The sequence below is a fragment of the Mastacembelus armatus genome, chromosome 9 (assembly GCF_900324485.2).
Source record: "Mastacembelus armatus chromosome 9, fMasArm1.2, whole genome shotgun sequence".
In the NCBI taxonomy this organism is placed as follows: domain Eukaryota; kingdom Metazoa; phylum Chordata; class Actinopteri; order Synbranchiformes; family Mastacembelidae; genus Mastacembelus; species Mastacembelus armatus.
The window spans coordinates 5,826,047-5,970,225 of record NC_046641.1 but is presented as its reverse complement, the minus strand read 5'-3'; the positions used below and the strand labels follow the sequence as shown (position 1 = coordinate 5,970,225).

The window sequence follows — 144,179 nt, the reverse complement described above, 5'->3', positions numbered from 1 at the left end:
TCTTAGGAACTTTGAGTGCTGCAGAAATTCTTTTGTCACCTTGGCCAGATCTGTGCCTTGCCACAATTCTGTCTCTGAGCTCCTTGGGCAGTTCCTTCGACCTCATGATTCTCATTTGCTCTGACATGCACTGTGAGCTGTAAGGTCTTATATAGACAGGTGTGTGCCTTTCCTAATCAAGTCCAATCAGTTTAATTAAACACAGCTGGACTCCAATGAAGGAGCAGAACCATCTCAAGGAGGATCAGAAGAAATGGACAGCATGTGAGTTAAATATGAGTGTCACTGCAAAGGGTCTGAATACTTATGACCATGTGATATTTCAGTTTTTTTTTAATAAATTTGCAAAAATTTCTACATTTCTGTTTTTTTCTGTCAAGATGGGGTGCTGAGTGTACATTAATGAGAAATAAAATGAACTTTTTTGATTTTGGCAAATGGCTGCAATGACACAAAGAGTGAAAAATTTAAAGGGGTCTGAATACTTTCTGTACCCACTGTATGTCAGGTTGATTGGTGACTCTAAATTGCCCATAGGAGTGAGTGTGAGTGTGTGAGGTTGTTTGTCTCTATGTGGCCCTGTGATGGACTGGTGACCTGCCTTTCACCCAGAGAGAGCTGGGATAGGTTTCAGCAGATCCCTGTGACCCTGGTTAAGGAATAAGCGGGTATAGAAAATGGATGGATGGATGTAGGGTGGGGTTGCAGAATAGTTGCACTGTAATCCTCCCTAATCTGATGACAAGCTGGGGATACTGAGAAATCTGACAGATCGCTCAGTCTCTTTGTGGACGCAAACACCAGCAGTAGAGTGGTCTTTCCTGACAGAAAACCAGCTCCTAGAAATGGGGTCCAAATAGGTCGTCGCACCTAATGCGACCCTCCAACAAATCCCTCCTCACTGTCTCCGGGATGGGGGAGAGATGTAGCCAAATGTTTCTATGTGCCATTGTCTGCCAGATGGCAATGCCAGCACCTCCCATGGCGATAGGGGTGCAGAGGGCCAGGATAGTGCGCATTATCTTGCTAAACTCCTCGGTGCATTCAGGTGGGAGGTCCTCAGGTTCTGCTGCCAGCTCAGAGAGGGAGTGAGCCAGAATGGTGATTATGTTTGCCACAGTGGTGGTCTGGAAGGCACATTGGTGGGACCTGTCCACTAGCTAAGCAGCTAACACGTCCTTCAGCACAGGAGGGGCAAGCACACGCTTTACCCTGAAAAAGCAATGCCAGGCTCTGTTCCAATGCTGGGACAGCAGGAAAACCCCTTACTGTCAGATCAACCACCTGCGTGATGGAGGAGAAGGTCGACACCGGGGCCTGTAGTTTGGTGGGCTCCATCCCTGCTACGGAGAAGTAAGCAAGAATGGTGGGAGATTGGGGCCAGACCGGTACATGGCGCGACACATGCTATGGGTTGTATTGGCCAAACTGGGCATCCTGGGGCAGTTGGGCCAGCTCAAGAAGGATAGGGAGCTTACACCTGCCATCATGATAATGTCAGAAATCTCCTGTAAGAGCTGGCCCATTGCTGGAAGAGGCATAGAAGAGGTCAGGGTAGGCCGGTCAGGTAGCATGCTAGCAGCAGGCAATTGCACCGGCTCACCGGCAGAGAGAGGGTGGAGTTGGGATCCCTCCAGGGAATGGTCAGACACAGAGGCACAGACTTGTGCCATCAGGTTCAAGGCCAGCTCCAATATGGGCTGGAGCTCATCACCGGCCGGAGATTTCTTCTGCCACGAGAGAGGCAGGGGGGGCTGTGGAGAAGAGAGCAGAGAGAGGGGGCATCTCCTCAGTCTGCCAGCACTCGGCACCGAGAATGAAGAACTCTGGCCTCTTGGGGGGTAGCCGCCTGCAAATTGCGCAGGTCGCTCTTGGAGTCAGGGCCATGCCAGCGTGTTCCAGTCCCATGAGGCCCACACTGTAGTGGTCCAGGTAGTCCCTGAAGATGTAGTGCAGCAATCGCAAATCCTTGTGAGTCTGCAGTCTTCTGAAGTCATCTTATCCAAGAACAGGTACTCTTTAGCTGGAATGGTGCTGTTAGTGCTTTGGCTGAAGAAAAGAAAGTCAAGAGCTCGCCCAAACCGCCACTTATGTCTAAGAATTGGGGACGTGATTGAGACACTCGGTTTGGGCGAGGGGGCCCCAGCCAGGTGGGTGTAGACAAAATTCTATTCAGCGCAAAGAAGGGATATGACCCATTAGCAATAGCCCAGAGGACTGCACCCCAATGAGACTGAACATTTTGTACAGATATTCAAAGTCGTGAAAAGAAATCCTGATTATTGATTTTGCAAAACAATTCTGAACAATGAACATGCTGGTCAAGTGGATGGCTCAGTGGCTGGAAAGATTTGGGATATGGTGCTGGTGGAAAATTGGAGCTGGTCTGTGGGACTAATGAGGATTTCTTGCAACAACCATGATAGCAATACTCCAGTGTTTATAAGTCACGTGTCCTCACAAATCCAAAGCTATGTTAAAGAACTTTGTTTTTTCAGTATTCACATCTCAGCCAAACATTTGCTAATGATGGGGAATACATATTCAGTAACAACTGGAACTGATTTTGCAGTGCTTTCTCTAAAATCCCTTTCAAGTACCTATTTGAATATTCATTAATGAACCTTCCAAACTCGGGTTGTTCAAGAAATCCTCTTCTTATTGAGCACAATCCTACTCATCTGGTGAAATACTTGCATGAAAGTATAATGAACTGCACTTCTGAATGTGAACGTTAAAGATGGGAGACTTTGCAGCAAACAGCTTTGATATGCATGATGGGACACATCCTTACACTCAGGACAACAGGTTTTGTTTATTTAAAGGCGCTGTGGATCTCAACTCAGCTTGTTGTCATTACATAAAGCTTTTGCTATAATTTATCTTTCAGTGCAGTTTCATGAAGTCAAAACATTGTGATCTGCATTAAAAAACACTCCTGTCAAGTCTATTTCTATTTTACTATTGTCTATTTCATTCATGCCATGTTACTGGTGAAGGTGTAGACAACTCAGCTATCCATGGAGCCTGTCAAACTGTCAGTAATTATGAGAGCAATCAAATGCCAAGCTACCAGTTGTCTAGCAGACATGGAGAAGAAATCAAAAAAGAATAGAGAAGGTAATTACAGTGCTGAGGGATACAATATAAAAAGTTTTATACATTATGTCAAGAACACAACTTTTTTTAACCTCTGTTATACAGAAAGTACAAGTGTCTAAGCAAAGAATAATTATTAGGTTCCTCATTGACCATAAAATGATTAGCCACATTTGCTCGACTTAAATTTATGGCATAGGCTGTACACTTGAGAAAGCTGTTTGGTTTTCCTGCCAGTCTTGTCTCCTGTAGGCAATAACCACAATATATACAAAAACAGTCTTAATTGATTTTTCTTTTCCTTCACAATACAGTAATTGTTTCCTAGTCTTTGTTTTTTCCACTGCACTTACGTTTACCTACCAGTAGGTATTGTATGTAATATGAGTATATAGTGATATAGTAAATAACAGTGCGTATTGTTAAATGTTATCCTGATGATCCTGTACCATCCTGTACACATCCAGACTACTTTACTAAAACTTTCTTAATGAGTTAGTAGTGGAGTAGAAGCCCTAAAGTTGCATAAAATAGAAACACTCAAGTACATGTACCACAAGACCACTGACCATTTTAAATAATTTTGACAAAAATATTTAATGTTATAGTTAGTTATCTTCTCTGGTTGTATTATAGTGTCTCATGGTGAATCCATAGTTGAGTTTCAATAGAGACATAAGCTGAAATTCTGGGAATTGTAGAGTCGCCACACTAAGACAGTGAATGTATTTAAGCAAATATGAATATGCTTAAGCAAGTAAGCTAAGGCTCAGTATAATCAAAAGTGTAAGCAGTAATTGTTGCTTCCACTTTTATGCAAAGCATGTGGCTTTGTGCTTAGTTTGTTTTAATACCCTGCTAGGTGCGAGCCTCTGTGAGAGATAAACACGTCATGAAAAAGCAGACATTTGGTTAAATATACATGTGTGTTAATTAATAAATGATTGGACATGCATAAATAACCCTGTTCCCCAGAGCAGCTCATGCATTCGCATCACTGGCTGAAAGTAATAAAAGGTGTCTTGCTGAGATACCCATGTCTCGCTTCATTCAGCTGCCTCCTATATGTGGAGTCTTCAGCAGGAAGTGAGTCATTCCCTCCTGCTCCTGTCAGTGGTGAAGAGAGGAGCCGTGTGACCCCAGTGCATGATTAATTAGTAATCATTATCCCATCTCCGCTCTTCTCAGTGGGTGCTGTGCTTTTGTCTTTGCTTTTATTAACACAGATAGTTTCACTACCAACTGCCTTTTGACGTAACTCTGGAGCAAAGGAATGTGCGTGTCGTGAGGGTCTGGCAGCGGCTATCCGATATTCTGATCGGATGTTTCAGCATTATTCTAACATTTCTTTCTTCTTCATCAGATAAATCAGACAAAGAAGAGAAGCAAGCAAGGAAGGAAGGAAGGAAGAAAATGTTCAATGGTTGAAGGCAAGGGTGTCATTAGACTGCTTTCAGAGGGACATGAGCACCACAGATATTGATATTCAGGCAAAAACACAGCTAAATATAGCTTAAAATGAATATTTGTTCACCATTTTTTATTTTCATGGTGAAGAAATGTGTCTGTGACTGGCCAAGGCATCTAGAGAGAATATAACCCTTATTAGGCTCCTAATGCAGAATGTTTTCTGCAGTCACTAAAACAACAACATCCATGTGTGAAAGCAACCCGGGGATCTGTTTATCATACTGATTACTACTATTATCTTTTTCATTATTTTATTAAAATTGTATTTTATTTGGTATTGTTGTATTACTATTTTACTTTGGTTTGTTCATTTGGAAATGGGACTAATATTAGGCGACTTTGCCTAATTCATTTTTCACATAGTCCAAATATTCTGAAGATTCCCAGCATCCCTGAATGCATTGGTATAAGTGAACTATGCAGTCTAAAGGAAAAAAGCAACCCAGCAAATTAAAAACTAGGCCCCAAATGCCAACCACAAACAGATATGCGGGTTGATTTATTAAGGAAAATGACAAGACTTACTGTTAGTCCAGGCAGGCAAAACCAAACAGGAGGAATTAAATGCTGAGTGAGAGTCCAAAAGGGGTCTGAGGCATACACGCAGTTTGAGTCAAGAATGAGGGAAATAGTCCAAACACACAGAATCACAAGGAACACAGAGGACGAGACTATTGAGGCTACAGAGAGCACAAAGCTATAGCAAGCACATCAGACAATCTCAGATAAACACAAAAGAACTAGGCCAGTGTAAACAGCAAGGAGGCTAATCAGGTAAGTATCAACAGGTGTGGTGGGTGTGGTAGTCAGGGACTGGGCAATGGGGCAGGTGAGTCTGAGGGAAAATCGGGTGGAGACACCTGGAAACTGGATTGGGACTACAGCTAGTCGTGATAGCCAGTGGCAACAGCTTACAAAATTAAAAATCAATTTAACACCCATGACACCCGTGCAGACTGTCCACAAACATTTTAGGACAAGTGGCTGATGGCGAAGTTTCACCTTCAGACACCAATACAGGTTGCTGATGGTTATTGATATATTTTCCATAATGGCTACCTGTGTCTGAGTTTCCATTGTATTACATATGTTTGTCTTTTGCTTAAATTCTTATTTTTTTCATCCATCATGCTAAAATGACATCCCTGTTCTTTAAACCATCTACAGTACTCACTGGACTGGATTGGAAAAATAATTTAAACCAGGTACTGCGTCTAATATCCGACCATTTCTTCAACCACGACTGGCTCTTCTGCCAACTCAAGTAGACTTTGATGTATTTTGTTCCTGTTTGCTTCAACATCGCAGTCCTCTTTCTCCTGCAAATATGCACAGGCCCACTCAGCAAAACAATCTGCTGCACATAATCAAAATCCCTGGCACACTTGTTCGAGATCTTTTCAGCTCCCATCACCAAGCGTTGTGTTGTTAGTATATCAATGCCCAAGCACATTTTTCACAATAAGCAGCTAATAAATTTGGCAATCGTTTAACTCACTTGGGATCAGGATGTAGGATCTCTTGCAGAGCAAACCAAATTAAAATCAAAGTAATGCAGTCAGAGCTGGTGTAGCTGTGTCTTTGGAGGCACAAGTCCTGACCGAATATGTGCCAGCATGGATTTTAATATATGCAGAAATTAGCTTATGCTTACCCTGTGGAGGGGTATGCAGAAAATCATTGTATGAAATAGGGATTGTTGCATGCATAAATAATAAAAACACCATAGCCTGTAATTGCAGTGTTACGATTCATGCTCGTATGGCACACACACACACTATACTTCACTTTACTCACTCATGGAAAAGATGAGCTGTGCCTCTGATTTTGGAGTGTTCTCAGTACAAGGAGGGATGCTCAGTAATAGTACCAGTAAGCCATAAAAGCTGACCCTTCTCTTAACACCTACTCTGACAGCCACACACCTTCTGATTACCTTTCATCTGGTGTGCTGTGGCCATCACATACTCCAATTACATCCGCTAATGGAGCAGCCTCTCCAGCCGAGCCTTCCATCTTGTTAGGTGTGAGGTGGCAGAGGTGAGAGAAAAAACTGCTGCACTGTTAGAACTCGGGAGTGTAGTACTTGTTGCTTTAACTTCTGTATGCCAAAATGAAAGAAAAAATGGGAACTATAAATACTTAAACCTGCATCATTAGCGCCTGCACTTCACAGCTCAGTTCCTTAAAGTCACCAGTTTTATTAAAGTCTAAACCAACACTGAAATCACCCTGGGCAGAGATCTGCTGCTGCGCTGCACTGAAACTCCTAAATATGCCACACCCCGATCCGTGATGTCACAGCTGGTGTTTATCAGCTAGAAACACCTGCAGGGGCTACAAATCCAACATGCGTCAAAGATTCAGCACATGGAGACCTGCCCAACAAAACAATTTAGGATGCAGCTGCCATGACATGCACTTTACAGCTCAAAGTGCCACTGAACTACACAAGTTCACTTCCTAAACTTCACTTCCAGTTCATATTTCATGTCATGTCCACTTATAGAGAGCTAAAGTTTTTTTTTTATCAGGGTTTTTAACTTTATTTTCTACCACCTATCTATACTGTGTATCCTATCCAGAGTCATACAACTCAGCAGATCTCCCATGTTCCCAAAATATACTGTACTTCATTAACTCCTGTTTCTATATTTTTGCTTTAACGAGAAAAGGATGTAAGATCAGCACATGGGATTTTTACTGAATGACAAATTGCAGCATTTGCTGGTGCTGCTTTAGAGCATCCTGATTAAGGGTGAGTGCGGTTCCTCTGGATTGTGTAAGTGCCTTTTATCAAGACGCTACAACAGCACTCATGCAAATGATGTAAAACAAGTATCATCAAAGTGTGCCCTTCAGACTCAGCTCCTGTGGAGACAGGCTTGGGAGGGTTAATGTGAGGCAGGACCTCTTCATCCAGAAAAGAAAGACAACGTGTAACCAAAGAGTCACAGAGCCACTGAGGGCGCTCTACAGACCTTGTAGATGTAGCATCTCTACATGGGGGTGAGAAATAAAATCATATACATGAATGATTTATCTCAATGCAGAATGCTTTTTAAAACCATACATTTATATGACATAACATGCAAGACAGCCAGTACACATACAGTATCACTATTGTTATGAAAAAAATCACTGACATTCTCTACCATAATTGTCCCCATGAAAAAATCAGTGAAACATTTCTGGGTAACTGCCAAAACACATAGTGGTTAAAGTCAAACCATTTTACACCAGTAAATGTCAAAAAAGCTGTTCAGCTCCTGAATAAGTGCCTTCTCTGTCCCATAGTCTGTGCTCCCTCTCTTTCTCTCTCTCTGTACTCTCTCTCTCCCTGTACTTTCTGCAGGTGTCCCTGGTCCTGGAGCTGTATATTGCTGATGTGCAGTTACTGGTCCCACCAACCTGCAGTGTCTATTTGTTGTTTATTGTTGCTCTTCTTTTCTCTCTCCTCTATCCACTCACCCCAACCGGTCGAGGCAGATGGCCGCCCAAACTGAGCCTGGTTCTGCTGGAGGTTTCTTCCTTTAAAGGGAGTTTTTCCTCTCCACAGTCGCCAAGTGCTGCTCATAAGGGATTTGTTGTTTCTATGTAAAGTGCCTTGAGATGATTTTATTGTGATTTGACGCTATACAAATAAATTGAATTGAGTTCAAAGTTTAGGTGGAGATTTCAATCTTTCATTATAAGGAATCATTTGGTAGATGAGAAAATTGATTCTATTTGCATATGTGTAGGTTAAATGTGAAGTTACTGCCAGCTGCTGGTTAATTGAGCTTGGCGGAAATTAGGAAACAGCTTGCAAAGTGCTGCTCAGCCTCTAAAATACACAACAAAAAATATTAATAATAATATAAATCTTTGGAGCTTTGATGTTTTGGAGTCTTTCCATCACTATGAAATTTCCAAACAACCCACAGTGGCTCCACAAAGTCACTGTACATGGCCAAGAAATAGTCTGGGCCACAGCCTCCCATAAAAACATAAACTGCACTTTCTTGTGCAGATTAAATAACCAAATCCAACTTTTATGAGAAATTCACAGGTGCTATTAGGCAGATTCAGTTACTACTGGGCAAAGCCAGGCTTTTTTCCCCTGTGTCTTTATAAGTTGCCTATTTAGCCTTAGTTCACTCTACAAACATGTTTTCCTTCTGTACACAGTAGATGCAATATGCAGAATAGTATATGCAGAATTCCAGGCCTATTGTATCTGAATGATAGGGAGTCCATCAATCTATTATCTACAGTGGGTACACAAAGTATTCAGACCCCTTTAAATTTTTCACTCTTTGTGTCATTGCAGCCATTTGCCAAAATCAAAAAAGTTCATTTTATTTCTCATTAATGTACACTCAGCACCCCATCTTGACAGAAAAAAACAGAAATGTGGAAATTTTTGCAAATTTATTAAAAAAGAAAAACTGAAATATCACATGGTCATAAGTATTCAGACCCTTTGCAGTGACACTCATATTTAACTCACATGCTGTCCATTTCTTCTGATCCTCCTTGAGATGGTTCTGCTCCTTCATTGGAGTCCAGCTGTGTTTAATTAAACTGATTGGACTTGATTAGGAAAGGCACACACCTGTCTATATAAGACCTTACAGCTCACAGTGCATGTCAGAGCAAATGAGAATCATGAGGTCGAAGGAACTGCCCAAGGAGCTCAGAGACAGAATTGTGGCAAGGCACAGATCTGGCCAAGGTTACAAAAAGAATTTCTGCAGCACTCAAGGTTCCTAAGAGCACAGTGGCCTCCATAATCCTCAATGGAAAAAGTTTGGGACGACCAGAACTCTTCCTAGACCTGGCCGTCCAGCCAAACTGAGCAATCGTGGGAGAAGAACCTTGGTGAGAGAGGTAAAGAAGAACCCAAAGATCACTGTGGCTGAGCTCCAGAGATGCAGTGGGGAGATGGGAGAAAGTTCCACACAGTCAACTATCACTGCAGCCCTCCACCAGTCTGGGCTTTATGGCAGAGTGGCCCGACGGAAGCCTCTCCTCAGTGCAAGACACATGAAAGCCTGCATAGAGTTTGCCAAAAAACACATGAAGGACTCCCAGACTATGAGAAATAAGATTCTCTGGTCTGATGAGACCAAGATTGAACTTTTTGGCGTTAATTCTAAGCGGTATGTGTGGAGAAAACCAGGCACTGCTCATCACCTGCCCAATACAAACCCTACAGTGAAACATGGTGGTGGGAGCATCATGTTGTGGGGGTGTTTTTCAGCTGCAGGGACAGGACGACTGGTTGCAATTGAAGGAAAGATGAATGTGGCCAAGTACAGAGATATCCTGGAAGAAAACCTCTTCCAGAGTGCTCAGGACCTCAGACTGGGCCGAAGGTTCACCTTTCAACAGGACAATGACCCTAAGCACACAGCTAAAATAACAAAGGAGTGGCTTCGGAACAACTCTGTGACCGTTCTTGACTGGCCCAGCCAGAGCCCTGACCTAAACCCAATTGAGCATCTCTGGAGAGACCTGAAAATGGCTGTCCACCAACGTTCACCATCCAACCTGACAGAACTCGAGAGGATCTGCAAGGAACAATGGCAGAGGATCCCCAAATCCAGGTGTGAAAAACTTGTTGCATCATTCCCAAGAAGACTCATGGCTGTACTAGCTCAAAAGGGTGCTTCTACTCAATACTGAGCACAGGGTCTGAATACTTATGACCATGTGATATTTCAGTTTTTCTTTTTTAATAAATTTGCAAAAATTTCTACATTTCTGTTTTTTTCTGTCAAGATGGGGTGCTGAGTGTACATTAATGACAAATAAAATGAACTTTTTTGATTTTGGCAAATGGCTGCAATGACACAAAGAGTGAAAAATTTAAAGGGGTCTGAATACTTTCCGTACCCACTGTATACCTGCTTATTCCTAATCCTATTGCTGGAGCCTATCCCAGCTCTCTTTGGGTGAAAGGCAGGGGTACAGGTCACCAGTCCATTGCAGCTGATATGTGTTTTTTATTTGGATTTAAATGAGGTTAAATGTACACTATCTTTTCAACAAGACTCTGCCATGATGCAAAGAAAACAAACAATCGCAAAGCAGGATAAATCACCACTCTCCTCTCACCAGCAACTGATTTCTAGGACTCAATGAATCTCATTTGCTAGTGCGGGACTACGCAGCTTTGTGAGTTATCTACTCCAGCTGTAAAACCCTGAGCATCAGCAGGCAACAGGATATCCTGCTGAGAAATGTGGTGTGGACAACAGCTGGTGCTGATTTCTCTGGGCTCGCTCGATCATGTCCGATGGCACTGAAGCTTTTGGAGGACTGTCATAGAGCAGAGTGGGGGCCATTATGCGCTCTCTCCACCACTTCTAACTGGTGGAAAAAAAAGTTGAGACCATCAGACCAGCACTCAGAGCTGCTTTACTGCCAGACCGTGGCCAGACAAAAAGGAATCTATCTGCGCCCAAACTCTGCTCTCCATAGGAGGTCTTTGACATCTCTAGACATCTGTGCTGCTTCTTCCATTATGCTTATCGAGTGGGAGCTGTCCTCTAATTGAAAAGAGCTGGAATGGAGACTTTCACTTTGACTCCCTCTTCATGAATAACTCATCAATAGCTTTATGAATAACTAATCAATGATTCTGAGTCAAAAATCAGACACTCATCCTTCCAGAACTTAGTTGGAGGAAAACACTCTAGACTTTGCCTCATTAAAACCTGAATTGTAAATATGACCTTACCGTCTGTTCAAGCTACACACGGCAACATTTATGTTCACTTATTGGATTTCACTTTCTTAAAATACACCAGTGCACTTAGTGGAGAAATCCCCAACCACAGTCAGAACGCTATCCTCATGGTAGTCACTAGGAATGTCTGTATGAAGTTTCATGGCAAGTCATTTAATAGCTGTTGAAATATTTTCAGTTTGGACCAGAACTGTGGACCAACAGAGTCACACTGCCGTCTATTTTTAACCACACCTTATTCTTTATGTAATAAGCGTGCCTTATTATGAACTAGTACCAAAGTTAATAACACTTGGCTATGAATGGCATGAATGAGGCCACAGCAGTCGGACCTGGATGTGGTATAGACTGGAAATAAATAATACAGCAAAGATTAGGTGCTGGTGTGCACTCAGTTTGGATATTGGCCAGCAGAGGCTTTAAACAGAGGATGAGCCATTACAATAATCATATAGCTGCTGTCGTACTAAAACCTTACAAATCCTGGGAGTTTTTTAAAACTCATGTAAAGTGATTTAGCATAGCCCCTTACATGATGAGTAATTTCGATTTCATGACCTTAGAGCACTTGGCCAGACATCCATTAAAAGTCAAACTGCAATTTTAAAATTGTTTGGCTCACAGCAAGACTTTTTAAAGATACCAGCCTTTTGTTAGATACCAACAGCAGAGCTGGAACAAACAACAACAGAGTGGTGAGAGTACAAGCTTGATTATAGTCAACAATGGATTATTAATGCACAAAGAAGGGTTCAGGATTTGACTGTCGCAGAATTTACAAACACTTCATGAGTCAGATTGCCAATCAAGAAGCTGACTCCCACAACTACACTCGCTGACGCCCACCCTAAACATCTAAATACCACAATTAACATGATCCCCATTTGCTTACAATGCTATTGGGAACATGACCATTGGGATGCATATAAAGTAGGCTATTCAAAACTACTGTATAAGAGATGCTGTTGGACTTGATCTTGTACTAATCATGAGATTTATTACATTTAATGCACAAACATGAACCAACAGTTCATGCTTAAATAATAGGTAACATTTCGCAGGTTGAAAAAAATTAATATATTTTTGTTTTGCAGTCATTCAATAAATACACTTTTTAGTACATTTAACAATTTATAATAAACATATATCTGGTTAACTTACATTAACTGCATATGAATACTGTATATGTATGTACAGAATAAATATCATAACATATGACTGACCCAATAAGTGCTGCTGCATTGAGGGAACACACAAAGGATTACTGGACCTTACTGCAAGATGCAGTTATTGGCTTTCATGGCAACATTTTGACCAGCTGAAAAGGGAGAAACCTTCCAGTTTGCAGAGCTCTGTTTCACTGCCACACCATACTGCTATAAATCTGCTCTGAATAAAAGCAGTCCATATCTCAGCCGGTAGCACCTGCCTCAGTCACAGTGAGGCTGCAGTGCCACCATGAGGTTGGATGAATGTGCCCTGAATGCTCAGACTGTGTGGGAGAAAGGTCTGCATGAGAGACACGGAAAGATCCTTGATCACATGCTGGGACCATATGACAAATAACCAGACGTTTTATACAAAGGCGAGGCAAAAACACATGTCACGACAACATCAGAATGACAGCTGATTGAATGATTTCAATTTTAAAGCCATGCTCCCTTCAAAGCAAAAAAAAAAAAAAAAAAAGTAACCCTGATGTGCATTACAGCAACAGCCATTGCTGTCATTCGTTGATTGATGCATGGAACAAGGCATGAAAAGTTCATTAGAAAACCTTTCAAAGTAAAACAATGGGGACTCTCTAATAATAATAATGGAAGAATAAATGTCACTAAAAAAGTGATTACTGAAAAACACTGTCAAAACCTTAACAAGCGCAAAAATGTATTTTCAGACTGTAAAAATGATAAAGACCACTACTGAAGACAAGTCAACATCTGTTAACTTCAGCCTTGGCCTCAGCTCTAACCCAACATTTTGCACTTTTACAGGCACACACAGCATGACATTAAATGTGTTTTTACAGCCATGTAGTAGTGGGATAATGATTATCGAGGTAATGGGATGTAAGAGTGTTTTTTATTGCTGCCCCTGGCTCAGGTCATTATAGCAGTGGTTTCTATTACAGAGTTTAAGTGGAAATGCTGTTTCCACTTGAATGTTTGCATGGTTTTCTGCTTTCATCCTCATGTATTAACTGACAGCTCTGGCACATAACTGCATACAGGTTGCAATACTCTTGTACCTTCAAGCCAATTGCAAACTTGTATTATCATTGATTTCATGCATAAAACCGACACAGTTCTGCCAGAATGTACAATGGTTTCACAACAGTTTGACCATGGTTTCCCAATTCTTCAGCAGAATGACATGTTTCACAGCTCTTTGACAATAACAAACAAAGCTGACTGCTCTATTTCTTATATACATATTTAGTGCCATGAAGTCTTTACTAGTAAAACCATACATTTAACTATAACATTTATTGTTATTTCACAAAAAATATTCAAAAATACTCCTTGGGAGCAGTAACTCATTGCATGATGAATATTGCATTACTGTAGTGTATTTTCTTCGCTGGCAAAATACATCCACTCTTACTACAAAGCTGCAATCAATCAAACAACTAGAGCGTTGATCAACTATGTGAAGGATCACTGAGAGCAGGAGGAAGCAACTGTCTCTTGGTAGTTTTAACCTAAGCAGATTCAGGGAAGAAAACAACAGGGGTAGCATAGTAGAGCTTGCAGTAGTGGAGCCTTCAGGCAGATTCATAATATGTTCTCCTCTTCCAGGAAAAAGTTTGTGCCACCTTGAGCAAGGCAGTGGTTCTGTCAATGATTGTAACTGTTCAAATGAAACAGTATGTTTAATAAAATGAATAAGCATGCTCAGAACAATCCCTGCCAAGACATATCAAGTTTAAGAAGAGTATGGCTGTCTGCTGGCTTGTCCACCTGAACCTCTGACATGTTGGAGGAGTCTCTGCTTGGAGAATGTGAGTGCATTGTGGGCAAAAGTGAGGAGAAGACATTTCCTGTTAGTGGTGCAGTGTTGGTGTTTAATCCAGGGGAACATCTGACACACTGGGTAACACAGAGACTGTGGCCCGCTTAGATTCCTTCATCTTGTCCAAACCAAAGAGAAGGTCCAGCTGGGTGACTGGACGCAGCCTCTCCTCATCCACAGGTCTGAAGCAAATGATACATGAGGTCAGAGGTCAAGGACAGTGGCCTTTAAAAACAATATCTATGTCCTATATTATACTACATACCATGTACTAAATACTAATAAATATAGTACACTGTTGTCAATACTGTACTTTTTATACAATATTGGATATCAATGTACTGGAAATAAATCAGACTGACACTTTAGGGTACCACTGGCAGAAACCTCACAGCAAAGCCTATTATGGTGACTTTAAATTGTCCATAGGTGTGTATGTGAGATAACGTATCTGTATAGATAATGGATGAATTGATACACATTTCTATTTGCAAAATGTGTCACTTTCCTCTGTTTATTTTAATAACGTCCGTTAAAAACACCCCAGGGTCGACATAACTGTAGTAAGGCTGCTGAGAGCCTTTAGCATTTAGCCCCGTCTCTTAATATACTATCAAAACTACATACTGTAGTAGCGTTAGAGCGTGGAAAACTAAAAGTTAAAAATATTTCTTCTTTTAGCAATAATGCCTTGCTACAAGGCGGCTTTCAGTAGTTGCTTAGCAACAGTTAAAGCACAGGTTACATATTTATATATATATCACATATTTAGCCTTTTATGAAGTACTGAACATGGAGTTTTACTGTACTTTAAGATCAGTACAGTTAGGGTTAGTGTTTGTCAGGGCTCAACTTGAACTTCATGAGCAGTGCGTGAAAATGCATTTATGTTTTATTGTTATCATTATTACTTTATACTAACTATATAAATATTGCTTCAAAATCTTGGAAATGTTTTGAAAACAGAAAAAATGCTGAATTTGGGGGAATATTAAGTCAAATTTAAAGTTTGAGAGTACCAGCTTATAGCAGACAATTTAATGTGGACACAAGGGCTGTGAAATCTTGTGGGTGTTCTGAGTATGAGTCATACTTTTCCTCCTCTTGACAGTCCTGTAGTTGCTGAGCGATTCGCCTCATCTGTTCCTTGCGGATGTAGTCACGGACTCTGTACATGGCGGCATCACGACAAAGCTCCCGCAGGTCGCTGCCAGAGTAGCCTTCTGTCTTCTCAGCAATCTCCTTCAGATTAATGGCATTGCTCAGCTGAGCGGGAAAGAAGGACAGAAATACAAGACAATTATTTATAATAAATCTGTCACCATTCTGTGGCTGCCAATCAAGTGCCAACTGTGCAAGGGGGATTAGATTTACTTTAATGTGATTTTACAGTGAAAATACAGGTGTGAAAGGGGCTCTATGAATGACAAAACAGAGCTGTGAAAAGACTTATTTCTTACACAGCTGTCTAAGATGAAAAGAAATCACATCTTACATTTTCTCCTGCTAAAATCAACCTCAGGATGTCCTGTCGTTGTTTTGTGTTCTGAAAAGAAGGAAAGACAGTTGTCGTTTAAAAACGTAAACACACTGTATTAATATGAAGCCTACTGTAATTACCAAAAAAAATAACGATCAATAATGATCACCAGTTTTTCAAAGTCCTGTTAGGCATCAACAGCTCACATACCTTTCTTTCTGACATAATAAGCTTACTTTACTGGATCAAAGACACAGCCCCTGCATTTTCTGGTTTGGCCAACAGTTCACTGTGATTAGACTGCTCTCCGATATAATGTACTCCAATGTACTTGAAAACACGTCATGTTGTAAATTAAGATTAAAAACAAAATGAGAGCATGTCTCTTCTTCTTCTGTATATTGAATATATTCTGTGTATTTATTTAGCTTGGAACTGAATGTGTTGGTTGTGTACATGTCTTACTGGCAGGCCAACATGAAAAGTGGTGGGCATCCTGCGCAGAATGGCTGGATCCACATCCTGTGGTCTGTTTGTAGCACCCATAATCATCACCTACAACCAAAATGGAAACACATTATGTTAAAATAATCCTCTGCTGCATAATTCAATTCAATTCCAATCTTAATGCACTTTACACAGAAACCCAACAAATCCCTTATGAACAAGAACTTGGCATTTCTGGAGAGGAAAAACTTCCTTTAACAGAAGAAAGCTCTGGGCTCTGTTCAGGCAGTCACCTGCCTTGACCAGGTTGAGGCAGATTATTAGATTAAACTCCCTAAGTATGCTGCAATGTGTGTAACACAGTCTGCATACAAGTTATGTATTTTTTGTTTTTCTGTTTAATTTGAAATATTCAGTTTAACCGAAATTCAATTTGAAATAATGCATACTAGATTAAAGTGGGCTGTCAGCTTTAAGGAGGTTTACATATCCCTCATTACTCATATAACAGCTTTAATTTAATATCCATTATTACATATCAAATTCAATGCAACAAAAATACAGAGACTTAAGCACAAAGAATGCATAACCATTATAGTTTAGACTTTTGATATTATGTCCTGCAGCTCTCAAGGGCAAAGGCAGATTCTACCCAACACAAACCACAGTCTTTACTACGGCAGGTATATTACGGGACAGGAAAACCTGGGTGGTTGGGGAAGTATCCAGACCATCCCACAGGCTCATGAACTGTGCCTTCATCATGGCTGTGGCCTCATGGTCCAGGCTGGAGCGATTCCTCAGAAAGGATTCTGTGACAGAACAGGCAATGAGCACATGGAGACATCACAAAACTCATCATAACAGACCCACAGGTTGAAATCATTTTTAACAATGTTCATCTGCCAAAATATAAACAAGGCAGGCAGGTGTCTTGAGTGCGTCTGACAAGGTACTCAGTGCTGTAAAAATCCCTGTCCTACACTGAAATGTTAGAAGGGACATTATGATTAATCTTAACAGCCTCAGGGGTGACACTGTGAACAGTGCTAAGAAACCTCACTAGCATCTCTGTAAGGAGCTACTAATCTACACAAGGACTGTCATTATTCTAGTTTAAATGCTGCTTTATATGCTGTGTAAGAATGATTGAATTTCTCAATTAAACCCTCTTCTGACATAAACACTGTCTAAACATTAAAACAAATCCATATCAGAATTTTACAATCATCTCTGCTTGAAAGAGGAAAGATGAAGATATATGATATCCAGTATTTAACTAACAATTTTCAAGTAATCGCTCCTGAAAGATATCCTGTTACTCACCAATCTCATCAATGAAGACGATACAGGGCTGAATTTTGACAGCCAATGAGAAGACAGCAGCAGTCAGCTTCTGTGATTCGCCGTACCACATATCTGTCAGTGTGGAAGCCTGAAGGTTGATAAACTTGCAGCCAGAGGCTTTGGCTGTTGCCTTGGCGATCATGGTCTTCCCACATCCCGGAGGACCAAACAATAAAACACCTGCATGGACAAATATGTTTTTGGAATCATTGTGGTGTTTTATTGAACGTTTGTTCAAAGTACTGTATATAGTATATGACTGAAGTGCACAACATGTCTATTTCTATAAAAAGCTACTGCATATGGGCAAAACAATAAATTCCAATTCCAGTATAAATTCTTTATTGGTTACAGAAATTCACCTTGGTCTTCTCTCACACATGCACAAATGGAAAGTGTGGCCCAACTTAACCGACTTGTTCCCACAAGCATATTTTTTAAAGGTTGCATGGTATAAACAAAGACTGAAGTCTAGGAACTGGATTCCCAAAGCAGCTAATTTTGGAGGCTGACTCATGTTGAAGCTCAGCATAAATCTTTGTGCCAAACAGTAAAAACTCTCTACAGAAAGCAAAGTACTCCCCTAAATGATCATCTGCTGTCAGGCTGCCAAGCATATAAATCTTGTTGAATGTTTTTTGGCACATAGCTGTGGATGGAAGCATAATGTACTGAATAGCTTTTTAACAATAATGAGGAAGAGAATGGCTAAAAGACAAACTGGGAAGAATAATAACAACTGTATGATATATGTACTATGTCAGTGTTTTGGATCTTGCAGTCTAGTTTATGTTGGCTAGCTTTTCTGTACTTCAACTCAAAATTATTAATATTCATTATAAAAGGTAGAGAAATCATGAATGCAAGGTAAATGTCATTGCTTAGGTTTTACACTCTAATACATTGGATTTATAAATAAATACTATAAATGAATAAATATGATAAACAGGAAATATATTTTTAAGAAAAGCCAAAAAAAAAACAAAAGTTTGTAATTGTCCTAATACCTTGTACAACTGAAAATCTCAACTGCAGGATATCACTGTGTGGCTTTCAACACTATAGTGAAAACTGCTCAGGGTTAAATATATTATATATTATAAATATATTTGCAATGATTGTGATGTTTAACTAAGATAGTTTAAGAGGGTTATCTTATGCAATCCTGTAATGTTAGCCCAGAACCGAATGAAAAAGGTAAATGTAAAAGGTGAATATTGAAGTTTTGTTTAAATGGCATCGTGTGGTACCTTTAGGAGGCTGAAAGAGTTTAGATCCAGCTAGAAGATGTCTTTTCTGAAAAGGCAGAATGACAGTGTCTTGCAGCTCATTGATAACCTCATCCAGACCTGCTATATCTTTCCAAGACACCTGCAGAAAGGCAGAGGATTGTGAGCGATTCTTTCTCAGTTCTTGTTTGAGAGAGTTCAAAGGGGAAACTTGTCGTGAAACTTGATAATATCAATGTAAAGCAGTGAGTACTATAACTGTTACCTTCATAGTCTGCGGATCAACTAGGTGAGATGCAATGTTCATCTCGTACTCTGTTAGCTTGACCCCCTCAACACCAATTCTCTTCATCAACTCTTCTGCCTGGAAAGATAAGACACAACTCCGCTGAAGATTCAAAGGTGTTACAAATAGAAAGCAAAATGAAAATGCTGCTCCAGTCACTGCTTTCATTTCTTAATCACGTCCGTTATCCTGCCTACAGAGAACCTGGACACACAGCACACTTTCAGGTTAGATTACGAAACAATTAAATGCTTATGATATGTGCTAAAGGTCTTTATACCCTTTTCTTGGCTTGGTTTTTCTGTTTGGAAGTAGGATCCATAGCTTCTACAACCCATTTGATGGTGTAGTATGTGGCTGCACCAAAAACGGTCAGCCTCACCAGCATGCCCACCACTTCATTCCTGGACAAGGGCCGCATCAGGGCCTCCCTGGGAAGATCTTTAAGCAACATCTCTGCTGGCTGCTGTCAGTCCATGGGCTGGATAAAGATGTAGGGTTCAGAAACAGGATGTGGTTTCAGGAAACCAGGGTTTACACAGAGCGAACCAGAACCAGAAAAGACCATTACGTTTGGTGCATGTAGAGCCACACGTCGCTTTATTTAACAGAAGACACAGTAACGTCACATTTCTGTATTTAAACCGGGATGATTAGAGAGTGACTGCAGAGGAGTTGTTTAAGATATAAATCTTAACATACCAAACGTACATACTTTATAAAACAGCTGTGAATGGCGATTATGTGTAAAAGTCTCGCACCCTAAGCTAAGCCATTTATCACACATTCATATTTGATACGGTAGTTTACACAGCAAGATAAGGCCGATAATTTTCCACAGCAGAGCGTTAATGTTAATGTTACATCCAGGTTCATAAAAACGAAATGAAATTAGCATCTTCACACAAGCTGGAGCTAACCCTGCTAACAACTAGCAGCCACCCAACATTTTGATAAAGACGAAATAACAAAACATGTTACCAATATCACGAATGACTGCACACACCAACGCAATGTGCCTCACAAGCTAAACCACATAATTTGTTACTTACGTACTTAATTTGCTAACCTACAGCGATGTAGCGCAAACGCTAAGCGCTAACACGGGAGGTACACCACATTTTGTACGTCGGGTAGGAACAAACGCACTTCAGTTCCGGGGTTTGTTTAATTCAGTTAACCACTGGATGGCAGATCTTACACACGGATGATACACGGATCAGCACCATGGACAGCTTCTCCAGGACTGCAGCAGGTAGACGATACCGTAAAAAAGGAATGAATAATGAATAAAGTAGTGAACAGATGTGCTAGACCAAAAAACATTTATTGGTTTGGGGTGATTCAGTGCTCATGAGGTATGACAGTGGAGGGTGAAATTATCAGCATAAAATTTAATATTAAATTTAATTTAAAATGTATTTTTCACTGTGCATCCTTTAATATTGCTCAGAGATCTAGTGCAAAATCATTAATATTCTTAATGAAATGCTTATTTTCAACTATTTTAGTATCAAAACATACCAGAAGCAATTTCAAAATGTATGTTAATATTTGTCTATCATGCTGCAGGGCATAAGACACTACAATCTTCCTGAGCAGAATATTTTTCTGGGTATGACTGGGGATGTGTCGATTAGACTGTAATTGGACACCAAACACCCAAGCATGTCCTGGGGTAGGCTACATGCAAATGTAGCCCAGTCTGAACATAGTGAGAATCAGAAGCCCTAATCTGTGTTTGGTTTCCACTCATTTCCAGGGCGGTCTGATAATGGATAATTCAGTCTTCTTAACAGCAGCCTTAAAGATAAGACTGTAACAAATGGGCCTCTCCTACAAGCAATTTATCAGACGTGGGCCAAAGGGATTGTTAACTGTCGCAGATTGTGAGCTAAATTTGAAAATGCTGTTACAGCTTCTCTCCAGACTGGTCTCTGCATCAGGATTTTGCCAGTGAAATACAGAGTAACATCATAGAGAAGAAACTGAAGTACTTAAGTGCAAAACTGTACTCCAAGTTCATAATTTTATGTTAGGTGATTTAATGAACACAGGTTCTTTGGGTATTTTGTTCCCAAAACTCACAGTTCTTGCATTAAAATGAATACTGCACCTGAAGCAAAAATAAACTGTTTCCACAGTAAGATTCACCTCACAGTCCACAGGGGATTGTGTACAATCTGGCCCAGTTTACCACACGTCTCTGTGAGAATAATTAACTGGATTTTGAACAATGTGTTAGGAAAGGGAAATGTTTGTGCTATGCACTTGTGATGGGTTAAAACTTCCAATATAAAATTATGCAGAGTTCCATCCTGACCATTTGCAGCTTTGAGGGTCCAGTAAAATTAAGTCCAACCTTGTTGTGGAAAATGGCATATAGGCTGCTATTGCACACACCTTTGGCTGTGAAAATGCTTCATAAAATGCTTTAATCCCCCTGTACTGCGGCAGCAAGTCCCAGGAGATAGCAGCCTGACAGGACCATTTTGATAGGTCTGGGCATGAAAGCACAGGCGTGTGTATCTGCAAAGTGCAGCTGGGCCTGCACATTCCCACAACGCCTTGCACCTCACCCAAACAACCACTCTCAAGCGGGTGGGAGCACAAAAAAAAAAAAACAAAACATTTAGGTCCCATGGCTGTCAACTTGCCAAAGCTGGAATAAAACTTAAAGCCTTAAGATCTGAGCTTTCTCTTTTGAGAAAACAGGTTGGAAACTGATTGAAACACAAAAATGGTGCACCATTTGTTTTACTGTACATTGTTTAGACAGATTATAATGTGACAACTGGAGTGTTTTAAGTGTTAAACTGTTTAACACTTCAGTAAATGTTGGTCACACACAGGCTTTAATTACCCTTTCAATCTTCCAGGAAGAGATATTACCTCTAGTAGGATAAGGAATCATTAGAGAGTGGATTATTTATTTTCCTGTTACCCAGAGGAGCCGAGAGGATTTATTTTTGAAAACACTAAGTGCTGGAACTGAACCCCTCATTTAATATATTCACTTTTGAATGTACCATGGTTTTGATCCATTCTGTAGTGTTTAAATTTTATCTTATGTAAGGAAGATGGAGACTTATTCAAGACTTTAAACAGTTCTACCTAATAATAAAAAATTTGCTATTATAATCAGTTTGTAAGTCTAACTCTAATGAATGGCGTTATTAATGGTTAATATATTATCTACTATTATGTTTTAGATCAGCCGTAAAACATTAATAACTACAACATTTAACCTGACAAGTGTCAAAAACTCAAAAAAATCCTCTTCTTTGTGTGCATAAAATGTCAAATTCACCAACATGAGCAGAAAAATCCATTTATTAATGACTTATTAACTTGCATAAGTTTAAAATTGATGGTTTCCTAGAAAGTGGAAAGTGCTCAAGTATTTATTAACAGACTGACAACACTTAGAGGTTTATTATTTCCAAACAAATTGGAAAGAAACCAGCCAGAAGGATATGAACAACCATGCAAACATTGGCTTGTTAATACAATATAAAGCATTTATAAACTAGTCTACTAATAAACATGATTAATTCCAACTTTATAAAGAAATGTTATTTACAGTAAATTCATAAATAAGCAATAGTAGCAGCAAGCATAAAAACAGAATGTACAGCATTCAAGCATTGCCCTTCCTCTATCACTAGAGTGCTATCCTGGCTTCTGGATACCCTTTTTTGGCACCTATCACCTGCAAACTGTTCAGGGATGTAATATAAATCATTCATGTCAATTATATAAGAAATAAGCTCGTCATTGTCATTTGGCACAGATGAAAAGAGGGATGTGGAGACAAAGGATGCATGAAAAAACCAATGTCTGGGTGAGACTCAATATCACTCAACAAAGGGATTTCACATGGTGCAGAGACTTCCACTCGAATCTTTGTTCATTCTGCAAGGTAACTCATGCAAGTCGACAACCCACCAACAGCACCAGAGAAAGATGATTACAGCTGTAGTCCCCGACTGACAGCCTTCTCCACCTCTACGGGCCTTGTCATGGTTACCGAGACACTGACAACACAAGAAGGAACTGCTTAAAAAAATAGTGATAATTTGCTTTCTCCTTTTCCTCTATCACCTCAGACAGGTGAGAAGACTGTGCATTCCCTATGGCACATCTGCCATCATACAAGAATTAGGCTGCCATCACACTTCTTGGTCTATAGAAGACATCAATAATGATAATGACTTTAGATAATATTTTGGATCAGTAATCAACATTTGTAAAGTTGATAATTATTCACTGAAACTAAGAATTATATTATCAAACAATAATGGTGACAATAAGATAAAGGCAAATTATAATAGCAGGTATAATGTACCATGATAAATATAACTACAGTTGTCGACAATCAAAACAGTGTCACATTAGAGACAGCGTGTCCCCCCCCCCCCAGTGAAAACCATTGTTAATATTGCAGTGTAAAAGTTTAAAAATGGTAATCATCATCTAAGAAAAAAGTGTTAACTCCTACAGCCTGGAGACATAGCAGATATGAAGCTTGTCACATTGGATGGATTGTAAACACTACTACAGGTGCTGCCAAATGAAAATGTGTTACTGCCTGTTATCAGCCCTACTCATTTACTTTTAAAATTACATGTTCAGCTGCAGTGTTTGTGCTGCAGCTCATATCAACATGCTCTGACTTGCTGTGCAAATCCCCACCTGAATGTCATAATCACTCAGAAATGAAAAGTGTAGCATTGCTGGTTTTCAAGCTTTTTTCCCCCCCGTAATTAGCTCAGACTGCAGTTTACCTCGGGTTGACACAACGGTTATTGAACATTCATTGTTTAGAACTTTCAGAAGCAATTATTAGCCTGAATTATAGATGTACTAGGAAAGGTTAATTAAAGGTCAATTGTTCCATGCATGGTTCCTTTCCATGCATTAATAATACACATTATCATCGTAGAGTGAGTCATTAAAAACAGTGGTGATGACTTGATCTGCTGAACTGATCTAAATTCATACTGATATAAAATCTGACATTCATGATCTTTGGCTCAATTTCAGTTCAATCTTCAAACTGATCACTCTCCCTGACACTTGTGATATTTTCATGGTCTTTTATATAGTCTGACTTTAGATGCCCTTTAAGAGTGCTAACCATTAAAGGCCTCTCACAGTCTAAGTCACTATTGTGCTTGGTGTATTGTTGATTGATCTGCTATTATTGATATTCCTTAAGAGAAAAGTATAGTGTAAATGTCGAGAAATGTGGTTATTTGCTTTGTTGTTGAAATTTACATAAGAGATACAGAACAGATACCACTCTCATATCTGTACCCTAAATATAAAGCTAGAAACTATTTTTAATGCTAAGCTCTTAACTGGCAGACAAGAGTGGAATCAATATTTTCTTCTAAATTACTACCAGAAAGTAAATAAGCGTATGTCTTGAAATGCTAAGTCAATAAAATACCAAACAATTGGTTTAATGTAGCACAACTATGAGCAGTATTAAGATTTCCTACAATACAATAATAAACAGTATTTCAGTTCAGGATGGAACTCTGCATAATTTTATTTTGGAAGTTTTAACCCATCACAAGTGCATAGCACAAACATTTCCCTTTCCTAACACATTGTTGAAAATCCAGTTGTTTTTCTTTAATTGCTTTACTTTAAAAGCACTTTTCTGACTTTAACCAAACAAGCTTCACTGACTCAAATCAGCTACAGCTGAGATCTAAGCAGCTCTCTTGCAGCCGTCAAAAGGCCAACCACGACTACGGCATCCTCTCCACTACATCGCCTCCACACATCCACCATGGTTAGCTCCTCACCACTCACCTGAAAAGCTGGAGCTGACTCCATAATGTGCAACTGGCATGAAGCATTCTGATTTGTACAGATGAAATTGAAGCGGGCAGCCCCAATTCCTCAGGTAGATTCTAATAAGAGAAGCTCCAGGGGCGTGAGGTGGTGGGATAGTGTGTAAGTGTGAGCAGGATGGCAGTGGTTACGTGGGCATCCAAAAACAACAGGGGAATGGAACAGCTCTTCTGACAAGGAGGATGTTTAAGTTCAGAGCATGTGAGACTTGTCTCATCAAGTGAAAACAATTGGGCAGTTCCAGCTACCATTCATCAAAGTGACAGCACTTGGCCACGTGGAAATGAATGAATAAAAAAAAAAAACACATTGAGTATGCAGATGAGGTGAAGCCTGCTGGGTAAACACTGTGAGAGAAGACTGTCACTATGTATACTATTCAGCCCTTGTTGGAAAAATGACTTTGACTGAAATGCTCCTTGCATATGGTTTTATATGCATCCCATGCAAATCATTTCTGACAGTGAAAGTAAAATTTCCTCTTCACAATTTCCATTTCACCTCCCATCTAAAGATATTGTAGCCCCTACTGAGCTGCTGTCATGCCCGGCCTGTTGTCTGTGCACTGAAAAGAAAGCCATGGTTGACCTCAGAGAACTCAAGCATATCAGCATCCTTCTTTTGACTTTGAGTGTGAAAAGTATTTGTATGCACCCCACAGAAACCCCACAGATACAGAAAAGTATGCTTCACCCCTCACCACCTCGCTCTTGAGCTATGACCTGCCACATATTCATTATTGATCATCGTTTTCTGTTGCCACGGTGTTGCCTTGGTTACCTACAGTATATGCAGTCATGCTATCCTGCAAGTCTCCTTCCATGTGCAATTCACAAGAAATAAGAGCGTCTTTTATAAGGAAAGAGTCTGCTGCTGAGGTTGTACTAGACACATTGGGGTCATGGCACTGCATTCTTTTTATCTTTACAGTATAAGAAAGTTGAGGAAATCTCTGAGAATGCTTTCTGCAATCCATCAATGCTATTCAAACAAGTGAGGCTGAGGATAATGTGAGTAAATGCAGTGTGATGTTCAATTTGAAGACTTTTAGTTTAGTCATTGTGCTGACATGACAATTGCAAAGTGGTTAAAACCAAAATCAATGAAATAAATCCGAAGCAATTTAAACATAATAAGCTGTTTATTGATGGTAAAAAGTCCATAATCTTTAATTGCACTCTGACCGAGTCTCACTAATTTAAGTAAAGGAATAGTGTGACGTACAGAAAATATACTTACCTATCTATCCAGAGGTTAAATAAATGTACTTTCCAGAACCTTTAAAACTCATTGGCATTTACTCTAACTCTGGGCAACAAAGCAAAAATTTTTATTCTCCAAAATGTCAAACAATATTTTTTAAATAAACACAGCATGAAAATCCTATTTTGCAACAGAGGCCTGAACACAATTCATCTGTATAATTTGTCATTCACAGCCACTTTAAATGAATCGCTCAATTCAAACTTTTTATGGGATACAGTGGATCAATCCATCACCACCAAGTGCAACAGAACTGAACAGAGCAGGCAACTTCTTTTTTACTTTGTGGACAAAAAGCTCTTATATTCCTTATGAGCTGGACTCACTCAGCTGTAGCATATCATTCTGAGATAGACGCCTTCATCATAAATTACATACAGGCAGCATGATGACTACCAACTTTAGCCTGGGGTAAGCCATGGGTGGTGCAGGGGTCTTGTGTTGCTTGGCTGCACAGAGCACCATATTGATTATCACTCATGTTTCCTTTGAATCAATCTCCATCACCCATTGGCCAATTTCTCCATTTGGGAAGACGAATGATGGAGATGGCTGGCTGTGTGTATGAAGCCTATCTGTGGCAGTGCAGATTCCATCAGGAGATTTAGCATTGTCTCAACCACACCACGATTGGCTAATAGGAGGAGGCACATCCCTGTCACTGCCTTCCCCCTTTATCCTTCCCCATCCTCCCTTAGTGCACCCTCTGGGGATCTAAAAACAACATTTACTTTGGCTGATTAAAACTTCTGCCCAATGACACCTTGGATTCAGGACAGACATAACCATTGACAAGTGATATATGGTTTTGTCTGCTGTTACACTGTACATGTATGTTTAGAATGAATGAACAATTTCTAGTTTGATGTTCCCGTCTGCTTGAACCATGCATGAAATGCTTCACTGTGAATTTAGTATTCAAAGCTTTACTTGATCAAGTCTTTCCAGAGGCAGGTTTGAAATAATAACACATTTTCCCTGTCAGTCAAAAGTTCCAAAATAATGAATATCATTCCATATGTCTTCATTTATGTTTTGGCAGAAAATTAACTCAGAAGCTATTTTGCCATTATTGAAAACATTCTTTACAATGACAGCAATCACACATGGCAGATTTATCCTCAAACACAATTTACCTTTTGATTGTTTCTTGATAAGCTGGAGTTGCTGCATGCAGGCTGTGTGTGGAGCGGATCTCACTCGGTTGGTGTCAGCCAGATTTATTTTTCCTCCCAGCACTGGAGCTCGGTCAGCTCTCAGCTCAGCCCCAACCCCTTGGCACTCTCACTAATCTATCAAGTCCATCAGTGTTTCATGTAGCCTGGGGGACACTGGCTGGCAGCCTGAATGAGCTTGTGCTTCCTCCCCCCTGCCATTGTCTCCTCTCCCTGTGCAACATGTCTGAGCCACAGAGGCCTGCTGTTATCGGTATAGATTTCTCTTCTTAGCTACACTGCAGGATGTTTTTCCATGAAATGTAGTCTAAGATCTCTTCTGTGAAAGTACTAGGTAAACTACATAAATTACTACACTACTTGCATTCATTTTAAAAAAATGTAAGAAAAGAAAAGTAAGAAATGGTAAATAAGGTGCTTATTGGTGGGGTAGCTTAAACATGTACAATATAAAGTGACCACAAAGGTCCTTGGCACCCTGGATCAATTCTCCCTGTAAACCTCTGCTCCAATTTTTTTTCATTTTCTCCCCCTTCTGATTTACTGTGTCCACAGTGTCATTTTCAGCATTGATTAATAGTTTACCTACAAAGCAACCAGCAACTGCTCACTCATGGGTGGAAAAATAAATAAAAGGTAACCTGAGTAAAAAATAGATAATTTTATAAAACCTGCACTAACCACAAAACACAGCACAAACAGGCTGCAAGCACAAGACTGACATCCTTATGTTGACATGGCTAATGTGTTAACCAATTGTTGCCTATATTTACTGATTCACTGGTATTTATTTTGAGTTATATTTGTGGCCACATGGTGAATGGGAGTTTCAATATTTACAGTGATTTTAATTTACAGAAATCTATGTTGCTAGTGTAGGATTTAGCAGCTAAGAGGAGGATCCTTAGCCACCCCATAGTCACCAGCTAATTGCCAATTTTATTCGCCTGCTGTATAGTATTGGACAGGTAGTGTAGCTCTTTTGCTGAAAACAACTGGCCGCTGCAAGTGAAAGTGAATGAGTGTGAAGTAGAACAGGAAATGTCCGTAGTTATGTAGCCTGTCAAACCAAATCAATGAGCTAAAAGGTGCTAAGAAGCTCTAGAGAGCTTGTATTAAAGACTCCGGTGATAATTCACTGTGTGGTCTTCACTATTAGCATCCCTTCTCACATACAGGTAGTGATGTGAACGATTGTTACAGTAAAAGTGCTGACTACAGCTGCCTTAAATAAAAAAAAAACTGCTTACAGAAACTCCAGTTCAACATTTTGTTTAAAGCCATATAAGACAAGGTGTTGTGATGTTAAAAATATAAAAAATAATGGAGTTATAATAAATGCTTACAGCTGTGCAGTAAAGTTCAGGATTATATTTAGCCAAAATATGAGCTTTTCAGAGTCTCTGTCAAACACTGAGGTTATATATGAAGATGCCAGCACTGTATGTCAGCCCCCATCGTAGTATAACCAATAGCAGCTGTGTTACAGTTTGTAGGGCTGTAAAGGGCAGTGCAAAGAACTGTGATATACTAGAACTGCAGCGCCACAGCCTGTCACCATCATAACATACCACGACATAATGCAGCAAAACATGCTGTTTTATTAGTGAGGCCAACAGCATTACTGTACAGTGTTTGGAGCTATCACATTTGGCTCCACATTTATGGTGTCTCTAACCTAGAAAGATAGAAATCTTTATAATGCTCATAGTGTTGCTGCTATATTGTACCCCTGTGGCGAAGAAAAGGAAGAGAGTGCTTGCTCTGCCCCACTTTCTCTGTGCTGCACGCTTCTGCACAATCACTTAGAAGACGTGGTTGTAGATACATTCTTTTACTACAACATGGACTACATGTTTGGGGTGTGCGATTTCGGAAAGAAACTTCTGTGCTTATGCCCTTTTTGCTAAATGAAAGGGAAGTTCCTTTTAAAAGTGATTTATATTCTAACACTTGTGATCTTTGACCAGCTGCTGAGCTCTAAAGGAACACATTTAGACAGACTGTGATTATGTTCTCAAAAGGTCACCACACTGAAAAAGTGCTTGTAATCATGTATCTAGTTGAAAATCAGTGAGAAGTGGATTAAGACTATTTTATGAGGTCCTGACTCTCTCTCTCTCATTTTTTCGGCTTCGTTGCTTAGTGGGAAGGCTCTTGTGGAGATTTGGCCGTAGCCTACTTTTGTCAGGTTTTGTCAGGAGAGGAGGTCATGTGGCTCAGGTCATGTCACCTCCCGACTCATATTCTTCACATATGTTTACAATGTGCAGGTTTTGATAAATAGAGCATGTCTGCCTGTCTTGGAGGAGGCATCTCTTCTCTGTTGCTTTTCTAAAGGTTTCTCATACTCTCTTTTTCCTCTTAAATGTTTTTTCAGGGCAGGAAGCTTTTTCTTACTTGATTCAAGGGTCTAATGATGGAGGGTGTCCTATAACAGACAGACTGTATGGCACAGTATCACACATTTCTGATTTGTGATATGGGGCTATATAAATAAAACTTGCCGTGAATGTGGACTCTCACAAGCTAAACAAATCATACATTTATTTTTTGTGACTCTACAGGACATTTAAAAAATCTTTTGCTGCAATAAAATTGAAAAGGATTAAACTACTTTATTTTGTGCCTTAGATGTGAGAACATTTTTTAATATAGCCTCAGTTTAGGTGAAAATGATCTACTTTATTGGTTCAATAAAGACAAAATGAATCCATTTGTTAATGTCTACAACTCCACAAGCTTCTCAGTGACTGAAGGTGCATAAACTTTACACACATGACTAACAAGTTTAAAGTAGTTTAGCAGAATTGAGCAGAATAAAAGAACATAAAATAAAAACAAAAAGCTGAAATAAATAGGGAATGAGCTGAATAATGTCACAGAGAAACAGATGCCATTTGGGATGAGCACTAGAATTACAAAGATGCCCAAGGCTACTCCACTACTCAGCCATCTGGAGAACATCTTCAAACCAAAAGGACCTTGCTTAGAATATTTTATTCTGAGTTGCTGAGATGCTTCCCCTGAATGTGTTTGCTATAATAAACACTGGAAATACAGAATATTTCTTTTGGAAAGCTACTGTACAAAGCACTGTATCTTTCTATCCTAAATGAAATCCTGGCCTCATTACTCATGACTATGCTATGGTTAACCACTATTTAATTTACTCAAATGCCATTGTCCCATCTGTATACGAAATATGAAGCTACAGCCAGCAGGGGTCAGCTTAGCTCGGCATAGAGACTGGAAAAACAGCATCTAGGTGATGACAAACCTTTTTTTTTTTTGTTAAACTTTTGAACAAAGACAAGTGGGCTTCCCAGTCCTTTTGTTGAGCTAATTCTTTGGTGATTTTAGCATCATATGTAGTCTTTACACAAGAGATGTGTCAATCTTTTCATCTAACTCTTGACAAAAAATGAATGTGTATCACCAAAATCTTGTGGGTACCAAAATAGTCTTTTGAAGATTCCTGTACCATTTCATACAACAAGCTGCTAACTCTCTTTAGCCATTATAAAAACACAAATGGACTGGTACATCATTAAATTTATACCATCATGAAATATATTAAAACTCCATAAGGAAAGAGCTAAATAGTTCTCCCCTGGGTTATTTTTGATAACACCCATCCCTCCCTTGGACTGAAATTAAACAGAACTATCAATCTCTCATAAACAGCTACAGAAACATGCCGTGTCTTAATAGCTGAAGGAAAAGTTGTTGTGCGCCACTGTCTTTTGTCTCAGCTGGGGTATGATAGCTCAAAAACCACTCAAGAAGAAAATAAGGAGAAAGAAACTCTAAATACAAGGTGACATAAATGATCACCTTAACACTATCCTAATACGGCAAACCTATTAGCTGTCCGTCAGTTGCTTGCTTCCAGTTCACACAATGTAAGCATTCATTTGGTGTTGTGTTTAAGATGTAAGTCCAATGTTCAACTGTGTTTCATTCAAAGAAAAAAAAAAAAAAAACACAAGCAGATCTTAAGCTGCTGAATGTTTCTTATGTTCAGAAGAAGTAACTGACTTAATCTGTTTCCTGTTCAGTGCTGTGCAAGGGTAGTGTGGAGTTGGGTTATCAGCTTTTTCACTCAAAATAGTTGGAGTATATGATGGTATCATACCTGCCAGAAAAGCACCGCTGTATATCTGAAGTGCCACATTCATGCTCCTATCACCCAAGTCAGGATACAATCCCATTTTAATGGATTTGAGAGCTGAGATGAGATGCTAGTTTAAAAAAGCACAAGCAGTCCTCTCCTCAGGCAGTTATTTTCCAAGCATCAGCATGTTATTCTGTTATTCTCTCTCCTTTTAAGCAGCGAAGGTTCCCCCCATCCATCAAGGGTATCTTTTTAGAGCCAAACGTTTTCCAGCCGAGACAGTCACACAGCCAGGCAGAATTGGACTTAACATCCCTAAAGGTAGTGTCCATCACCAGGTACTGTTTACTCTACAGGGAGGAGTATATTTAGCATAATAAGTAAAACTGCAGTATAATAATGACAAAGACCAAAATCCTGACTGACACTAACAGTGTCTCTTTACAAAGAAAAGGCTTTCTCTTGTTCTCTTTTACTGAAATTACAAATTATTCCGTTTTTTCTCTTCTATTCACTACAGTTAAGTATAGCTTTTGTATATATATAATAAATAATCTCTCTGACAACACTCCTCTATTTGCAGTTCATGTGAAATTTACATATAACTGTGTGAATGTCAGGTATTGATAAACTGATTGACAAAGTTGTGCTGTTAGTATTCCTGACCTTTATAACTATAAAGATATTTAGTGTTTTTTTTAGGATAAATGAAGGTATGTACAGTTTTCATAATTGTGTGCCAATAATAGTTTAGCTCTCTTTAACTCTTTAACTTCTGGTTCAGCTTCTTCTGCACTGAGCTTTAGCGCAGCCACCGAGGACTGAGCACGATGATGTCTATTCCCTCTTTTAGAGTTTAAGATTTGACAGGCACCAAAACATGACATTTACCCATCAGTACAAGCATTAATACAAAGTGCAGAACACTTGGTTAATTTTTATTAGTCTTAAGTGTTTTTGAGCAGCTTTTTTCATTACCACTGATTTTACCAATCAAATTTGTCTGTTTTATCCACACCACTGATATTAAATTAACAAGGGATTTGTTACTGATAAACAGAAATGAACATTGTCCCGCAGCGAGGAGGAAAAATTCAAAAAACAAAAACATCAAATAATCTATGACTCTTTCTGTTTAACTGATTTATTAAATTAAAAATCAGTATTATCACATGAAAAAGTTAATATATGGAATGAACTAAAACAAGCATGCCCAGAATTTGACATACCCCTTCAGTAAAGTGCTTTCCAGTTTTCTATCACAAAATAAACCTGATGTCCTTAGTGTGTGAACTAATTAAACAGTGAGTGAACTCTTTTTATCCTCTGGCACAGAAGATGCATTTCTCATGCCAACTGTATTTGACCTCTGACACCAAGGCAGAAAAACTGCATTGTGCTCTTCTAATGCTAGCCAAAGCCTTTTCTTGCTTGATTCCTCTTTTCACCACTAAATCTGCTTTCAACCTTTAAAGAGTGGCATGGAGTAAACGTAGTTAATGTCTTTAGATATTTGTATTTGTTATGTACAGTGTTGGCCATCATTCATGTTTGTTGATTAATCTTTTTCTTTTTTTGTATTTGATTACTGTATTTATATTGAAATAAGTAAACTGTGATCTCCAATTAATAATCCAGGAGAGCCACATAAAAAGGCAGGTATTCCAGTTTGCATCCAAACCTGGGTGCAACAATGAAATGATCAAAACAATTCAACAAACTTCATGACATCTGGATTACAGGTAGACAAGTCCTGACAAGAACGCTGCAGTTCAGCTTTTAGGCAGCAAACACTGTAGAAAATCTTAAAGTACCCATCCATCCATCCATCCATCCATCCATCCATCCATCCATCCATCCATTATCCATCCATCATCTATACCCACTTATTCCTAACCAGGGTCACAGGAATCTGCTGGAGCCTATCCCAGCTCTCTTTGGGTGAAAGGCAGGGGTCCACCCTGGACAGGTCACCAGTCCATCACAGGGCCACATAGAGACAAACAACCTCACACACTCACACTCACTCCTATGGGCAATTTAGAGTCACCAATCAACCTGACATACATGTTTTTGGACTGTGGGAGGAAACCAGAGTACCTGGAGAAAACCCACACAAGCACAGGGAGAACATGAAAACTCCACACAGAAAGGTCTGGGACATCCTTTTTGTGAGGCAACAGTGGTAACCATTCCTCCACCGTGCTGCCCACTTACAGTACCCCTCTACTCAAAAATTTGTTTTTGACCATGCAGAGTTACATTTGTGCGCACTTTGACACTAGGAAGCTGGTGAAAGTTTCTTTGTGCTCCAAATCTTACATTAAAGGTACAATGTGTAATATTTAGAGTGATCTATTAGCAGAAATGAAATATTGTATTCATAAATATCCTGTCATTAGTGTGCGATCATTGGAAAATACCAACTGCTGCATTTTCTTATATACATATATACAGTATATGGAGCACAACGTTTCTACAGTAGCCCAAAATGGACAAACCTTTTAACTTTCAGTTCAAGTCAGTGTGATTTGTAACATCAAAACATGTCGAACCCAATCATGGTTCATACATACAGCTTAGACACAGAGTGTGATGTGGAAAATTGAGGCCTCTACAAATAATTAGATTTTTTTTGTGGAGAAATCTTCTTAGATGTAAATTATTATTTTCTATTATTCTGTGTCATAAAACACTAGATTTTCAGTGTTTTATCAACAGTGGCCTGTGGGTATTTCTCTTGTAACAAGACAGTGTGCCCATCAGAATGCTAATGGGTCTTTGAGCTGTTATTTGAGCTAAATGCTAATGTCAGCATTTCAACATGGTAAGAGCATGCTAATGAGGTTTACCATATTAGCTTAGTGTGGTACCATTCTAACATTTGAAGGGAATGTTTTGCATGTTTGCTGAGTGTGCAGATATTTGGTTGTGATCAACAAAGCAGTTACAATTGTCTCCTCCCACTCCTCCCAGCTCCTACGTGAATATGTGTACCAAATTTCATGATAGGCCATCACATTTCACTCCAAACCATTAAAGTCAACCTCATGGTGGCACTAAGGGAACGGTCAGGCAAGCACTAAAGTCATTAGCATATTTACTTTGTCATTCATGAATGTCTGTACCAAAATGTGTTAATCCCAGTCATATATGTTTAAATGAGAACCTCAGATATCTGCACAAAATGTCATGGAACTCCACCTAATGGTCCAGACCACTGCACATATTTCATCCCTGTAAACAGAACCTGAATCGACTCAGTACTGAGTAAGTGTGGAATTATTCTTTAAATTAACACTGATGATATTTCTATGCTCTGACATTTTATACAGACATATACTCTAACCTTTTTTTGTAGCATCAATAATCAATTTCATGATTACAGGATGTAGCTTTATGAAAATTAAAGACACACAGTAATGAAAACAAAATCCAAGGAAAAATCTCTGTGTCCGTTGAAACAGCTGCATAAAAAGTAAGAGAACGCAGCCTGAGCACCCTGGCCTTGTCTTATACAGTTAGACTGAATTGGGGCCACACGGGAAGCACAGTGAAAACCTTTTGTTCCTTCCTGACAGCACATACAGCTCTCTGCATTGTGTTTGTCAGTATACTGAGGTCTGGGGAACGTTTGGCCAATGTTGGAAGGAGAAAATGCTCCACTCACATCTGAGAGCAGTGGCTGATGTTTGATCTCTTGGGCTCTGCAGCACCGCTACTGTCAAACCCCGGGGCCCTTGCTTCTTCTCCTAGAGCCTGCAGAACGAACACTTGGCACAGGACTGTCAAAAACCATCTCATCATGGAGAGAAGAGCAGACTGAGAGGCTGTGATACAGTTTACATCAGAGAAAGAGGGATTAAAAAAAAGCTTTTTGCTTTGACTTTTAGCACCACTGCATTCACTCTGCAGTTTTTTTTTGTTGTCTGTGTCTTGTGTTGCAGAATGCATATTGTGTCCTACTTACTGACCTTCTACTTACTACTGATACATAAACAGTGCTGAGCTCTTCAGGAGACTACAGGACAATATATTTCATGCCTTGACATGCAGAAGAAGTGGGTGGAAGAGCGTGTCCTTTATATATATCTTTGAAATTAAAGAGAAAAAACATAAACACGGAGGTAAAAGCATGACAAGAATATGTCGTGATACAGGAAAGAATAAAATGCAAACAATATAGCCTTGAGCACTGAACACTATCTTGAAAGATTAATGAGTGTTCTTGAGGATGCCACATTAAAATAGCATGGCTTTACAAAACATCTTGACAGGGGATAATTAATTACCAGCCCACAAACAATTCTTTTCGGAAACATTATGATAACTGTACATGCACAAAAACTCACAGATTCCTCTCATGACACTCATGAGATAGCATCTGACACTTATAGATAGTATCTATGGTGAGTTGTCAGCAGGTCAAAAGTGCATAATTTGGCATCCACAGAAGTGCTGGCTCAGATACTTGCTCTTCAAACTGGAGCGTGGAAAATAGGACTTGTGATCCCATTTTTAAGATGGAGAACAGCACCTAGAGGGAGAAAATACACTTAAGAATGCAAGAAAGACAACACTGCAGCTATTTAAGTCATGTGAACTTATGGAGCAGCGCAGTATCTTTAGCGCAATCTAAATAAATTACAGGAGATAGAGCTCACCAAGAGAGTGGATAGTTTGTTTCACCTCCTCATCAATCAAACATGGAAAGCAATTTAAAGGCTGTCGATACAGGATGGTGAATTACATTCAGAGGTCTTTGGTGAATGGGAAGAGACGGCATGGCTAGGCACAAAGCCAAAATGTCAGCAGAGTAAGTCAGAGTTTGATTTCAGCTGTCTGATGTCCTTCCATAGCTTTCTTCGAAACATGACAGAATATCTTGCAAAAACACAGCTGTCCCGTCCAAGATAAAAAAGCAGGCCTGCCAGCAGAGGACTGTCCCATCTCTTTATGTAAAAAGCCTCAGAATTTTATTATTACTGTCTACATAAAATTATAGTTTGGATAACCTTCTTCTCATAGAAAATATTGATTTCAAACTTTAGAGCTACAGCGAAAATGCTGCAAGCTTACAATGATGACGTTATACCTGCGGATGTTTAGAAGATATAATGTTTATCACAATCACTGTATTAGTGCATTATCTTGCTAACATTTGCTAAAATAGTTAATACTGTTCATCATCTAGTGGACATGGACGCCTCTCAGGCTTTCACTGCAGCCACCTGTACATCTGTGCCAAGTATCAGGACAATAGTCCATGAAACATTTCAACTCTGGATCAACAGCCTACTCCACACAGTCATTGGGATTCATCCTCTGGCGATTATGAACTACTGTGAAAACAAAAAGACAATCCATCTAACAAGCACTGAGATATTTCAGTGTGGGTAGATGTTATGGACAGACTAATGCTGCCAGCATTGCTAAAAAAAGTACTCAGAGTGAGCATTTGTCCTGCTGAACACAACAACAGAAACACAAAAGTCACTTCTGAATGAGAAATTAGTTTATCATTTCAGTCTAAGAACTTACTGAAACAGTAAGTTGAATCCAGACAGTTGTGTTCACCAAAATAATAGGCAACTCTTCTCTTTTTGCTTTTTGTACCTTTTGTACCTTTTGACAGAGCAGCTACAGTAACAAACACACATACGTGGGGTGTGGTTTATAAATGCCACACTACATGATGCCTTTGTGATATTTTTTTAAGAATTATCCCTTGAAGCTATTTGCCAGTCTGTGATGTTGTCTTGTTGTGCATTGTCATATTGTACCAGGGGTGAGAGTAGTCACTGTTGACAAGTTTGCAGAGAAACCATGCTGGGAATATGTCAGTCTCCCTGAAGATATTGCCATCATATTTCAACACAGTATCTGAAAGTTTCAGTGACATCTTTCTATATTTCCATTCTTATCTAAATGTAGCTGTGCAATTGCTTGATTTTCTTCACATTGCTGCCTGAAATCCTACAGGTTAAAATAAAACCTGTGAAAAGACAATATCATTACTTGAGCCATCCATTATCTATACCCACCTATTCCTATTTAGGGTCACAGGGATCTGCTGGAGCCTATCCCAGGTCTCTTTGGGTGAAAGGCAGGGGTACACCCTGGACAGGTCAATAGTCTAACACAGAAGTACCTCATGGTTTAACATCCTAACATGCTGCGTTGGGTGAGTTGGTACGTCATGCCAAAACTGTTGGGTGTGGTTACATGTCCAAACACACCCAACAGAAATGCTGAATTGAAAACATTAATTACTACATGAAACTTCAAACTAGAAGTCGTGATGAAAACAGTTTTCAGTTGGAGTTCAGTTAATGCTTGTTCATTGTTATCCAGGTATTGAACATTGTGTGTTGGATATTGGATTCAATAACCCACCCTTGCCATTGTACAGCACCACTATCATTGTTCATATACTTGCTTGTGTACTTCACATACTGCGTTTATATGGATGATTAAAAAGCATATCAAGTAAAGGCACACTGTGGGAAAATCATCCAAGGCAAAAAATGAATATATTCCTTTACATTTATTAGAAGCCTTGAAAAGCAAAGGCAGCACTGATGCGTGCATGAATGTGTGTTGTTAAAAGCAAGTATATTTGCAGCCTAACATGCTTCTCATCTCTGCTCTTTGCAGTTCACCTCCCTGTTTAATAACAGACAAAAGCTGTTGTATTCTGACATTTGTTGTTAACTAAAGTCAGTGTACTGGACAATCAGTCCATAATATGTTTTTTTGTTACTATACAGAGTAAGTATTAGTATGTGGACAGTTGTACATTTTTTGTTCCTGTGACAACATTCGTTAATACATTCAATTTGAAATAAACTAATGGATACTTAATAAAGTGACAGGTATCAGCTTGAGTAAGAACTGTGTTGGACATATATCAAAATCCTCAATATTTTGTGGAAAATTCTTTGCAGTGAGTCAATGCTCTAGGTCTTTGACATACAGATGTCCCTGGTAATGAATGCTGCTCTGGCAGACTGAGGTCAGAGGTTGACTTAGCCAGTTGAGGATATTCTGCTTCCTTACCCTGAAAAGCTGTTTGGGTTCTTTAGCCCAATGTTCAGGATTGCTCTTCTGCTGAATGATGAAACGTTGTCTGTTGAGTTTTGATGCATTTGTTCGATGGCTGAATCTAAGCACACATATAGCTCTGCATTTATCTTGCTGGTGTCTGGAGTAAAATCAAGTTCAACTGGCCAGTGTGCCAGTCCAATGGGCAGCCATACCTGCCCAAGCCATAACAAAACTACCACCATGTTTGAAAGATGGGTAGTTTGTTTTCTTTCCTCCACGTGTTTCTCTTAGTAGACTGTTTTATTATTCTTTCATTAATCCATAACATTTGTTAGTTTAGGTCATTTAGTTTTTTTTTAATGTTTTAGCCTGGCTTTTCTGAAGATACACACTGAGGGGTTTGCAACTTGGTGCCTACATCCTGCAGAGCATTCCCGACTGGCATTATAAAGGGTTTTTATCCAGTTGCATGGTTATCTCTTTACTAATAATAGCAGACAGCCCCAACTCAATCTAAGTGGCAACTCACACCAGAAATAACACGAACTCTTTTGTAAGGCTAAAATGACACATAGCTGTCTGAGTGGCTGTCATAACGGCCTAGATCTTTTTGAACCCTTGCAATTTGGGCTTGTTAAAGGGTTATAAGTCTCACACTGAGGTGATTTTAATTCAAGCAGACTCTGTTGATGCACAGAGACAAACAAAAACACTGCAGCAGTCCAAAGGCTGATGGCCTGGATTGAATTTCATGTAATGTGACTTTGTATTAATCCTGGATCCTAAATACTATATACACCATTTTGAGGCCATTTTGCAATAGTTTATTTGTACTTTCTGTGTTACCATACATGTTATACACTCACAAGTGATTTGTAATGGTTTTTGGTTTTGCACTGCCACTTACAAATGACCCTGTTCTGTCATATTGTTTTTATTCTTAAAATTACCCATGCCTTAAATAGTGTTGTACAGATAAGAACAAGACTAACACCCTGGAAATATGATTCAGTATACACCCTGTTGTTGCTGTAATTGTCTTTTTTTTCCACACACGTTTTTCTTTTCATTTTTGTCTTAAGACCATAAGACTGAAAAGCAATTGATCTTTGAGGTTGAGCAAGTGTATTTTCCAAAGCACATACAGAAGAGAATCAATTTAAAGCAAGCAAGAGCACCCGGCACCACAATTGTTTGTGGTTATCAAAGGCTACCCTTTGCTGTCTCAAACAAACAAACCATAAATCACTACTGACTGGGTAGTGTGGTCAGCATTGGCTTACCACAGCTGGTTTAAAAAAAGAAGAATCCTATCAATGACATAAAAAATATGCCCAAAATATGGATCAGATTATATTAAATCTGAATTACAGTAAAAGTTTTGATTTTCTGTTTTACAGTTTGCAATCTACATCAAGAATTCAACATTTAGTTTTGAGAATTGACCATTGACCTGAACTGGCCTGGGGATATGCAGTAGAAAGAAAGATGGGCATTTATAGAGCTTGAATATCGTAATGTAATGAATTGATTAAACAGTGTCTGTCTGCTCTAATGTAAGAAGCAGCTGTCAGCATGTCTAGCTGTTTCAGCTTAGTACTTATTTTAGTAACAGGAAGTTACTTCAAAGGCAAAGGAGAACATTATATATATATATATATATATATATACATTCGTTTGATCTTGGTTCTTGGTTGCACACACCCCAGCTCTATTTTGTTTATGGTTGAACTTTTTCCCATCTAGCTGCATTTCCCATATAATATTTCCAACTATAGCAATACATAGCAAACAAGAAGAATGCGACATTAAATATCAACAGGTGAACATGGCTGCTTCATGTCTCAGAAATAGAGCTTCGGCATAGTATTATGTCGTCATCCAACTTTTACAAGACAGGAAGCTGGGAACATTTGAACCAACTTATGGTGCTAGTTTTAGTTTTGCAACAGTTATCATTCTGCCCAAAAACATGTGTTTTGGTCTGTAAGAAATCAAAGATCACCTTAGCTTCAACAATTTTAAATGGTTAGTCTGGCACTATTACTGAAAACTGCATATGTGACGTGTGACAATGGAAAAGATTGACAGACATGGCAACAGACACACTATAGTATGTATGTGTGTTGTAATCAGAGTAACAACGAAAAACACACAAGCTTGTTACATTATAAAATGCTCATTGTTATAGTTAATTTATCTATCATTACACATTCAGATACAAGATGCCTGCTTTCTTTTGCCTTCTTACAATTACATTATAGTGTTTTAGAAACCTGTAAATATCAGTTAATGATATGTACCACATATGCATTCTAGATGGGGGAGTTGAAATAAGTGAAATAAGGTACTACCATTGTATGAAAGTGTAAGCAACTTTGTATTATCTACAAGCATAAGTACAAAGCCAGTAATTTGGGTGTCCCCTCGCATATTGTTCTCCAGAGAGCACAGGTAGCACAATAAATTGGCATGTTTTTGTTCTTTTTAGATTGCAATATGCTTCCCACAGATGATAACCATCTATAGCAGAGTGCAGCAGCACTGATTAATTGTTGATTTTCCATCAGAGAGGAAGTGCAGTGATGTATTTTACAGACTGATTGCAAAGGTTATCTAGGATAAGATAAAAACTATCCTTTCTTCTGAGGGCAACCTAAGACAAATTTCCCCTCAGTTTTCAATAATACATTTCGAAATTTCTCTCTGAAAAATTCTTTTTCAAAAGACTATACATTGAATGTTCTTCTCAGCAAAGGTGGGGACTGCTGTTGTCAGGTATGTTTGTTGTGCAAATGTCCCCTTTAAGAACTACATCAAGGGCATCATTGAAGAGACAGGGCTGATTATTAGGGCAGATAAAAGGCAGCTCATTTGTATTCACAGATGAGTAAAGAGGTAACTGTGAGTGCATCACACCTGGGCAGGAGAGGTACTTGCAAATTAAAGCAAGCCACCAATTAAATCAACACAATGTCTGAGACAATATTATTGAGTATATGTATATGCATGTCAAGGCCATGTACTGTATAGCTTTAGCAATATGTCAGCAAATGACTGAGTGATCTGCCATATGTTCTTCTCGGAGTACAAAAGGAAAAGCACAGAAAAAGGGACCTGGTAAGAAAGAATATTTGATTGGATATGCTAAATTCACTTCTGAGATGAGTCACATCTGTTGAGAATTGTTTTCTAAACTATCGTTTCCATTTCCTCCTCAGCCAATCTCTGACTGGCATTTAAACAAAGCGTCAAGTATCCTGGAGAGGATTGACATTTGCTTTGCTATTTTCCTCTCTGCTCCTCTGCATATTTGGAATGATATAACATTCCTAGATGATCTCAACCCCTCCAGTACCTGCCTGTTTTCCATTTTGGACTGCACAGAAGACCATGTGTCTGTGTTTGTTTTTTGTTTTTTTCTCTGCCACTGGCGCTTTCAATAACAGGACTCAGTACATGCTCATATTAACACATGCTCAGCCTTCTAGTGCAACTGCGGGTCTCAGCTGGTGGAATATTTAGTATATTTTCTTCAATGTATTATTAATCACTTTTGTGACTTACAAATGCTTCTTTCTTGTGTCTGTGCTGCAGAAAATGCCAGCATTGGCTGTACTTCACAGCTTCCTTATCTAAATATGTACAAATACTACTATATTACACATACAACTACTGCTTTTACTAATTAAAAACTGAAATTAGAAAACCTTGGGAGAAGCTTGTTATTTAATACAAATAAGTTGATCATAAGTCAATATCAAGTAACTATAGTAACTAATGATTTTTTCAACACAAACTGTGCACACATGTAGCCAAGTGTCATTTCAAAGTTCTTACAGCATATACAAGCTTACTTCTAATGTTCAATTTACACTTTACACTATATTGGCCACTTGGTTGTGGCGTTTCATGTATGTCCTGCCTACTAGCATCTTACATCCTGCTGCCACTGCTGTATTGTCTCAGGGGCATCTTTGCACAGCTTGTATCTGGGGTCTTGCCTGATGTGGTAGACCCCAGCCTTCATTGATCTTGTATTGAGAGTTTGTTCCTGTGCTGCCATGATATCAGCCACTTCTTCTATCTGCCAGTGGCACACACCATGCAGGGGTCTGTCCTTCCATGATGGTTCTTGCTCTTCCTTTTCTAGAAGCTGAGTCATGGCAACTGGACTTGTAATAGTAAAGTCAAAACATCTCACCACTTATCTGAGTAGCCTCTTCAGTCTAAGATTAGGTTGGTTAGAGATTTATCAAATTTATCCACCAATTTATCAACCAATTTGACATGGAGTCATGTGCCGTACCACATTGACTTGGAGGATAGATTTGAGACCTCTAACCAACTTCCCTCTTAGACTGAAGAAGCTACTGCTGAGTTTGGTCAAACTCCCAATAATCCCCCAGCCCAGGGAGGCAGGCAAACACCCCAGCGGGCACCCAAGGGCAGCACCTTATTCCCCAGATGCTGACTCCCACCCCAAACCACAGTAGGAGATTGCCTGAGGCACACATACACTCAGATACACTGATATACATGGCACAGTGTGAATTGTGTGCATCGTGGACAGTGGGGAACTAGTGTAAAGCAATTAAAATTTGGACAGGAGAGGAACTGCAGATTTGGAAGAGCTGCAGCGTGATTATTCTTTGTGAGTTTATCACAACAAATGCCCATTTTACATGACAAAATTTCCTCCACCGTTTAAATAAAAGTACTGACTAGAGCAGCTTTAAATCAGAATTCAAAGTTGCTCCACAATTGTGGTAAAGGGCATGATGGAAGAGACTAGATTATTGAGATGTTTTCCTGTATCTATTTTGAAGGAAACATAGTAGCTTAAATGAGACAGCTTCAAATCTGTCCTATTTTTCCTCACTCAGATATAAAGAAATTGCATTGTGTACATATTTTATATAAGCCACACAATTCTGACAAACAGGTACATGGTTGAATGTTCTGTATGAGAAGATAGACCATGTTGAATAAAGAGCATGCTTTTATTTGTTAAAGAATGTTTAAGGTCCCAGTTTTTAGATGTGCACTAGCAAAGGTTTACATCAAACTCCTGCACTCCTCCTTTTAATACGCATCACACAAAGGGAGAGTCATTGAAGGGCACCTGGAGGTGGTATGTCCTCTAGCTAAATCAGGTAGAGTGCATTGCTTTGAGCCTTGCAGAAAGACTGGGTTTTATTTTGCTGAAAAACACTGGAGAAACATGATTTTCACCATGTTTCTATGCCTCTCCTGATGGAAAGAAACCCTGTGGACAGACACAGTATTTGATCATCAACTTTGATCATCTTGCCTATCTGGGCTAGTTTGCTGACTTGAGAGGTTCCAGGGAGTACATCATTGGGAATCTATTTCAAACTAAGCAAGTACAGAGTTGAGAAAAGAAGAAAAAATTAGGTTTCCTCATTTGGGAAGCAGTACATGCCTGGACAAATCATCTGGTCAGCTGCATTCACTTTACTGGCTGCCTATGAACTCTTCTCAGCCTGCTGCACACCCACATGCATGAATGGTGGAATATCCCCTCACCTCTACTTGGTAAGATGAAATTGATTGCATTCATCCGTGTTATTAGAGGCCTGGAGGGCAGCCAATGAAGAGGCAGTACACTATGGCACGGCAGAGCTATGGTGACAATTCAATTAGCTGCCTCCATTTTTTTTTACCACCTTCACATCTGCATCGGTAGTCTTTGCTGACAATCAACCTATGCAAAGTGATGTCATCCTTGGGTTGTGCCGCACACGCATGCAACATGCTGATGGGCTGAAAGGACTTTAGGTTAATGGTATGGGTGTATAGGGCTTCTGCTATTTTCAGTTCTGAGATTGGTTCCAGTGTTATAAATGCAGAAATGGCTCCAAAATGCACAAAGGCACGTTCAAATGACAGCTCTCGTCTCTATTCTCTTAGGAAGCAACTAGTGTGGCGTCACTGAATATAATCACTTGTTTTGTGTGTTACAAGATCAAGTAGCTGAATTTTGCTGGGTGTAAACTAGCACGCTGTGTGCTGTTTTCAGGTTGGCTGGTTGACCCCTGCTCATCTGTGTACACAGAGAAACCAAAACAGACACTGTCACTTCTCATATTTACGTGAAATCAATTCAAGCTTTAAAACATTTAATTTTCTGTCACTGCTGTGTACATGTTAGTGATTATTTTTAGTGAGAGCTTTACCAATTCAGTCAGCTATTGATATTCACCTCCTAACAGACATAAATATAAATCCATAAAATGAACTAATAGTGACTGTGGAGTTCCCAACTACAGAATTTTACATTTTTATTTGCTGATAGTAGGTTTAGTATAAATATTTGTAGTGATGATGTTGCTTGACATTAACACTTACTGCAGTACATCATGTACCATTTTAAATAGTAAAGACATGCAATGCCTTTAAAAGAACATCTCTCTATTTTTTTAGGCACTGTCAACTAATAGTTTATCGCACAAACACTACATTTAGCCAACTCCGCGCAGGTCGTCAAATGCTTTTAACTATAAATGGCTTCCGACAATGCCACAAGGCCTGATTGATGGACTGCTGAGATGGTCATACTTCCTTCAGTTTCTACATCTCCACAAAGGATTTCTGAAAGCACTGCTAGAGTGTATCTGCACTAGGCACACTTGCCTTGAACCGTGTGCCAGCATGATCAACCCTTCTCACATTGTAGTTAAAACATTCAACGGCCAAGTGTGCTTATGACTTTTACGCCTTATGACTTTGTCTGTTAAAGAGATGCACTTTCACACAGCACAGTGGAGGGCATGATTTTATTTACATGAAGCACAATGGGGCCTTGTATCCTGGGCCATGTTTTGCCACAGGTGGATGGCGATCACATATTAAGACACATCCTAATGTTAAAGTATCTTGGAAATGAGAGATTTAAGTTCTAATTTCTATGAAACTTACAAACATCTCAGAAACTATGAGTTATTGAGCAGATGATTTGTGTGATAAACTACTGATGACAAAAGTGGCAACCTACTCTTGTGGCAAAACCCGTGGATGAGCAATAAAGAGAGTGCAGACTGATTGTCTTTTCAGAATATATTTCTTGCAAGAAAGGAGCAAAACAGAATAAAACACAAGTGATCAGAGTCTTCCCCAGTTGTTCCCAATTTGCTCAGCTCCTATTAGGCTGAGGCCGCTACTTATACAGACATACAAAGTAAATGGAAATAATCATTTACATAATCAGATAATTAAGTCTTTACTTCCGTATTGTTCTACAAAGTGATTCCCTAATAAGGCTGTATTCTAAAAGTCTATATTCTCATTCAACAGTTAACCCTCCATCCTGGGCGTGCTCTGTTATACTTGTCCCTTCATCACACCTGGTGTCCTAAGGAAACTTTCTCTCAGATCTTCCTCACCAACAGCCTTGAGAATGCTGTGTCCCTTAGTGCCAGACTATACTAGGTCAAGAAGAACATAAACATCAGATATGATTATGAAAAACACATGAGCCTTGGTGAACTCTGTGAATCAACCTGTAAATGGAAACCTGTGAAACCCGAAAACCAAGAATAGAGTAAGAAACAATAACAATCATAAGCAGTAACAATAATTAATCATTGAAACTCATTTTTCCATTACACTACCCATTTAGAATGAAATGTTCCATATAATAAAGTGTGCAAAAAAGTAAGAGGTCTGAACAGTTACAAAGTCCATTCAGTGAAAATTTATACACTGTATAAAATGCCAACTGGCACTGAATAAGGGCTTTCAAGTTGTTTGGTGTGTATATTTAAAGAACAAATGTCAGCTACCTGAACAGACCAATCCAGAATCTTGCACTGATAATTTTAGTCTTACTTACACAACCAAGAAAAGTCTGTCCTACTGGAACTATTGAAGGACTTGAGCAAATGCGTGAGTTGACTGCATATCTCTTGTCCATCCATCCATCATCTATACTCGATTATTCCTAACCAGGGTCACAGGGATCTGTTGGAGCCTATCCCAGCTCACTTTGGGTGAAAGGCAGGGGTCCACCCTGGACAGGTCACCAGTCCATATCACTTGTATGGGAGTGAAAATTGTGTCATATTGTCTTTATGCAGATCAAAATTAATACAGTGGAACCCCTAACAAAGATGTTTCAAAACTTACCTCGCTTTTTCAATTTTAACAAAATTCAAACGTAAATGATCCACTGGTGACCTGTCCAGGGTGTACCCCTGCCTTTCACCCAAAGTGAGCTGGGATAGGCTCCAACAGATCCCTGTGACCCTAAATAGGAATAAGCGGGTATAGATGATGGATGGATTACGTGATTCACTGAGCCATGTTTGTGGCTGCAGCACAGCAGTAACTGTAAACTGTAATCAAACTTGAGACTGCTGCTTCGCTTCAATTAATACAACCAATACCTAGAATGGGCCTTTCCTGAGGAAAATGTGTGTGATTGCTGAAAGCAAGCTGTTATCACTGCTTGCAGGTGTTGCAGCTGTTACAGCTGGGAGGTTTTACATATGGATCACTTCAGAAATTGGAGCATGTTTAAGATTTTCAGGCACCAAATATATCAGAATTTTAAAGAACTACAATCACGTAGGGATCATGTTACCGTATTTGTAGCACTTTATCATGACATAGCTGCATATCAAGTTTCGTGTCATATCCAGTACATGTTGAAATCAGCATTTTAAAGTCTGCCAAATAATTTCTTTCAACTCTCCAGCAGGGGACACTATAGTCTCGGGCTTCAGTATTGTTTGCCCCCACTCATGGGGAGTGTCAGTGGCAACAGTGTTTGTATTGAATATTCGTGTTTGCACCAGTAAGCCTAGCTCTAGATGCAACAGTTGTTGTTACATAAGCAGCCACAATGGGGGTGTGACAGCTGTAATTTTACACAAGTTAGCTGTGTACCAGATTTCACAACTGCTCATTATAGTTTTTGAAATATAAAGGTGAAAACATAATCTTTGCTTGGAGTGTCCCCTAGTGGTTAATCTCAATGAAACTCTACAGGATTGCTGAGAGTAGTATCCTGCAATTACCTACCAAATTTGAGATGCATGGCTCATTGCATTCAGGAATTATGCCTATGTTATGCCCCACTTAACATTTAACAGCCAATAACTAGAAGGAACTGTGGAGAGCCAAAAAGGTTATGTACCTATTTATAAGTGTGTTTCGCAGAAAATTCAAAATGGCGGAAAATCTAGTCAGATGGAAGTGGGCGATTAGAAAAAGTTTCAGACTCATCTAAGCAATCCAAGGAAAAATGTTTCTTCTAGGACTTACAGTTAAGAAGTTATGACGCAAAATGCAAAAACTATAATAACTGACCACATGGTGGCGCTGTAGTATGTGAAGCACAGCTAACATGGGTTAGCTGGTCCTGTTTGTTTGTTCTGTTTGTTTGCCTAGTTTTAAAACTTAAAAACTTTTTAAACCAGAGTCAACAAAACTAGTACTTTAAACAGGCTTTCTTATTTCTTCATTTGTACATTTTGTACTAGTGCACAGTGCATTTACATTAGTTTAAATTTTATGCCAATAGGCAAAGTCCTAAACAGTGACAGAGAAACACATCTGGATGAAATTGTAGCAGTTTATCAGGTACCAGTCAGAGCCAGCTTTGATCAAGTTTTGTTTTAGTTTGTACTAGAGATTCAGTTTTCCCCAGATAGCCCTACAAAGGACCCATGAAATCTACTACACCACCTTTAGATGTAGAACTAACAACCAGCAAACTCAGACAGACACCAGCAGACTACAAAATACAGACCTGAACATCAGCTACTGTTATTGCTGGGCTGCCACCTGCTAATAAAAGTTGTGTGTATTAAAAGAGGCTATGGGTTCAAAGGTGGAAATCATCACAAAATGTCCAGACATCAAATCACAGAGCTAAGTGACAGGTCAGGGTGACAGGTCAGGGTGACAGGTCAGGGTGGCTGCCCCTGCTGGTAGATGAATAACCTCTGATTCATCTACCAGCAGGGGCCGCTCTATCGAACACGGTGCTGCCTGAAGCATCTCTGTCACATCTCATGAAACGCACACGTATAGTCACATATGTTTATACTGCGGTTAGACTGACATTGGCTTTCACACTTTAGTCTGCTTGGGGGACTTGAGGGACACCATGTGCCTCTGACGAGGTTTTAGGCATCTGCCATAAACCCCAATCTTAGTCATCTTAAAACTGTCCTGAGCTAGTCTTAACCATAAACATCACTTTGCATCTGAGAAATGATTTGAAAAAGTTCTAACTCACTTTCTGGTTTGGGTTTTACAACAAGGTGAACAAAACTTTAGTTCATGAACTGCTTCTTGAGACTGTAACACTATGGACCCATAATGATCATACTGCACAGAGCCTTTTTTTTTGCAAAGCCAGTGTGCTAACATGGAGACATTGTGCTGTCAGGAACCAGAACAGATGACACACAGTGTGACCTCTGTTGGGCTGAAGCTACAGAAAAGGGTCGGCAGCTATGGGAAACTTGATGTGGCAAATAACCTCAAATGCTACTATGGGTAATTCATTCCCCCTCAAGTCATTGGACTGTTTTGGGAAATAGCACCATTAAAGTCATCACTGTCTACGACGTGGAAAGAACACAGGGATGTGGATGTGGGAACAGTGAAAAGACAAGGTGACATTGACGGAACTTATTAGCACAAAGCTGTCCTTTGGGCCCCACATACTGGAGGGCTCCGTGTGCACACATGGAAATCCAGTCAGCCCTGCAAGATGTTTCCCGTAAACTTGTAATATACAAACCTAAAGTGGATTATAGTGCTGCTGTGTTCACTGCTTACTGTGTTTACAATTCTAAAATAGAAAGTGACAGATGGTGAATAATGGCATTGTTGCAATCTACCAGACAACAGTTGAATAAATATGTGTAACTGTAATTGTAAACAACTGAATTGGATTGGATACTTTTATCAGAGATTAGACAGGATTGAAATTCATGTTTCTTGGAACAAATGTGACTGTTTTAAGTTTTTAAGGTTCAGTTGGATTCATTCAATATATATACTGCAGACACTGAGGCTAAATAGTCCATCTGCTGATTCTGGTATTTTAACCTGCACTGACTGATTGTTATGGCCACCTCCAAACAATACAAAAAGCTCAAACACATTTATTTGACATTTATTATTATTTTGACATTTGCAGAATTATAAACATTCTTATTAATTTAGAGCAGTGTTACTGTCAAATCAATAAAATTAAACCCACTAGCTCTTTTTTGGTCTCTACCAACTCCATATATTAAACACCTGGCTCTGTAGCTGCTTTATTATGTTGTGTTTGTATGTTTGGCAGGTAGTGCACAGTTGGAAAACAAACCTAATGAAAGATGACAAATGATAAAAAACCTTAGAACTGACAGGAACAGCTGAATAAGGTTAAAACTCACTGTAAGTGGGTGAGATTTATTACACTCAATCATTCAATCCATTGTTAACATATATATATATAAATAATAGTGGAGCTTTACATAGACCATCTTTTTTGAAAAAGTAATATGCACAGATCACAGGTAAACCGATTCTATTTTTAAAGATTCAGTCTGCTTCCAGAAGCTGGGCAATTTCATATTTATCATCAGCATCGTGCTTTTCTATTGAACAGATTTCTCAAGATATATGTTGCTGTTCTACAAAACCCAGTAAAAACAGTAACCAGGATCGTGTCAGCACTGTCTGGATTGTAAATGTGTGAAGCTGTGAGTATGTTTGTGTTGATGTTAGAATAAGAGAAGAGCTGCTGATCGATATTGTACCTAAGACTTATTTATTTGACTAGATGTGTCTGACTCTCCAGCCTGGACTCCACAGCAATAAAAACTCCCGAGTCATCAGACTTGCATGCCAGAGATCTACAGTATGTAGGAGAAGCTTGTCCAGGTCTTATAAATAGTCGTAGGTTATTTAGTGTTGCCTGTTGCCACAGAGTATAATTTATATTCTCTTTATATTCTTACTAAAGGCTGGAACGACTTAATGTTATTCTTCCACTTTGTTCAATACCTGTCCCAACTGAATAGTTTTGATTTTTTGTTAGAATAAATGCAAGCCTCCTAAACAGATCAAATCTGTTTCTGTATTCGTTTGCCAAATCAAGACCTAAAGGCATGTCCAGACCTCATTGGTTGATAGCGGCTGTTTTCAACCCTGGAGCATTTTCTTCTTCAGCTGGGCTTTTGTTTTGTTTTTTTTTTTTTTTTGGCTTTAAGAACCTCTGCAGTCCAAACCAATGGACCAAAGACATTGTTCAGGGGCTGGTTCCTCTTTAGGTTTCCAAACCAGAGACTGCGATCTGTCTAGTTGCAAAGCGTACAATTAGCAATGTGTAAATACATTACCAAACCATTATCAAACACCAAAACATGGAAATCACCAATCACAGGTTCATTCAGAGGGAAGAAGTCATTCTATGTGAACGCTGGCATTAGTCCACTTGAAATGGTCTATTATTTATTGCATTACTTAAATCTCAAACATACTAGTATGTGCGCGCGCGCACACATACACACACACACACACACACACACAAATGCACATACTGTACCACCTCTGTGCAGTTATACACTTCTATCTTGGAGGCAGAGCAATGTTGGGCCTAATTGTGTCTTGGAGCTACTGTGCTGCTCATCTCTGGAGATCTCATTATAAGATCCACAAGCTGTTCAGGCACGTACCCACTCTTTTCAGTTTCTCATTCCATCAGCTTGTACAGCATAACTGTCTGAAATCTCCATCGTCCCTTTACAGTATTGATAGAATAAAGCAGTAATAGCTGATTAGAAATTGGAATGTGCACCTTGACAGTGCGACAAAGAGATAAAGTGCTTTTTTTATTTTGCCATTAGCTGTTGATACCTAGTTTCTTGTTAGCATGCCTGATCCAAGCCATGAGAACACTGTGGGCTTGAAAGTCTTTTAAAAGTTTTGTCCACTTGATAACAGATATGGCTTTTGGAGCGCCAAAACCCTGACTTTTTCTTGATCCCACTCTGGTGCCATGCGCTTGGTTGAGCTCTATTGCCCCACTGAATTTTATCTTCCACTGCTTCAACATTTTCAGGAACAATTCATTATGTGCATAAATGGTATAATCTTGAAGCATAAATGGTGTAATCATACTGTATCTTCTCATTTAACTCTTTTTAATTGATTAAGCTTGTTTTAATTAACTTATTAAAGGGTTTAACATCTTTTTAGTGTCAATGGTTTTCCCTCTCTGACATGGATTTCAACAGAGAAATGGACAGAGGTGAAGCAACAATAGGAGATTTAGCGTCTTGCTCAAGAACATTTCTCTAGTGCTATTTGGACCAAACATGGTCAGGACTCCTAACAGCAAACAAATCTCTCTTTGAGGCTGGAATCCTGCCCAGACAAAGCCGTGTGGGATGGAAATTTTATCCTTCAATAGCCTATACAGTATATTGAGTTCATTTTTGTAGTTTTTTACACTCTCATTTTGCGTCTGTGTAAATGGCACACTATTAAACAGGCAAAATATGACAAGAAGCAGTGTGTCCTATAATGTGAGCATTGCCTGTCTCAGATGTGGACCATTAAAGAGTTGAAAATTTGTAAAGACATTTTATCATGTTATCTCAAGAAGGGCTCATAAAGTGTATAACATAGAATCCTCATAAAGTCTGCCTGGCTCTTATCCAGACTGTAGAAAAAATTACATATATATGTATGTATGTATTTTATTTTTCTAATCTGAGTTGATGGATTTCAGTAGACAGACAGCAAAACCGTCATTTCATTATCTAAAAAATGGAGGGTATTTTCTTTCTTGTTTTAAGAATTGAATAAACTTGTGACAGATGAACAAAGAGGTATCTGTACCTCCCAAAAATATTGTCTGCACTGCACCTTTGAGTACAATTCTTGAATCTGTAATTGAATCTATAAGATGACTATAATGGTTTGTGTATTTGCCCCTCAAACTTTACTCATTAAAACTTTTGCAGTTTTTTGTTTATTGAGCTGGCTATCTGTCCAGATATCTGTGCTTTCCAAAATACAGCAGTAATTGCTGTCAGTTTCTCTGTAGATAAATAAACAGCAGATTACTTTTCTGGCTCCCCTTAAAGTTATGAGTGTACTGGATGTGCAAACAGTATGTATTTGAAGCAGTCCTGGGAATTATCATCAGTTTGGCCTCACAGTGGAAATGTTGCCTTTTGCACACTTCTATCAGATGCTGCTGAAAGCAAACACACTAATTCCTGCAGCTCCTGCAAATTCCTCCACCACCCCCCCACCCCACCCCCCCACCCCACCCCACCAGCCCACAGCTGTCTGAATAATGAAGTCACCTCTCTCTCTTGGCTACGGCCCAGGCGTAAAAAGAGTATTGTCAGCATCACAGTGAGAAAGACTGAGGATCCCCTGCTTGAGAGATGGATGCAATGTCCTTCCCGATCCAACTCCTCCGACACCCAATACCGTTCTTTACCTCAGCTCCCTGTCACATAGACCTTACCCCTATCCTCCATCAGCCCGTCACTCACTGTCACTGTCATTCCCTCTGAGGGAAAATAAAACCTTTAATGCAGACTAAACACCCTTTTCGCATGCTACAACAAGCTTAGTGGTTATTGTCTCCAGTGTGCAGCTCTAAAATGCTCATATTTTGTGCTACTTTGCATTAGAGAATGGTTACATATAATAGAGTTTCTTAAGGGCAAATAAAAAAGGGCGTTTATAATACAGTTAATTGGAACTATTTTCCAATATTACAATTATTATTGATAAATAAATATAGCAATCATTATCTCTTTGGTACACATTGTACATAGATGTGTTTTTCAATTCATAATCGGTAATATGAGATCTATTAGTATTTTATCTTCACAGAAATAATTACAACATAAAGGCAGCTTTGTTAAAGCAAGGTAGTAATTTTACTGGTGAGTAATTAAATCTAAAAGGGCATATGGACAGATGAGTATTATATTATAATATATTATATTATATTATATTGTAGGAAAGCATTGGCCTGTTTAGCCCATTTGCCTATGTTTTGTGCTCTATGAGATTATAGGAGTATGTTAGCATATTAGCTAGTTAAAATGGAAATTAAACAAAATTCCCTCAATAATTAAAGCAAATTATAAAGTTATTGTTCCAAATATGATGACTGACCAGTCTTAGGTTAGTACACCTTTTTTCATCCAGGGTGATATCCTGCTGTCCTCTTAATTTCAGTGTTTTTCTTAGCTTTCTGCTGTCTCTCTTTCTCTGGCATCTCCTTCACTCCCCTTTTAACAGAAATAAAATTGTTACTTATAAGTTTTGTTTCTATGTCACTGATTGAGTCAAAGTGTGGCCAGTAAAATACAAGTAGCTAACTTCAGTTATCTGTGCAAATTCAAATAATTTTGTCTGAGGACATCTGCACCGGACCTGTCCAGGGTGGACCCCTGCCTTTCACCCAAAGAGAGCTGGGATAGGCTCCAGCTGATCCCTGTGATCCTGGTTAGGAATAAGTGGGTATAGATGATGGATGGCTGTATGGACACCTGCACCTTGGATTCACATGCACACATGCCACTTCATATAAATAGAGCTTAGACACATAGAGTGTAGTAATGTAGAGCTAGATGTCTGTGCCACAGTTCCTTGGAACCTGCTGCAAATCGACTCAGCAGTCGAGCCTCCCTGACATAGAGCTATAACCCAATGAATCCATTCATTTTATCATGTGGGGAAACATTATTCTGCAGGTGTTAAGCCTGGGGAAACCCGTATTGCTAGAATAATAATTTCCCGGTTCAACCTATTCCCTGACACAGTGGCCATGAGACATTGTGCTGGCACTGTGTTTGTAAACCCTGTCGGAGACCAGAATAAGATATTACTTTGGGAAGGCTGAAGCAGTCTTCATTTAGAGGACACACAGATGATGCATTGCTTATATGAAATTATTAGAGGCACAGAAGCATGACGTGGTGGCAAGCGCAGGCAATCTCTCAGGGTAAATCAGCTGGAAACCAAATTAAAATGGGCCTTTGGAATATCCAGGTTAGCTTGGCTAACCTCAGCAAAACGGACTTTCCATTGTGTCCTAAAATGCACAATACATTGTCATTAGGACAGTGGAAAAATAAAATGGACCTACAAGAATGCCTCTTGTGAACATAACACTGTTTTTTGGGATAGGCAGGACTAAAGCTTCAGTATTATTAACTATTGTTAACTGGAAAAGAGTCAGATTTCCACATAAAATATACTCAGCACATATTATTACTTCTAATAATAGAAAATGAATTAATTCCATTTGGGTGAGCTAGTTCAAGGATCCTGGTATTGCACATGCTGTCTACCGCTGTCATGGCTTCCACTTGCTGGAAATGAGCCGTGGCAAACTTGGTTTCACCTGCACTTTTCCTGCCATAACAAGCCAAAATGTGAAAAAGGTCTGTCTTCCTCTGGCTACACCTCTAAACAATCCTTCTGTTCTCACACAACACATATGCACATGTAGCATATGTAGATGAAGTGACTGTCTCCATCAATTTGTTGAAAATGTCATCTCTTTCTCACTTGATCATGTTTTCAGCTGACAGATTGTAAAACATGAATTTTATAAAGAAAAAGAACTTAAATATCCATTACATGGATACACACTGTACATTGTGTTAAAACTCCCAATCAAAAGATAAACAGCATCCTCACCCCTTGATGATCCTTGTTAAGGTCACCGAAATAAAGAAACTGTTTTGTTCTTGTATTGCTGTGTACAGCCACTTAGTTTTAAATACACTGAAAAATATAAGATCAGACTGGTCTCTGTTCTATTTAACCTCTTTCTTTGATTTCAAACAGTTTGTTTTCTCATTTAATATTAAAAACCAGAAGAGTAGCTAACATTAACTGTTTAATAATCTATCACCACCTTCAACAACACGGGGAAACACTACACAGTTGTGGTTATTAATGAACAAGGCTTTTGTTAAAGTAACCTCACAAATTAATATAGTGATATATATATATATATATATATATATGGCAGTATAGTGCTTCAACTGTGTGTAGCAAAGTAAGAAAGTCAGTGTACAACAAAATCAGACAAATATACTTTTTAATACTATATTTTTCTCTTTTAATTTATTTACAGTAAAAAGAAGTTCTCCCTTCCAAAAATGCAAGTAAATCCAAAGGTTAATATGTCTTCACCCTTTGGCTAAGCTTTGACTGGATAATTGTTGAAAGGCTAGTACAGAATCTCCCAGTGTTGATGCAGTTTTATATATATATATATATATATATATATATATATATATATAGAACAAAACAAATGTGGGCTTTTTTTTCTACATGTTTTACTATTATAGTTGATAGTATGTCAAAAGACATGTTCACCAAAGTCTTTCTTCACACTCTGCCAAAAAAAGCAGTCACATTTTTGACTGGGTGTGAGAGAAATGAGAAAGTAGAGTTTCTTTCTTTCTTTCTTTCTTTCCTGCAGCTGAAGACCTGTTGTCCAGAGGGCCGACTGTGTGCCTGAAATGTGACGGAAGTTTGAAGTGAATGTAAATGTGGACACAACCAAAGACAAGCAATTGTGCCAGCGTTGTTAGCAACTGGCTTTACAACAGTACAAAAGAAAATGCCTTTGCTTTTTTATGTAACACTCAAAGTAAAAATAGTTACTGATTTTTTTTGATTTGATCACTGAAGTGATAAACGCTTGGAAAGAGAAAAAGGCAGAAGTGACTCACCATAAAAATGATTTTATTATTCTAATTGTTATCAGAGGACGAATATCAATTTTTCACTTTGTACAATATATTACCATCATTAGACTGTTTTATACATTGTTTTATATATTAATAACTTTGAAATTATTTTGTACATGCTTGTGGGACTGACATTCCCTGGTCAAATGAAGCAGAAACATGAGAAAGAAGGCACATGATTGCTCCTGTCCACAGTGAGCAATACAGTCCAAAGAAACAAAGAACTGTAGTGGTCTGTGTGAGTGCAGGTGAAATCTGATCAGATGATGGGCAGCCTCTTTCAAGCCTATTAGATGTCTTGCCAGGGCAGCACAATATGTCCACAGCTATTTTCCAAATCGCAGCCCAAAATGATCACTTTGATGTGGCAAATGATGGCAATTATATCTTTTGATTTGCTCAGATGCATTCAGAAGAAACAAAACACGCACACTCATTCTTTCTCATCTCCAAAGATCTCTGGTTTTAAAGTAAAAATAAACAAATTACTTATGTTTTGCACCACCTTTCAGGGCTGCGCTCAGGTGTCTTGTTCTTCCGTTCTATACATGTAGCTGAATGTCAGAAATGTGGATCATTTCAGCAGTGCAGTTTGCCATAAGGTCTCTGAGCACACAGCTCAGTGGAACACATAAATGTGGTCTTATTCTTCTTTAGGACGCTGTGTTTGAAAGCATTGTGGCCTGAGGGAAGCTCAGTGCACAGTGCGGTTTGTAGTGTGAAATACCACACACTAGCACCACCAGTCTCTGCTCCTTTCTGAACTGTCCAGTCTGAGATCCAACTGTGACTTGAAACACTGCCCAGCCTGTCTCAGAGGTTATTCGCTGGCTTCAATGCCTGGGATGCTTGATCCAGTTTCGAATCATCCACTTCTGACCGGAGCATCTCTGGACCACCAGACGAAGGCCAAAGTTGGCATCTTTGGACATTTCTACCTCCAAGCAGCGACCGGTATCCCTGCTGATTATTGGCCCATTCTGCAACACAAAACAAATTTGCACAGTAACCCTGTGAAGAGCACGTTCACACTATAACCATATGCCTATGATTGTTCTAATGGCATTACTGACAACTAGCAGGCATTCTGCAATAAATGTGTCAGCATCTTTTTTTTATCTCTGATTACATTCGGTGTGTTTGAAGTACTGCAGTGATAGGGATTGCTGTGATAAAGACAGGTCATGTGGGTTCTCTTTACCTGTGTAAAGTCCCAAAGCCTCTGAGAAATCCTTGAAACTGCATCACATTTTTTCAGACTAGGAGTGCGTCCTCTGCCGTCATCAATGAGGCATTTTGTGTCAGGCAAGAAGGTGGTCGACCCCAGGGGTCCTAGCTGGAGTAGCCCCTCAGTAGAGTAGCGGGCGAGCTGCAACACAGAATAACCAGAAATTTCAGGATATCAAATGAATTCCATCTCTGGGCAAGGGATTTACCATTTATCTATCCAAGAATAGCTACAGTCCCACAACCTGCGAGCTCCACAGCTCACACAAATACAAATATGAAGCAATTAACGCAAAACGAGCTGAAAGGAGAAGCACCAACAGAAGGGAACCATGAGGTGAACATGCAGCACCACGGGAAGCATGTAGAATCTTAGAGTACTGCAGTATAAAAATACTCCATTAGGTAACAGGTAACACTCACGTATTGAAGTAAACGTAAGTTACTCATAATTCTGACAAGTGTTCTCTGTAACTATTAAACTACTAAACTTAATTATTATTGCTACAGCTTTGTACTGTTGTTGAACTAGCATTAACTGCACACTATACAGTTGGCAGTGCGTCATTGTTATCAAGCTCATTTGTTTTTAAAATGAATATAGTGCAGTAAAAAGTTGATCTCCCACTGAATTGGTTTTCAAGCATATCAAAATGAATTAGACTAATCTGCATTTCCTGAAGGGAATACATGAGTGCTGGGAGCTGCTGGTTCATAAACTGCATAACACAAGTTATTAGGTTATTAGCCAACACGGTCTCATGGTCAGGGTTAAATCAATAAATAATGGAGTATTTTGTAAAGTAAGAAAGCCTTTTTTCAGTAGCACACATTTAAATGCTAACTGATAATGCATTAGTATAAGAGTTGCTAATGCTAATCTGTGTCACTAACAGAAGCAGGAAAAATGAATGCTTCCAGCTTATAGATTTATTAGGGAGAACCTTCCAACCTTGCATGAGATGGAAGCTTGTTTTGATCAATATCTTTTAAAGGAAAAATATGGATGTCAGGGATTAAGGTGCTGAATATGTACGCTACCACAGCAAAGCTGAGAACACTCTGCTGACTTTTCTCCATATACAGTAGTTCACATTTATCCTGTGGTTAAATTCACAAAATGTCTGTCACTGTTGAAATAAAGGGCTTCTGATGTTCCTGTTAAATGTAAAACGTGACCAAATATTGTTTTGTAATATCCTAACCATTTGTTTAGATAGAACACTTCCTTGATGTGAAAATACAAGACTTTTGAAATGGTGTTTTATAACATATTTTTGCATACAGGACTGGACAGACACACCAGTGTACTTATTAAAGCTAGAGTATTTTGCCGAACCAAAACCTCAACCCCTTAATCCTGCACATGAAAGGCTCTGTGACTATAGGTATACCTTATGTAAGGATACAGTAGAGATAGCATTTATTATTCATGGGAGTCATCCACTGAAAAACGAGATGGATCTGTTTTAAGTGTAGCACACACACAACTGTTCTGCATCACATAGACACAGGCACACACACACTGCCTTCTAATATAGCATAGGGTAGATAGCTACTTTATGTTTTTCAGTCCTGGAAGATTTATGTAATTGAATGCCTCTGAATCTAGAGTGCTGGCAAGCTGACTAATGAACAATGTGTCTTGCAGTGCTTTATTGATAGAAAACTGGGCCATGTACTTATCTATCCAAATGTAATTTTCTTTCAGAAAATCGTTACAAGCAAGGTTTACATAAGAAAATAAGATCAAATTTAGGCCACACTTTACTTCATTGAAAAAGCAGGGCCCTGTTACCACCATCTCTCCCTGTAAATTAATGTCTTGAGCCTTGTCACGTCCTGGTACGATAGACGGTTCCTGTTCAAATACCTTGTCAAATCAATTGTAGCATGTAAAAATCCCCACAAACTGATGTAACGTTGTCTGAGTAGAGGTTTTTGGAGCAGGGGTGGAAAAATCTGAGCTGCAGTACAAGGCTGTGTGGGTGCTGTTCCTTTTGAGCAGGTGGTTTTTAAGCCAATGTTCTGCCCTGAAGAGACACTCAGAACAAACACACAGAAAACACTGTAGCACCTCTTGGTGTGTCACTCAAGGTTTACCAGAGGTGACTGGGCTGCTCATAAGATAAGGATAATTATTTGGGCTAAGGAATGGCAGCCATTTACATAAACATACTTCAAACTCTATGACAAATGCAAAGCACATACACTAATGCAGTGAACATTTCTCAAGGTGGCATGATAAAGGTCGTTGTTGAAGGTAGTTTGCTAAAGAAATCTTCACTGAATTTTGTATAATGGCTAAAGCAGATTTAGATGTAGTGTAAACTATGACTGGGCACAAGAAAAACACCATATAATCCTCACTAATACCTGTTTACAGCTCAGACTTGCAGCCTTTTATACGCTAATACATTTAAAATGGGAACATAACAAATAATTAACGCAAGGAAATGATTCTGCCAAGCCAATTAACCTGTGCCTCTTGCAGCAACATTAGACACTTCATCGCCTTCCTGCCATTGTAAAAGTTTTGCAGTCACTTTGGAGGTCGAGCTAATCACAAGTTCCTTAATTAGCTCATTAATGGTGCAACGCTGGAACAATGTAAATTTGAGATTGAATGCTTATACATCATACTGAGATATAACCTCCACATTTCTACCTTTCTTGTCCCTAGTACCAGGAAGTTATGAGTATTATTATCTTGTGAGTTATGAGTCTATGCTATAGATTATGGTAAATGTTTTAAGTAGGGCGTGGACTGGGGCTTCAGCCCTGGAGCTAGCACATGTGGTTACAGGATAGTTTAGCATGGGAATCTGAATTAGCTGCAAATCTCTTCATAAACTTCAAAAGGGGAAATTTAAGGGGTCCCTTTAGAATAAGTACTTCAGAGGGTGCCCATCAGCACCCTGCACACCCAAGTGCATCACACATATTGTACTGTACTGTATTGTAGCTTGGATTCCTTGTAGGAGAGAACCCAAGAAAGAAAATACTGAACATTTGCTTTTGAGTAATATAAAAATGACTTTAGGCTACAGCAAAATAATGTGACAATCTGCATATACCAGACTGGTCTATTATATCATAATTCTATATTCAATTTAAATATGTAGGATTTGTTGGATTATAGTGGCTCATAATGTGTTGTTTCCTTCTTCCAAAGTTGTTTTCAGGAAAAGTATTGCCTTACACTTTATTGTTGAAATGCATTATGGTGCAAAAAGTAATTTATTTGTATTATACTAAAACAATTCTGCCGGCCTTTAGCTGCAGACTTGTCATGCTGAGTTCACTTCTTGCCACCTTTCAGGCAATAGCATGATTCCCTGAAGAAGCATATTTCCATTTGTTAAGCCATTGATGTCATGCTTCACGGTGACTGGCACAGTTGTTTCTGAGCTATGAGACCAGTGATGTGACTGGCTGGGAGCATATTTATTTATCACCACACTCTTTGATGTACATTCACCATCACCAAGCCCTTTTCCACTATGCACTGCTGCACATACACTATCAGTCGAAAGCCTGGACACACTCTCTCATTCAATTCAATGGAGAAATGTGTCCAAACATTTGACTGCTTATGTACACAAACCAAAGTATGTGTGCTTGGAGATGCTCACATTCACTCTCAATAATATGGGGCCCTTATGTGCCATATACTGATATTAACCTCATTAGTAGACCCTATGAAGATTAATAGCATATGACTGAACAGACAAAGACAAGAGGTCCACCCAACTCTCATAAAAGGAAAATCCAAGAGAGAACATGCATCATTTACTTTAACAGACTAGTGGGTGCTATGTGTGTATATATGAATGGAGCTATGATTCAGACTTTCTTCCACCATCCTTTCACTGCAGTATACTATTGGACAAAGGTGAGACATTATCCATGATTTAGTTTTCCACTGGGAGAGGAGGCAGAGACTCATTTCTTAGAAGCAAAATAAAGATTGATTCAGGACAATTATTTTGTCCTAAGTAAAAGGAGCAATGGTAAAATCACAGCATCCCCTGAAATTGAATTCGGCTAGCTTCTAGTAATGTTGGTCGTCACTGTAATGGTATGAGGACACAAAATTCATTTCCATTTGTGTATTTCTTCCTGGGGTCAGGATTAAAAGAGTTTTACATTACTGGACCCCACTGAGCACTCACTGATGAGCTGCTGGCCTTCTTATAATACTCCCTCATATGACGGATAATGAACATGTCACTCATGTAAGGAAAGGTAAAAATTCCTTTACATAAAAAAGACCGGATACATAAAAATCATTTGCATGAATTAGCTCCTGCTTCAGTGCAAAAGGACAACAAGCCCAAGAAACAGGACAGGTTAGTCCTGGTATCTATTGTCTATTCACGTAAAGATTATACCCAGAGTGCCCCAGTTTTCCAGTGTTTCCTGTTGTACTAAGGTTACAAGAGCACTTCTCCTTAGAACTTTGTCTCATCTGAGGAAACACATTTAAACACATTTAAAGTCTACATGAAGCAGTGTGACGATCTGCATCATCATTAATCTCTGTACATGGGTTAAAAATGACTTCTGCTTGTAAGATCACTGTGTAGTTTAATGAGAGTGGATGTGGGAATTCATTTCGAGATGTTCTAGAAGATTTACATCTTTGATTTGAATTTTGTATATGAAAGTACAAGAATTATAAAACATAAATTATAAGAAATTGAGTTTCTTAAAAAACAAGGCCGCGGGGTGATGGGATGTGAGTGGGTTGAAATTCTAACAAAAAGTTTTTTAAGAAGAAAGATTTCATGAAGTATTGTGGAACTTGTACTCGCCCACACTATTCTGCAATATGAGAAGGGAAGGCAAATTAAAGAATCATTAGTTCCACAAAATAATGCTCTTCCAAATTAACCAACAGATCTGATTAATTTATTGACAGAATCCATGAGTGCTCTCCAGCTCAAGGTCTTGTCAAGATGAGGCATTTCATTACTCTCAAGTGCATTTGATGTTTTTCTGAAATATCTCTTTTATATACTGAAAATAATATATTAAGATTTTATAACATTATCTGTCTACAGTCATCTATAAGTAAGGCACTTCCCTGTTTCTCAATAGTAGCCATCAAACTTACAGTAAATTTGGCCAAATCAAGTTGGAAATCAAGTGTTTTTGGGGACTCGAGAATTTCATACATCTTTGTGACACACGCATTTATAACTATTTATGCAATATTTTAGATTTAATTGTATTCTATAATTAATAACTTTAAATGCAGACATAGTATTGTTCACTGCTGACTGATGTTCTTTTTTTTTTTTAAATAAACCTATTATCTATTACAATCTCATTTCTTATTCTACAACTGTAAAACCTCAACCAGGTGTGAATCTTCATTGACTCAGTGGGAGATGTTCAGCACTAACAGACAAAAGGCAAAAAGCAGCTTTCTTAACTTCTCTCTCTGCATGGAAAAAAAGTTCTATATATTGGACATCCTTGTTTTATAGCTTCAGTGGTCCTAGACAGCATCCTGACTAGTGTGCTATGATGTTGGCATGCAAGTTTCCACATGTGTTGATGTCATGGCGTCAATCAACGAAACACCAGTTAATAAGATAGATAAGACCACCTGAGGAGCCTATAGACTCATGTGCACACTTACACTCTACACAAATTCACATCCAAGCCATCTTCTTTGATAAGACAACAAAATACATAAAAAACACACAGATTAATCTCCATTAACAATGAGTATCCTCAACTTTAGTAAGTTTTATAAGTATCCGATTTATATGGCTCCTGCATGTAATAATTCCATGTATTTACAATTTATGTAACTAGTGATTTGGGGTATCATATTGTATCTTGAGTACGCAGAGCAGAGATGTGAAGATTTCTGAGAAGGAATTAGCAAAACATGTGTCTTGCTTTTGCTACCACCACTTATTAAATGAAATTAGATGAAAGTTTTATGGTGCTTGAAGACAAGAGTAATTACACCCAGTAATCACAGTAAAACTTCAAAATATGTTGATTCATAAATCTGAGAATGTGTGAAGGGAGTGCAAGCTATGAAAGAACATGTGCAGTGTTATTTTGGAAGAATCAGCTCAACACACTGACTGACTGACAGCTTATCTAATTTCATTATTGACTGCCAGGCTGATGAGCTAAATGAACGTGAACACACAAACAGCTGATGAGTGTGGTCTGACCTGGGAGGACATGCCGTGGCAGGGGTACAGGATGGCTTTGTCATCGTCCTCAGAGCCCTGGTCCAGACAGTAACCGCTGGCCTTGCTGTTCCTCACCTGAGAGACAACACAGGAGACCCTATTAGTAAAATTAGGAAGAGACAACACACAGATGGTTGTAGCACTGCAGATGGGAGGTCAGTGCATGGCCATGAGGACATTATTAAAGGTTGTGTTCTAGTAAGTATTTAAATTTCAGTGTTGGCCTGTCATTGCCATTGGATATGAGAATCTCATTTCCTCTGTCACCTTCAGACGTGTCAGTCTGAAAAGAGAGCATCTAACCCATGGATAACGGTTCATTAGCACTGACTTTAATCAGGAAAAACAACCTAACAACGAAATCTCTAATCAGAGAAACTCTACAATATTTGTACATGAAAGTAGTCAAATTGTCCCTCAACTCTAAATGTACAGTATCTAATGTGGTTTGTTCACAGGGCAGTCTTGTATCATCTGAAAGTTCGAGGATGTCATCACACAGTGACCAGTCTCTGTTCTATCTCTCCTTTTTCTCCAGACATCCAATAGGTGGATTTCATTGAGCATGAGTGTCACCTCTGTGTGATTTGAATGTGTATGGCTTCATTTCCAGGTGTGAAATATTCGTTGTGTGCTGTTGTCAGGGAAGGTTCCACTCGGCTGATCTGGTCAGCATGGCCGAGCACGGCGCTGATGCTCAGTGACAGATGAGACTCACTTCTGCTTTTCTGCAGCGGCTGTATGGCAACACAAGGTAACTGCTTTCCAGCTTGTTGACAGATCTGAAATAGTGCCACTTAAGTAGCTGCCCCTCCAAGGAATCCATTAGCTGGGTGCCAGAGCCATAACAGGCAGCAGCAAAAATAAACGGGGGAAGTAAATTCACACAACGTTGATGAATCTAGAGGTTAATTTTGATGTAGTCTGACAGTGCATTTGCAGAATATATATTCCTTTGTTTTCCATTGTTGAAATTGACATGAGAAAAAATTGTGCGTTTCAGCAAACCTCTAAATTGTACTCTGACTCTGGAGTGTGTTCAGTTCTTCAACCCGTCATAATCCTGTTTTCTTCTCCCACTGTGCTGAGTGAACAGCCAAGCCCCAAACAATCAAGTTGGAATGAAAAACTAATAAGTGTTTAATTAAAACTCATTATGAGGAAATTGCATCTAATCCTGTGCGGTGATGCTGCATTGCTATAGCAACGAGATACCATCAGCTTAGACTGGCTACTGTGTATTCATATTTATTTAAAGTGTCTTTGATATGGATGTGTAGTACAAACTAAAGCAGCTATGATAATTAAGTAACACGGTCTTAGCATCTGTATCAGAAAAATATTTCTCAATAAAGACAGTCACAAAAAATGTTCTGATAATAAATGATCAGGTTCTCACCAACTTCCATATCTATGGAATCAAATTAGCTATCTTTCTCTATGCATCCACACTAAATCACAGCTTTGTAATTGAATTACATATGATGATGAGCAGTGTTGGGAGTAATGCATTGCAAAAGATAATAAAGACAATAACATATCGATTTTTTGCTGTAAAGCAGTAATATAATGCATTACTAAGAACATTTTGGTAATATTGTATCCCTTACAATCTCAGTAACAATGCAGAAGTAGTTCTACAACGCATTACAATTGGGTGACAGTAATATTCTAATATCAATAATTACTTTCAAGTGACAATTACTACTAATATATAAAGTATTATTACAATACATTTTGGGAGTGACTTGTTCAACACTGATGATGAAGATGACTAAATTAGCAATTATTTCCAATACTTTTCTTAGCAAGGATCTTTCTCAGTCTGGTAACAAGGGATGGCATCTATCCCACTTTGGATGGTGCAGCTCTCATCTTTAGAAATTTGGCCAACCTAAGCCAACCTAAAGTTTGACAATCCAGAATGGGGACCGGGACGCAGAGACTTAGTCTAAAACACCTCTCTGCAGTTTCCTTAGAGCTGTCACCCCCCTCAAACCACATAGAGACTGTGTCTGCCCCTCGAACATATAAATCAAATAAATCAGAAGTTAGCACGAGGAGTTATTCATAAAAATCTAATAAAAATTAAGACCACTCCTCTTATTGAACAGAAAAACAGGACAGTCAGATGTGGATTATTAAATATCAGGTCTCTTTCGTCTAAATCTCTGTTAGTAAATGATTTGATAACTGATCACCAAATTGACTTAATCTGTCTCACTGAAACCTGGCTGCAGCAGGATGAATATGTCAGTATAAACGAATCAACCCCCTCAGTCATAAAAATTGTCATGTTTCTCGAAGCACAGGTCGAGGTGGAGGAGTAGCTACAATCTTCCACTCAAACTTATTATTAAACTTTCATCCTCAGAACAGTTCAAACTCATCCGAGAGCCTCACTCTGAGCCTCTCACATCCAAACTGGAAAACACAAAAACCAGTTCTACTTGTCATTGTGTACCGTCCACCTGTCCCTTACTCAGAGTTTTTAACTGAATTTCCAGTCTTCCTGCCTGATTTAGTGCTTAGATCAGATAAAGTCATTATAGTGGGAGATTTTAAATAAAAGTCTCAGCACTGTATTTAATTCAATATTAGATTCAATTGGTTTCACTCAAAATGTTAATAAACCCACCCACTGTTTCAATCACACCCTTGATCTTGTTCTGACCTATATGGCATCGAAATTGAACATTTAATAGTTTTTCCCCAAAATCCTATTTTGTCAGATCATTATGAATTTAAGATGATGGATCATGCAGCATTCAGAAGAAAATTCCACTACAGGAGATGTTTATCTGACAACACTGTTAATAAATTTCAAGAAAATGATTCCATCTTTATTTACATCTATGCCATGTGCCAACACAGTGGAGGGCAGCTGCCTCAATCCTACTCCCTACCAAATTGATCATATTGTTGACAGTGCTGTAGCCTCACTGCATGAAACGCTTGATACTGTGGCCCCTCTGAAAAAGCCAGAACTGCATACTATTCATCACTAATAGAGGAAAATAAGAACAATCCCAGGTTTCTTTTCAGCACTGTAGCCAGGCTGACAAAAAGTCACAGCTCTGTTAAGCCCAGTGTTCCCTTAGCTCCCAGCAGTGATGACTTTATGAGTTTCTTTACAAATAAAATCACAACTATTAGAGATAAAATTCAGCAGATGCTTCCTATACCTGCAATAAATGAATCTTCTACTACAGTAGCTCTTGAATCATCTGTAAGAGCTCAGTTATGTTTAGACTGCTTCTCTCCCATAGATCTCTCTGAATTTACATCAGTAGTTGCTTCATCTAAATCATCAACGTGTCTCTTAGACCCCATCCCAACTAGACTGCTTAAAGACACCCTGCCATTAATTAACTCATCTTTATTAGACTTGGTAAATTTATCTCTAGTATCAGGCTATGTACCACAGGTCTTTAAGACTACAGTAATCAAACCCCTACTTAAAAAGCCTAGTCTTGATCCAGGAGACTTGGCTAATTATAGACCAATATCCAAACTACCATTTATTTCTAAAATCCTTGAAAAAGCTGTTGCTAAGCAGATATCAGACCACTTATACAGGAATGAACTAGTTGAAGATTTTAGCACTGTTTAAAGTCACCAACGATCTTCTCTTAGCCTCAGATAATGGACTTGTTTCTATACTTATCCTCCTAGACCTTAGTGCTGCATTTGACACTATTGACCACAACATCTTATTACAGAGATTGGAGCATGTGACTGGTATCAGAGGAACAGTATTAAAATGGTTCCAATCCTATTTATCGGACAGATTCCAGTTTGTTCATGTCCATGATGAACCTTTCATGCGCACAAAAGTTAATTATGGAGTTCCACAAGGTTCTGTGTAAGGACCGATTCTGTTCACCCTGTACATGCTTCCTTTAGGCAATGTCATTAGGACTATTAGGTATTAATTACCACTGCTATGCAGATGACACTCAGCTGTATCTATCTATGAAACCTGTTAACACAAACCAGTTAACCAGACTTCAAGCGTGTAACTGACATGAAGGCCTGGATGACCAGTAACTTTATACTTTTAAATTCAGAGAAAACAGAATTGTATTTGGGCCTAAAACCCTCAAAAATAGCTTTTCTAAAATTATAGCTACTTTAGATGGCATAGTCCTGGCCTTCAGCACTACTGTGAAAAGCCTTGGAGTTATTTTTGACAAGGACTTGTCCTTTAACTCACACAAATCGCTAGAACTGCCTTCTTTCACCTGTGCAACATTGCCAAAATTAGGAACATCCTGTCTCAAAGTGATGCAGAAAAACTAGTCCATGTATTTGTTACCTGTTGTGGAAATTTGAGAGTTGCTAAGTCTCAGAAACAAACACAAGTGTGATGAATCATCTCAGGTTTAATCACGTGCACACGGAGAGAAGTCTTACAGAATTCTCTGTCTTTCTCTTCCAGAATTCAGGGTTATATAGCTTGACAAGAAAGGGGTGGACTCATACTGGAAAAGACCCCACATGTTTGTTCAGGTGTCCTCTATCTTCAGGCCTTTACCAGCACTAAAACAAATTGTTGGCAGTTATTTACAGGCCTCTAAAACCCTAAAACACTAAAAACATGCATTCTTTAGCTCAACACATTTAAGTGACCGTTTGACCACCTGTTCCATGCTGTGTAAAACACCCACATACCTCGAGGCTAGATTACTGTAACTCATTACTATCTGGATGTCCCAGTATCTCCATAAAAAGCCTCCAGTTAATCCAGAATGCTGCAGCCAGAGTTCTGACAGGACCTAGCAAGAGAGATCATATTTCTCCTATATTAGCTTCTCTTCATTGGCTCCCTGTAAAATACAGAATAGAATTTAAAATCCTCATACAAAATCTCACATACAAGTCCCTTCATGATCAAGCTCCTTCATACCTTAAAGACCTCATAGTACCATATTATCCCAATAGAGCACTTCGCTCTCAGAGTGCAGGTCTACTTGTGATTCCAACTATGTGAGTTTCCAAAAGTAGAATGGGAGGCAGAGCCTTTAGCTATCAAGCTCCTCTCCTGTGGAACCAGCTCCCAGCCTGGGTTCATGAGGCAGACACTCTCTGTACTTTTAAGGCTAGACTTAAAACCTTCCTTTTTGACAAAGTGTATAGTTAGGGCTGGCTTCAGGTAACCCTGAACCATCCCTTAGTTATGCTGCTATAGGCCTAGACTGCCCGAGGACCATCGGTTCACTGAGCTCTCCTACCCCCTCACATGTATATTCCACCAGTTTGTTTCTCTCTCTCTCTCTCTGTACCTTCTGCAGGTGTCCCTGGTCCTGGAGCTGTATATCGCTGATGTGCAGTTACTGGCCCCACCAACCTGCAGTGTCTATTTATTGTTTATTGTTGCTGTTCTTTTCTCTCTGCTCTATCCACTCACCCCAACTGGTCGAGGCAGATGGCCGCCCAAACTGAGCCCGGTTCTGCTGGAGGTTTCTTCCATTAAAGGGAGTTTTTCCTCTCTACTGTGCTTGCTCATAAGGGATTTGTTGGGGTTTTTTGGGGGGTTTGTTTTGTAAAGTGCCTTGAGATTTGTATTGTGATTTGGTGCTATACAAATAAATTGAATTTAATTGAATTCTTTCTCACCTCGCCATATGTGATGGTGTTGTTGTAGATCCGCATTTCGGGGTAAACGTGTTCAAGGTACCAGCGAAAACTCCGACACTGCAGTCTCTTCCTTAAGGCCAAGCGCTCCGAGACATCGCCAAAATCAACCCCGGGGTTCTGCCAGTAAGTGGGACAAAGCAAAGAAAATGAAAAATTCTTAGCCAGCAGGCACTTTACTTAAGTGAGAGTACTAGCTGCTGCAGAATAGACACAAGAGTTTTGAGGTGCTCAGAGGCTGCACCAAGCATTTACTTAGAGATGGATAGATGTGCCTGTAATGTGGGACCTGCATTGTTCTTTCATTAGACATGATCTATGCTGAGCAAATTCTAATCAGCTGTTTAATTATGAGCCCTCACGGCCCTGCTTGCATTATGGAGGTGGCTTCCAGACTGATTGGAGGAATGCCTAATAGCTGCACTGCCTGGCACACAGGCCTGATCCTGATGCACACACACATGCTCGCATGTTTGACTTTCTCTAGTTGTTCTGTAGTTGACATCATGTATTTTCCAGCCTCTTACCATAACTTTAACCATCAGAAGTACATGCCTAACTTCAATCCTGACCTCAACTAGTCATATTTTTAACCCTTAACCCTTAATCTAAGTTACAACCCTCATAACCCTGTCTTTGAGGATAATTTGACTGTTCCTCACAAGAATGGCACTGAACTAAAATTTGTCCACACAACTAAACAAGACATGTTAACACACACACACACACACACACACACAAACACAAATCCCATATTAGTATATGCATATACACGTTAAAATGTGTGTACATCTTAAATGTGCATGAATATGCAAATACATATTGTTTCTGTAAAGCCCAAGCAAACATACAATATTTGCAAAGACCTTCCCATAGCAATTTATGTAAATGCATGAAGAGTCTTTCTATTGTTGTGAGGACATTTATTGACATAATACAATTACCTTTACATTTACTGAACCGTTAGGTTAACCCTAACTTAATTCTACCCTTAACGCTACACCAACTCATGACCCTCACACAGCCCATTGACGCTGTGAGCACCAGCTAGAATGTCCTCGAAGATGCAAAAATGTGCTTCCACCAGTAGTTTTGAATAACAATTTGCTCACACAAACAAAGAAAGTCAGGTACACACAAACTATTGTCTTATTGTCAGACAAATCCTTCTCATCAATATCACCTCCTTGGTAGAGACTGCCCGCTGCTAAATTTGCTGTTAATAATGGATTCTATTTGGAAATATCCACTTCTTTTTTGGGTGTCAAAAAGTGACACTAATAAATGCATTTAATTTCAGTTAGATGTTGTTTGGTATTTGGACTAAGGGCTTGCCACTGTGATGTATCATAAAACTTCCCACCCACTGAAGTAATTGTGTTCTCAGTGGGTACCTTAGACAACAACAAAAATCACAAGAATGTGATTGTGTATATGGGAGGGGTGGGAGTGGAGGGAGGGGGGTAGATGGAATAATCGTAGTGTTAGATCTTTGTACTGTACACAAAATAACTCTGCACCACAGGACAGCTGGGGTAATAACGTGCCATACCACTGTGTTTGTAATTACACTGTAGAAGGGATGTGGTCTGATTGGCTAGTTTGTCAAAGTTGCCCCCCCTGCATGCCCTGAATACCACACACACACACACACACACACACACAGGTATGACCTTTCTACAATAGGCACTTCCTAGCTGAGTTCTCATGTAATGGTGTCTGTTCAGTCTATCAGACCAGTGTGTGACTGCTACACTGCTGATTATTTTTTAGTTATGAACAACAGTGCTTTGTTTTGGCAGTGAGGTCGACACTAACGTCCTTCACTGACAATCGTCTCATTCTACATGGCTGTTGATACAATTAGGATTCAATATTAAACTCTTTATTAATGAAAGCATCTGTTTATTACCTTGCAGCACATCTCAAAAGACTTTTGAAAATAAGCTAACTGGATGTGTATGAAAATAGACCAATTAGAAATGAGGCTCCTCTCCTTCAGTTGGAGCATCTCTCTCATCTGTTTGGATTAGGACTCCACTGCTTGCTCGCTCTGTCAGTGTGAAGGTCAAGTGGGATGAAATCTGAATTTTGAAATTCTATTGACGATTGTCTCCTAGGATCTGGGCTGCATGACTGAATGAACAAGTGAGATGGAAAAAGAGGTGGCAAAGGGAGCTCAGGAGCTGGAGGAGGAAGTGATTTAAGACAGAGAAGAACTTACGTTCATGGGAATGTTCCAAGCCATGTAGACGTGGGACTTGTATTCGTCCATCCATACCTCAGCAGCCCGCAGGGCATTACGCTTAGCGTAGTAATCTATGTCATTGTTGTAGGGCTTCTTGGTGCGCTCAATGTGGGCTACTCGGGCACATGGCAGGACCTCCATACTGCCTCCGCACTGCCACACCTAGATAGCAGCAAGAGAGAAAGATCCTGATTCAATCAGGCATGTACAGTATTTACACTGGCTTCCTTTACAGGCCTCTGTTTAAATACAGATAAAAATAATGGGAATACAGGAAAATGACTTCCTCTGTTTTGGTGAAGTGGAAATTAAACAAAGCAAAAAAAAAAAAAAAAATTCTTGCACTCAAAACTTTCTACTTGGTTATTCACATTTTTCCTATTCAAATACCACCACATTCTATTCATTAAAAAAAAATTTTTAACTAACATGAAATCTTGCATGAAGTTGAATAAACCTGACATTTTTTGTGATTTCTTATTGAAGTCCAGAAGTTACATTTGAATATATTTATATATATTTGTTCTCTTGCTACTATTGGGAGTAAATTTAAAAAGCACCAGGCACAAAAGTCAAACTTGCTTCAAATCCTCATTGTAGCATCTTGCATAATTTTTATAAATGGACTGGACTGGAAAGGCATTTGCTTTCTAATGCAGATTATTCTTTAAAATACAGGCTGTATTCAGGGACACACAGAAATGTGTTAGTAAATATTCCAGCTAACAAAAGAAATACATACAAGACACAAGGGCCATATAGTATACAGAAATGGAAGCAGAATGAACCATGTGAATTGACCATTAAAAAGGAAAAGAACAAGAAAAATGTACTTTTACGCTAATTATGTCACTAAAGTCATTTTAGCATGCTGCTCTTTCTGTAAAATGACACATATGCATCATGCTGCAGTTGGATGTTACTGTCCATTGTTTTCTGCTGAAGCAAGTGGAAAAGTGACCCACAAATAAAAAAAGTCCTCAGAGCTCCCTACAATTTTATGAATGCTGAGCGTATAGCATAAGGAGTAATATATTAATTCATGTAGTAAATATATGTCATCTTGAAAGCATCAATCACAGCAGAAAGTATTGACTGACTGTAGAATGAGGGCTGTGGTGACACTCAACCAACATACTAAATGTAAGAAAATACTGGCTGGTAGTCACATGGCAGACCAAAAGTCATTTGTCAGTATGCAGCAAAAGAATTGAACTGTGAATTTTAAAACTATTCTCTATGAAACCACATTACTATTGATATACAGTATGCAAAGCTCCAAACCTATGTCACTCTGTAGGAAGTGGCCCAGCAGTTAGACACTTGCACACTGCCGTCAGAACGCCACAGCATATGGTAATGTTCTTCCAACCACCCACAGTCTCTTAATGACAATTGCCACAATGCGTAACAGATGTTCTGATTCATTAACTTCTCTCTGAACCCGAAACTCAGCCCTGCACAAGGTGTTGAAGCAGAATACTGCTGCAGAGTTTTTTTTCACACTTAAGTCCAGGGCAGGGTTGAAGCCTGTTCTGAGCTGACCTTGTTATTTTAATGTTGTGGTATTAAGCAGAGCTTCTGGTTTAGGACACGTTCATCAGAAGCATATTTTTATTGGTTTATTCAAACACTGGAGTTTTTCTCCCTGTAGTGCCTTTCCTTTGGCCAAAATAACAGCCTCAAGCACAGGCTTCCTTGTCCTCTTTAAGTTGATCTGTTTTAAATAAATTTTAAATCACTTTTTAAGAATTTGGTTCACTCTGCTTTGTCATTAGGAAACTAATATTAATTGTCACAAACTACTTTTTGGCTTTGTGTTATGATGCTTTAAGTGAGAGAGCAAAATGTCAAAGTAATATGAGATGATCATGAATTAATGAATTACTCATTACTTACAGTAGTATGATGAACAACTTTACATGAACAGACAAACATAATCACTAATATTTAAGGAATGAGAAAGATTTAGATTTAAGGTTAAGCAGGATCTGCTCATTAAAGCGTAAAGATTATTATGATAAAATGACTCTGTTGATAGCATTCAACCACAAAATTTACTAAAGATGTGAATCTAAAAAACAGTCACAAGTATTAATGATTAATCAGAATAAAATATGTACATATATTATTAAAAACTGCTGTTTTTGTAGTTTTCAGCAAATGCTGCTCAAACAGTACATTACAGTAAATAATGCATTTGTTGGGGACTATTTTCAGATGTGGATTTATACACAATGGTGCTCTGGAGAGTGTTTTTGTAGTATATGTGGGATTGCCTCAACATAAAACCACAGCATCTCTAGTAATGAAGGTACCTGTCATCCAGGGAAACAATGAGGTATTTTATCAGTTTTTGGACAACAATGAAGCTCTGTGGCACAGGGGACTAAGATGCGTCACACTTTGATGACAATAGGAATTTTATCACTTATCTTGTAGGAAACACCAGTCAGTCACCCCATCCCTGAAGGAATCATTATATGAGGCTTCATTAACATAATATTTCAAAGTCTTTTCTCAAGTAACTTATCATTATCTACTATAGTCTTTTAATCAGAGAAATAGGAACTCCTCAACAAAAACAGATTTCTGTTCCCATTCCCATTCAGCATTTTGTGTTCCATCTGAAGTGTTATCTAATAATTAGGCAGAGGACATTATACAAAAATAATAGAAAGAACTTGGCCTGAATTTATTTTTGTTACCTGCATTCAGATTTTGTAAAAGTACAAATGTATTAACATCAAATATACTTAATGTACCAAAGGTAAAAAAACACTTGTTATCCAGATTTTAACAGCCACATTAAATCGATAACATCGTCAGCATTTTATCATCTCAAGAACATTACCAGAATCAAAGGGATCATGTCTAAACCTTGGAGAGACTCATCCATGCATTTATCTCCAGCAGGTTAGATTACTGTAACAGCCTGCTCAACCACATTACTCCTGTTCTCAGATCTCTGCACTGGTTTCCTGTCTCTCAGAGAATAGACTTTAAAACACACTGCTTGTGTATAAGTCTCTTCATGGCTCAGCACCACAGTACATTTCTGACATGTGTATTGTGCATGTCATATGAACCATCTCGGACTCTGAGAACATCAGGGACAGGCCTTCTGCTCGTGCCCAGAGTCAGCACTAAACAGGGAGAAGCAGCGTTTCAGTTCTATGCAGCTAAAACCTGGAATAATCTTCCTGATGATGTTAGACAAGCCTCATCTCTGACCATGTTTAAGTCCAAGCTAAAAACTTTTATTTTTAGTGTGGCATATAACATATGACAACTGACCAAGTTCATCTCCAACTATTTGCTGTTTCTTATTTTGATTCTTGCCTCTGTACTTTTAACTTGTCTTTTATTTCTGTAAAGCACTTTGAATTACTCTGTGTATGAATTGTGCTATATAAATAAACTTGCCTTGCCAGATTGACACATTTTACATTACTGTGTATTGTGATTATTGGATTATTATGATACAGCTGGTAAAGTTATATACACAATAATCATAATTCGATGTACTGTATATACTGCTGGGTAGCTTGTGACTTTCCCACTGGGGATCAATAAAGTTTTATGATTGTAATGTATTTTGCTTTGTTAACTGAAGTTATTAAATTAATGTAAAGTACAATATTTGCCCCTTAAATGCAGTGAAGTCAAAGTATAAACTAGCAGGAAATGAAAACACTCAGGGATAGTCCAGATAGTAAAGAGCCAAACCAATTCATCACAGTAGTAGCAACTGCTTGTTTGAATCAGCAAACCTTGAGCCATATGGCCAAGTGTGCCGTAATCATGGAAATGAGACACTATCAAACATTTATCCAAATCACACTTATCATAATTTACACGTTTTTCTAATGCCCAACACTGTATGAAAGCCCACGTTTAACTCTACATTAAACAAACCGTCTGAGGCATACACACTCTCTTTTTCCCTTACCCATGAAACCCTTTAATGTCTCTGCTATCTCCACTGTATGAGTCGTTCACTGGGGGCTGACCTGAGTTTAGAAACCTGCATTGACTGCCTGACCCCTCATCTTCACTGCTGATGATCCACAGTGACTCTGGCCTAAAAGGTCCACTAGTAGTTCGGAGTAGGTTTTCTTGATTTTCTGCTCCCCATGTCTGCGGTCTTTCCACAATAGCCTTCATGGTTGGTACATTTATGTGGGTGTAAGTACCAGTTAAATGATTAGTCTTTAGTCCTTATAGATTCTACCAATCACTTTTTGTAACATAGTAAGCTCGATGTAATTCCATCTTCCTTTTTTTTAAGCCAGGTTTCCTGTTTTAAATCAATAGCATGTTTATGTGTGAAAGTATCTCTGCCTGTTAAGTGCTTGTGGATATGTGCATAGAGCACTTATAGATAATTGAAAATGTGTATATGTGTAATTGCAGTTAGCAGTTTGCCCAGCACTAAAAGCAAATTGAAGATCAATATTTTCTCAGCCACCATTTGCAAAAGGTCAGAAACCTAATATCTAACTACAGTAGCTTTGTGAAACGGGCTTTAGTTTCTTTGCATCACGTTAGGCTTCATCTATTGTCACTGAATAATAGCAGCACTGGTTTTTGTCAGGAATATGGGAAAGACCAATTATTTCTCTTTTACATCCATGTATTGGCAAAAATACGCACACAGAAGTTATTCAGTGGTTAGAATGAGTGTCAAATGTTCCTTTCTTTTTCTTTCATATAGCAGCAGCGAGAGAACCCACTGCATATTGTTGCCACTATATCAGCCAGACAGATGATAATAGAGATGGGCGGCGTGGCTGTAATCATCTTAATAAGCATAATTTTGCTTTGATTATATGTTACATTATGGTGTGCTAAAAATCACCTGCTATGTAAATTGCAAGAAACCATTCAGATATGTAACAAAGCAAAACTGTGAATTTTGATAGCGGTTGCCAAAAAAAAAAAAAAAAAAAAAAAGACAAAAAAGACAGCAGTTATTCCGAAGTGTTTCAGCAAAGAAAAAGATGTTATGGCTGATTAAACTGAACAGCTGTAGCTTCTTACATACACACTAAGCTGTGTTTCCTCTGAAAACAGGGAGAGTCTGTAGGACTGCCAATAAGCCAACTTAATGCATGTTATCTTTACACTGACTGTCAAGATTCCTCAGTCTGGCTGTGAATGATTATGTTCTTGCTGGATATGTACGAACACGTGTGAGAAAAATATAACATCTGAGAGGCTTAATCAAAATATATTGGAATAAGTGGATGAACAGAAAGCTACAGTATATTGTTACCACAGCTTGTAGGGTGTCATATGTATAGACGGCTAGAGCCTCAAGCATCACCTGTTAAATGGCAGGTACAGGATCATATACAGAGGTGCATCTACATGTTCATAGTCATTTATATTCTATCTAGATTTTGATTTTCTTCTGAAAGGCACGAGGAAAACATCAGTACACTGAAGTTTTTGCCTTTGCTTAGATGTGGGCAGGTGGACACATGCATTGTGACAGCACGAGCACCATGTAAGTCAAAATTCATTTTCACCTGCATCCTTCACCAGACAGTAACATTTTTGAGATTTGGTGGTGAGAACATTCACACGTTTATTTGATCCAACAGCATTTCTGTAAGGAGGCATTCAGACTTAAAATAACCCTAGAAAAAACACAAGGCACTGTAGTGGTGTGGGTTTGACACATCGTGTACCAGTGAGATGATGAAATGTGATCCAAGAAGTCCAGTTTGAGTTTAAAGAAGCTAGAAAACTGTCCAGCAGTATATGAAGGTGTGATTAAATAAAAAACACCCTCGTTTTTTTCAAGCTCTGTGTCATGGTCCCTGCTAAGCAAAGAATAGTAATCTAGTTTAAATAAATTAAGATGATGGGACTTTTAATGCAGCACTAACTTAGCCTATTCTGTCAGGTATCACATCAGTAGCTTCTGATTTTACAGTCTGATTTTAGCTGCCTTAAACATGTGGGTGCAGGTCTCTGAGCTGCTTCCTCTATACATTTGTACAGTGTTTTGGGCTTGATGCCCATTCTGTAAACACACTGTAGTGTGCCACCTTTCAACAGTGTTTTTCATTTCCCTACACAAGACTCTTTTAATTAAATACCATATACATCTGATTACAATCTAACTTTTATTCTCTGAGTTTCAAGACTAAATCCTTATATGAAGAGCTACCATTACCACAAACCACTAACTATACAACAGACGGCAAGGCAGGGGAGGCTGGGGATAACTTCTTCCCTAATTTAGCAGCAACCCTGTGGAAGATGTGCAGGGAGTCGACTGTCTTTGAGGATCATCAGTGTTGATGTGATCTATGTGTGTATTATGTGAAATGCGTAGTGTACTGCAACTGTACTCACTTAAAATGTTTGAATAAACAAGCATGTTAGTTCTTCAGTTACATTATAAAAAAATGTTTGGCTTCAGAAATGAATGGACAGTTAATTTTCCATAAATGTAGCAAAAATTCAACAAGATACTAAAAAAAAAAATACAATGTAGGAAATGTAGGAAACAAAGCTTTGTAGGGACAACATGATGCAGTTAAGATTGCGCCTGTAAATTTCTAATATTTTGGAAATAAACTAAAATCCAAATACCAAATAAGACTCTTTTAATCTTGTACCTCTTATGACATCTCCCATACAGGCCCTCAGGATTGCATTTTTGTAAAGTCCATTTGGCACTGACCCTTCATAAAACTGCAGCCTGCATCATTAAGAGGCAGCACTTAACACGGACCACTTAGATGTACTGGTAATGTAATTGCTAATTTAATGTAATTGTCTCTGTACATACAGTTGCTTAATTGCAGCTGGACTACTTGCATTATAAGCTCCACAGGGCTACAGAAAACAGCCATAAAAAGCATGAAAGCTATTAACAGCATTAAACAGGTTGACGTCAATGCCATTACACAATATTATCAATAAAATGGCAAAATGAAGTACGTAGAGGATAATGATTGACATTCAGACAGGCTTTGATGAAATATCCTCATATGGGTGAAAAAAACAGAATTGAAGTGAAACTAAATTTACATTAATGTGGCCCACAAAAACTGTCCCCTAAAACCTTAAATATATGTAAAATAGTAATCAGCCATTATTGGTGTGAGCAGACTAGACTTACTTTGTAGGTGACTTAACTTTCTTAAGTTAGATATTAAAAGGTGAGTCAACCGCTGGCACCATTAAACTCTCCACGATTAATTTAGCCTCACTTGATTCTTAGCAGTCTGTCAGTAACCTGTCATGAGTTGGTTTGCTTCTGTTCAGGCACCCAAAAAATGTAATGAACTCTTAACTGAATGCATGCAGATTTTAATGGGCACCTCTAAATGAAACTAATGGTGGCTTTTGAAAATACTGGTGCTGCTGGAAATTCTGGGTCTTTGACCAAAACCAAAGGGACACTGATATGAGTGTAAAAAATAAAAATTGAGAGCTTAAATTACACTCTCAAACGCAGCTTACTCTTTTGGTTCAGCACAGCTTGCCAATGGCTGCATGAGGTGAATGTCATTTGGTTTAATAAAGTAATAGAGATTATTGGACATTGACTCCTCTCCAATTCCAACATCAGAAGCGGGTGGTGGGAGGAGGCTTCATGCCCCTTTTGACCTTTAAAAAAGTGCTTTCGTTGCAGCATACTGTTTCCTTGAAAATAGCCCCTCATTTTCAACACCACCAGTTTCAACCTTTACTGAAACTGCAAGGTTGAGATTACCAGTTAGGCTTTTTCTCCAACAGTAATCAAAATGAAAAATACAGCAGAGGAGAACGAGCCAGTGAGTGGCTAAGAACCCAGATTGAGATGATGAAAGAGTGTATTGAGGTCATGCAGACTTAATAATATGCCTCATCTTGCTAGACAGATGACATATTTGACAGACGTGGAGAAAACTTCATCTACAGCAACAAAAAGAAGTCTTGGCCAAATGACTAGTAACAGCCTGGAGTCAATGAGAGTTCACCTCACCTTGTGTTAGCTGTTCTGTCTGCATGACTAAAACAGACATTGTTTACTTGCATTTACCTTCATTGAAACATCTTCTGTCATGAGATCTTGAAATTATATCGTGATGTACTGGCTTGCAAAAGCATCCCTTTTACCAGGAGACCTTTATTTCCATCTGTATGCAGGTTTCAGCACACAGGGATATACAAGACATCTGCCATTCTCATCTGAAATCCGATGCTTTAGCTTTAGTTCACATTGGCTTCTTCTTATGAACATCACATTCGAACACATCTAATTATTGAAATTTCAATGCTAATACCTTTGCTGTAGATATATATCAATGAGTGCAGTTCTGCACAAATTCATTTATTTTGCATCGCAATTTATAAAAGGGTAACAATGTGAACTAAACCTCTACTCATTCTGCTCAAAAGCTCCAAAGCTACTCACAATTTGACAAAAAAATGAGGCTCATATTTTAGGTGTCATATCACAGAGTGAAATGCCACAGTGTCTCAGGTTCACTGGCTGGTATTAATTGACTGCCAATCTACTTTCTTATAATATTTCTTCACAAAAAGTTATACAAAGGCAATAATCCTTCCTGTCATTTGTTGCTCTCCATATGGACCACAAGATAACTTCAACAGTGTCACTACTGTACTGTTGGCAGAGCACTGGGAATTCACTTTATATAACTCATCTCTTTTCTTTTGAACAGCTGCTTTTATTTTGTATTCTTCTCAGGAAGTGTGGTGACTTGTGATTATGGAAACTTTATTAAGTCTCTGCTTCGATTAAAAAACAAACTATTAGTAGTATTAGTATTAAATAACTTCACAATACATATTTTAACCCAAATATTTATTATTTTCCCTTTTGTGGATATGTAATATCAGGCTGTGTTTTCAGGCAAGTAACATTTCCAAGTCTAAATGTATCATCAGCATGCAGTGTGACTGCATTCAGGATAGATTGTGTGCAAGCATTAATCCAACAGCTCTCAGTTCTGGTACTTGAGGAGCTCAGCCAAGCTGGTTTTTGGTCCTACAGGCTACTAAATAGCATTCAGCCAGAAAACCTGGGTGTTGATCAGTCCTTGACAGATAAGAAAACCTGAAGGGCCTGGCACTTGAGGATTAAGACTCATGAATTATCAATGCCAACAAAAAGAGTTTGAAATTAAACATATACGCTCATACATATGAATATGTATGCTCTCAATTTGTATGACCCATATGTGACTATACAGTGAATATATGTAACTTTCAAATAAAGATAATAATAATGATATTTGACATCCACAAATCTGACTGTCCATAAGCTGAATATGTAGCTACAGTCATTCTGTGTGCCCCTGTTCAATAACACAGCCAATGTACCACCATTACCTTACATTACATTACATTAAATCTGCATCCACTGTATTCATTCTTAATTTAGAAAGCGTTGATTATTCTGCTAATTTGAGGCAATAGAGTAATAACTGTGGAGTGACCTGGCAGTAGTGCCAGCATATTCAAAACTAAAACCTTTTTATGTCTTTGGAGTAATGTCAAATTGATTCATACACAGACCTGCATCACAGAATTTCCTTTCACACCAAAATGTTTACAATGACCATGGAAGAAAACATCTACATATTTTCTGTATCCACTTGAAATAAAAAGTTGTGTGCTCTTTGGGGTATTTTACACGTCCCTGTTTCAAACTGAAACATGCTCCACTCTGCAATTTCATAGCCTGACAATGTGTCAGAAAATGCTGATTAAGGGTGCAGGCTAACCAGACTGTATATTTATAGCTTTTGTTGTTTTTCAGGTTATGAAAGAAAAAGACATTAAGAAAAATATAGTAGGAAGTGAGCTTTCGGAAGAAGGTCTAGACATAGTCTGGGCTTCATGTGATGTGTTCTTAAGCTCTGAGAACGTAGCATATATTCAAAAAGGCATTGAATTATCCTTGTTTGGAGTCAGCTCTGGTGTCACTGTCTATGCAATGTTGATTCACACCAATACTTATGTACTACTTTCCAGATCTTGAAGCTGTGAATGTCTCTTGGTAGCAAGTCATTTTTCAAAGCTGTTGTGTGATTAAGAAGAATATCAACAGGGAAACACAAAGACAACATTACAATGGAAGGACACACATTCACACACCACTCCAGACTACATGCTTTCATTTTCGTGACATTAATCCATTTCTTACACTAATTTAGCTGCCAGTTGTTTTTTTATCTGATCTCACCATCTTATGCATTCCCATGTGATAAAGGCAGGTGTTTCCATTTCACAGTGGCTTTTGATGAGTTAAATGTGCCTTAAATAATTTATGACTTATCGACCTCCATCAGCAAGGGAGGAAATGCAACACTGACAGGTCGCTCACACGGCCATAGTGGCCTTTTAATTACCGTAAATAATACATTTACATTTTTACAAAGCAATAACAAACAAGCTTATTAGAACAAAACATCAATATAATAACATCTAATTACCAGGCTTTAACCTTTCATAGTATGCATGGTGCACACACATCTTTTTTGTTAAAAGGTGTGTCAGAAATGACTGGTGAAAAGCCGAAATCTGAGCTCTTAGGAAAGCATACCCTGAGTTACTGGGTCATTGTGTGTTAAATGTCACAGTCCCTGATCCTGAGCTCCTATTTAACACACTTGACATTTGGCTGATGTATTATAGCAGGACTGATTCGATTTCCCGGTGTCTTGCACTATGTAGGGCTAACACTAGATGTAATAATCTGCTAGCCACATGAGCAAATTAATGATACATTTCTACAAATTAAAAAATTCCAAGAAATTAAATTCAATTTCATTATGATGGATACAGAATTGTGTTAGTTGCCATTTGTTTTCCTTAAATCTTAAATAAAATAAAAATCTGCTTATTAACAGCCAAGCCACTTTTTGAACAGCAAAACAAGTCTGGGTTTTTCAATCGATTTTTTTTTTTTTCTTTTCAAAAACTCACCATTAGATTCACCCTGAACCACAGCAAAATCAACAAAACACATAAATGCTGCTCTTCAGGAATATCTTTATACAGTATCTACATACTCCAGTTGCTGACTGATGATTTTTGTGGAAATCAACTAATGCTTTTAAAAACATTAGTTCCGCTAGTGGCGGATATTTCACACTGGACACAAACACTGCTATGCTCTCCTCCTTTCCCGCCTTGCTCTCAAGTCTTGTGTCATGATGAGTGATGTCTCAAAGCACTGGAAACTGAAGGTTCCTCCTCCATTCAGAGGCTGAATGTGAGCCACTCCCCATGTGCCATTACTTCATTTCATGCCTTCTTTTCTGCCTCTCCTCCAAATACATTCAGAAAATGGATGGAGGATGCTGATGGAGAGATAGAGGGATGCAGAGGGAGCCTTTTTAGCTCTGCTAATTCCATCCACTTTCTTCCATTCGTCATTCAAATGCCCGCCGATTTGCCAGTACAACCATATCAATGTGCACTAGTGCTCTTCAAATACTTGGGTCTTCTCAGATCATTTCAAGTTTTCAGCCAGTCTGAGACGTCCAACCGAGGCAATTACGTGAGCAGATTAACTAATGCTCAGATAATGAATGGGATCAGCCAATTTGTGCTTGTTAAGTGTTACTGTATTTCCTAGTGACAATGATGTCCGCAGAGAGAGCATTTCCTGATTCTCCATAAAATCCGATTGTCTTGAATAGCAGAAAGATGTGAAATGCACAATTCATCTAAAATGATCTTAATTATGCTGTCAAAATGCGCTCAAATTAAGGTGCGAGGATCTGCAGTCACTTGGGAAAGAGGTTTTTAATGAAGTTTGTGATCCACATGGATAACAGGCAAGCTGACAAGGGCTAATTACTTATTCCTTTGGCCCTGAACACCAGAGTAGCAACTCTCTGAGGTATCCAGATGCTGAGGAAGTCATGTCATCTCGAAGCCATTTCAGACTGAGGAGTGTGTTACGTGTCACTGTTAAACATGAACATGAAGTCTGCTTTTCAAACTCACAGTCTGCTGAGGCATAAATACAGATATATAGCCTGGATCAGCAGAACCTCAAGTAACAACAAGACAATCTAAGCCTTGATTTATCTTTGCACAGATCGCACAATGCATAAACATAAATCAAGGCCATTTTTTATAATGATTGAATACAAACCCTGTGATAAATTCTACAACAATACAAAGCATGGGCAGGGTTACTTCACTTTGCCATATGTTGGCAATAAGTTCTTCAATAGCTTCAGTAATCCCTCTGAAAAAATACTTGGTCTGAGTCTTGTATACAAAACTTTTACAGCTGCATCTATTCTCACTAGTTTCTCCTTCCTGAGATGGATTCAGACTGGAACATACAGTAATGAACCATGGAGTAAGTAAACCTGAGTCCATTAAGCCTTAACAGATTGATTCAGGCACTAAATAATGCAGGCACTGAAAAAGACAAATGCTCAATCAATATCCAATGCTATTGTTACCTTTACACTGACTTTATTGATGGAGCAGATGGTTCCTCCCAAGTTGCAGTTCTATGGTGTTGAGAGACAATCAGTGGTGGATCAGCAGCCATGGGGTGAGCAAAGAAAGCAGGTTGGTAGTTAAGGCTACTTAAGTCCAAGACCGAACACAAAAGAGAAAAAAAAAAGACTGAAAGAATCTCCAGAACAAGTGAAGACCACTACTGCCCAAAAATCCTAACCCACGACCAAACTAGTGTTTATCCAGCAGCCTTTGAAAACTTTCCTTATTCTGTGACGACAGAAAAAAACTACACCTCCACCTGAAATTCCCATAGGAGTTAGGAATGCAGAAGTCAGTAAGTTATCCTAGTGCACAATCTGTAACTACCAGCTTGTTTGGTAGGTGGTTCCTTTTCCTTAGGAGCAGTCGACATTATGGCATAAGTCCAATTATTGTCCACACTTGTCTACTTTCATTTAATATCATAATTCTTCAGAGGCCTAAGATTTGTTCTCATCTTTGGAAAGACTCAGTGTGTTGTAAAAAATTCACATATGGTCAGCGCCCACTGTCATTTGCTGCTTGATGGACATGGGTGCACTGGTGATTTTGAAGCTGCCAAAGAGGCTGGTGCCCACAGATGGCTGGGGCTTAACGTTGTCTCATAACGATGTTCCTGCCCTTTTCAAGGTGACTGTATTTGCTGTGGAGGGCTGCAGCCAGGAGTCGACTAAGACAAGCACTACTAAGGTAGTATATGATCTGAATGTGTCATGTATAATGCAATCGTTAAGACAGCCCCCTCCAAACGCACACAGTGGGTAGAAAAAAAGGTCTTGTGGATGTGAATGAATGGACAACGAGTGCTGCTGTGTGCAAAGGAACTAAGCTTTTCAGTTGACTAACTTGATTTGGGCTTATTGATGTGGCCAGTGATAACTTACTGTAGCCTTCAGAGGATTTTAGCATTTGCTGTTTTAATTCTGGTAAATGATCAGTGTCCAGCCCTTTATTACTGTCATGTTGCAGCAAAATAACAGCATCCACACAGCCACCTGGCAGAACAGGCTGATGAAACTGTGTAGATGATTGTATATATGTGTATATATGTGTATGCACTGGCATCCTGCCTTTCACAAATTAACACATCTGGAGTGTGTTGTCTCTCTTTGAATCTATTTGTATCTGCAAATCCAGATGGCTTGTGAGGTTAATCAACTGTGTTAAAGTGTCCAGGTTTCACAGTTGTATCAGTGGGGCAGATGTGCTCAGAATAAACTAAAAGCTACATCTGACTGCATCACCAAGTTCTTTGAAGCCGCATCTGTTATTGTGCCACCAGAATCAATGCTTACTTACTTACCTTGAGTTATTTTTATTTTATTTTATTATTAAGAAAAGATAGCATCTGGAAAAAATATATGAGTGTGATATGAAAGTAGTGGGCAACACTAAGATATATTATTTTTTATTTTCTGGTTGAATGGTAATTATGCATCCTGCAGGGAATATAGATAACACATCTTTTCAGATAAGGGTTGTTACAGTTAAATAATAATCTGGATGCTTCAAATAATGAACTTTTCCAATGGATTTTGAAGGAGTGGGGGTGGTGGCGGTGGTGGTATAGTTTGACATAAATAGAAAGTTTTTGCTGGCATGAAATTGGTAGGCAACAACTGGAACACAATTTATGTAGCCTTTACATTTTAGCACATGTGCTCCAATTAAGCCAAAAAAGCTAGGGTCAATTCCTGTTTGCAGTGTAGCCATGGATGTACAGATAGCTTTACACTGACATTGATGATTCTTAGGCTGGAGTTCTGGAGAGCGTCTTTTTTCTATGTATTTTAAATGTTTTCATTGATATTTATTTTTAATGAACATCAAACATAATGATGTCCTCTGGGAAGACTAAGTCACCCTGAATGTAAAAATATGTGCTGACATATTTGTCCAGATTTGACTGACTTGTGAGGCTAAGAAGCATGATTGTTGATGCAAATTGCGGCAAATTGGTGCTAAGAGTCTTAAATTACTTTAATTGGCTCTGTGAGCTGTGTCACAACTTCAGCTTTTTTCAGCAGCTACTCTAAGTAACTTACCATTATTTTCAGAATACCTTCATACACAAGTCCTTTTACTTTCATGCAGTATCTTTGCCTCAAATCTCTTCCTTCACAACATCCTGCCCTCCCCCGAGGAGATGCCTCTAAAAGTTTCAAAACCATTTTTCTCAATACATGTACTCTTAAATTCAAAGTCTGAATTTCATCTAGAGCTATATTTGCTGTTAAATATCTAATTAATAAAAAAACAGGTGAAAAATTAAATCTACACCCCAAATAATAAACCTACTGAATTGTTGTACTGTAAACTGTCATCACACTGTAATAACTCTTCTTGGGATGCAGGAGGGACCAAGCGAAGTGTAATTATGTCCCACTCCTGTCTAGCTGCTGGTAACGCTAGACTTTAATTAGCTCCATTCTCCTCACTACAGTGAGATTATGACCAGATGCCTCGAGGCCCAGCGCAGGTGGTTATGGAGACGGGACATCAGAGAAAAAAAGAGGGAATAATTTTTTGGTTCATTACTTCTGAAAGGAGTTCCTGGTGAGTTTAATAAATGTCATCCAGACAAGCAGCACCCCCTGTGAGATCACACTAGACTGTCTTGGATTGATTGATTGGACTCTTATGAAAATGAGGCAGATAGCAAAGTGAGCACATGGGCATATTGCGTGGTTAAACCCATCTAGACATTAGTCTCTTACGATCATGTTTTTGGTGGTGCACAGTAAATTTTTTTTTGATGGATTTGCTGCAAGTTATCAAAGTTGTGGCAAATAGTCTAGGCTTTTAATATCCATCCGTGATCAGTCATCAGTTTATCAGGTTTTCATAGCTGCATTTAGCGCTGGAGTTAGACATGTTGTAGACTGTATACTGAGGCTTCAGTTGCTGCAGTGCTGGTAAAAAAATCTTTTTTTTACGTTTCTAAGCACAGTACTGTATGTACTGGTTCAACACTGGTACTTGTACTGCTTCCAGGATACAGCCACAGCCTCCCATTCTGTGTCTGTCACTGACAAAAATAATCGCCTTCTGCTGCCTCAGAATTGAAACATTACAACTTTAAACACTATTGCAAACTGAGGAAAGTATGTGTGACAAAGTTGAGTTTGCCTACAGCAGTGTGCGTGCTGAATGACTGACACGGTTTCTCCTTTGAGTGGCCCAGTAGCTGAGGCCGTTCAGTTCTCCAAACCTGCCTGCAGAGACTCCCTGCTGCCATTTGGTGTATAGGCTACTTGCCATATAGAGCATGTCAGCGTTAATAATTGTTTTGTGTATTTAAATACTATAATCTTGTCCCATTAATTTCTTATTCCTGTTACCGTCATGACACAGCATACAAGTTAGCGCATAGTTTTCTCATTACTTAGAGGAAGAAATTATACACCTGAAAAATAAACACAATTATGATGTTTAATTAATGTAAAACAGCCCATAATTTGGCTTCATATGTTGGAAGAATAATATTTGAATATTTTTAAATTTCAACAATATTTTTAAAAATGAATAATTGGCTTAAGCAGGGTATATATCCCTGTCTTAGAGGGGGGTTTCACAGAATGGTCTAAATGCTGTTTCAGTGGCTGGGTAAATTGTTTATTTTATTATGAAAAATGGGAGGATGGTTAATATAACATAACCAATGGCCCTCGGCAATGACAATACAGATATAATGGTATAAGAGTTCATTTGAAAACTGAGTTAAACCCCAGTTGGGATTCTCCATGTTTAAATATTCAAATTTAATACAGTCATTCCTTTACTTTAAACTCTATAAGCTATTAACTTTTTTTTAAACTTTTAAATGTAATTAGAATATCTGTAGAAAGGTTTCTCTCCATATGAGGTTTCAGAGGAACTAGCCGAAGCAGCAGCTGCAGGGATGACCCCTGCTAGATTGGATGTAGTATTGTATTTGCAGACAGCAACACCACAGTATAATACCTATGCCCCACAGGAACTTCAAAATGAAAGGCAATGTCTTGATCCCCTGAGATGCTATATCAGCAAAGATTCGGCAAAACAGGAGGGGTGGGTGACGCATTACAAGATAAACCCATATTGACACTCCTGGCAGAATTTATCATTTTTGTCTCCAACCATTTTTCTCTGTTTGCAAACGGAGGCTTGTGGTAATCAGGATGTACTTGTTCAGACATGTTTTCTTATGATCATTTGCAAAGGTGAAGGTATAAAATTCCTGTGTTGCTAGTATATGTGGGAAAAGGAGATACAATACAGTAGGAATTCATCCAGCTGGTTCTATTTATTTAATTGTTATGAAGCTTGCTGTCTATTCAGTTGCCAAACTATGAATCTATATATCATTTTGTGGCTGTAGATGATCTATCTACCCTTCACTATATCACGCTGGGAGCATCATTTACATATCCATTTTCTTCATCTCTGCAGTTTCTTTTCATTTAAAGGTCCAACCCTATAGATTATTACACACCCGAACAAACAGAAAAATACAGTGAGATCTATGATTTATTTTCCCTTTTCTTGGTTGTATTCTATTCTCTTCGTCTCGGAAACAACACCACATGCAGTGCTACGTACTGTATAATCAGCCATGCACATCCTAGCTTCCTTTCAGCTTACAAAAGAGGCCAGTCCTTTAGATCCTGGCAGCCTTTTTACCCAGATCAAGCTATAGAAGCCACAACTCACAGTAAATTATAAATACACCGTAACCTTTCTGTGTCAGCCCTATCTTTCATCAGCCCCCTGTAGTCAGATGGACCAGGGCAGGCTCAGCTATTGTGAGCTGCCCTGGCTAATTGTTAAACATGTTCTTGTCAATCAAGTCTATCCCAAATGGCAACTCTTCTAGCTCTAGAATGAGCTGCCGGAGCCGTAGTAGCCTTTGAGGAGTAATTGGCGTCCATTCGCCAGACACCCATCTCCATTCCATTAGTGGCTCTGCAATATGAATTGCTGAAGCTGGTTGTTGACTGCAGACCCATTCATGTTTGTATATGTGCTGAATGGCCCCTTTTCTGTGGCATGTGTTTCATTTCCCACACGGACAGGCCAAACAGGAGGAGAGGTAATTGCATCTGGGATGGCATTGTGTTCGCAGGCAAGAGTGGCATATTCTCTTCACTTCATGAATCAAATAGATAAGTAAATATTTATAGTGAGGAAAGATGTAGTCAATGAGATGCTCGTATCTGTGAGGGCCAAAAGACGTATCATACAGGTCAATAGAGTTGTTCTAGCTTTATTTAGTTGCTGTACCCGAATTGATCTCCCCAACAAACCTCGTCTAACTCAGTTGCATGGTTTGTTAGGTACATTTTAGCAGCGTTATAGAATGACAAAACACTGTGCAACCGTGGAGGAGGCTGTCGACGGTCAGCACATAATACATAATGCTGAGTTATCACTGTATTATAGAGCAAAACAGTCATCATATAAAGACATGAGAAGCTAGATGATCGGGTCATTATTTTCGATGGCAAAAAAACACACTTTTGATGTACGGGGAAGCCACTTTATGTGGAATAATGAGAGTCTCTAAAATGGTCATCAACAACTATAAATGTCTTTGGCTTCAATAAAGCACCGCAGCAAATCTGTAAACTAAGATCCATTCTCCGGCCTTCACTCTAGTGCTTTTTCAAAGGCAGCTGACACTTCACAGGTGTCATTGAAGCCATCTCCAGATTTTGAAATGGATGTGGAGATGATGCTAAATGAAGGAGTGGGATCTCTCAAGCATTTCTCATTCCAATAAGTCCAAGGAGTGCGTTTAGATTCAGAATGGTTCCACTCGGCTGGCGAGAAACATTTTCTGAATTTAAACGCTAACCAATTCTTCAGCCAGCCCTTCGCTCACATGAAGCGTTAAATTCAACTCAAAGCAGCAGCAAAAGAGATTTACATTTTCTGTATACAGGCTTTCGAGCCTTTGGGTTGCTGAAGATTTGCATTATGAAGTTTTTTTTTTTCTTCCCCACTCCCATCTAAGAAACTTTGCAAGTTTAATCATAGCTTCTGTTGATGCCTCTGGGTTTGATTACTGAAGCTGTATCCCTCTGGGTGGGAAACATAAGAAAACTTCATCATAAGCTTTTTTAAAGTCTGAATATAAATTTCACAAATCATTCCAACTAGGACTGTTCATCTAAATATTACCCCTTCAAATACTGGATTTGTAATTATTGCTTTTTGTGTGGCATTACTGGTGTACAACTGCACACAAACCCCTCCAACTTTGAAGGAACGTCTCATTAAAAACCAACTTTCCCTGCAGCAATTCTCTGAGCAATTTCGTCTTTTGCTTAACACAGTGCCTTTTAATTCAGTTTAAAGAAGAAAAAAGGTCTACATTTTAAGTTATTTATCAAAGTCTCCTTCCTATTTGAAAGCACTTCAACAGGGGCACACGTAACAATCTGCAGATCCTTACCCGCATGCCCAGCTCGATGTTCTCGCCTCCATAGACCTCCATGCCGGGATCCAGTAGACCAATCTCGCCAAAGTATTCACGATCCACCACAAAGGAGCAGCCAATCATTGCTGGAGTTCTGGATGAGCAGAGATATAGCATCTTTTGAATATTGGTATCTAGTCCCAAAACTTTTATATAATGCTAAAATATTCAATGAAATCAAGACAAGAAGGCATCTTACATTTTGGAAAGTTTTCTGATGAGGGAAAAAAAATGCATGTACTTTATTTGCTGTACTTTAATTAAAGTTTTGCAGTATACTCTTACCACTGATGAATTCAATCAACTTTTGCAGGGTTTTCATCGTGATTTGAAAATCTACAAATGACTTTTTATGAGCAGAGTACTTGGTATTTAAATATGGTGAAATTAAGCATTTTACAGGTCCAAAGAATTCATTTACATTTAAAAAAAGAGACAGCGTAATTAAACTAAAACTGTTGTTTATCCAATCATAGTGACCTGTGGTGTCCAGTTGATAACATCAACATTAATTTGAAGTCAGTATGCTATAAGTCCAATATTCATACTCCTTTTACATCTGGTTTGGTCTCAACCAACTCCTGAGAGAAATATAGTCTATTTGGTGCCTGGCAGGTAATGTACAGTGTGTTTATTTCTAAAAAACAGAAAAAGCTGCTGGCTTTCGCAGCTGGAAATGAGGTTGATGAAAGTGGTGACGGTGAACCAAAACAGTAAAGTTTCAATCCGTTCAAACCAATGCATTTAGCTGAAAGATGCTAAAATGCTCTGAATCGGTGAGAGGAGCTGCACAGTTGGGGGATAACTCTCAGTTCATTGCTCTGTGACATGTTTTTCACATTACACATAATAATGTGAAATTTCTTCATATAAATGTTAGGGACCAAGCAAGTGAGGCACTTAGGGACACGGCACAATTTAAGGGTTTTACTCGACCCAACAACCACATTAACTCAGATGCAAACACATTGGACAAGACAAATAATGTAGTGTTTTCTCACCTCACAGAGGACCAAACGTTTGACGCTATACTACACCCAGAAGCAATGAACATGAATAGACTCACACAAAGAGACACAAGGGAAACAGTTATACCAGTCTGACCTGACAAAGAGCACTACACATTACACAAATCAGCAGAAATAACACTAACTGTTTCCAGTCTAATCCAAGTATTACTTTCCTTTGTGTAATTTATGTATTGAATTTAAAAGTACTGATTCTCACAAGAATCCGAATGATCTAATTCAGTTGTTTCTGCCTATTTATCACACCCATGGTGTATAGTTAAGTCAAAGCCCTAGACTCTCCCTTTTGCTGGAGGAATACATCAGAAAATCCAGTACAGACATTTTAACTGTAAATTTCAGATGTCATTGGTCTTATTACATATCTTTCAGTGGAAGAAACTTTCAAAATTAGTAACTTTGAAACTAGCCATGATCAGCTGGTAGAGAAAGAGAAAAACAGAGCACTTCAGGAAAGGAAGCACTTACTTTCCATCTTTACTAAGAAATGATCCCACTCTAGCTGCTGTTCCCCTATGGCTGCTTTTCACTACTATTATCTGTCCGGTCTTAAGTGCTCTGGGACAAAGACCCTCAAAAAGCATTGCATTCATACGGAGCACTGAGCTGTGTTATTTTTTTCTCTAAAGTGACCAATGAGTGGTTTTATTCTTTCTGGAATGATGCCCGGGGTAAGTTCACCTTATGATATTACACACACAGAAGAGACAAATGTGTGTCTGCCACTTCAGTTTGAGAGATATGGCAATGAGAAGTACTAGAAAGCTGGAGTTGCATTATGAATCATTGACTTTGTATTAAAAGAGTGGACTAAGCTGTACGGTGTGCAAGTTAAAAAGAGAGGTGCTTTTAGGTTTAGGCCTGATATGAAAAACTGTCTGGGTATCACCATCGAGTGCTATTTTCAAAACTGAAGCAGGGATAGACGTAAAGCCATTTGACCCATTAAATTTTCCAAGAAAAGCTTTCTCACTATTGCTGCTGACAATAATCTTTTTTCAGTGACATGTATTGTATATGATATATGAGTAGTGTAATGCAAATTGTTTCAAATATGATATTTTAAAGAAATAACAGTGTGAAAGGGACATTTGTTAGCTTGTGCTAGCATTTTGCTTCATGGAGATTTAAAGCTAGAGTTTGAGACACTTCGCGGTAACTGTTTTGTGCTTTCTCACCATCATCATTAGTTGTCATTCAACATTTTGCAGTCTTTGCTATTACATGCTACCTTATTATAATAATCTCTTATCATAACTCTTTTTTTTTCCACACTGTAACTTTTAAAATCATCCATGCTTGCTGACTCATTTTATTCTATTGACTGACATAGTGCCTCATAAGCCCACAGTGTTGTTTAAATTCTAAGCTGGTGTCATGGAGGCTTTCAAGTGCCATTATTTGCACTGGGTGTGCAGAAAAAAAGACAGACACAGCACACACTCAGCCCCATTCACCTCATCTTTCTTCCTCTCTTGACATGTGACCTACCTTGGCTGTCTGTGCAGCACAAACTTTGTGCAGCTCTTTGAGCGTTCCTGTTTCTGTGTTTGAGTACAGACTCAGCGCCTTAAGTCAGATGCAAGTGACGATGACCCTGAAACTTTGGCTGATCACATTCTTTAAGAAAAATCAATCATAGAAGAAACAGAGATACCCAAACAAAAACTTTTTAATAGGTTATGTGGCAATGTAGCCTTGGTTTCTACTCTGTGTGACCCTGCCATCAGTTGTGTGTAACAGCACACAGCTTCCAGTACCTTTTTTGTAATATTTGTGGGAATTGGACACAGAGATTGTTTTCTTTTAGTCACCTTTTTGTTTTTCTCACCAGCACTGTTGCTTTGGCTTTTGATACATACACAAGGCAAAGACTCACATCAGCTTGACAGGAGCACTATATTGTCACAGAAGAACTTCTTGACTTGATCAAAGACGTTACAGCTTAATCGTGGAATCTTCCAGTGGATATTCTCATTGGATGTCATTAAATTTAGTTATTTTTAGTGTGCAGATGGTCAGCCTGCAGGGCTGCATCCCCTATCTTTCGCCCTCCAGATGATATGCTTTCAGTATGAAACATCTGACACATGTATGGCAACTTGGCAAGATAAAGACTCATTTAATGTTGCTTATTCTGGTCAAAGACGAAGACCCTGCTGTTGAGCTGGAAATCTGGCTCGTCTGTGATGATTTTTCTAAATCCCATGTTTCAACGAATGTATGTGAGAAATGTAGACAAGTTTTTTATTTACTTTTGTATTTTATACTGGTTTTAATTAAACCTCTTTCTCTTAAGGGAAATCTTTGGCCTCCCTTCCTTATTTTCATGCTCTTCTTAAACAAGATGCTAAGAAATATATTCCTTTATGTATTCAGAATGATTATTCGTCAGATGCTAAATATCTATTTTTGCCCAAAGATGATTTAAACTGTACTCTTTAGGGAAAAACATGACAATTTCAGTGAGTCAAAGACTTTTGAATACAAGTCATAATTAATAACTGGTACCTGTTACAGGTGATGTAACAGGTATGTCTCTATGTAGAGTAAACTTGGTTGAAGATTTCAGGTTTCAAAGCCACTTGGGGCCCATTTCCACAACCTTCCTGTTCTGTCCTTTTAATAAAAGCTGTAGTTGTTAAATTTCAAAAATGGTCTCATAATGTGTCAGTTTTGTGTAATCTTCTTCCCTTTTACTCTCTTTGTTGTCCAAACAGCAAGAAATGGCTTTGAGACTGAGCTTGAATGACCACAGAGCTTCTGTTGTTGACATGCAGAAACCTTTAGGAAACAAGCAGGAGAATGATTTCCAATAGAAATCCGCACAGCCGACACACTTCAGCCGGCCCTTGAGGCGATCTGTCCATTTGCAGCAAAGTGTCAATAGGGAAACACAAATCAGCTCTGCAGTGTCTGATGCTGTTCTCTTATCTTTCTCTTACCTCAAGACTAACACTAATCAGATATTTAATAATACCTGATTCTGATAACACATCCAACATTTAGGTCCACTCATCACATTGTTTGTAGATACCCGGTATCAAATAAAATTGCGACTCCTTTACTTGCACACCTTTCTGGACTGAGCGAGGTAATGAAACTTCCATGTGGAATCTGGTTTTTGTTGTCAAAATCAGATAGTATGTGAATGTTATAGCTTACAGCAGCCTGAGATTTCATTCTGGCAGCAAGCATTAGGATATGTCATGTTTATAGTTTGGTTAATAATCAGTACCCAAGATCTTAAGTGAGAGAAATCAACAAATTGAACTTTTAATTTGCCAGTCTGAAAGAATCAACTGACACAATCTATTTTAAAACATCGACCCTAAAATAGTACAGACCATACAACAACTCCCATCAGGCAACATGCAGCCTCAGACTTGGACACTTCCAATGTCTGGTCCTAAGACTAAAGTTCATCAGGCCTTTGACCTGGGACACCAGTCTTTTTTAACTAATTAATCTCAAAAATGTGATTTGGAATTTATTACACAAAATTCACACAAAGCTCTAACTGACCACTACATTTTAGGAGCCTATTGTTCATATTGGGATGTGGCCCTGCTGGCATGTTCCACATCTCATTTGTTTTAAATGACAGAAAAAAGTCCTTTCCCTCATTTAACTGTTAAGATCCTCATTTGCACTTCCCGTGAGAGCCAATCAAAGCTTCTGTTCTCCCACTGCCGCTGACCTCTGACCTCTTTGTGGAGAAGGATGTGTTACAGTAATGTTGTTACTATTCATGGTTTCTAAAATCATAACAAACGGCTTCAAGGCCCTGATACATTAAGTTGAATGAGTTGTGCTAGCCATTTCTGGGCCATCATTCAACTGTTAATGATCAAATTTTAGCTTTGAAATCATTTCTTTTTCTATTAAAGAAACATTCTGGTATGAAAGTGTTCATATATCAGCGTGTTTTATCTTCAGGACTGATTTCAGGATTTTATAGCCACCAATCCACCAAGCCTATAGCAACATTTGTGACCAAGCATTTCCTTTAACATAGAAGATGAAACCAAATGCTGAGCTACTTCATGCTAGCTCTGGCTTAACTTACTGTGGTCTCCTTTCCATTTTGTTGTGTTTTCATGTTCACACTGCCTCAACCGTGCTGCCTTGGCAACATCCATCCATTATCTATACCCTCTTTTTCCTAATTAGGGACACAGGGATCTGCTGGAGCCTATCCCAGCTCTCTTTGGGTGAAAGGCAGGGGTCCACCCTGGACAGGTCACCAGTCCATCACAGGGCCACATAGAGACAAACAACCTCACACACTCACACTCACTCCTATGGGCAATTTAGAGTCACCAATCAACCTGACATACATGTTTTTGGACTGTGGGAGGAAACCAGAGTACCTGGAGAAAACCCACACAAGCACAGGGAGAACATGCAAACTCCACACACCGCTCAGCGACCGCGCTGCCTGCCTTGGTAACATAATCATGGAAATTTTCTGTGTTGAATGGTGTAAAATTTTCCTATTGTCATGGCAGTGCTGATTTTACAACTATAAGAAAAGATGCAGATGTATTTCTTGCCCCATGGTGTGATACTGTATCACACATTGAAAATGTGTCTCCTAATCTTTTCCCGTTCAAATGGATTAGAAAAGATGACAGGACCAGGATTCAGACATTGCAACTTTCCAGGGTAACATCATGTTTAGCAGAAAAATCAGTCCTCCTTTGATTAGAGCAGATTCATCTTTACCTTACCGTGGTCAGTAATTCATGGAGGTGTGTATGAGGACCGTCAGGAGAACCACTCACATAATATGTAATATGTCCTAGTTGTTAGGTTTTTGACTTTAAGAGGTGCTTCAACACTAAGACCATGGACAGATATTGATTACAATTTAAAACCATCTCCATGCACCTTATGACATTTCAGACATGGCCATGAACAGGCCGACTTGCTACTGAGGTGACAGCTGTCCAGTAAGACTCACGGCAGTGGACTGTGTGTTTATATACAGCTGACTGCAGTTGTACTGTATAATTGTTCAAAGTGCCAGCCATCTCTGTCTATTAAAATCCAATAAGAATTTACCAAGGACAGATATAACCAATTTTAAGATCATACAGAAACGTAATACAGGCCAGTGCTGTTTTCCAATCAGCCAAGGCAGAATAGCCTGCTCATATTCAACACACAATTACACTAATGACACTGCATTGAGAAGCCCTCGTGATCCTGCATCAAAATTAAGATATTTATCATGGTAATTAGACAGCTTTTCCACAAGGAGGCTTTATTTGTGTGTTTGGGTGGAAGAGTGGTCAACTGAGAACCTTAGTTTGACAGATCCACACATGAATAAATCATATCTCAAGGTTCTTCATATTTCATCAAACATCCTAATCTATAATGGATGCTGTTTACCAGCTGAGGCCCTCACCTGATAGGGGCCGTCTCATCGCCCTTGTCCAGCCACTCTTGTGGAGGGATAATGTACATACACCACAGCCCCCAGTTGTAGCCATGGGCAGCGTTGGCGTACTGCTGCACCTCAAACGTGTTGTATTTGATATTGTCTATGGCGGGCAGGATGATGCGAGTGTGATCTTCCTTCATCCGGGTCAGAATAGGTTCAGCCCTTTGGATAAGAGAAGAGAGAGGGGTTAAGAGCAGACTCTGAACGCTGCAGACGTTTTGTTAAACAGTTACCAAAAATGAAAAAAAGAGAGTGTGAGAACAGTCTGCTTCAGGGCAAATAATAAAGTCTTATTTTCATTCTGTCCTACTGAGGTTTTAAGTATTAATATTGCAACAATGTTAGACTGAATCCAGTAAAGAAGTACGCAGTAGATACTATAACTGAATGTAAATGAAAAGTGAAACCTGTAAATGTGAGTTACAGGAAAGTATGTGCAGGAAAAGAACCTAAAACTTTTTACAAGAGAATGAGCAGAAAGGAGTCCACTGCACAAAAAGATGCCTGGAGCAGCTACAGATCACTGCAGACGCCATCTCAACTTTTACTGTAGAGCTACATTTACATGAGCTTATGTCGAATCAGCATTTATTCAACATTCAAAACAACTGACAGGATCTGCTTCCCTCCAGTGTCTCGGATGTGAAGGTCTTGCAAAATGATTTTTCCCAGAACAATAAATAATATTATGTAAAATCTCCTTGTGAAAACTAAATATCAAAATGTGACACGTTTACCAGTGAGACACTTGATAAGAGATAAAGCTGATAAAGCAAAATGCATTGAGTGAAAAAAATTGGCTTCATCTGCTCCTGTGAAAACCATACACTCTTTCTTTTTCTCCGCGTGTGAAAGGTTGCAAGTTTATGAAGCAGCATTTCTCCATACCGTCTTCATTGCTGTCCCTGTGATCCATGGCTGCTTTGGTTGGTACACATTCTTTTCAAATGTGAAGGATCAAATGTGGTGTATTCACAAAATATCTTCAGGCTGAGAATGGCACTAAGAGTGGTTAAGAAAAACGCCCCAAAATATTGGGCTTGTCAATCCTAACTTTAATGCGTTCATAATTTTTTTTTGTCTTAGTTCATGGAGCATTTTAGCACCAGCTCTTGAGTCTGGAAAGTTAGTGGTCAGGAAGCCTCATAAATTATGAGAACAAGTCACAAACAGTCCTGAAATCAGACACAAGATTTAAAGACTTTAACCTTTTGTATAAAATATGTTCAAATATATTTATGAGAGTTGATGTGTGCCCAGGTGAATGTGTAGCTTTCTAGCTAGAATTAGGCACTACATAAAACTCAACATTTCATCTCTAGATGTTTCAGTCCAGCTGTTACTTCCTTTAGATTTTAAGAGTAAAAGATTTATGAAGAAGCTGAGGGTGTGGCCATCACTGGACAATGTTTAGGTTGACAGCAGAGAACAATGTTCATATTCAGTGCAGTCAGCACTGATTTCTTTTAGGAAACAAGCTTATTTCCTTTTATGGTATGGATCACAAATTCTCAACACACAAATATAGGTGTGTGTTATCAGTCTTCCTACTTCCTACTATATCTTACCAAAATGTCAAACTATATTACCTACAGCATACAGACAATCTTTCCCTCACCTTGGAAATATATTTTGGCAGTTTGCTAATTGTCTTATTGTGAAAATACCAAATCAAACAATGAATATATCTATGTCTCTCTCTCTCCCTCTCTATCTATCTATCTATCTAAACTCCACATACATGGTACTATTGTACTCACTAGTGCAGCAAAACCACAGCACTGCCAACATATGCATGACTTACTCCTGTTTGACATTAAAAACTACAGTTTCACAGCTGTTTTAGGAAGTAACTTTAAAAACCATATACAACATTTGTGACTTATTTTTTTTAAAGGTTTAAGTCCTCAGTGAGATCCTTTAAACAATGTAAGATGCATGAATATAAAAATACTGCGGTGTCTTTATATCACCAATGGGAGCAACAGTACAATATGAGTAAGGAGCTCATAATATTTTGTTTTTATAAGAAAGTATCTTGTTTAGGGGCCATGTCTGTCCCAGCCAGGATACAGCACTTCCTCTCACCTTCAAATCACACAATTATAGTAAATTGGTATAACAGATGTAACATGTAGGTTTGTAGAATATTTTAAACTATACATATTTTAGCAACTGTATCCTCTCCTACCAATTACTGGTGGATTCATTCATGATGAAAACACCAACACAGACCGAACCCCTTACCACTAAACTATTGCCCCATCTTTTCTCTTAGCTTAAACTTCTTGCTATTTCTTACACTAAAAGCTGCTTTCAGCAGTTTTGTTAATAGGCCTTAGGAGAACACAGTTACTGTACTGTAGGAACTTTAGTGCCATTTAGGATGACAGTTAATAGTAAGATAAAATACTACTGGTTTTTGGATGCCTCTTGTGAGTGGAATACCTCACACATTAAGCTCCCTCTGCGATTAAAATCTTTGGCCAAGAAGGCATAGTCCTGAGAGCCATATGACACAAGTCCTACTGGTGATGGCCACATTTTTTGTTTGTTTGTTGTGTGATTTTTTTTGTATGGATCTGCATTTGGGCAGAAGCCAGAGGTCGTCTTCCCAGATGTTAAGACAAGCTAACTGCCTGCTGTTTCCTGCTTCATACACACACTAGACTTACACTGCACTGCAAAAAGAGTGAATTTCTTTAAATCAGCTTTTCATAGAAACCTGGAAATCTTCTGGAAATGACTTACTAGTAAAGAAACTTTAATGGCATAAAAATAATTCTTACTAATAGATTTTCAGTACCTGGATTGTCCTTAATAACAAACTGGCAGCAGGCCTGAGTGGTGGCACCATACCCAGTTCTCTAAATACATCCACAATTACACAGCACTTTCACATCCCTTTTTCCCCAAAGCCTGTGCCATTAGACATCTGACTGAATAGCTTCTACATTGACACAGATTACCTTCATCTGTCAAAAGGAGACTGCCAACTGTGATTAATCTAAACATCCATACTTTCATTATCATTGGAGATACACTCAACTTCCACAGTTATGTCTGTGTCACTAGAGAGCACCTTGAACACAACACATAAATCAGCTCACTGGTTATTCTACTGTATATGAATAGCACCCGGCTGATGTACACTTCACTACATCTTCATATTGACAATATACAGGTGTGTTGATGTCTGATAGTTATTCTCCTTGATGCAAAGCAATAATATAGTTGGCTGCTGCTGAATATCCCTCTCCACTATCTAACCTTAAGGTGAGCCTTCTTCTATCCCAGTCTGCTCTTGAGAACCCCCCCAAATACCCCAGAGCCAGCCAGTTCCTCAGGGATACATAAGGCTGAAAAGATACAGTCAGGAAATGAGGACACATCTGGTTTAGACAGATGAGCATGCGTCCTTTCTCTCCCTGTATCTGCCGTTTCATCTGCATAACACAGAGCATTATTCATCCACATCATCCCGAATCATGCTCAGCTCCAAATTACAATAAGATTCCAGTGGTGACTCATCCAATGTTGTGAATACATGTTGACAACCTCCATTGCCCTTTTCTTCACCATGCCATTTCTTGTAGCTGTTCATACTGAAGCAGAACCTTTTCTGATTTATTAACTCTTCATGGTTGACTGTTTGTATTTTATAATAGCAGGTACATTTGAGGAACACGTCAGGCTGCTCACACATTTTGCAGTATTTTCGATTGGTATGTGACAAGTCAGGATAAATATCACTGTGCAATCTCAATTTATATCTTCTTGATTCAACATGGTAACCTCAAAGGATGGCTCACTGGCTCACTATCTGTCCTACCTTTGTCCAGTTCTGATATAAAGTCCCTGCTGCTCTCCCTTTTGAGATTACATTTTTTATTTAAAAATTTCCAGATTAATGGATCTCTAGGGAAAGGGAAAGGGGATTATCAGATAATGGGATCTAACTGTGCTCAGAATTATGCCCTGAGAGCAGCAGGGGCCTCAGTGCCTAAAATAAGGTCTCCTTTAATTCTGCATTGGACTTAACACAGCAGACTATGTCAGCTACCCATGCAGACAAAAATGTAATTTTGTTGATCTGTGGCTTCCGCTGATGACCTACATGATTTATGAGTGAATGCACATGAATAGCATGGCAAATTGAGGAAAATTACACTTCTGTAGTTTATTTGACTCTTCATAAGCCACGCTCAGTGAGGAGTTACTTAAAGTTAAAACAGTGTCAAGACTGTTTTACTTAAATTAACTCAGTACATTGAGGATAATGTCTGTGGAGATTCTCAGTCTTCCAGGTGAGGCTAGAGCCAACTAGACTTTCTGCTGGAAATGTTTCATCGCTCATCAAGTGGCTTTTTCAGTTTGAGAGAAGTTGGTTAGAGATCACAAATTGACCCTACAGACTGGTTTCACTTCATACCTATCCTGAATAGGTTTGTTAGGTGGATTCTGTAAGTCAGACAATGAGAGTTGTTAGAGCCTTGAACAGAGGTGGCAGGCGGCTCAAACACCTCTCTTTTAAGGACACTTCACGTCCTTAAGAGAGGACACACTCTAGAAAAAAACATTTAACAATCCAAGGCACTATTGAATGCTTATTGCCTGCTTCAAAACAAGATGGGCTACATGGATAAACTATGCAACTGAGATCAGTGGTAATGGAATAAATGAGGTACTGTATCTGCACATTGGTGGAGCTTAATGTGATTTACACTGATTTATTTAGTGTATGTAAGTACACATACCAATCTTGTTTACTGATGCATGGATTACTTATTGGGCCTCACTGTAATATATGAACAACACAAGAACAGATCTTTATCTTTCTTTAATAATTCATTTTTTGTGTTTTGCTACTGTATTAATATTTTTACAAAACAACAAGAACGACAATAACAACAATAATAATAATAATCATCATAGTTGCCACTATGGTGTGAGTCATTTTGAAGTGTTAAAGTGAGCTCTGATAGTGTTCATTTGTGCTTCCTGTGTATGTATGAGGCAAAATCTAAAACCTAAGCCTGCACTGCCTGTAGCCATTTTTAAGTGCATTAAATCTCTAAATGTAAGTCTGTCCACTCTCCCCTTGCCTCAGACATTTATATGTAAAGTACATATTAGCAATGGGCAGTCTCCTTCCTTCCATTAAAAATGCAGTAAATGTATAAATCTAGAATTTCAATTCCTTATGGCATCTGGGCTTTTTTAAAGAGGATAGTGGGATGCAGAACCACGAACTGCAAGAGGTTTTTATAGTGCAAGGTTAGATTCCATGCTACTTCTAAATGCATCTGCTCAGAACGTAGTTGATATGATGACAAATATGAAGGTGGCAAAAATCTCTGTCTTTTCTGTGGTTTTGGAAGTCTACCTGTCCATGCTGAAGCACTCGGTATGGCTTCAGCCTCCTGAGCCTCTATAGTCATCAGTGAGCGTCAGTGAAGACATGATTAGCCTTCAAGACGTTTATATATGTATCAGTCCTAATACCACTGCAGCTGCAGGGCATAATAAGCAGATAGACATTAATGACATTAGCAGGAACTGAAATCAAATATGGCTGTGAAAAACAACATATTTCATAATCACAGGAGGCGTAGGCTGGTTCTTTCTTACATTACTGAATTCTGCCAGTTTGTCTTATTCTTAGATAAACTCAACAGGTCACTTAGCAGCAGAGCATTCAACATTCATCAAAGTCTTGCCTTCTGAAGCATGTACTTCATTATAGCTTCCCTGCAATGACAATCTTATCTCCTGCACACACTCAGTAGGGAGCAGCTGCTACACTGCTAATCATTATTCGTTAATAACCTGAGATTGCAACTGTGCAGGGGCTTCAAAAACCAAATAAATATCAATTTACCTGCACCTCCCCTCAGCATAGTGGCATACTGTAGGTCCTAATTACAACATACTCCCATTTTCTGCCATTAATCCTGTTTATTTACAGAGCATCAAGAAGAAAATGTTTGGGTCATGTTTGGAGTAGAGTGGACATCATCTGTCTTAGGAATGGATGGATATAAAGTGTTAAGAGGAGATGGATCGGGAACCTTTAGCTGATGCAATACTGCATTAATGATAAGCAACGATTTCATATCCTCTTATTAAAGCACGGCAAAGCCATGGAAATCAGACTCCATCATGCCATGGGTGAAAACAGCTCACTTCTTAAGTTCTCATAAACCAACATGTTGTGAGGGAATGGGAAACTGCTGTCAAGTGCACCATACAGTATGACAAAATTATGTTTGCTTTAACAGTAATGTGAACCAGCAATACATTTCAGCTGCAAATGTACAGCACCCAGGGGGAACTCCATTTCAATGAATCAGAACACTGCAGCTCAGAGCTGGCAGCATTGTCTCATGCGTGGTATTCACAAGAATTGTGTGCAAGGTCATTGAGAGAGACTCACCCCAACATCGACAAAAACCATCCATCTTACTTATAACTGTATGCGCCATTGTGAAAAATTAAGAGATATGGTGACTAACACAACAACTGACAAGGAGGAAACCTATACAGAGGTGACTAGGTCATGTGGGGTGCATGGAAAGCAGGTCTATTTTTGAACAAGAACAGATGGGGAAGCAGATGAGGGAACCACCAGGGTATCAATTACTGCATCATCAGTAATGCACCAAGGTAATGATGCAACTTTCTACCTCAGTGCTGCTTGTTGGCTGGGCGGTCCCTCTGGCACAGTCACCAGGCCTGCAGATCTTATTCATGTAATAAAATTATAAAACAGCCTGCTGAGAGGCAATGATCACAAGACAAATTAAGGTATTTAAATTATCACTCTGTAATGGTCACAAGGTTACAAGGTGGTTGACATGGTAGTGTGTTTTTTTTTTTTCATGTCCTAAACAGGGATTAACTCACCCTGACTTTTTGTGTTCTCATGTTGTTTTAATTAATAGGTCAAGAGACAGACAGTTTCTTATATACGAGTATATACGTCTATACTGGTATAAATAAATAAGCATATTGCATATTTGCCAAAACATCACATTGTCATGGTTGCAGCTTCTGAGATTCACCTCATTACTTTCTACTGTCAAAACAACAAGTTGTCAGGCTTTGGCTACGAACTGTTCCTGTTCACATATAACAAACAACAAGGAGCTGGATATCGAAGAAAATGTCTGAATGTGATAATTATGAGATAAGATTAACAATTACACTTCATATAAGCATGATGTCTGGACAGTTTCCCTGATGACACATCACTGACATCCCTAGTATCTAGTTAACTAAAAAGACTGAACTGCATCTAGGGACGATGTAAACACTTTATAACTGAAATGTGTCTCTCTGCTCTCCTCCTCCATCCCTCCCCTTCTTTCTTCATCTTTCCTTGTCCCCGTCCTCCCTCCCAGGCAGCTGCAGGGAACAAAAGCTACACTTCATCTTCAAGCACTGACAGTATGACAGGCTCAAATTAGGTGCCAATTACATCTATTTGAGTAACTTGTGTTCTGCTAAACTTAAGCATCAGGCAGACATTGGACTGAGACCCCCAAAAGTAATTTCATATCACACAATAAGCCCACAGCCTGCAAATAAAATAACGTGGAAATGCTCAACATTTGAGCTCTTTAATTACACTCGGTCTCGCCTCTCACAATGTTTGGCTCTTTTGTAGCATGTGTTTGCTGGACAGCAAGTGTCATTGAAACTGGGATGTCATTTTATTCAGCTCTGACCAAAGCTTATTTTAAAGGAGGTGCAAGAGAAAAAAAGGGCTATTAAAGATAAAGCCTTACTAATAATAAAGGTCAAAACGCTGAAAAGTGCTGTCTCTGTAAGAATTGGTCTGGCAGTGTATCAAATGCTTAGGGCAGACTAAACTGCATATCTTAACAATAATAACTTTGCAGGGCATCCTTCTGTGCTGAAAACATAAAAAGCGAACCACAAAGGTGAGAAAGGATGAAGTAACAGCTTACACCTGCTCATGTTAAACACGACCTTTCCTTACCAGCCAGTGTTGAACTCAACATGAGCATCAAAGAAGCCGACAACGGGAGCCGTGGCCGCGTTCCAGCCATGTATTCTGGCTCGGATCAGTCCCTCCCGCTTGGTGTTTCTCACAATCTTTACCAGGCCTGGGTAGCGTTTGTTCACATACTGGTCCAAGTTGAATTTCAGCTCCACTAGAAGAGGGCATAATAGACAGAATACACCTTTAAATGACTTCCAAAGGGCAGTGTGAAGACATTAACTAGGCAGAAAATTATAATGTGCCAACAAAATAATCCAGCACTATTGCTCAGTTTTGGCCTTAGAGGCTTTGGGTAAGAACTTCAATTAAAATAAGTGTTCGTTTTGATGTGGTACTTTTGTTAGTACATTTTTAACTAACACAATTCTAACAAAGTGTAATAACTTATCATTACTTATTATTTATTACTTACTCATTAAAACAGTAATCACATGACTTTATACTAGATACTTAACAGCAAAAGCAAGTAGTTAATTACTCTTTTTTCTGCCTTTAAACACCTCAGAAATCATGTCACATATTCTATAATGAGAATTTATAGAAACAGAAAAATAGATTATATTTAACAAAAAGCCATTCTAAGTGTTTGAAGGTATTCAGGTGTTTGTGGGTTGTAGTGTGTGCTGAATGAAAAGCAGTGAAAAATATTCAACATCTGCATAATCAATTTTCTGTCAATTTTCTAATCTGGAGGTGCAGAACTGGGAATTCAGAGACAAAATTTTCCACCACACGTATCTACAGTAAAACTGTCACCACCATTCATCACACATCACAGTTTCATTAGATGCATGTCAGGGGTCAGAGTTTGTTCTGTCCTTTTCTACACTCAAGTGCACTCAAAGCACTTTTACACTATTTGCCCATTCACCCATTCACTCACACAATCATACACCAGTGGAACAGCCAACGGGGGGCAACTTGGGGTTCAGTGTTTTGCCCAAGGACACTTTGACTTGTGGATCAGTGACGCCAGGGATCACACCACCAACCCTCTGGTTCATGGCTGACCTGCTCTACCCCCTGAGCCCTAATACGGCTGGCAGGACAGTGGCTGTTCTTTTCATCACAGAGGGTTCAAGGTACTGTACACAGCTTTCTGTACGGTGTCACTATTTAATGCATTCCACTGCCAGTGGCTTTGTTCCAGCTGGATTATAACCTCACTCCTCCTGTGCTCTCACAGATGAGGCTGGCCTGCTTCACTTTTTCACTGGAAACAAAGGTTTCCCAGGTAAACAGCCAGTTGCACAAATTGCTGTTTGTGTTTTGTTGAAGGATAGATGGCTGTTTGAGCTTCTCCTCTGGGTTACTGCTGAGCGTTCCACTTTCCAAGGGAGAGATTAATAAGGATGCTTGTGGCACACTGGATTTGAACAACATCCACAGCTAACTTCTGACTTAAATATAAATCAACCTGTGGAACTGAAAAAATGGCAGTCTAATCCCCCAACTGTGTGAGTGCAGAGACAGCGAGCGGAAGGATTGTCAGGAGTCTTTTTTCTAGCTGAAGGTCTTAATATAAAGCAGTGGGTGAATGTGGAAGCAGCGACCCATGAAGTTAATGGCCGTTAGTATTTGACACCAAATTAAAGGAGCCCATGAGTCATGGAAACTTGCTTTCTGTCTTTGTCTGTGACTGTGTTACTTTTTGTCTTATTTAGGTGACAGTCCCATGTTTAACATCGACAAATGCAGGTGGCTCAGTGATTAGCAGTCGGGACAGTCAGTGGGTAGTACGTAGATCTCAATCTGCTGGCTGCAGCATTTCTGCATGCTCTCTTCATGTTGTGTTTTACTCCCATTGTTAAAAAAAACAGACTCATTGCATTTGCAGAGGTGTAAGTACGAGTACGTTTTCTAGGAACTTTAGTTTAGCTTCAGTATATTTCTGTAATTACTATGACTTGAGTCATTAAGATTTTATTAAACACATAAAAACACATAAGCCTAAAAAATACAAGGTACTGTTGAAGGCTGGTTAAGATCCTTTAAATAAACACACACACACACACACACACACACACACACACACACACACACACACACATTTATTTTGTCAACACTTGTCACACTGATGCATTAGTAACAAGAATCTAATCATTTGTAATTAAGTATTAAGTAATTTGCTTTGCATCATTGGTCTTTCGTTAAGTGTAGTTGTATTTATTTAAGTAAAGGGTCTAAGTATTTTTCCATTACTGTCTTATATGAAGTGATCATTCATCATCCACCCACAGGATGTTACAAATAAAAAGAAAAACATTAAAAAAGCTTGAAGTAAAAAATGTTTCTTAAATGACAAATGTTTTTTTATGAATAACATCTTCACTGAACTCCCATTTGGATCCATCACTGTTAGAAGTTGTTTCTTTAAGGGACCAAAGACCTTTGCATTTTGGTTGTGTTCACACTGGTTGATGGTTTCGAACCTGCACAATGTGGGACTCCTTCATTATCAGCCTATCCTGCAACTACAATATGATAAAAGCTATTGTGTAATAATGAATGTAATAATTACTGGGCTTTTCTATGAAGGAGAAAAGTTATGGGCCTCCCTTTGATCCTAGCAAACAAAGTGTTGGACTGCGTCCATGGGAGAAGAGTTATAGAGCAGGGAATGCAATTTAAAGGACTGGCAGTACAACACAGGAGAGGATAAATAACCATCCATCATACTGTGAATTTAATATGAATATATAGTAGGGTGTGCAAAAAGCACCATGAATTCTTCTGGCAACATGGAAGACACCTCTGTGTTAAGGATAGATGGAAGTAGAGTACTGAACATGCTTTAAATTATTTAAATTGTCATAAAGCCTTTGAATTCACTTACATGCTGCAAAGCCTAAATTACGTCCTCTCACAGTCTGCTCTGTCTTCACGTAATAGCAGCATACCTGCATTAAAAATAATCCACTGGCTTTTCAAGAAAATCAGCCTGAAATGTCCCATCGTTTGTTGCATTTTGTTGTGTCTTCACACTCGTATGATGAAACAATCACCTTCAGAGTTAGGCCTTAGCTCCGGTTTACAAACCACAGGCCACATTCTTCTAGAGGTGGATTTGTGGACTTGTCCCAGAGACTGACACAGAAACAGGTCTGAAATTGATCACTTTGATTGATTGTGAAGTTACAGGATAAGGTGGCTCACCACAAGTAATGTAATGTTCATTAATTATTCAAACAAATGTAGACAAAAGTAACATGATAACCCTCATCCTGATGTCTAAAAACATTTAAATGCTGTGCTACAGTATAAATCCTTTACTGTGACGTGAGGCAGTAGACTTGGTCATTGCAGAAATAATCTGTGCAGTGACATGTCAGCAATATGGAGGTTATCCACCTTTCACACTTTTATTAGAAACAGCATGATAGTAAATTAGGTTGCATTTTCAGACACCTCCACCCTTAACCCACTCTTAACATTGCAACATCCTCTTCATTTAAAATTCTGCTCTGGCAGCTTTATTTTCTTTGAATCATTGTCGGATAAATTATGAAAACAACCATTAGGGCTACAGGCTCTAACCTGAATTAAAGTCTTTTTCTATGCTTTGTCTTTTTATGGCCCCACTTCATTGCTTTGAATGTATTAATTCCACTGCAGGGTGATTGAATTACTTGCTTGATTGATGTAAACATACTATACACTATGTAAAGTTTTACCGTATTATATGTGATTGAGTATCTAAAATAAAGTGCAACTAAGACTCCAACTAATTAATAGTTTTTAGCAACTGAAGAGTCAGAGCCTCATTCAGAGTGAACACAATTTTAATAGAACAAAGTCAAAGAACTCCAACAAAACTGAGCTAAAACTAGACCAAATGAAAAGTATTATTGGTGTCTATTTAAAATATTTTTTTGCATATGTCACTGTGGGTCAGACGCATTTTCTATGTTAACGAGAAAATCCTCCATTTAGAAGCTATAATCAGATATAATATATGCAATGTTTAAAAGTAATTCAGCTCTACTTGAAATTATTACGAGCTGTACGTAGCTGGTCCTAAGTTTATATCCTGTTTTCATTTTATGAATCATTAAGTTATCAATTTGGTGGCAGTATTTGCTGGAATTGAATCCGGTAGGGCTCATTAAGCTTTTCTCTGCTGCTAACGTGGTGAACAACAATGAGTTAGAGTTGTCACACAGCTAATGCTCATCAATGAAAATGTGAATTTAGTTCAGATTGCTGGAACCAGTGCTGTGAAAAAAACACTCAGCAAATAATAAATGTCACGGGCTGCCTCAGCAAAGGAAATGTGTCGCAGTGACAAGACAAACATGCTTCCTGTTCATGATTCATTATGCCAGGAGTGAGTGTGGCTATACCTTCAGCCATTTCACTGAGCCTTGTTTAAATGAGAGGAGACAGACAGAACCATTCAGGAACAGCCAAGCAGTCCATCCTGCATGTTAATTGTCTAATGTCAGAGCTAGGCATCTGCACAAAGTATCATCTGTGAGGCTTTACAGCACAGGGTACTAAAAAGTGAAAGTCAGGAGATGTAGCATGAAATCAGTTTTCTGTTTTGTTCAGTTGCTTGTTTGGGAGAAAGTTTGTGCATCAGTTTCAATGTCACTTTTTCTGAACAAAGACAACTTTATTCTAACAGAGAGAGTTTCCATGCTTGAAGTGTTATTGTGGCAAACTGGGTGAATCTCTAGGGTTTAATTAGTGAGAAGGGGATGCCAACCTTGTGATTTAAATATCAGGATATCAGACAGTCAGACATTTGTTAATCAAGGTGATTAAATGGTTGTCACAAAATATATAAAAACCTTGCAATTACAATTCATTTTATGCCTGTTTATGGTTTATTTGCTCATTGTTCATTTGTGCTTTCTGTAAATGCTTAAACCGGCATTCATTGATTTTTTTGGTCACTTGGATGCCTTGCAATAAACTGTAAATACAATAGTGACTTTTTAATTAACTCATAAAGTTGATTTGGTGAATGTGTTAACAGAGAGTTGCCTATGTGGCAGGCAATGAGCAATATAAGCAGTTATTTAGTTGTGTTTCAACCTTCCTGCCAACTGCTCAATCTTTTAACTGCTAAATGCTTTACTATTCACCAGGTACTTGTTAACTTTGTCAAAGCCCCAGGTGTCTATAGGGGCTGGAAACAAAAAACTGTTTTTAATGTCATCATTCAATGAAATGGTCATTATCAAATGTTATCATGCCCACAGTTATGCTTCAGAAGGGGCAAACTGCAGCAGACGATGCACATCATTGATACATGTTATAATATGGGGCAGAAGCAATTATGACAGGACCCAAAGGCAGCACTGATGTCTGCGCAAGGAGGAGGTTGGCGAGGAGGGTTGGGAGGTCTGAGAGAATATCAACATGCAATAATTTCTGGGCTTAAACCTGGTATGCTTTGCTCTGTGTCTCTTATTGTAGCCATGAACACAAAGGTCCAGCATAAAACTAGTGGGCAAGTAACCCACACCTGATAACAAACAGATTGTGACAACACTGAAAGCAGATGGAAATGACACTGATGAGAGCTATGAGAATGAATACAAACAGGTGCAGTCTGGAAAACAAAAGAATAAGCTGAAAGCTGTTAAATTTCTCTACGCAGTTGAGTGAAGTTGTTGTGTCGGATGGTAATGCTGTGTGGGTTTGGCACCATGACAGACACATTTCATAGTACACACATTTATTTAACTTTCTTTAATATAAAAATATTGACTATAGCAGCTTTAAAATTTCCCAATGGATTTCAATAAGAGTTTTTATACACCATCAGTATTTTTATATACCAGTATAAATGTTGTTTCAGAGTATTTTACACCCTTACAACAATAACACTTTATGGGATGGAGAAAAACTAAAATGTAATAAAACTGAATACTGTTGGGAATTTTTTCCAGTCTTTAAAAAAAAAAAAGGCTTGTCCTTCAAAAATCTATTTTTAAAATGTGTGGGGCAGACTGACATAATGACCTAATGAGAGGAGGGGTTGCCTTCCATTTTTGTCTTTGCCTGGTTTTTAATGGCTCGCTGTTTAATGGTAGGCAGTTAGCGCCTCAGCAGGGAGCGGAGATGTGCCAGTGGTGACTCCTGCTCGGCCTTCTTTCAGTATGTTATTTATGCACCCTTTTCCTCTGCCAGCCTGAGGGAGGCAGGCCTGTTACTCTGTGCCAAATGAAGGAGGGCCAAGTGTCGTCTGGAATCTAGTTCATTGTCCCTCCCTCTCCAAACAGGAAAGCTTGTGGGATACAGAGCAGAGCATCGTCAGCTGCTGTGGGCATCACGGTGTGGAGGCAACTGAAGTGTTTACCCACATCACCATGAAGAAATTAGTACGCAGGAGTTTAGAAAAGGATGCTACAAATCCCATCCCTTCTCTTTCTCCGTTTTTCTGTGCTATTTTAAAAGCTGGTGTTCAAGAGTCCACCCTCAGGGGTTTTCTAACCCTTCAACTGTTACTCACAAAGCCAAACAGACACAGTGTGTCTTACACACCAACGCACATGCGCATACACACACAGAAACAATAACATAAGAAGACTACTCTGGTAGAGTACAAACATCACACTAACTTCTTTGTGTATGATGCTTCATTTACCACTGTTTCCACTAAATAAGTAAACTTACAGTTTCAGACAATGATAAACAACTTATAAACAGCTTATACAGGTTCTATGACTTAAAAACTGAAAGGTAAGGCATGAAACAAGGATGATGGAAAAAATTCTCAAAAAGATTCTGGCTGAAAGTCATAAAAAAGTCACTTTCGATTGGGAGTGACTCCTATCGATTAACATCAGGGAGAGTATTTCATAGGCCAGAAGACTGATTACTGCAAATCCATTTTTTCAATATTATTAAAACTGTGAAAGGTCTTACCGCTGTCGCTGTTGTCATCAACTAGGATGATTTCTTTAAGCAGGTGTGCTGGTGTATGATTGACCACACTGTGGACGGACCGCAGGATCACCGACAGTGCCTCATTCACAAAGATGAAGACCACAGAGATTTGGGGAAGGTCCTCTGGGTATGTCAACTGCTTACACCTGTTAAAATGATAAAATAAAATTAATATTAACCCCCAGTGCTAAAACCATTGGGGGTTTTGCATATTAATCAATGAGAAAAACGAGAAGCTACTTTGGCTTTTCATTTAAGCAATTATCTGACCCAGTAGATTTGCTGTATCCTCTCTCCTGCATGACTGTGAGCAGAATAAAAACAGAGGATTGACATCACATATATCTGATAAACATAAGTCTACAGCCATAAGCTAGTTAGTTCACGTTACCATTAAGACTGAAAATAGGGGGAACAGCTACAGTAGCATCGATCTGACCAAAAGTAAGAAGATTTATTGAAAATTTAAAAAAAAGACAAAAAAAAAAAAAAAACAATCTATAAGAGAACACTTTATGGATCATAGGAACTCATGGTACCCTCCCTTATGGTTCTCTTACACCTCAACAGGGACTGCAGGAGCCACCTCAAGGACCTCTGTGTAACCCTTAACCTATTTTGCCAGCAACAGCAGAGACCTTTCTCATAACAGGAGAATCACAGGTGCAACTAATAAAGTTAATGATGGCTCTATTCCCTTTAGGTGGGCCAGCGGGCATGTGCAGTAGCAGGGCCCTGGAACTGGCACACCTGCAGTAAAGGGGACACACACACATGTACACGCATGTAATTAACATGATTAGTTACACCTGTTCAAAAAGTTCACCTAGAATGGTTTGGTAGATGGATGAGAAATCCATCCGAACTTATTTTTCTCTTAAAAATTCAGTAAAATGGCCTAGTGTATTCCCATGGTGCTCACAACCTTAAACTTCTCTCCAAAAACAAAGGGATGTATCCTGAGGTGTTTTTTCTTCAGTGCACCAAACCCTTGAGGCAAAAATAGCACATTTCATTTGAAGGTTCGATTCCATTTGATGGTAAAGCTCCCACACCTGGATGTTCTGTACTGTGCTGTGTCTACTACTGGCGTATATTTGCAGTGATGACTAAAAAAACACATGTTGAGCGAAAGTAGAGTAGAGTCTAGAGGCAGAAGAAAGAAGATGCATTTTGTAGTTTGAAGTTCAAAAACTCTTTGCTAGTAACCACTATAATTGGTATTGTAAACAAGCAGTATGGACTCATGATGTCCTGTTTTATGTAAGTCAATGCTCATCATTGACATTTTCGTTATTTAACCAAACCCAAGGTTTTTAATAATCTAAACCCTTGAGCAAAGCACTGGACCCCCAACTGCTCCCTGGGCGCCGCAGCAATGGCTGCCCACTGCTCCCACTGCTCTGTGTTCACAGTGTGTGTTCACTGCTGTGTGTGTGTTCACTGCTGTGTGTGTGCTGAGCACAAATTCCGAGTATGGTCCACAAAAGTCACTTTCAACTTTCAACTTTCAACCTCAAAAGAACCGTGTCGGCGCTTTCCAGCATATGACATCTCCTTTCCCATGGCCTCCTGGGATAGCAAAGTGTCCATGTATGCACATTGACATATAAAATGTATGTACATAGACATATATTTATATTATTTTATATGAATGTGCGTATAAAATATAGACATATATGTCAATAATACAGAATTTAAGTAGGCCATCCGGGTACTTCTCGTCTACTGTTTTTCGCATACTACCAATTAGAACATATTACTCGCTTCTCATACTAGTTTTTGCATACTATATAGTAGGCAAGTATGCGTTTTCGGACACAGTCATGTGAGGCTGTATTTTGTGCGTTGGGCTAAGTGCTAAAGTCAGCATGCTAACATACTTAACAGGTGTGATATTTACCCTGTTTATAATCCTAGCATGCTATCATTTGTTAATTAGCACTAAACACAAAGTACAACTCAGGCTGATGGGAATGTTTCTGTCATAAATCCAAATACTGTAGTTGGAAAATGAAAACTTTGACCCACAAAATCACTGCCATAGCCAAGCCTCTGATGTGGCTAAAAAAAAAAAACTATCAAATTCAACAATAGTGAATCTAGTAGTAGTCTAACTTCAGTAATGTAGAGGATAAACTGTAGCGTATTGTCAAATTTATTTTCCATGACATCGTCCATTTACAGATGTTTAAATGGACGAGCCAAAATGTGGCAGAGTGGGAAATGCAGTGGAGTCTAGACTGGCAGAAGGCAAAATGCGTTTGTCCTCACTTGAGTCAACTGAGTCCAAACAGGAATGTCATACTGTTCCTGGATATTGAGATGTCAAACACATGCCTCTGCTGATACAGCCAATCTGAAAATGGGATAATAATAAAGTCATGTATACAAGGATATGAATAATCAGTTTTCCCTGTGATCCAGGTAAACATTAGCCCACAAATGATAAAAACCAGAATACCCAAAACTGGGATGCAAGTGTGCTATAAATGTGTTCAATGTCCTCCTTCTCCTACTCAGCCTCTTTTCCTCCTTGCTCTCACCATCTGTCTTGGTCTCTCTGCCTCCTTGCTATGCTCACATACATGGACTCCATGATGAACTCATCTGTGTCTGTGACTATAATCATACTTCATGTTGCCACTTACACTGACCCGATTAATAACCTGTGAACTGAGCACTGCCCCATGCTAATGAACATACAGTACATTCAATTGTTGAGTCTCGCTCACACACTCACTCATCACCTTGTTATTCTCAATGACTGATAATCGTTGTCCTCAAATCTGTCAAATATCTGTCGTTTTCAGTGAAACGCAGTATTTTCTCAGACGTACTGTGGCTTTGAAGTCAGAAATAACAGCATTGACTGGACGAAAGCACTTAGATGATTCCTATGGCAACTGTGAATACGCACTCAGCCAATATTTTGAGAATCTTTTCACATTGCTCCAATTAGGCTCTGAACACAGCAGCTGACAACCGCATTTCACCCACTTCTGCCTTTGTTTCCCCATGTTTTCACATATCTTATTCAGCAGTGCTGAGTCATTATGTGAGGTTAATGAAGTGGCTATTATAATTGTTGTGACTGAATTATTTACAAGAGATTTTGGCAACAACGAAATACTTGTAACACTGTTCTACATTTGAACATCAAATTGACATAAATCAGCTATAATGTAAACAAATTCATGAGCCCCATTTAGCTTCAGTAAATCATATTAAGCTCTTTAAGTCTTATGCTAAACGTCAAGGCAGAGTGGAGTTTTGAGGATTGAACTGACATATTGTAGTTGCCATGTGAAATACTATTCATACTGGAGCTATTCATGAGACAATGCATTGATTTGTCAGAATGTATCAGCCTCACGTAATATCACAGATAATTAGATATGACCGAGGCAGTGAGTGAGGCTGAAATTCGCGTCTGAACTTGGTAAGGATATTATTTAAAAGTGCACTGTCTCCTTCAACATGAATCATAAATTAGGGCTGTTACAGAAAAGAGCATCCTTAGTCTGAACTAATAACACACAGCTAAACTCTCCTAAATGCCCAAATGGTATTGTGGCGCTGCACAGATTCTCTTTTTCCTTTATTAGTCCATATTTTTAGATATAAAATTGAAAGTCAAAACTGTGGTGTGGTGTGGCATTGCTAACTTGAACATGTTTTGTTCAAGGACAAGAAGTTAGCGCCTCTTTCGCCCTTGCTGTGAGCCATCTGAACTCTACTGGTGGTCGGTGCTCCTGATACCCCGGTGAACTGGGATGTCAGCTTGAGTCAGCAGCATCCACTGGGTCAGGCTGCAGGGGGACAGCTACACAGCAGATGGATCCCAGTGTGGTTCTAAAGTTACATCATCCTCTCTGCACCCATTGGAACCATCCTCATACTCTACAGCCACTGCTTGTGACTGAGTGTGTGTGTGTGCGTGTGTGTGTGTGTGTGTGTGTGTGTGCGTGTGTGTGTGTGTGTGTGTGTGTGAGAGAGAGAGAGAGCGTGCATGTGCGTGTGTGTGTTTGTATGTATTAGCGGGTTCTCACCTTTCAACAATGACAACTAGCAAGTGAAAATCTAGCAATTATAAAGGATGACGCAACATATGGTATCTTATTTTTTGTGAAATTACAAACCCTTAGCATATCACCAAAAAAAAAGTAAAAGGGTAGAGTAAAAGAGTAAAAGGGATTTGTAAAATTTCCTCTTTGGGATTTACATAGCATCTTTTACTCATGCACCATAGCACTTGTCACATCAGTTCCCACTGTAAATTGATCCAATACTCCAAAAACTCACTGGAGGCTGTTGTGGGGAGATGGACACAAAAACCATAGAGGCCATGCTGGAATACAGTGACCATCCTCCTCACAAGATCCCAATGGACCCGAGAAGCAGCTACAGTGGACAACTGTCTATTACTCTACTGTGAATGTCTGAACTCTAAATGCAAATATTATATGTGCTGTCATGAAAATGTAGGGAGAACATGGAAACTCCACACAGAAAGGCCCCAGGGTCTAACAGGATTCAAATCTGTAACATTCCTGCCGGTGACAGTACTAACCACCGCAGCACTGTGCCATCATTTTGTCACCCGATTAATGTTAATTAATGTTTCTAGCTACATTAGCTGCAACAGCCACTGGGTTAAATTGCAACAATTATGTTTTTTGTCATGTGAGAACCATGCAAGAAGGCTACACAACGTTGACCAAAGTCAAAAAAGTGAACTGTAAGCTAATAGTTGGTTATTTACACACATAAGGTTTGAGGTTTCCTGTTTCCCTGTATGAGTGACTCCTCTTATGCATGTAATGGGAACCATTGTTCATGTCAACTTATTGATTTATTTTTTTTACCCTCTACAGCTTGTAAAGACACTAAGTTATAACAAATTTCACGTCTATGGGATTTGAAAATCGCACTGCTTCAGATGATGACTTTGATACTAAAGTGGTTAATCATTTTGTCTTGATATTCAGGGTCTTTGGTGAACCAGGTCGCCCCACTTTTGTAGTTTTATTTCTTTACTTCAATCAGCAAGTTAAAAACCCTAAGGCAACACTGCAGGAATATAATACAGGTCACTTTTTGAGAATCGTGACACTGTAACTACTGTAAATATTGCCATCTATAGAAACACAGGTATGACAATCTGCTGCCTATTCTCATTGCCCAAGTTCACTAGTGCTTGCTGATCTGGACTAGGAAAGCTTAATTTCATGGACTGTTATCAGTCACTTCCATTACTACAGCCCACATGCATCTGACAGCAGGGGTAATAAAAAACTGAACCGCAGAGACGGAGCACACTGTGTACATCTATCTATACATTAAGGCCTTTCTCTCATGCTCTATTCTTAAGAGTAAATGCACAAGTGTTTAGATTGATAACCCCTTCACTGTATCATTTCAGTCCTCTCTATTTATGCTCTCCCTCAGCAACTCCTTTGTTCCCTCTCACATCTTTCTCTATTGCCTCTCTCAATCAGCCTTGCCAGGTCTATAAATACAATGACAAATCTGGCGGTGAGTTTGAGGGGGGATTTTTTTTGTACCGCCTCACTCTTCCGCCAAGACGCAGCCACAGCATGGCAAATGTGCAAAACAAAGTAATGTATATTCCACTGCTGTTCAGTTATACAGCTAGTGGAGAGGCTGTGTTTAATGAATATTACCAGAGTCATATCTTGAAAATGTCAGCGCAGACAAGGCAACCTCATCACTTCTGGTCGAGATGTGTTGTGAAGCTGGATTTCAGTGTCAAGATCGTGAAGTGTTATTGTAGTTCCATCGCCCTAGTTACTGGATCCAATTTAGGGCATCGCTCAACCTTAAATTTATACCTGTCTGCAGTAGTGGGGAAGCCTTGTAAAGCCATAACAGGATGAGCAATCGACTCATCTGTTTGTAATGGGACTGAGCTCACTGGCCATAATTTGACCCGGAACAAGCTTTGACAGGAACAGAACGCAAGATTAAGATCTATTCCTATCATACCTCCTCCTTTCTCCTCCTCCACCAGCCTGCAGCCCAAACCGCTCCCTCTGACTATTTCCCCGCTGGTTGCTCTTATTTGCTGTGAAATTTCACATTAACCTCCCATAACCTGAGCAGTGCCAGCAACACCAAAGCAACTTTCCAATCCACGAGCACTCCTCTGAGACAGATAATCGTTTGCCTTGTCATTTCTCCATCCCCACCATCCAGAAGATAAACTCTGGCACTGGAAAGAGCAACAATTTGCAGTGGGAGCTTCTGTGCCACCGAGACCTCATGATCCCATTCTGCAGTATCAGACGCTTAAGAGATGAGGTAAGCCTGTTTCTTCAGCCTCCCTTTCTGGTTATCACCCTCCCACAGGAAGACAAACATGAGACGAGGGGTCCTCAGGGAAGCAAAGCATCTGCTTCAATATAGCTTTGGGTTTAACAACTATTTTAACCAAATATAAATCAAATCTTCAGCAAAGTGACAACAGAGATAGAGGTGAGATTAAAAGTAATTGAATAAGAATCCTCCTGCAGCAAGGGAACCTGGGATAGAAAAACAGATTTGATGATTTAAATTGCATTTTTCGATGTATGAAAGACACAAGTCACATTTAAAATGTTTTTGTTTGTTTTGTGGGCATCACTAATCTTACCAGCTTGTCTCCCTTTATTGTTTTTCTCTCCACAGACCAATGAGATGTTATTGTACCAAAACCTCCCAAGGACAGAGAATGGCAGTCTCAGAGTCACCATAACATAGAGCCTACTTACAGTAAGTCCCTTGGGATCTCAGTTAAGAATGTCACTTGCGAAGTGAAGGGCAGAAGAGAAAAATACAGGCTAGTGGCAGTGAATGGGGATTACAGGTTTTTGTGGAGGAGGCTGTAATTATTATGAATTGGTTTTGCTGCAGATGGGCAGGTTTGCAACAAGAGAGACTTGAGAAAGTGCGAGACATTCAGTCATGCCGATGGCCTTTGCTTCCCCGTAGTCATCAAAGTCCTCTGTGCTCAATGACTCCTGTTCAATTAAAAGCCCATTAGACGGGAGGTGCGTGGTTTCTAACCTCACTTCTGCAGTCCTGCAGTCACCTTTTCCCCCTAGAACATAATTACTGAGTCAGAATTAGAAATCAGAAATACGGTATGGCTTACAGCTTCAGACTATATGAGACAGAGAACAGCATCACACAGCCAGGAGAAAATGGGCCTTAAGAACTTTTTCATATTCTCATCTTAAACCTGTTTTATTTTTTTTTCTGTTTGCTCATGTCCCAGTTGGATTCACCAAACTCACTTAACCAGACAAATTTGTCAAGAGATAGTTTCAGCCTAATGAATGTCATAATTAGCATAATCAATGCCACTGAAATTGCCAGATAATACTGCCTGTTCTGCTCTGATTGTGAGCAAGTTTCAGGCAAAAAAATGTTAAGAGTAAAAAAGAACATTTTTTTCTCAACTAAGCTTTAAAGGGTGGTATATTTGTCCTTTGTTGAATATTTTTTCCACATATTCAGACCATTTGAAACATTTTTGTAACACTGTTATCCTGCAGGCTGTTTCTGAAGCTATTTACATGCAATTTGCATTTTTCTATGAGCACCTACTCTAATTGGAAATGAGTATAGGTGACCCACCTCCAGCCAATCAGCATACTACTGGTCTTTTTCCATAATAATGCAAATTCTCTTACTCAACATCTTCACATGGAACAATGGCTGCAGTTGAAGACATAAGACAGTATATAAAGGTCTATAAACCAGAGGCAGTCTGAATGGGAAAAGGAAGAACCTACTGCCACACATCTGAGACTCCAACAGGATGTTTACTTTCTAACAAAGTAAAAGTCATTTTTCAAGCATAGCTGAGGTAGCTAGCTTAGCTTTAGCACAGATAATATCATAGTCCTTTGCAGAGTATAAGAAACATGAGCAAAAACATGTTTTGACTTTGCATCCACAGTTGCAGTGCACCAGACTTCTCTTAACAGAGCACCCAACTTTTCAGCTGGTCTTGGTACAGTTGTTTAGTCCACACCAGAGTTTGACTGACTGTCTTTACATGAGTCCAATTAAACCAACCAGAGTTCATTTGAATTGAACTAAGGTTCAGACTAGTCCTGCAACAACGCTGGCAGTTACAGTTTTGTGATGGCTGTAACGCATCCATTTTCTTTCTTTGAACAATTCTGTCACTTGCTCAGAGCAGTGCTTTGATGTTTCTCTTGTTCTTCAAAGTGCTGCATCAGTGACATATAAAGACAAAGCAAGGAAAACTATGTTTGCACTTTTCACTGTATTGATTTCCATTGAGCTTCACACCGACTGTACCAGGTCTTTATCATACAGGGTACCTACTGGAAGGATGGATCGAAGCTTTGCCATGTTGACACAACATATTGTGTTGACCTGTGCGATTGTTTACAAGAAATCTTCTGTAGGCCATATCCAAAAATGACATGTCGGATCAATGGCCAGAGACACAAATCAGACACAAACCAAGAAGGAGGAACCCTACAGCATGGCACAGAGGATTGAAGACTGCAGATTGTATGAAGACACACCTACAAAATCTAGCCACAGCCGATGAACCCAGCTCACAAATCCATCTACAAACACACAAAACAAAGTCAGTGATATTTAAAACCAGAAACAAACAACTGAGCAAACCCCCAACACTTGCTTCCCTTTATCTTACATCCCTTTTTTTTTTTGTTGAATTAGTTGATTAAAAAGGGAATTTCCTTAAACCCTTCCATTCCAGAGGCACCCTGAGCTGATTTATTAATTAGCAAAAATCTTTTTTACTCACCCTCCATCCCCCTTTTCCAATCTTGTCTAATTTTTCTAGGAGTGAAAAAGAAATCGGAACAAAGCGGCATGGATGAAATGAATTGTTATCCCCATTAAAGAGCTCAGAAACCTCTCTTGGCCATCAGATCTCCTCTCAGTGTCTCTGCCTGTTGCTATTGTTCTGTGTGATATAAATGCTACTGGCAGCACTGATTACCCCTCCTGCAGTTCACAGTGCTCCAATTGTAATTCACTTTCTAAATATAAAATTTAGATTAAAAGGACCATTAAGACCGCTTGCTGGGTGTCCACTGGGGCTCTCAAAAAAAAGTATTTCAGGATTCCTTTTATTGCACCATTATAACATAGCTCTTCAACAATCACCATCATCTTATCCATGCCCTTTCATGTTGGGATTCAGCGTATGTGAAGTCATTTCCTTTTCTTGACTCCCTGTGACTGAGGCCCAAGTTACCCTGTGGCAAAATTAAGTGAACTTCATCGACAGAAGAGGGAGGATGTGTATTAAGTGGAGCTGGCAATAAGGCAGAAGAAGAAGATGAAGACTCTTGAACAAGAAGTAAGGATAAGAGGGAGGTGTTATCTGTGAGGTCATCTGACAGCGGCGCCAGCAGAATGCAATAGTAATTGGTTTTTAGTGGCCTGGCCAGTTTGTCTGTTTTTGACTCTTGTCCAAGAAAAAACAACACACAAACAATACATTCTTCTGTTTGGTTTTTATGAAGATGAAGTATGAACAGTCTACCTTACCACTGTGACTCCAATACTTTAAAAACAATAGTTATGACAAAAGTTTACTTTTACTTTTACTTCTTACAGAATTGGTACCTTTGCACAACAACATCTGTTACAAATATCAATTCCTACCATTATTTTTAAAAACAATGTCAAACCAGCAGCCAGTGTGGTCTATAAGGTACCACTGTAATATTGCCTTGTACAGGCATTGGTGTTTATCTGCAATAGCAGTAAATATGCAAGCAGATTAATTCACTGGCAGTGAAAAGTTGACAACGTTTCATGTTCATGTTCACAAATTATATGCAGGATTGCTAGAATGTTGAAGTGCAGGAAACAAGTTTACTACATGCCAGGTGCCACTTGGAAACTAAGAGCAGCCAGTGCAAAATTAATGTCATAAAACACCAGGTGTACAGGAATGTCTCCTGCTGGCAGCCATTAAATTTACAATGGTAACACTTTTGTGCTTAATATGAAAACCAGCATGAGGCTGTTTTTGATTCACGTGACATTCCATGCATGTCATCAGCTGGCATACACAAGGTTTGGTTTTGTAAGATCGTAAGTCCAAAATCACAGCGACAAGATTGGAAAAAATTCAAATCAAACCTTAGATGAAATTAACCTCTTCCATTCACACACAGTTTATAGAGTAAAAACACGTAAAACAAAACAGCTGTAGCTCCTAAACCACAAAGACTATAAGGCCTCATCAGAAACCAACCCCCTGCCCCAAAGCTTTTTGTCAAAGAAACGCTCTGATATAAAAATAAAACATACTGTATATTTCAGTCTAAGTAATTACCTGTGGCTTTATCTTCCCAGTAAAATGACACTATGGTATTGTAAACAAAATGTCAATGAATAACTGACTCAAATGAGAGAAAGATATTAAAAGATTACAAATCTAAATTGTGTTTTTCCAGGCGAGTCTCCAAAAAGGACATCTGGAGTCTCCAAAGAGACACATGGTAACCACATGACACTCTTAGCCAGTGGAAATATATATTTTCTTCACTTTACGTTTTGATATTTTGATTCATGACATATATTGATATTTCAGAAAGAATTGTAACAAATTTAGTTTACGCTTTCACTTCTATGTGTTTAGCTGTATAACAGTCAATAAATAAAAGAAATAAATAGTTAGTCTTCTCTGTAACCCCTGCACCTCAAACCCCTGAAAGTGACAGAGAGAGAATAATTTTTTTTTAGTAAGTTTATTAAGGCTCAGAGCTCCAAAACCTATATAAAAATAAACTAATAAAGAAGGATTCCACTGTGTGTGCGTGGTACTGCTATAGTGTACAATGTAGAGCCCGGTTTACACATGAGGAGGTAGGTCTGTATTGGCCCTTCGGATCTGCATTTAGTATGTCTCATAGCTCGTTGAAAAGCTCACCTTCAAATCCCCTGAGATGCAGTTTGTCCAAGCCCATATATGTAAATGTACATTGTCAGTACAAATTACAAGTCACAAATCACATCAGAGAATAGCCAGGACTGGCTAAAATAGATGCTAAAAAGTCAGCCTGCCAATTGCATTGTCAAGCATTGTCATGCAGGTCAAACCTGTCTGTTAACTCAACACATAACTAAACTACACAAAGCTAAAAGCCACAAAGCCAAAATAAAAAATTATCCATATTTGTGTGGTATGTCAAAACAGCACGTATGTTATAGGAGAATGCTTAATTATTAACTGTGTGGCAGCTGTGTTATAAAATACAGTTAAAGAGCGCTATCTCTGTATTCAGTAGATTTCAGTTTAGTTCAATAGATTTCAGAGTTCAGATGTGTCCATGATTATTAAAGGGCTGTGATGTTATAAGACAAGAAAGGGGGAGAGAGCCGTCTCTACATGACAAGGCTGTCCCAGTGGAGATGGAGAGGTTAAAGAACAAAGCTCTTTGGTTACTGCATCAGACTTATAAGATCCATCCACCAGCCTCTCCCCGCCAAGTGAATACTGACAGCCTTATGTTGGATCACAACCATTCGCAGCATAGCTGTATGTGTTTAGAAACAAAGATGAAATGTTCTCATATTTGTCCTAAAGGGAAGTGTTTCTGAACTGTGGAACAAATTTATTTTTTTTTTGCTTAGCAAAAGAATTAAGAAAGCTAAATCATTTCAGACACACCCTGTATTACAATTCTGCTTCAATTTTGGCACAGTAAATGTTCTGGAGATTTAACAAATTTCCAATGGAAAACTAAAAGAAGAAAAATACACAGCAGACTAGATGAATATGCCAGCTTCCTGGCAAAAGTCCTGCAGTACATTGTGTGCCTTCACAAAAATAAAGACTATCAACTGCTGCAGGGATTAAACTGGCAAACCTTCCATTTGCAAGTGTCTCTGACATTACAAAATGCTGTTGGGGATAAAACAGGTGTAGAGCTGTGGCTGGTAGGACAATCTACATGACAGAAAAGGGGAAGAAACAGGAAGTTGACATACTTTTTAGGCCTGTAGTCTGGGATGCTCCTGTCCAAGGAGATGCGGTCACTGAGCTGAGCATTGTAGCCATACTCTTCATACTTCCCTTCAGCATCACGACTGTCCCCTCCCAGAGTGGCAGCAGCTCCCCCCTGGCCAAGGCCTCCGGGTCCCTCCACCAGCCCCATGGGCTTTGCCAAACCTGCCAAAAAAATGACACAGCAGAAAGACAATCATCAACATGTACATGGCCATGTGTGGAGGCTGACACACTTACAGAGAACACAGAGCGACAGGTGAGAGAAGAGGCCAAGCAGACAGGCAGCTGATTGACATTCTCTAGCAGTGTGAGGAGAGACTGGTGTATAGCAGTTCACAGACCCAGCAGGGCTCATCCATAGGGCATCATTACAATGTCTGTCTGTCTGTCAGTGAGAAGCTGCAAAACACCCACATGGACAGAGACATCACAGGGATGAGCAGAGCAGAGCAAAAGTTGAGAGACACACCAATACAAGGGCCAACAATAGAGACTAGAGAGAATTTATAGTGCACAGCTGCAATGGACATAGAGAAGAGCTCAAATTTTCAAAACTGAAAGAACTGGGAGAAGGACTAATTATACCTTGATTTGATGAGAGAATATTTTCCAATTCACCTCAAAATCCACTTGATAGGTTTTTTTAGAGCAACTGTGTTAGTCTGAATAAGCCTATAAGTAGTAACCATTATGCTACTTAGGTACTAAGGACCTAAGCTATGTAGTTATATCAACAGTTCATTCACAACCACATTGTTGTTAACCATATGCCAATGGTAGCGAGTTCAAAAGTAGGGTAATTAGATTATAATCATAGTGCCAGAAATACAGCAGCGGTGTTTCAGTAGCCCCACTTCAGGTGGGTATGGTATATTAATGTTATTACTGTTTCAAGTCTGTTTTCGGTCCCTGATCTCTGCTCTGCGAGTCCCTGTCAGCGTATTTTTTAGTTTTTGCAAACAGTCTGTATAGAGTTTGCTATATATGCTATATTTAGTACAGTGGTTTGTCTCTGCAGCATAAATAAAATCCTAATGTTCAAATACAGTTTTAAGTCCACAGTTAGACTTAAAATGTGTGGTATTGTGTTTGACTGACATACACGGTACTGACAAGATGGTCAATGCTAAAAAAAAAAACACACACACACACACACACTTTACCATATTTCTGGAGATGTTATTATAATATCAAATACTGCCTAATATAATTGTAATTAAGTTATCTTATTAAAGTCTTTAAAATGTAAATCTGGCCTACCACAGATGACATGTGGGGTGCGGTTAATATTATTACTGATAAGGAGAACAGACCTTTATGAAATTTCTCTGGATATTTCTGATCAATTTATAATAAATAGGGCAATAATAAAAAAAAAATAACATAAATATCCAGTTAAGAAATGAATAAGATGTTTGAGGAATCTCGGTATATCACATGCTGAAATATTTTGGTCACAAACTACTGGTGGAACAGACGATTTTTGATGAATCTAAAGGTAGACTTTTTTTACCTAAATACATTATGCAGAGTCAGAACAATTGCCCTATTGCAGACACTAACCCTAACCCTGACATAACTGCTTGTAAAGCATCACTGACATATATTTTAATAATTTTGTTCCGTGTATTTAAGAATCAATTTTAAAAACACTGACTTTTACAGACACCTTTAGTCCAACACTGAGCCACCAGATGTTGCACTAAGCCCCTAATGGCTCAATATAGCTAATTATAGAAGCATCATAGAAGCAGTGTGGAGCACCACCATGACCGTGAAGTGGTTATTCAAACACTGCTTGTTCCATGCAGGTCCTTTTATCCCACAAAGAATCCCTGAAGAGCAGCCAGATTGCCTATTTGTGTGTTTAGGGGTGAATGAGGGCCGATCTTTGGTTAGCCTCATCATTTTAAGCTTCCTTGGTCTAACATAACTAAAATTCAGCACCGGATTTAACATGTCAGACTTAAAATTCCCCTCTGCTCTCATTAAAATGACTTATGGCTGTGATTTAACAGACCATCTCTTTTGTGCTGTGACAATGACATTTTCAGAAAGGCAAGGATAAAAATGGGGTGCAGTGCCAAAAATGAAAAAGCCTGGAACAAAAAAAGCCTGCTCACAGATTTAGACCTGTAAAGGAGTGTACAAAAATGTTTTTTTTTTTTTAAAGGAAAACCTTCTCCAAGGTTATTAATGTTTGGTGTACACTTTCCTTAGAAAAAAATCATCAACTTCCCATATCAACCGCGATTTCAAGCTTTATGTGTTAATGGAACAGTCATTTTTAAATAGCCGAAATCACAAATTAAGAGTGGAATCAGCTGCTGCCAAACTCATGCTAAACATAAATGGTGTGTTTTGTCTACTCATCATCCATCCATTCATCCATCATATTCCGCTTATCCGGGGCCAGGTCGCAGGGGCAGTAGCCTAAGCAGGGACACCCAGACTTCCCATTCCCTGGACACTGCCTCCAGCTCTTCCGGGGGGGCACCGACGCATTCCCAGGCCAGCCAAGTGACATAGTTCCTCTAACGTGCCCTGGGTCTTCCCCAGGGCCTCCTTCTGGTGGACCATGCCCAGAATACCTCCCCAGGGAAGCGTCCAGGAGGCATCCAGTACAGATGCCCAAGCTCATGACCATAGGTGAGATTTGGAATGTAGATTGACCAGTAAATAGAGAGCTTCGCCTTTCGGCTCAGCTCCTTCTTCACCACAATGGACCGGTACACCGAACGCATTGCTGCTGCCGATGCACCAATCCATCTGTCAATCTCCCACTCCATCCTTCTCTCACTCGTGAACAAGATCAGAAGATACTTAAACTCCTCCACCTGAGGCAGGGTCTCTCCCCTGACCTGGAGATGGCAGGCCACCTTTTTCTGGTTGAGGACCATGGCCTCGGACTTGGAGGTGCTGACTTTCATCCCCGCCGCTTCACACTCTGTTGCAAACCACCCCAGCGCACACTGAAGGTCCTGGCTCGATGGAGCCAACAGGACTACATCATCAGCAAAAAGCAGAGATGAGATCCTGTGGTCCCTGCCCAGAGTCCAACATCCAATCTGACTTAAATTTTTGAACCAAGTGCTACTGAATGAATAGTTAGTGTATAAATACCAGCGTCAGCTCACTCAGGGTTATACCATTATAGTTTCACTTCACCCATTAGTAGAACAAATTGGGTTGTGCTGAAAAAGCCTCATATTATAGGTTAACTCTATATTTTACTGTACATTTATCTTTACAGTTTATCAGTAGTTGCAGCTTTATTCATATATGTCTCTGCCAGTTTGACTACTTAAAATTCCACAAAACTGTATGATAATGTCAGATAATTGTTATGCTATCCAAGCTTCCAGTGTGGCCTCCACTGAAGAATCAAGCTGCGTCTGTTCTCAATATCAACAGATGGACACACAGACAGTAAGTAAACAGTGCATACTAATGAGGAGCTCAGTTCTCAGCTTCACCCCTCCAGGAAGTGTGGAGTAATCACCATTTTTGGATGGCCTCAAATCCTCGGGTGCTACTGAAGATTTGTAATTGGAGTTGAATGGTTGCAAACTAGTTTCTCCCATGAGAGGGATTTAGCATGCCCTGCACTAGTCAGCGTGGTGGCATTTTGACAAGTATGGGTTGGGTTCACATCACTGACTAGCCATCTGGCACAGCGGCCCTTGTCACACAATAATACGGATACTCTCCAGAGCCGGAGATTCGAGTCTGTAGGGCCTCACTGTCTCTGCATGAGTCTTGGAATCAGGACAGTGCCTGCCAGCTTTATTTTCTGGTCACTGTGTTATTTTGATCCCCCACTGTCTTACACTTTCTCTGTCTGATTGAAAGAAATTCGATTATGGGTTGCGGATTCTCCCATATCTGAAAATCTAATGCACCGTTGCCTGTCTGAAGCACTTCACAATAAAGTTCAAGGATTCCAAAGAAATGGTTTCATGATGCAGAATTTGTATTTCTCACATTACCACCGTACTGCAGCAAATAGATACTGTCTAGAGGCTTCATTTTAAAGTTTTAGAGATCTTTTGCAGGGTTCTGTTATTATATAGCTGCTGCTAGCTTTGATCAGTCCTGGTGGGAAATTTCTGATGGTTAAGTTGCTCTGCCTGGATCTAATAAATTTTTTATGTTTACTCCAGTTTGTCTTTTCCTGAATATTGTTTGTGAAAGCTGCCTAAAATAAACCTCACAAAGTCGCACAAAAATCCACCCAAAATGGATTACTTATAAACAACTGTAGACGCTTTTAATATATGACTTGAAAGGAAGAACTGGACCGTGTACGTCTATGGGTACAACGTTGCAGAAACACTGTGAGATAGAGCTATTTCCTATTCCCACAGTGACTACCTGAGTTAAAAATGTATGTACATATGATTCTGGCATGTTGTATAAAAGCATTCAAAAATGGCCTGTTATGTTCTGGTCAAAAACAGATGACAATGACCAACCTCCTCTGGCCCAACTGTGACCAATATAAATGAAAAGACCTAATTAATGTGGATTTATAAACTAAAACAAACAATATACCTGTAATACTTGACTAACCAACTTTAATATATTCTTGTATTTTCAGTTACTTATTCTTTCACTTACTATTTCTGACATGAGATCACACTCCAACTGTACTGTAGCACTTTCATCATCTCACTACAAGGCAATTACAGCCCAACATCTGCTTCTTCCACTCAGGCTTCATTCCCATCCAAAGCGTCAGCTGGATGTGAATCCTCACAACTTGAGGTGCCAATCTGAATCTCATTGTGTCTGAGTGTACATCTGTGTCTGTGCTCATTCCTCACAATGCTTTTGTCCAAATCGCCCTGACATGATGCATTAAACTCATAACAGCTATAGGTAATACATCAACCTTCAGAATGTGTCTGACCTGCACTTTATAAGATAAGATAAGATAAGATAGAGTCAGAAACTCAAAGATGATGCTTTTTTTAATGAATGATTTAATGCAACAGGATTAATATGTGTCTGAAAAGATGCAGCAGAGTTCTAAATATTGATGGTGAGTGGAGAGTCGGGGATTCAGAGATCTCTTCAGGAAGAAGAAAAAGAACTCTTTCTAGAGGCTTAAAGCAGTCAAAGGCCAAAACAAATCTATGAAATATTGAAAGCTGGGTGAAGAGCTGCATTAATTCTAGCCACTGCCACTCAGCAGCAGCAGGCTTGTTTTTCTGTTTATCTTTTATTTATTCAGCTATAGTTTCACTGCAAGGCAACCACCCTTTGACAGGAATGCTCTGATCACATTCACACAGATATTCGCACAGATTTTGTTGTTGGGTTAAATCCATTCGTACTCACTGTAAACATTTCAAGACACTTTAGTTCCATTTTGTCAAAATTGTCAAAAAATATGGAGCCAAAGAGAGATGAGCAATAAAAATGTGGTTGTTATTAATTATCCAGCCTTGCACATTGGCTGCCTTTTGATTGAATGTCATCATTAATATTGGTAATCTAATCACTACATGACTTTAGGCTAACAGTGTAAATAAGAGGAATGCTCTTCATCTGAAATTGCCATTATTGTCTGTGGTGGACTGTTGATTGTCAGGTGAGCCACTGAATTCATTATCATGATTCCTCAAGGCTGAGTAGAATTAATTCTTATCTGTTTCTGAAACTGTTTTGTCAACCGGCGCCTCATCTACATATCGTTATTAAAATATATTTCATTTCATCAGGCCTCAGCGTGCTGTGATGTGTTGTCCCTGGAGCCGCCATCATCACACACTGGCCATCACGCAAAACAACATATAGACACAATGTGATGTGTATCATTAAAATAAAGTTAGCGCATCAAGTGTGTGTCAACATATAAGACAGCAAGTGTGACATTTCTCATCAAGACTTTGCCCCAGCAGTGTTAGCATGTAAACAACATCGGTTTCCTTAACCGTAATTGGGCATTATAGATAAGAAGCATATCTGGTGCTGCAGCTGGGCTGTGAGGCTACTATCCCATCTGCACCTGCACACAGGGAGAAGGCTGTGACTAAAATGCATGTCTCATGACAACAGGCCCAGAGTAAACATGAGTTGTGGGACAGCTGTAGAACTCAACAATGACACATGTAGCGTTGGTCAGAGGAGGAAACTGAGTAACAGAACATTCACAGTATCTTTTTTTCTTATTTTCAAAAATTTCTGTTTTGTCTATCAGAACAGTGGAAAATACAAGCAATAAAGACAAATTCCAGTAGTTTGCCTGTCAAATGCAATTTAAGTTTGACTGTTAGACTAGAAATTATAAAATGGAGTTTGTTTTTATTCATTAGATATTACCCCTCATACAGGCTGTCCAAACATAAAAGCTATGCGTATGCTATGTCATGATGTTACTACTAAGTACAGAGAAGGTGACAAGCAAAAAAAGGTAGTAAAGTAAATTGTATGTATGAGGTAGAGGCACACAGCATTGCAATATAGGTTTTGAATGGATATATCGAACAGTTACGCCAAACAATAAAAAGGTGGGGCCCAGTACGTTATAGTACAATTCTTTATATGGGTTCAGTTGACAATAATAAACAAAATAAAATACAATGTGCGTGGGTATAATCATTCAACAGTCACAGTTCTCACACCGAATGCATGTGTTAGAAGTCAAAAGAAGAAGAATATAACTACAGTCTATCTCTGGAGCTCACTCCCTCTGTGTGTGTGCGTGTGTGTGTGTCAGGTTCAGTCCTACCACAAGAAGCAGGTATAACATGTGACTGTTCTTAAATAGTTGAAATACAACTGAATTGACATTAAATTAGAATAATTTGTGTCAGAGAGTTAATGCTTGCAGTAGTAACTCAACTCCTCATAATAAAAAACATAATAATAAATTCAGTCAGTGCTGCACTCTTATAATCTACCTGAAATCTTTTAAACAATAAAAATGCCAGCACAAATGCCAGCACCAACATTGAGATTCACCAACATCCACACAAAACACATCTCAGGTATCAATATCAAAGGTGACATTCAAAACAAAAGGTGCACATTGTTCATCAAAACAAAATACAGAGTTTTAATATACCAACATGTCAGAATATGCCGCTTTTCAGAGGTATTTCATAAATCCAGCCTTTAGATCGCTAACACTTTTAGCATAAGTGAACGGAATTTTTCACAGCACCAATTAGCTAGCAATCAATACAAAGCACGTTAGCTAGACTTAATGTCAGACCTCAAAGCCCACACAGTGAGTGTGACAGTATAAAGTAATGCTATGAAATAAGACATCATAGCAAAGCTGTGTAGCTTTATACACTTTATATGATTGTGATGAGGTATAGGGGGCTCTGGATAGAGAAAAGTGGAAACCTTCACTCAAGTGGATGGTTTTCACTCATCTATCACCTAAATCTCTCACCAACTGGCTCCAAGCACCACACCTGTGCACTATTTCAGCTGGCGGGCTAAACCACCCACTCATGTGGTTTAGCCCTGGGTGGATGAGGTGCATTGTGCAGCCAATGGCCAGAGTGGAGGAGATCCATGCTGGGTCCAACAGTCGAGTGTAGAGGAGTAAACCTTACAAATCAGGAGCAGAGCCTTTACGGCGGACCAGTAATGTAAACCATCATCACTGCGGCACCCCCTGCAGCCAAACTGGTATCAAACATATCACTCTGCTTTCCTTTGGACTACATCAGTGAGGCCGAGAGGGGGGGTTCTGTTGACTGGGCATCCCAGGATCCCCATACATATTTTGCCCAGGCTTGCACTCTAGAGAGGCCACTCCAGTGCAGCTGCTCACATGCAGAAGCAACTACAAGAGACAGCAGTTACGAGTTATAAGTCCAGAGTGACTGGGATAAGTGACTGGGGCACTCCGGGTTGTCTCTGACGGTGGGAAGGAGCAACGCAGACCCACTGTCCAGCTGTTGCCCGCCCAAGCTGAGCAGCCCCCAGCCAGTAATGTGCTGACCCACCACAGTTCGCCAGCTTCAGTGGGAGAAGAAATTTAAAAAAAACACCAATCTTGCGACTAGCAAGCTGGAACATCAGAACATTGTGCCCTGACCTCTCTGATGATCTACGACAGGTTGACAATGCCAGGACAATGCCTGTTGACGATGCCAACAGCCATCATCGAGCACAACCTCAGGCTCAAGATTGTCTTAAAGAGCAGGACTACACACTCTTCTGGGAGGGAAAAGAACCTGAAGAACACGGACTACATGCAGTTGGATTGAAAACCTCTTTATTGAACTCAATTGAACCCCCTTTAAAGGTACAGCTGGAATCCTCACTCTCTGTCTACGCTCCCACACCCTGTTCCTCAGCGAACAAAAAGGATCAGTTTAACAAGAAGCTTGAGACTGCGGTCAGGGAGATTCCTGCCACAGAACGCCTGTAAATGCCCGGGGACTTCCATGCCTGCCTTGGAGTTGACCATGACTCCTGGCCTTGGCCCCAACGTCAAAGAGGCTCTCAAAGACTGCCCAACCAGTAATGCTGTAGAAAGGTGGAACCACATCCGTGGAACCATCTACAGTTCTGCCATGAAAGTCTTTGGCAAGAAGGAGATAAAGAACCCAGACTGGTTCAAAGTGGAAATCACTGAACTTGAGCCAGCTATTGCATCGAAGCATGCAGCACTACTCAACTACAAGAAGGAGGCATCCAAGAAGAAACTTGATGCACTCTGGTCGGCCAGAAACAACACCCAGTGGATTGCTTATAAATGCATCAATGACTACTGGCTGAACCTTTGTTGGAGCGTCCAACTCTCCACTTTGACAAAATCCATTCGGTTTAGGAAGGTATGAAGTAAGTCTTTGGCCAAGATAACAGAGAGATGGGCGGAGCACTATTAGGAACTCTACTGGAGAGATAACCTTGTCACTGAGCAGTTGAGAATACTAACCCCCTGCCTGTCATGGAAGAGCTCGACGTTCCACCCTCTCTAGAAGAGCTCAACAAAGCCATTAACTCTCTAGCATGTGACAAAGCTCTGGGAAATGATGGCATACCCCTGGAAATCATCAAGGCTGGCAAGAACAGTGCTGTCCTCAACCATCTCCATGAACTCCTGCAAGAGAAGTGCGGCAAGCAGAGACAATCACTCTACATTGCCTTTATTGATCTGATCAAGGTTTTTGACTAGGTCAGCAGGAATGTCTCTTAGGGACTGGAAACTCCAAAACCCAAACTCCTAAGGATGATTATATCTTTTGTGAGGATTTTACAACAGAGCAAATGGTCACTGACTTAAACCAATGTGGGGGTTGAATGTTTGCTTGACCCTTTCATGGTATGTGGTTCTGTCTGTTTATTGGTTTAGTGTTTTAGGGTAGAAGGTTGTAAATAACTGTCAACAATTTGTTTCTTTGATGGTAAGAAGACTGAAGATAGTACCTGAACAAACATGTTGAGTCTGTTCTAGATTAGTCCACCCCTTTCTTGTCAAAGTGTATATAAACTGGTGTTGTAACACATGTCAGAGGATTTCTGCAAGGACGTCCTCTCCAGGCCCGTGATTAAACCTGAGATGATTCATCACACTTGTGGTTGTTTTCTGAGAATTAGCAACTCTCAAACTTAAAGAAATTTCTGCCACACTTTCCATGAAGTCAACTCATTAGCTGCCTCGCACATGCCTGCAGAGAGTTTGGACTCACCACTAGCCTCAAGAAAACCAACATCCTTGTAATTCCAAGGATTACACCCTTGAGGTGGTGAACTTCACCTTCCTCCATTATCTTCAGCAATCTCTCTCTGGACACACAGATTGGCAAGGCAGCAACAGCAGTGATCCACCTAAAGAGGGTCTGGGACAACTCCTTGCTGACAATCAACACTAAGATGAAGGTGTACCAAGCCTGCATGCTGAGCACACTGCTCTACAGTAGCAAAACCTGGACCCCATATTCCTATTAAAAACACAGACTCAACTGCTTTTACCTACATTGCCTAAAAAGGATTCTGGACATCTTCTGGCAGCACCATGTTCCAAACCAAACTGTTCTGATGCAGGCAGGAATACCTAGCATGTTTGATCTGTTATCCCAGAGACGACTGCGCTGGTTTGGACATGTCAGCCGTATGGATAACAGATGAATCCCCAGAAATGCTACGGCCAACTTGCCACTGGCTTCAAGTCGGCTGGAAGACCCCTCCTCTGCTACAAAGATATGTGCAAAGATCTGAAGGCAAGTAACATCAACCCATCAGGCTTGGAAGTCACACTCACAGATTGTGGAGACTAGCCATCAGGTCGGGCATCAAAACTAGCGAAAAGGGGAGAGAGCACTAGTGGGAAGAGAGGAGAGTGCAAAGATGAAAGAGGGCAGACTCTACAACTACAGATGTGGAGTCGGTGTAAGCTTGCAGTAACTGCAACAGCACCTGTCGCTTAAGGATCGGACTCTACAGCCACAGCAGGTACTGCAAACCAACTGTCTAGAGACCCCATGGTACAAATCCATTGTCTCTTGAGGAAGAATGATGCCAACATGATTGTGATATCATGTATGTAGGTGTCAAATGCATGTTTTAAAACCCCTTTTACAGGATTTTTGTTTTAAAATAAGTTAGCTTGAAAGAGCCTAAGATGGTGTTTTCAGCCAATTTAATAATAATATTAATATTAATATTAGCCTAATTATCTAGCTAGCTACAACTGATGAAATCTACGAGCAACAGTGTCACTTCAGACAGAAATGGAAAGTCCGCGCTTATCTATTTCTACCTACATTACATGAGCTTAGTTTAGTTTTTCTGTGCCAATATTTACATTCAAAATTCTTATCATTCTATCGCCTTCTAAATAATAGCTGCTAATCTTGTTTGTGTAAAGAGTTAATTTAAGCCAGTCAGACTCAAAGGGCTTCAGCAGGTAAATACAACTGAGGAGGTATTTACCAGTGCTAATGCGGTACTTAAGGTCAAAATGCTGCTTCATAAGCTTGTTAACAAGCTTTAAACCCCCTCATCTGATTAGCCAAAGAAGGTGGCATCCACGGCACAGCAGTGCTGCTGATAACCCTCAAGTTGCTCATGTTGCATGGAATGGACTGCAGATAAAGCTTGACTGCTGTTTTCTTGTTGGGAGTCCAGTGACCATCCATCAGACGACTATAAAAGAGGAATTCTCCGACTTGTTTATGTCCTTCAAATCTAATTGGACCTTGCTGCAGCTCCCATGGCATGCCATTGGTAGACAATAAACAGCAGAGGGAATGGGCAATTACTTCATATCGCTGCCGGACATGGTAATAGTTATTGGCGCACTAAGTCCTCCTCTCACCATAGTTATGCCCAATGGCCATACACTACAATTTGTGGTCTGTGCACGATTTAGAAAAAGGGGCAGTGACCTCGGATATGAGGAAATGATTAAGTATGCCATTAAAAAGCTCAAGACAAATCATGGAGGGATTGTGACAGCCAGCGAAGGTTTCCACACTGTGTGCACTCCTGAGTACAGATTGCCTCTGTCAAAGAAAAATTACGTAACTGCAATTGATTCCTTTTTCTGTTTCTGACTCCGGTTGTGTAAAAAGCGATTAGTGCCTGTAATTATTGTTACTGTGCATTTGAATTTGTCATGTTCAACTCATTTATAAAAAAAACTGCATTTGGTAAATTAATGAAGGAAGCAATTTGTTATATGAAGCTCAATTTCAAATTCTGTCAGACTGACAGTGAATGTACCATCATGACATGTTCTTAACAGCTTCTGGAAACATAAACATACTGTAGGTACGAGACTCTTTTGTTCCCCGTCAGCAGTGGTGGAAGAAGTACTTGGATTCTTTGCTTAGTAAAAGTAAAAATACCACAGTATAAAAATATAAAACAAAAAATATAAAACAAATGTTACAATTAAAAGTCCTGCATTCAAAATTGTACTTAAGTACAAAAGTATTACATCAAAAAACATACTTGAAGTACCAAATGTAAAGTACTTATTATGGCACAATTCACATTCATTTATATTATAGGCTATTATTGGATTTTAATTATTGATTCCTTATTGTGTATATCAGTTTGGAGCTAATTATGACTACTTCATATGCATATAATTTGAATGGCTTTACATACTGCTGGGCAGCTTGTTAATTTCCCACCAGGGTTCCAGAAAGTCTAATGGTTTTACTGTCTTTTGTATTATTAATCTGGTTCTGAAAAGTACAGTAGATAGCAACTGAAGTTATCACATAAATGTAGTGCAGTAAAAAGTATATTTGCCTCTGCAATGTAGTGGAATTGAAGTATGAAGTGCCAGAAAATTGAAATGCTCAAGTACAATAGTTTAGTAAATGTATTTATTTAGTTACTTTCCATGACTACCTGAATTAATTGGAAGGCGTCAAACAGTGCCCACCTTGCATTTAGTTTGTGGGGCTATGGTGTGTTCCTCTTTTCAGTCCATAATCAACTCGTACTTTCTAAACTTGTGAAAGACCTGTAAATTGTGTCCCAGCTAACTGTGCTGCACAGTCAATAAATTAAATAAATAAATTATGAAGCTTAACAGACAACTGCCATAAGTCTATTTTCACTATGTATGTTTAACCATAGAAGAAGACATGCCTTCCAGTCAAACTATGTAGAAAAAGTCAAATATAAATTACACTCAACCATCTACAATATGCACATTTACATTTTATTTCCCATTATTAAAAATATAATAATATCAGTAACATTTTTCAGTAAGTGGATTATATTTTGTGTTTCTGTCCCACAGCAGTAATATTGTATGGGGCTGACTGACTCCTGCATTGTCGCTGTATAAAGATAAGTGACTGAGAGGATGCATTTTTGAGAGGCAGTGGCCACTGGCTGCGTGCCAGATACCAAGCATAACTCAAAGTGACAGAGTTGACCCTCAAAGAGCCGCCGAAGCTCAGGCATAATAACAAGACCATGCAGGAAAAAATCTACAGTGGCACTGTTTTAGGACCGTGAAGCTGTGAAACATCCTTCAATATGACTGCTGAGAAAATAGTCAAATGCACTGTCAAGCCCCTTTTTCTGAACCTTTCTAACATTACATTAGAAGCAAAATATTTTGTCTTTAACAGTGAAAGGTAAATGCTTCCTTTTATACATTTTTGCTTTTCTGTATGTATTTTTGAATTCTGGGTTTTAACAGCTTTCTGGGAGCTAAACTGGAGTTAATGTGGTATTAAGATATCTGAGACCTCTAACGGTGACCAGGATTAAATACAACAACACAAGTGAAAACTGGCTCCTACGGCACAGCCCCCATCCCTCATGGTCCCCCTTCAACCTGAGCGATAGTAGTTTGTAATTTAGACCTATGATAAACTCACCATTTCCCAGAAGACAACAGCGAGGCAGTAAATAGAAATTGACTTTACTGACAGATAAGGAATCAATCAGCAAAACCTTGCTAAGCAGTACCATTCCACCATGATAAATAATGGAACAATAATGCTCATTTCTTAGTATTTGTTTTAGGAACTGGGTGTGTTAACTTCCATAGTTGGGTGTGAGTGGCTGAGTATTTCAATTTGTAATGCCAGTGAGGGACGAGTTTTATTCCAAAGAGTCTACTTTGAAAATCTACAAATTTGGCACCTGGCATAATAATCACAGAGTCATTAGTATAGGTCTATTGGTGTATCTTTAGTCCTTGAAGATGCATATGAATCAGTTTTTAATAAGATGTAATGAAGCGTTTTCATGTAATTTCCCTGGTATGCAACTAAAATAGCGCCAACATTATAAGAACATTGTAAGCTCTAAGCCTACATATCCATATTTTTAGGTGTGAGTCACTTACGAAGAAAGCAAATGTTACTGGCCCTTTAGACCTGCATCAGGAGACAGAAATTGATTAGAAATGATTAGGGATGATACATTGTCATTAAAACTGAAACAATACCCATTAGTCAATTAGAAATGCAAATACTTTAATTCATTAATTATTCCATACTCCCTGTGATACGTTTTTGGTTTACAAAACCAGACATTTGAACACATCATGTCCAGCTCTGTGAAACTGTGATAGACCTTGTTTTTTTTTCACAATTTTCATACAAACCATAAAAAAAAGACAGAATCATAAGAGTATGTAACCCGAGTTTTAAGATTGCTGCTCCGCTGCATAGAGGAAATCATATACCACAAACTATTGGCAAGATAATGAAATACACACCTGTCATAATGCTACAACATTAGAATCTCCCTCAGAACTCAGACAGTGTGAAATCTGATCTGTTTCAGCAGAGTTGCCTCCTGTGAAATGCTGCTGCTGAGATACAGGTTTGACACACAACTACAGACTGCAAAGCTGGCAGCATAAGTTTGTGTGAAGTTTGCAGGTCACTTTTGGGCTGGGGAGGGGATTGGGGGGGGGGGGGGGGCAGCTGTTAAAGGGACAGCCCAATTAAGTCTATGAACACAAAGGGTATAAGCACATACAGCAAGTATTGCACTGTAATACATCATCCCGTTTCATTAGCTTCTTAACAAGCAGGCTTAGGGCTTTAAAGACAGCAGGCCCCCACTCACCGTCACGTTTGACGTTGTTTCATGTATAAAATGAGGCTGATTTTTCAGCGCTTCGCCAGAGAAATGACATTAGCCTACAGTCTGACAGGAGAAAAATATGCTTCAGGTCCACGGAAAAACTTTTAGGTTTTGACATGCCAAACTATCTTTTTAACATTACACAAGGGCTGTTTATTTAACATCATTTTATATGGTGTTTCGTTTTTACTTGGTCATTTTGCTTTATAATGTTGATGACCTCGTTACCAGCAGGTCACATATTTAGGCGGTGTTTGGGTCGTGAAGCGTTTCCTACCGTTTAATTGATTGTAGACGACATCCTCCAGCCTCTCCAGCCTCTGGAGAATAGACTGTCTGTCCACCAAGTTGGAAACTTTGCCATTCCTGGCTCGCAGCCTCTGGTCAGAAAGACGCCCTATCTGGATGAGCTCCTCGGATCGGTCTTGGATCCTGCAGTACACCGAGAACAGGATAATCCCCACAAAAACTAAAATGTTGACGGTCAGCAAAGTTTTGATTTTGCGTGCCACAGCCATGAAAGAGAATATTGTCTGGCTGACTCGGTCAAGCCCAGCAGCTGTCCGTGTGCGGTGGCCTGCTTTGACGCTTTACTGAGTAATGCAGGAGGCTGATTTTGTGCTCGGTGGAGAGAAAAGGTCAACTCGTGGAGACCCGGCGAGCAGACTGGTCCGTTCAGCACCTCGGACAGCTCAGGATGGCTGCGCTCGCTTCGTAGCTGGGCATCACACCCGTCACATGGAAGTTCAAGGTGGGAAAGGTTGGCTTGGCGTCCAGGGTGCTCGGCTCCAGCTTGGAAACGATGCGTTTTATGTTCTTCACTACCGAGGAAACAGCTGCACACGGTCTGTCTGCCGTTTCAGCTACATATTACAAGCGAGAAATGACGCCAGGGAAGGCATTCATCCTCTCGAACAGCCTAGGGCAGTTGCAAAACATCTCTCCTCCGCAACGTGATAAGTCGCCAGTTCCTTAGCCCCAATATGTCTGGTCCATCTTTCAGGAGGTGCACCGCAATAACCGCTGGCATTTAAGTATCCTCCTCTTATCACTGCTTTGCTGTGGCATCTCTTTTTATAAAGGCGTTGTGGCACCTGATCCGTCCCGCTCTGCAAATACGAGCCCGAGGAGCTTATGCCCCCAAAAATATGTGCATGCTTCAAAAACAAGGTGGCGGTTTTCTCCCTCTCTCTCTCTCTTCCTTTCTCTCCCCCCTTCTCTTTTCGCTCCGTGTTTGTGCTCCGTCAGTCCATCGCTGCTTCGGCGGTGCAGAGCAGGACGAGATGAGAGCAGATTTGCCCTCAAATGCTGTCAAACGATGCCGATGCTCGGTGTCTGTGGGAGAGATGCAGCCGCGCTCTGGCATGCTGTCTCTCCTCCCAGCCCCTCCGCTCTCTGTCAGGGAGGAAGAGCCGTCGCTGCGTCCTGACGTTCAGAGGCACAGTCATGAATATTCAGGAGCTGTACTGGGCTCGCAGGGTGAAAAAAAAAACAAAAACCACAGCGCGGCTATGAAAGCAGCAAATACTTCCACTTGGTAGAGCAGGCTTCTCCCCGTATCAGCTGGTGAACTGTAAAAATGTGTGCGAAGATGTGTTAACAGATTCTTTGCTATTTGATCCGTAATGCGTAGGTTAACAGCTTCCATCTCACCTCGGATGCCACTGCCAGGGGCAACTCAGTTTTAACGCTTCACAAACGTGGGATATAGTTTCTGATTTGCATGTTATGCAACTGTCCCAGCATACATGCATGGTCAACCTCAAGAGTTTTAACTCCATCAAATTAGAGGTAACAAACTTGCCATACACCAACTAAAAACCTTGTTTTTTTTTAGCAAACAGCAGCATCCATTTATATTACTATCATTTATATTCCTACCACCATCAGAACAACAGTTCAGCTTTTATCAGCAAAAACATCCGCCTTTCACCTCTGCCCATCCTGTTGACTGATCTCTGTAAACTACACCAGAGAAAACCTCCTGCTCTAGATGTTTAAGGACATGGGTTGTATAAACCATTGCAATGCAGTAATTATTCTAATCATCGGCAGCAAGTTCACATCACATCCTCCTCACAGCTCAATATGCTGGAACCTCCCTCCTGCTCCTCATCCCCAATTCCAAATGAATTATGACTCAAGTAAATCACCTATAAAGAGATTCAGTCTCACTGTGTACTTTTACTTGATTAAGCAAACCCAGACAGGGCAGCGGCTGCCCAAAGCATTTGGATCCCACTTTACACCCACCAGACGATCTCAGATTTATACCCTTCAGTTTGTTTGCTGTCTCACTATAACCAGATGTCAGCTGTAATTGTAAAATCCTTTATAGACTGCACAGGTCTTTGTCAGGGGACATCTGGTATACGAACATGATGATCTGAGTATTGCCATACCTCTTTAAATACCCTGGGGGTACACTTTTCAAGATGAAATCATCATGGCTTTCTAATAGAGCTGTTATATTGATTCCTGTTGAACACCAGTCTGAAAGTTGGAGAGGAGTGGTTCAGTGTGCGGGGTTTGAGCACGACTGTCAGAGAGCATGACTTTATCATTTCTAAAACACATGGTTAACATGCTTGGTGGTTGAGATTATCTCCAAAGCTCCAGCTTTGGTTAAATATTGTTTTTAAGATGCAAAAAATCTATCTAATCATACACACACACTGATTTTATTCTTTGTGTCATGATGATAATTTGCATTTCCTATCATCACCTCTTTGTGTCTTAATGATGGTAGCTCATGTGCTTCCTTTCCATCCCTGCAGCATTTGTGGTTTTCAGCTCTGTATGACAAGTACATTTCAAATAATTGGCTGTGTATGCCATTTTTAATTAGGATTCCTGCTGCATGAGTCCCATTACAAAAGGTGCTGATTTGATTATATGTCTGTAGAAACAGACAGACTGTGGGGAAATCACTGTTATAGCCACCTCAGCCACCATGCAGTTCTCAGCACAGCTGCTAATACAGCAGCTTCAGTATCACTGCCCTCTACTCTCCTCTGTAAGACTCTCTGAAGACTTCTCTTCTGTTTTCTGCATTCAGCACCCTTCGTGCCTCTGCGACTACAGACAGTAGCACTCGAGTGTTTTAACCATATTAACCTGGGTCACTGCCAGCTGCACCTTAGTCATCCCACTAAGTGTTTCTACATAAGCCACTTGAACATATTCAGTGGGAGGATGCAGGCGGGATAGAACTGTGTGCATCTCATATTGCTGCAAGACAGACGGAAATATCTACACTATTCATCAGATCTGTGCTCATGGGAAACATAAGGTAGTAGATTCACCACTATGCATGTATAAGTCTGCTATGTATTAACCACACATATCTGTTTGCTGATGCTGTTAATAGATGCCTTCAAATAGTTTTGCTCATTATAATAACATATGAAAATCCAGGTATAGGCTATAGTACATGTCTGACTGGCAGCTGAGTTGGCAGGAGCACCAGACACAACATAAATAAACTTACTATAGAAACTATTTTAAGCATCTTGTTAACAAAACAAGGAGAAATAGTTAAGGAGAAAAATATTGTATTGCCATACATTTTAAGATTTCATGCTTACTATCATGTTTACTTTCTGGCATGCAAAAATAAATTACCAATGCACTTTGCTGACAAAGGATGTTTGTTAAGTAAAGTCAGTCAAGGTGCAGGTCAACACATGGACCCAGGCTTATAGACAACAACAGCAGGGGGACATCAGCTCTAAGTTAAAAAGCTGTTAAACATATTAGCAAACAGTTGATTATTTACGTGTCCTGCAGGTATGGAGCAACTTTATTATTCACTGGGTACACCACAGGAACAATAAATGGAAAGATAGTAGAAAACTGCGCAGTGAAGTAATGATCTTCTGTGTTTATACACACAGAAGTGAGTACACCCCTCACATTTTTGTAAATAATATATTATATTTTTTCATGTGACAACACTGAAGAAATGACACTTTGCTACCACGTAAAGTAGTGAGTGTACAGCTTGTATAACAGTGTGAATTTGCTGTCCCTTCAAAATAACTCAACACACAGCCATTGATGTCTAAACCGCTGGCAACAAAAGTGAGTACACCCCTAAGTGAAAATGTCCACATTGGGCCCAAAGTGTCAATATTTTGTGTGACCACCATTATTTCCCAGCACTGCCATAACCCTCTTGGGCATGGAGTTCACCAGAGCTTCACAGGTTGCCACTGGAATCCTCTTCCACTCCTCCATGATGACATCACAGAGCTGGTGGATGTTAGAGGCCTTGCGCTCCTCCACCTTCCGTTTGAGGATGCCCACAGATGCTCAATAGGGTTTAGGTCTGGAGACCTCTGGAGGCCAGTCCATCACCTTTACCCTCAGCTTCTTTAGCAAGGCAGTGGTCATCTTGGAGGTGTGTTTGGGGTCGTTATCATGCTGGAATACTGCCCTATGGCCCAGTCTCCGAAGGGAGGGGATCATGCTCTGCTTCAATATGTCACAGTACATGTTGGCATTCATGGTTCCCTCAGGGTAGGGAAGGGTAGGGGAGCTCAGTGCACCCATGATCCTCAGACAGTCTAGGCCTATAGCAGCATAACTAAGGGATGGTTCAGGGTTGCCTGAAGCCAGCCCTAACTATACGCTTTGTCAAAAAGGAAGGTTTTAAGTCTAGCCTTAAAAGTACAGAGAGTGTCTGCCTCCTGAACCCAGACTGGGAGCTGGTTCCACAGGAGAGGATCTGGTTGCTACCAGACACGCCTGACACCATCTGAACCAAATAAGTTTATCTTGGTCTCTTCAGACCACAAGACACAGTTCCAGTAATCCATGTTCTTAGTCTGCTTGTCTTCAGCAAACTGTTTGTGGGCTTTCTTGTGCATCGTCTTTAGAAGAGGCTTCCTTCTGGGACGACAGCTCTGCAGACCAATTTGATGCAGTGTGCAGCATATGGTCTGAGTACTGACAGCCTAGGCCATCTTTATGTAGAGCAACAATTCTTTTTTTCACATCCTCTGAGAATTCTCTGCCATGAGGTGCCATGTTGACCAGTATGAGAGACTGAAAGCAATAACACCAAATTTAACACACCTGCTCCCCATTCACACCTGAGACCTTGTAACACTAATGAGTCACATGACACCGGGGAGGGAAAATGGCTAATTGGGCCCAATTTGGACATTTTCACTTAGGGGTGTACTCACTTTTGTTGCCAGCAGTTTAGACATTAATGGCTGTGTGTTGAGTTATTTTGAGGGGACAGCAAATTCACACTGTTATACAAGCTGTACACTCACTACATTACATTGTAGCAAAGTGTCATTTCTTCAGTGTTGTCACATGAAAAGATATAATGTATTATTTACAAAAATGTGAGGGGTGTACTCACTTCTGTGAGATACTGTAAGTAAAACATTTCATATATAGTTGTTTTATCTGTTGTTAAGATAATATTGATTACTTTAAACTTTAAAAAGAGAGCAGCATGAACTGCACACGGATAATGCAGCAAAGTAGAGCTACAGTAGGTATGATGCCAGAGAAGTCT

The 144,179-nt window shown here is 39.3% G+C and overlaps 2 protein-coding genes across 4 annotated transcripts; both read right to left on the bottom strand.

Moving 5' to 3' along the window:
* Positions 1-12,363: 12,363 nt before the first annotated feature.
* Positions 12,364-20,234, bottom strand: atad1a (ATPase family AAA domain containing 1a). 3 transcript variants are annotated; one of them, XM_026322376.1, is made up of 10 exons: positions 20,163-20,234; positions 19,387-19,587; positions 19,086-19,184; positions 18,842-18,962; positions 17,571-17,771; positions 16,950-17,056; positions 16,263-16,352; positions 15,813-15,863; positions 15,411-15,583; positions 12,364-14,499 (listed from the first exon to the last, which is right to left on the bottom strand). In XM_026322376.1, the coding sequence occupies exons 2-10, from the start codon at positions 19,558-19,560 to the stop codon at positions 14,370-14,372; spliced, it is 1,146 nt and encodes a 381-aa protein (XP_026178161.1). In that variant the 5' UTR covers positions 19,561-19,587; positions 20,163-20,234; the 3' UTR covers positions 12,364-14,369. The 3 variants fall into 3 exon arrangements, with proteins under 3 accessions (XP_026178161.1, XP_026178162.1, XP_026178163.1); XM_026322377.1 differs by having other exon boundaries at positions 20,159-20,232; XM_026322378.1 differs by having other exon boundaries at positions 20,176-20,232.
* Positions 20,235-57,183: 36,949 nt separating this feature from the next.
* Positions 57,184-139,161, bottom strand: galnt9 (polypeptide N-acetylgalactosaminyltransferase 9). The gene is made up of 11 exons (XM_026321917.1): positions 138,921-139,161; positions 124,081-124,261; positions 112,039-112,205; positions 105,136-105,310; positions 97,095-97,292; positions 90,627-90,744; positions 71,663-71,848; positions 69,421-69,558; positions 63,781-63,876; positions 57,552-57,719; positions 57,184-57,330 (listed from the first exon to the last, which is right to left on the bottom strand). The coding sequence occupies exons 1-11, from the start codon at positions 139,159-139,161 to the stop codon at positions 57,184-57,186; spliced, it is 1,815 nt and encodes a 604-aa protein (XP_026177702.1).
* Positions 139,162-144,179: the final 5,018 nt, after the last annotated feature.

Coding starts and splice junctions, on each gene's coding strand:
- atad1a (XM_026322376.1), bottom strand. CDS start 19,560: ATGTTGCTTAAAGATCTTCCCAGGGAGGCCCTGATGCGGCCCTTGTCC. Junction 17,057..17,570: donor CGTCTTCATTGATGAGATTG/GTGAGTAACAGG, acceptor GTTCTGTCACAG/AATCCTTTCTGAGGAATCGC. Junction 15,584..15,812: donor TGATTTTAGCAGGAGAAAAT/GTAAGATGTGAT, acceptor TTTCCCGCTCAG/CTGAGCAATGCCATTAATCT.
- galnt9 (XM_026321917.1), bottom strand. CDS start 139,161: ATGGCTGTGGCACGCAAAATCAAAACTTTGCTGACCGTCAACATTTTA. Junction 105,311..112,038: donor TGATGACAACAGCGACAGCG/GTAAGACCTTTC, acceptor GCCCTCTTCTAG/TGGAGCTGAAATTCAACTTG. Junction 71,849..90,626: donor ACATCGAGCTGGGCATGCGG/GTAAGGATCTGC, acceptor GCTGCTATCTAG/GTGTGGCAGTGCGGAGGCAG.